General features: G+C 37.1%; 11 protein-coding genes across 20 annotated transcripts; 6 read left to right on the plus strand and 5 right to left on the minus strand.

Annotated features, from left to right (window-relative positions):
- The first annotated feature begins 16,483 nt into the window (after positions 1-16,483).
- On the plus strand, positions 16,484-19,085 carry LOC110858894. Its single transcript, XM_035859189.1, has 3 exons — positions 16,484-16,709; positions 18,712-18,896; positions 18,959-19,085. Exons 1-3 carry the CDS (start codon positions 16,485-16,487, stop codon positions 19,083-19,085), a joined length of 537 nt encoding a protein of 178 aa, XP_035715082.1. The 5' UTR covers position 16,484.
- Positions 19,086-19,836: 751 nt separating this feature from the next.
- On the minus strand, positions 19,837-21,841 carry LOC110859008. The gene is made up of 7 exons (XM_022107883.2): positions 21,640-21,841; positions 21,451-21,504; positions 21,248-21,335; positions 21,106-21,145; positions 20,376-20,589; positions 20,158-20,183; positions 19,837-20,016 (listed from the first exon to the last, which is right to left on the minus strand). Exons 1-7 carry the CDS (start codon positions 21,783-21,785, stop codon positions 19,946-19,948), a joined length of 639 nt encoding a protein of 212 aa, XP_021963575.1. The 5' UTR covers positions 21,786-21,841; the 3' UTR covers positions 19,837-19,945.
- A 1,148-nt stretch (positions 21,842-22,989) lies between these two features.
- Positions 22,990-24,099, plus strand: LOC110859006. The gene is made up of 2 exons (XM_022107882.2): positions 22,990-23,198; positions 23,584-24,099. The coding sequence occupies exons 1-2, from the start codon at positions 23,067-23,069 to the stop codon at positions 23,875-23,877; spliced, it is 426 nt and encodes a 141-aa protein (XP_021963574.1). The 5' UTR covers positions 22,990-23,066; the 3' UTR covers positions 23,878-24,099.
- A 27,360-nt stretch (positions 24,100-51,459) lies between these two features.
- On the minus strand, positions 51,460-52,696 carry LOC110858895 (uncharacterized protein F54H12.2-like). The gene is made up of 2 exons (XM_022107781.1): positions 51,952-52,696; positions 51,460-51,845 (listed from the first exon to the last, which is right to left on the minus strand). Exons 1-2 carry the CDS (start codon positions 52,694-52,696, stop codon positions 51,460-51,462), a joined length of 1,131 nt encoding a protein of 376 aa, XP_021963473.1.
- Positions 52,697-58,112: 5,416 nt separating this feature from the next.
- On the minus strand, positions 58,113-63,144 carry LOC110859029. Its single transcript, XM_022107895.2, has 10 exons — positions 63,020-63,144; positions 62,785-62,841; positions 62,034-62,090; positions 61,765-61,809; positions 60,880-60,927; positions 60,733-60,807; positions 60,127-60,183; positions 59,932-60,045; positions 59,503-59,559; positions 58,113-58,356 (listed from the first exon to the last, which is right to left on the minus strand). The coding sequence occupies exons 1-10, from the start codon at positions 63,074-63,076 to the stop codon at positions 58,216-58,218; spliced, it is 708 nt and encodes a 235-aa protein (XP_021963587.2). The 5' UTR covers positions 63,077-63,144; the 3' UTR covers positions 58,113-58,215.
- A 1,563-nt stretch (positions 63,145-64,707) lies between these two features.
- Positions 64,708-69,695, minus strand: LOC118438637. Of its 2 annotated transcripts, none has more exons than XR_004836959.1 (3): positions 69,603-69,695; positions 67,289-68,461; positions 64,708-64,806 (listed from the first exon to the last, which is right to left on the minus strand). XR_004836959.1 is itself a non-coding variant. In XM_035859175.1 (3 exons), exons 2-3 carry the CDS (start codon positions 67,653-67,655, stop codon positions 66,889-66,891), a joined length of 516 nt encoding a protein of 171 aa, XP_035715068.1. In that variant the 5' UTR covers positions 67,656-68,461; positions 69,603-69,695; the 3' UTR covers positions 66,887-66,888. The 2 variants fall into 2 exon arrangements, 1 of the variants encoding a protein (XP_035715068.1); XM_035859175.1 differs by lacking the exon at positions 64,708-64,806 and adding an exon at positions 66,887-67,037.
- A 7,781-nt stretch (positions 69,696-77,476) lies between these two features.
- Positions 77,477-80,825, plus strand: LOC118438641. 2 transcript variants are annotated; one of them, XM_035859182.1, is made up of 9 exons: positions 77,477-77,801; positions 78,112-78,186; positions 78,265-78,308; positions 78,383-78,842; positions 78,910-79,173; positions 79,331-79,471; positions 79,848-79,881; positions 80,111-80,507; positions 80,646-80,825. In XM_035859182.1, exons 4-9 carry the CDS (start codon positions 78,425-78,427, stop codon positions 80,775-80,777), a joined length of 1,386 nt encoding a protein of 461 aa, XP_035715075.1. In that variant the 5' UTR covers positions 77,477-77,801; positions 78,112-78,186; positions 78,265-78,308; positions 78,383-78,424; the 3' UTR covers positions 80,778-80,825. The 2 variants fall into 2 exon arrangements, with proteins under 2 accessions (XP_035715075.1, XP_035715076.1); XM_035859183.1 differs by having other exon boundaries at positions 78,265-78,281.
- An 839-nt stretch (positions 80,826-81,664) lies between these two features.
- On the plus strand, positions 81,665-97,314 carry LOC110858987 (zinc finger protein 813). Of its 4 annotated transcripts, none has more exons than XM_035859036.1 (14): positions 81,665-82,218; positions 82,403-82,472; positions 82,557-82,661; positions 82,912-82,986; positions 83,396-83,497; positions 93,527-93,702; positions 94,013-94,087; positions 94,166-94,209; positions 94,284-94,743; positions 94,832-95,155; positions 95,317-95,457; positions 96,077-96,107; positions 96,181-96,577; positions 97,012-97,314. In XM_035859036.1, exons 9-14 carry the CDS (start codon positions 94,326-94,328, stop codon positions 97,204-97,206), a joined length of 1,506 nt encoding a protein of 501 aa, XP_035714929.1. In that variant the 5' UTR covers positions 81,665-82,218; positions 82,403-82,472; positions 82,557-82,661; positions 82,912-82,986; positions 83,396-83,497; positions 93,527-93,702; positions 94,013-94,087; positions 94,166-94,209; positions 94,284-94,325; the 3' UTR covers positions 97,207-97,314. The 4 variants fall into 4 exon arrangements, with proteins under 4 accessions (XP_035714929.1, XP_021963562.1, XP_035714930.1 ...); XM_022107870.2 differs by having other exon boundaries at positions 82,594-82,661; positions 94,166-94,182; XM_035859037.1 differs by having other exon boundaries at positions 82,596-82,661.
- Positions 87,692-91,931, plus strand: LOC110858896 (putative nuclease HARBI1). Its single transcript, XM_035859041.1, is given in 3 exon segments — positions 87,692-91,270; positions 91,355-91,793; positions 91,861-91,931. A coding segment is annotated over 1 exon segment (744 nt). The 5' UTR covers positions 87,692-88,689; the 3' UTR covers positions 89,434-91,270; positions 91,355-91,793; positions 91,861-91,931.
- LOC118438563 lies at positions 89,836-90,678 on the minus strand. The gene is made up of 2 exons (XM_035859038.1): positions 90,224-90,678; positions 89,836-90,156 (listed from the first exon to the last, which is right to left on the minus strand). The coding sequence occupies exons 1-2, from the start codon at positions 90,645-90,647 to the stop codon at positions 89,867-89,869; spliced, it is 714 nt and encodes a 237-aa protein (XP_035714931.1). The 5' UTR covers positions 90,648-90,678; the 3' UTR covers positions 89,836-89,866.
- A 131-nt stretch (positions 97,315-97,445) lies between the features above and the next one.
- On the plus strand, positions 97,446-105,302 carry LOC110859024. Of its 5 annotated transcripts, none has more exons than XM_035859040.1 (5): positions 97,446-98,795; positions 103,144-103,239; positions 103,413-103,477; positions 104,070-104,155; positions 104,901-105,030. In XM_035859040.1, the coding sequence occupies exons 1-5, from the start codon at positions 98,676-98,678 to the stop codon at positions 104,906-104,908; spliced, it is 375 nt and encodes a 124-aa protein (XP_035714933.1). In that variant the 5' UTR covers positions 97,446-98,675; the 3' UTR covers positions 104,909-105,030. The 5 variants fall into 5 exon arrangements, 2 of the variants coding, with proteins under 2 accessions (XP_035714933.1, XP_035714932.1); XM_035859039.1 differs by lacking the exon at positions 104,901-105,030 and adding an exon at positions 105,170-105,302 and having other exon boundaries at positions 97,976-98,795; XR_004836903.1 differs by lacking the exons at positions 97,446-98,795; positions 104,901-105,030 and adding exons at positions 103,634-103,738; positions 105,170-105,280 and having other exon boundaries at positions 103,142-103,239.
- Positions 105,303-125,611: the final 20,309 nt, after the last annotated feature.

Consider the following 125,611-nt stretch of genomic DNA (forward strand, 5'->3'; position numbering starts at 1 on the left):
ACACTAAAGGACGACCAAGTCAGATTTTTCAGCGCATAAAATGCTACCAGCGTCGACCTCTTCACTGTTCATGAATTAGTTCGATTTCGTTAGTTTCGTTACATTTCGAATTAACCTATTCTTAGAAACTTCCCGATTTATTTATTTCCCAATTGTTCCTGGTTAAATAATTTGCGGTTTATTTAAGTAACTCTTTTCCCTATAAAAATGAATGGTAAATTTCCATTCACCTATGTAGCGCACTAACTTTTTAACAACCACAAAACAAAAATGTTCTTGCACTACTCCCTTATCCTACTTTCACTTCAATTTCTTTTTCTCCACCAAGCCAACAGTAAATAATTTTTCAATTATTTAACCTCAATTTAATTATTTAACAAAGATAAATATCCATCCGAAATTTTATTAAATTTCTTTAACAGCCGCCGAAGTTGAAATTGACGCCACGGCTGCGGTGAAATATCAATCCTGCTGTGTTGAAGACCATCGCTCTACGATAGCCTCATTCTACAACAAAATGACGGCCCTCTATGGCGACCCAGGTTTCCCACCGCCACAAAAACTAAAGATCTTCCTTGAGGTTGTAACGCTCCCTATTCTATTATGGGATTGCGTGTCCTGATTCACATCCACTTTCGCGGATGCCCCTTTTCTTTGTGATGTTGTGCAAGAAATTTGTAGTAAAAGGTGTTAATAAAGTCCGATCCCATGCATTTTTTGGAGCGTGGTTGTTACAAATTCAGCTGGAACTTTTGAACCAGTGAAGTTATTTATTTCAAATTTTTACCATGGGAGGAACAACTAAACGTGTAAGTCATGAGCATCTTAGAGTTGAGATACAAACATTGCATCAGCAGGGGCTTAAACCTACAGAAATTGTGCAAAAATTGGGCTGCAGCCGCAGAACTGTTTGGAAATGGAAGAATAAAAATTTTGTCCACGACAAAAAGCGACCAGGGCGACCCAGAAAGGTGTCACCTACCACAAAAAGAATGATTAAAAACAGACTTTGCAAGAAAACCGGTAGTTCATTACGTAATTGAGCAAGGGAGTTAAATGACTCAAAACGCTATAAAGAGAAGAAGAAGCAAATTAACTGTGTGACCGTGCAAAAATTTGTGAAAACTACGAAGTGGGGTCACACAGCTTACAAACTAACCAAAAAAACCTCTCCTGTCACAAAAATATATCGATGACCGTCTGAAATTTGAATAACTCCTTCAGAAAAGTGCCCATTTGAGTGAAAAAAGACTTGGTGAAGAATTGCGCAGTCACATCCTTTGGACTGACGAATCTATTATTGAACTATATCCAAAATTGAACCAACAAAATGTTCGTTACAGGACAGAAAACAAATCGGATGTACCATCAAGAGCGATCCCAAAATTCGGGCTTAAAGTTATGGTAGCGGGTGGATTTTGTGCACGTTGCGTGACCCCTCTACATATCATACCAAAAGGCCAATCAGTCAATGCAAAGCATTATATGGAAAAAATATTACCTATCTATTTCGATAGCATGGGGAACAAGGAAATATTTCCGAATGAAAGAAAAATAGTTTTCATGCAGGATGGTGCTATAGCCCATACAGCAAAAGCGAGTTTGAGTCTCATCAAGACGCAAGTTTCAACGGTCTGGAGCAAGGGGGTGTGGGCCGCTAACGGCCCAGATTTGAATCCCCTGAAGAACCAGTGGTCCATACTTAAGGAAAATGTATACAAAGAGCCACAACCCCGGACGAGGGAAGAGCTAGTAAAAAAAAGTTCAAGATGTATGGAATTCGATTTCCAGAGGCACATTGGAAAAATTAGCACAGAGCCTTAAACAAAGAGTTGAGGGCATGGTTAAAGTAAATGGTAACAAGACCAAATACTAAGGTAAATATCTCGAACATTTTTTGTAAGTATCACGGGTAGTTTTTTTTTATACTAGCCTTCACTTTTTTACAGGAAAAATGGGATCGGACTTTATTAACACCCTGTAGAAACGCACTTTTTTATAAGAATTATGATTAAATTTATTTACATCAATACCGACTGAAAAATATTGACTTTACAGAAATGCTCGTATTATGAATACGTGGGAGAGCTAATGCTATTATTTTAATTTTAACTAATTATCTAGACAGGAACTTATTATTAAGTTTCCGAAGCCTTAAACCTTGAACTTGATCTTGATGATCACTAAAACTAAACCTGCTGATCCTGAATCTAAAACTACCCTTTTTTTCTCTTCTCTCTCTGCTTACTCTATATATACATGATCACATAAGCCACGCCTACTTGATCACTACCTTTACTTACGCTACATATGCACAAACTACGCCCTCATGATCATGATGATCATGATGACGTAGGCATCATTCTGTGCTCCTCATTCCTATCCTCTCTTCCCCTTCGTGATCTCCTCCTGCACACAATATGGTTTGGACACACATGAGAGGCGAGATACATATGAAAACTACATCTATGTATTTTGAATCCCTTGACCTTTGAAATGCTGATGTCACATTTGCATCAGCGTTCCCAAAGGTTGCACTCCCCTCCCCGAACGTTACGTAACAATGGAACCTGTCCACCATGAAGTAACGTAAAGTGAGTTGGACGCAGGGCCAAAGTTAAACTAACTAATGAATCTTATATCTAAATATATTATCTAAAAATTATGTGTGATAGCCTACTTAATTTTGTACTTATTAATATTATGTGTAAAAATTATGACACCAAATTTTATATCCAGCAATCTGATATCACTAAATTACTATTTATACTACGTGTAACCTCTACTATGTATACTAACAGTGTGACGTCATGATGACTACTGTGTGTTACATATATATGTATTAGTACAAAAACCAAAATTTCATGAATTTTTATCTAAACAACTAACCTTGACCGATTGTTTTTTTCTGCTAAATATTAATGTACGACTATAGACTTATCCTACATAAATTTTTCAGAAAGTTCCAATGAAAATTTTTGTTCCAAAATTCCTGAATTTTAACATTGGAAAATGGAAATTTCAAAATTTCCCTACAATTGAACCTTGCCATACGAAATTCTAAGACTACTATATTATCCTATGATTAATTATAGCTAGAATTCATACTTATTGGCTTAACCCAAGATCGATAACCACCATTTTATAACCTTGTATAAAGCTGTACCATGTATACATATGTATATATATGTAATGTAGGGATACAAAATCAAAATTTTATGAATTTTTATCTCTAAAACTATTGGAGCCTTTTGTATTTTTGTCGTTAAATCTTATTATACATCTAAACATCTATCATATATAATTTTTATAACTTATATTTCCGAAAAATTTTCCCACCATGTTAATCAAGTTACTCTTACTCAAAGCTTATATTAAATGGAAAAATCACTGTAAACATGTTCAACAAATCCAACCAACCAAGATTTTTGCGACTTACGAAGATTGTTGAGGGACTCAGAGGACTGCACGATGTGAAATCTACTCATTTTTTGTGCAATTTCTCTGGATTTGACCTTGGCTAGTTCGTCACGTCGCCAAGACGCACCCTATTGCGTGGCCACTAGTTAATACCACATTAGAACTACGTTAGCTTTGACCTTGAAGGGCTCATCACCCCTCAAGACGCCACCGAACTTCATTCTTTCGAAGATGAGAGAAATTCACCATCAAACATCCTAAGAATTACACTCATTACCGAGGACACTTGTGACCACCGGCTATATTATTATGTCGATCTTTTAAGTAGCCTACGACTACGTCTTGGAGGTGGTGGAGGAGATTGTGAACTATTTCTAGGGTTTACTACATTTTGAAAATTTGAAATTGGACTAAGAATTGGCATTTCTCGAGAAATTACTTCTTGATTATCAGGTTGATGTGACTCATTGGTTCTAATTGGACTTAATTTAGGAATACTATGTCTACGATTACTACGACTATTTTTAGGTAAATTAGCATTATTAATTGGTACATCATCACCATATACAGCATCATCATTATTATTAATTGTATCAAGAGTATCCTTATCTGGACAAGAAGATGATGCGTCGACATTGGATTGTTGAGTTGGGGTCGACGTAATTTGTGATGGTTGTGTCAATTGTGGCGATGTCTGAGGCTGACGCGGATGGTATCGTCGTAAAAACTGGATATGGAGTGGAGATTTAACGACGCCATCCGGAAATGTGACTTCATACGTCAGCTCGCCGACACTTTTAGAGATGACTCCCACTCCTGGACGAAAGAGAGGGCAAAGACCAGCCGTTATCCCTTTGTCCTTCTCAGAGAGAGTGGTGTCTCGGATGACTACATGGTCTCCAACTTGGAAATGGTCATCTCTATGACGTTGGTCATAGTACTTCTTTTGTTTCTCTTTGGCTCGGGTCAGGTTCTGAGTGACAAGAGAAAGAATTTTAAGATACTGATTATGCCTGTCAAATATAATTTCTTGAAATGTTTTTGGAATTGACTTCTTTAAAACTTTTAGTTCAGAGTCAGTGAGGCCGACATTTATATCGAACGGTAACTTTGGATCATTATTCAAAAGAATTGACGCAGGAGTAAAACCTGTAGACTCTTGAGTTGAAGTGTTAATTGCCAATTGTAAGAAAGGAATCTGTTTCGACCATTTGTTATGAGCTTGGTCATCAAGAAAAGCTCTAATCATAGTTTTAACAGTACGATTGGCTCTTTCTGTCAGGTTTGATTGTGGGTGATAAATACTGGTAAATTTTTGAGTAACCTTGCATTGATTACACAAAAATTTTAAAATTGTACACGTAAAATTGGTACCATTATCACTCACAATTGTTTCTGGCATACCAAATCTACAAAATACCTGTTCTTCCAATATTTTACCAATTACCGCGGCGGAAGTGCTTCGCAGAGGAAACAATTCCACCCACTTACTGAACCCATCTATAATGACTAAAAGATGGGTGAATCCTCCAGGAGAAGACTTGATGTAGGGACCCATCAGATCCATATACAGGGTCGCCCACGGTTTCTCGACCGGCGACGATTGCATCAAACCAGGAGGTTTCCGATTGTCGAATTTCACGCGCTGACAGATGTCACAGGTGGCGATGTATTCCACAATCTGTTGACGCATGTTGCGGAAAAATGCGCTCTTCTTGACTCTGTCCATTGTTTTGTCAACGCCCAAGTGACCACTGTAAACAGCGTCATGGAATGTGGCGAGGACAGGTATCAGAGAAGTTGGAATGACGGGAACGATGGCGGGGGTTTTGGTATAATAGACCACCCCATTGATCGTCTCAAAGTCAGGGGAGGCGTAATTTGTGGTCATCTCCTCTGGACTTCGTCGTTGGTGGCGCTGAATGACCTCACGTGTCAGCTTGCACGCCAATTTGAGGGAACATGCCTGTATTGGTGGATACATGTACTCCTCATCTTTGTCAACTTCTGTGGTGTCTGTACCTGGATTACGTGATAAAAAATCTGCGACACGGTTATCACGCCCTTTAATATGTTGAATATATGGGGACCATTCTTGTAACTTCCAAGACCATCTCATCAACCTAGCGTTCGTATTTTTCATACTCTCAAGGTATGTGAGGGCTTGGTTGTCCGTCTGAAGAATAAATTCGTGACCATCAAGGTACTCACGAAATTTCTCTAGACCGAAGAGAATACCGTAACACTCTTGTTCTGCTGTTGAGTAATTACGCTCAGCTGGAGAGAAAGTTTTACTGGCAAAACTAATCACTTTCTCCTCCCCATATTCGTCTAATTGGGAAATATATGCTCCTACTCCGATATTACTGGCGTCTGTTCTCAAAATGAAAGGTTTTCCAGTGATCGGGTGGGCTAATACTATTTCTTTTAAGAAAGCGGCTTTAAGTGCATGAAAAGCCCGTTTTGCGGCGGGTGTTTCATGATAAGCACTTTTGTTTGAGGTCCACTTATAAATTGGTTCCGCTAAAATGGCCATATGGTCAATAAATCCATGATACCATTGGATCATCCCAAGAAAAGTCTTTAAAAGTTTTCTTGTTGATGGGAATTCAAAATTTTGAATGGCCCTGACCTTTTCAGGGTCCATTTCTATGCCTTTGGAGGACACAATGTGACCTAGGAAGGTTGCGCGATTCTTCCCAAAATGGCATTTTGATTTTTTAAGTGTCAGGCCAGCTTTTCGAAACCGTTCTAAGACAGTCTCGAGATGCCTTTTGTGATCACTAAAGTTTTCACTAAATACGAGGACATCATCTTGATAAATTAACACAAATTCATCGAGACCAGTAAGAAGCTCGTTCATCATCCTCTGATAGGACGCCGCAGCATTCTTGAGTCCGAAGCAAATCATGTTAAACTCAAAAAAGCCCCTTTGGGTACAGAATGAGGTGTACTTACGGCTCTTACGATCCATAGGGATCTGCCAGTACACTTTCTCTGCATCCATTGTACTGATATACTTTGCGTTGGCCAACTTACGGAGAAGGTCATGAACGCGATGAATGGGAAAACTGTCATTCTCGGTATATCTATTGATGTGTCTCAAATCAACACAAAATCTCCAAGTCCCATCCGTTTTCTCTTTCAAAAGAACAGGACTTGCGTATGGGGAATCTGATGGACGGATCACCCCCAATTTTAGCATTTCGTCAACTTGCCGGTTGATCTCGGCATGTTTGTGGGGTGCCGTTGGGTACGGACGCTGTCTCTTTGGATGCTCCTCCATCATTTTTATTGTGTGCTTGACACCTTTTATTCTCCCTAATGGGGCATCGACTACGTCGGGAAACTTTTTGATAAGCTCCTTCAGTTGGTCGGATTCAAATTCACTCACTAATTGTAAATTGCAATTGGAGACGTGAACTTTACTAACTGTGAGCGGGGACTTTTGACTTGGAAAGGAGTCTGAAAAACCCCATTCAAGTGACCCTATGTCCAACACTAACCCACAATTATGAAGAAAGTCCATGGCCAAGAGCATTTCATTTGAACCGTTCATTACAGCAAATGTGTGAGTGTATTCACGATCATTTAAATTAAATTTTAAGGTAACCATACCAGTAGGAAGAGACTCAGTACCATCTAGCATGATAACTGGTCCTTCTACCCATTTATTTACAGAAAATCCTTTCCCTAATACTTTCCTAAGCGATTTTAAAGTTACAATTGAAATCGTAGAACCAGTATCCGCTAAGGCATTTAATTTACAGGAGGGAAAAGTAATAGTAAGGATAGGAATTAGTCGATTTGGATTTTGAATTAGAGGATGAGTAACCACAAATCCGTGGATGGTTACTCCCTCCTCCCGTTTCCCGTCGCATCTTGTGACGATTGTTGACGCTGAGAGTGTTGATCACTCCCTTGACCACAATTCACTTGAGGTTGTTGACGACGACGACAATTCTGGGTGGTATGGTTGCTTAAATGGGGACAAAATGTACACACTTTCGGTCGACCTTGTTGCCGGAAAGGTGCCACTTGTTGTTGTTGCTGTTGTGGTTGTTGTTGTTGTTGTCTATTTGAAGGTGGTGCAGTCTTCTTTCCCGAATTTGCAGAATTTGTTTGATGAGATTCAACTTTCTTCTCACCTTTTTGCCAAGATTTGTACTTGTTACCGTTGTGGGACTTTTCTTGCAAAGGACGCTCAATTTTTGACGCATAGTTGATGAGGTCCACAACTGTTGCAGCACGACTCGCGAGGAGATTTGCTTTCAAGTACGGGAGAGCTCTTTCTGCAATGAAGGTGACAATTTCTGCTTCTTTGTTGTTCGTTGTCATTCGGTTCACTTTCCGGTACTGGAGGTCCATCTCGAAGGCGAACTTCTGGAACGGTTCGTTGTCATTCTGCCGACGTAAAAGTAACTTCTCTAGTGCAACATGAAGATCAGAATCCGATGCATACATGGTGATGAAATGTTTTTTAAAATCGTCCCATGTACGAGCGAAAAGCTTTGTTCGTTGCCACCATAATGATTGATTGGGGTCTTGATTGAAGACTGCAGGCAGTGATAGGATCCAATCTTTCCGAAGAAAGCGCTTCCGTTCCATATGATTCTCGAGTTCCATGATGAAATTCTCGGCTGAATCAATGTTCGGGTTAAATTTGGGTTGAATTTGCATTAATGAACTCATTGATGATGCTGGACTGAGCTTGAATAGTTTGGTCTTGCTTATCTATCGTAGTTTGCATCCTCGTCAATTGTTCATGAATCCAAGTGACCTCGTCTTCAAATGATGACTTCATGTGGTTCTGGTTTCCCATTTCCTTTTCCACAATAGCATAATTGCTTTTTATGCCAGATGCTAAATGGTTCCTGTATCGTCCTATTTGTTCACCGAGGTGCCTAATCTTCTCATCTACATATTCCTGGAAGGGTATATTTGACTGTTGAGGGTACGGGTATTCATAACCAATAAGGCTGGATAGGATAGGATCAGGAGAGGGAGAATTATGTAAAGCTGCCTGTTGCGATACCAATTGTCCTACCGATTCATGTCTATTTTCACAACGAATATCAAATTCAAGCAAAAGTTGCTTGACCCTAACTTCGAGGCTATTCACCCGACGCCACAACGAATCTGTATGCTCAACAAGTTGTGAATTTTGATGATCAGAAGTTAAGAGGAAAATTTGAGCAATTTCAGACGTTAACGAATCAAAAATGCGTCTAATTCTGACAAATTGTTCATGATTTTTGTTCTGGGCCGTAAAAATTATCTCGATATCCCTATTTAGAACATTTAACTGGTTACCAACTTTTTTACGGCGACGATCTGCATTCACGGATTCAAACCGTGGAATCAGCCAAGAAGGTAAGAGTGGCAAAATGTACTTTGTTACCAGTTTATTGATGAAAATACCGATCAAGAGGAGGAGCGCAGCGATTCCAAATACTTCCATCATGAAGAGAAATCCCCCATACCACCGTGATGACGATACGAGGGGCGCTGTTGCCTCTGAGGTCACGTTTCCCTTGAGGTTGGTCAGCCCGGTCATGTCGACGAAGCCGAAGAGTTGAGTCAGCATTCCCATGATGTCGGATGAGGTTGAACCATCCAGGAAGTGTAGGAATATCTAACTTAATACGTAAAACACACTTTCCACTGCCAACAACTCAAAACTGTTCACAAACTCACTGTTTTTTTTTGCCCTTCGCACTTTTTTAAGGATTTCCAAGTTTTCTATTGCACTTTTTATTACAAAGGGTTTCGAAGCACCAATTTGTAACGCTCCCTATTCTATTATGGGATTGCGTGTCCTGATTCACATCCACTTTCGCGGATGCCCCTTTTCTTTGTGATGTTGTGCAAGAAATTTGTAGTAGAAACGCACTTTTTTATAAGAATTATGATTAAATTTATTTACATCAATACCGACTGAAAAATATTGACTTTACAGAAATGCTCGTATTATGAATACGTGGGAGAGCTAATGCTATTATTTTAATTTTAACTAATTATCTAGACAGGAACTTATTATTAAGTTTCCGAAGCCTTAAACCTTGAACTTGATCTTGATGATCACTAAAACTAAACCTGCTGATCCTGAATCTAAAACTACCCTTTTTTTCTCTTCTCTCTCTGCTTACTCTATATATACATGATCACATAAGCCACGCCTACTTGATCACTACCTTTACTTACGCTACATATGCACAAACTACGCCCTCATGATCATGATGATCATGATGACGTAGGCATCATTCTGTGCTCCTCATTCCTATCCTCTCTTCCCCTTCGTGATCTCCTCCTGCACACAATATGGTTTGGACACACATGAGAGGCGAGATACATATGAAAACTACATCTATGTATTTTGAATCCCTTGACCTTTGAAATGCTGATGTCACATTTGCATCAGCGTTCCCAAAGGTTGCAAGGTTAAGCCGAACGATACGGGAATCGGGATGTCAAGTTCGAATGGTGGAACTGTCTTGAAAATCCATTGGTCTGGTGCTAAGCATACCTGTTCCCTTTCATTCATGTGATCGAGAATGATAATGAATGAAAATGAATTTCCCATGATTTGAATGGAAATGAGCGAAAGATTCATTCATTTCAGATGAGTGACTGTGAATGAAAAGATTTCTCACTTATTTCATATTTTATCCTATGCTTTATACATACATGCGGGGCGAGAAAGTAATGAACTCAGATGAAGTGAAATGAAATGAGCATGAAATGAGTGTGAATGACAATCTTGAGTAAAAAAATATGATCACTGAACTTTGAATGAAAAACGTTTTTTTTGAACAGGTCTGGTGGTGAGGATTGCATTAACCCGTTAAGGACCAACTACACATATTTGTGTATTTTTTTGCTTTCCCTTGGGGACCAAGTACACAAATATGTGTACTTTTTTGATTTCCGTTAAGGACCAAGTACAGATATTTGTGTACTATTTTCCCGTTACGTTGGGGACCAACTACACACATTTGTGTACTGCGGAAAAATTTTCAAGGAGACCAAATACACACGTGCATACAAGTCAAAATTTTATTTTACAAAATTTTAACACGAAGCATTTATTTATGCACATTACCAAAAACTATATATCTGCAAAAACAACAACTGTAGTTCGCTGCAATGCATTGTATAACTAATTTTAAATTGTTCACGCTCAGAAATAAGCGGACCCGTATTTTGGCGTTTTCCAGAATAGACATGTTTTCGCCCGTGGCGGAATTTAAAGAAAAAACTGAATTTTTAAAGACGCAAAAACTGATAATTTTTTTAAAATTAAAAGTTTTTTAAATTGAATTTTTATCCCAAGTCAGGGCTTATGTACCCGTCATGTCCCTCTGTCTGTCCGTCTGACTGGTTTGCGATAACTGCCGTAAAACTAATCATATCGACTTGAAATTTTGCACACATATAGTATGGGTCAAAGGAGTTGAGTTCGAAGATGGGTGAAATACGTCAAGTGGTTGACCGGTGGGGGTCATCGGAGTGGGTGGGGTATTACGCACCAAAATTTCAAAATTGTCGTAGAAAGCTGAAATTTGACATAAAGGTTGGTAATGGTTTATAATGAAGGAATGCAAAGTAAAATTTCAAAAATTTTCGTCTGGAGGGACCCGAGAGGATGACCCATTCCGATTTTTAAAATTCATCAAATCGAGCTGAAATTTGGTAGAAAAGTTGGTAGTAGAAGAATATTAATTAAAATAGGAACAATTTTCACATAGAGAGACCCTATTGGGTAACACATACTGTTTTTTTGTAATCTTCGGAAGCTGAAATTTGTTACACAGGATGGTAATTGTTACTAATAGAAGAATATGAATTTAAATTGGAAAAATCAAATTAAATTTTTTAATTTATTGATATGCATTTGCGATAAAACTTCATGCAAAAAGTCCATAGAGTTTTATTAATATAAGCAGAGGGAGTACCATTGCTCTTTGTTCAGCGAGAATGCAAGCCACGTGATGTTTTGATTTGGTTGAGAACATAAACATTACGTCATCACTCATCACCACCATCACTAGAATGTTATATACAACACATACAAGGCATGTATTTTATGTATAAAATTCTGTGAGGTTGTTGAGACTCAGTTTCAACGTCAGGTACAGGTAGCATGTTACCAAACTTGTTACCAAATTACGATAACCTTCAAATTCTCATTATTTCTTCATGACAAATATTTTCGAAATAATTTTTAAGTAATTCTTAACTAATGTTTCTGACCACGGTCAATAAACCAACTTAGATACACATTGTGGTTGGATGGACCCCACTCCGATCTGCTTGTTTTTCCCCAACATGAGAGCCATCATACAAGAAGTAAATCGTCATTTTAGTCTGTTTAGTTGTGGTTTAGTTTGAGGACTGTCGGTATGGTGGCTCGTTCGCATGCAATTTTAGATCACCCATTCAATTAACCTGCTCCTGTCAGGCCTTGAAAAAGTCTGATTGAGTAATAAGCACAACTTGGCCTGACTCGGGCTATATCAAGTCTGCACTGTAGGTTTTATATTTTCAGGGTAGTAATTCTGAGCAAAAATTGTGTTTAATTTTTGAAATCGGATTAAAATTCGAAAGGTTACAGCGTTTTAAAAATCCTGACTTTGGCGGATTTTTTAAATTCCACCACGGGCGAAAACATGTCCATTTTAGAAAACGAAAAAATACGGGTCTGCTTATTTCTGAGCATGAACAATTAAAAACTAAGTCCGGTCAAGATCAGTGAAAACCACTTGGACACTTGGACCTTGCTAAACTATCAAAATGTATGAATCAATAACTTAATATTATTGTAATGAACTGCAGATAATTTTTACTAATCTGCATAAATAAATGCCTAATGTTAAATAAAATCATCAAAAGTTGCCGAAATAAATTCGGTCCTTTATGGTTTGCACACACACTTGAAATCGGTGACGTCAAAATTGTAGGATTATCTTTTCCGGATATTCTGCACTATTGATGCGTTTTACATCGCTTCCCCCAATTATTTCGCATCATTTGGGTTTTCCGATTGTCAGATACCAAATAAATTTATGATAAATTTATGAAAAAATGGAGCAGGGACATTTTAATTAGCATCAATTGATGCAAAAAGGTCGTTAACAGACAGACGGACAGACAGACGGACGGACAGGAGGAATTCAATAGCTCTCATGCTACGCAGGGTGAGCTAATAATGTGTCTATAAAAAAAATTAATCAAAAAATATATTTCTAAAATCCTAATAGTTTATGTTTTATGGGAAAATTGTCGTAATAAACGTTATTTTGTATTTAATATCGTTATTTAAATAATTTACTAAATTCCGATTATGTTAATAAAGTTTAGGCAATTTGTTTCTCCTTTTTCACAGTTTCATATTATTTTAAAATGTGTCATACTTAGTTGAGGTTGACAATCATTTGCATACATACTGCTCTGTGGCAATTTTTTGAGAATATTTGGATAAATTTGCAAGTGTATCTGTCTTACTCGCCCTACAATACGTGTTTATATGTAATTTAAGTGCAAACAATACTTAGAAATAATAAATACATAATCACACTGTAAGAATAAATAACCCCACACGGGGTAAAATTCTATCCATGCCAGAGTTAATAGTGTATGCACTCTCTATGGTGTACGTGGGAGCTTAAAAGCAAAAGAGTTACGCATTTTACTCCGGTTGAATACAGCGTTACTCCCAGCGGAGTAACGCTTCCAGCCAGGGCACTGCGCATTGGTAACCCTCATAGGGGTACTGCTTACTCGGTACCGGGTTCTTTCTGTGAGAGCGGTATATGCAAATAATTTGAAATCTACTTAATTGTCCTTACATAATTTCAATACAAGATTTTATTAATTAATTATCAATTTTAAATTTTCATCCCCCCCCCTTTCGATGGCTCTAGTAATTCGTCATCTGCAATATGGTGATCTGAAAATAAGACGGAAAATTCGAATCATGAGAATACAATTTATTGTATGATTTGAAAGAATTTCTTAATTATTTATTTACCCTCAATTTTTTACGTATTCCTGTAATCCAAATTGCTGTAGAAGTCCTTGCACTACTTGTGTTGCAATTTTCAAGTGGGGGTGGTTAGAATTAAACGGGGGTCAGAAAATAAATAAAATTCCACTGCCAAAATTACACTCGCAGCGTATGCGGAAGGCGGTTGAGTGGGAACTGAGCTACTTTGTGGCTTCAGCCAATCTCCCCGCCCAACTCGATAACTCTGCCACGGGTAAGATATGCATTGCCAACTCTTTCTGGGGTAAACGCAAGTAAAGTGGCCTAAACAGAGTAAAGTTTGGGCAAACTCGGTGAAGGGTTGGTCACTTTACCCTGTGTAGATTTATCAATACCCCGTACAGTGTATGCAGGCAAGTAACTCAGCGCTAAGTTAGACACATTTCTAAGAGTGCACTGTATGCTTATCAAATCAACTAAATACGTCAGCACGTAATTAAAAGGCCTGCGGGATTTTGTCCTACACATTACAACAGTGAAAATATTCCTTAATCTTTACCGAGAAAACGTACCAATTAAAAGCTCAAATTCCAGCTTGATCAAAAATTTATGGGCAGAATAAAAGTGCCATACATAAACTATGACTTCGACCTTCGTGTTTACAACTTTAGTATATGTAAGCAATACTAATAAATAACAAACATAATTTCAATGCATTAAATATGGGTTCACCTATTTGTTCAACAGATAGTGCTCTATATATCACAGAATCAAATGCGTTAAAAAACTTAAGCATGCGTACGATAATAAAATCATGAAAGGTTTAACCGGGAAGTAGTTCACTAACAATGTGATGGTGTAAAGTGTAACCCTCCGATTTGGTTGAAATTTCGAAATTAAGTCGTCCAAGTCAATACAACCAAAGTTTTTTGAGGCAGTTGTGCGATGGCCAAAATATTTGAGGTCAAAGTTGAAAAACATGCAATTTTTAGCACGGGAAGGGAATGGAACTTGGGTTTGCTTCCTCCGCCTGGTAAAAATCTCCCGTTTTGCAACTTTGATCTCAAATATTTTGACAAATCCTGATCATCGCACAACTGCCTTAAAAAACGTTGGTTGCATTGACTTGGACCACTTAATTTCAAAATTTCAACCAAATCGGAGCATTACACTTTACACCATCGCATTGTTAGTATTATGCTTGCAATCCAATTTGTAGGTAGAAACCACATCTACGAATTTTATCCTACCGTGTCATAAAATTTGATTTGATGCTATAATTCACCGCGACCTGACTGTCATAAAACTTAGGATTAGTATAAATACACGGCCGGCACTCGCATAAATGTATTACTCTATTTCTGCCAACCCTCCGACAAGTGAGAAGCTGACCATCATGAAGGTATTTATCGTCTTGGGAATAGTCATTTTTGTCGTGTTAGGCCCGTCAGCGTGACGTAAGTAACTTATCATTTTTGTCTTAATTCTAAAATTTTGCGTGAACATTTAAAAAATAGTTACCGTTTTTCGCAACAGAGTACGTCATAGCACCTCGACCCGTTAAAATATTTGTCGCCCAAGTTGAAGAACTCCAACCAACCGGAGCAACTCTAGGGTTAGTAAGATAAAAGAACAAAATGGAAATGTTTTTGTAGTTACTTTGCGGTAATAAATAATAATAATGGGATTCACGATTCTTTTATAGCGTTTGTATTCCTAACCGTTTCCTAAAATAACGTTTTGAACGTACGATTGATTTTGCAAGTGCTGGAAGGATTTATCAAAAGTCTCGATACTAAGGAGGACAACCCTTCACCGACAGAATCACCGATCTTGATGCCCTTTGGATATGTTGTAGTCCTAGGTGAGTCTAGCAAAAGTGAAGAAGGATTTCATTCCATGGCCCCATTTGCGCCGGCCACACCCACTCAAAAGTGCCAAAAACACGAAAAATACCCTAAGCAGCTATCTAAGATCGCAAAAATGCTTAAATTATGAAAATCCGATCAAAATTGGATTTTTGGTGATTTTTTGAATGATCCAAAACAGGGTATTTTTCGTCTTTTTGGCACCTTTGAGTGGGTGTGGCCGGCGCAAATGGGGCCATGGAATAAAATCCTTCTTCACTTTTGCTAGACTCACCTAGGACTACAACATATCCAAAGGGCATCAAGATCGGTGATTCTGTCGGTGAAGGGTTGTCCTCCTAAGTACACCATTTTTTACTAAACTTGTTTTCTGATGCTTTGCGTCGTAAACTGTTTTACCCAATCAAGAAATCATGAATCCACTAACAATGCGATGATGCCAGCGGTCTTGCTCCGATTTTGATGAAACTTCGATAATTATATAGCCTTAGGAAATAATTGAACACATGTTTTGGGATTTTTCATAATGCTCAGTACGATGGTATAAAAGGCTGAAAATTCGCATTTGTCTAATGAAGTTGCACTGTTTTTGTTTTTGAGGGAGAAAAATGCGAATTTTCGGCCACTTATACCATCATAACTTTGTTTAAACTGAGCATTATGAAGAATCCCGAAACATGTGTTTAATTTTTTTTACCTAGTAAGGCTACATAATTATCGAAGTTTCATCAAAATTGGAGCGAGACCGCTGGTGTCATCGCATTGTTAGTACAGATTTTTTGTTTGGAAGGAATGTTATATTTAAACTTCAAAGATACCAAAAGTAGTTGAAAAGGAGTTAAAAGTAATTCTAGCTAGTAGTTAAAACTCGACTAATAAGTACTGTGAGAGAATATGTATTTATCATAAGCGGTGGATATTTTGGTTGGAAAAAGTGGCATAGATATGGAGAGCATTTGTTAGCTCGGTGAAGCCGATCGACCGATAATCAAGAGGTCCCAGGTTCTATTTCTGGGCCGGCTCTTCTTCAATTTTTGCACGCTTGTCTTCCTCCGACCAACATATTATTGTCCACAGTACTGGTATTTTGAAATGCAGTTGAAGTTTAACTACATTCTTGAGTAGCTATGTGTTCAACACTGATTTATAACTGTAAGTTTGCAAAGTTAAGAAACCGTTCTTGCATTTTTAGAAGTGTGAAACTGCCTGGAATGGTTTTGGATGCCCAAAAACTGATTGCTGGTGGACACGATGTCTACATCGAAACTATCGACGACTATGGCACACTTATTTTCCACACTACCAGTCTCTTCAACACCTTTATCGCAACCCAAAGAACCGACTGGTTGGAAAGAACGATGGATATTACCTTCACGAACGGAACTGTGACCATGTTCAACTTTGCTATCGGTATCACCGATACGAATAACCACAACGTAAGTTATTTCGATATCGTAAACATTTTGAAAAAACCCATTCTATAGAAACAATACGTTTCAACCGGATGGCATAACTATTTTTACAACGCACACAAATAATGGTGAACGTTTTTTTAAATACGAATTTTGCGGATTTTTTCAAATTCTGCTAAATGCGCAATGTTAAACTTTTCAAAATCCGTTTTTTTAATTCATAACTTTCTTCAAAATAATCTTAGAGAATTGAATAAGATATCAAAATGTTCACATTGAGTTGAGCTATCGATTAAAAAATAAAGACTCAAAGGGAAAAAATCACTACAAGAGCTGAAAAACGAGCTTTTGAGTCAAAAATTGTGACATTTGACTTGTTTGAAATTTTTCAAAAACAAGAAAGGCAGAGAACGACAATTTTGTGGGGTACTATGTTGCAAATCTCCAAGTCCTTATCTTCGTCAATGTGCGAGATTTTCTAATGTACAATTTAATTTGCTCGCCACTGTACAAATTTAGAAATATGTATGAAGGCACATATTTCGACATACCAAATTTCACTCAAGTATTAAGCAGCCGTTTTGTAAGTGAGTTGCGATGCTAGAGCAAATCTTATATGAACCCGATCACTAGGAAATTCGGCCTCAAAATGGTCAAAAATGATTTTTTGAAATCTTAAGTTTTTGTAAGATATTGTAAACACTACTGACATTAGGGATCCGCGAAGAAACGAGACCTTAATACATTACCCACTTCGCATTTAGTCTTTTTCGCCGCGCCCGTCATTAATGCTTTTCCGGAAGACTTTGCAACTTCATTGTTAATTTTCTCCCTACGTAACCAAAATTTTCTTTAAGTATCGACTGTTTCACAAAGCTGGGGGTATGCCTTCTTACATATAGCCCAAATTTTTTTAATTGAGCGAAGATAATGGATATATGTGGGATTTTCATTGTTCAGCATCAAAATGATTTTTTTCTCGATTTTTTCCATGATAGTTCTTGCACTGTGGATTGGTCCAGGGTCGGACCAAAAAATTACATTTTATATTTTTTTGTACTCCATGATGAACGGAATCTGAGGGCATATAACATTTTTCTGAAAATCAACCTGTGCGTCCTCACGGTCGTTTTGAACTTAGGGGTCTGAAACATGCAAAAATTCATTCAACGCCTGCCAAAGCTTAGATTTTTTGAGTAATGTCTAAAAACATTTTAATTTCTCTTCGGTTTTCAGTTAAGAGATATATTTACCATCAAAAATTGCCTTCCCGGAGTTTTTCTCCTGTTTTTAAGGACGTACGACTCATCGCTAAAGACCATATTTTTTGGTGAAATTTTGTGATACGGCTTGGGAGGTCTTGCGTTTACCATTTTTCTTGACCTTCCGTATATATTGGTGCAGATTTTTTTGCATATACTTTGACCCACAATTTATGGGCTTTAATATGATACAAGTAGTTTGAATTTATCTTTGACTTCGTGGCTGCATTAGGCACGGACGTCGAGCGATATTTTCCAAAAGTAAATTACATCGTTTTTAACTTTCCAGGGGTCATTATGATGGTTTTTTCTCATGGTGCGTATTTGAGGTTGACATTTTCGGATTCTACATACTTTTTTATGTATGTCTTAATTTTTGCACGCCCACTCCCTTCTCCTTTGAAGTGCAGTCAAGTCTTCTTCGAGTCGTTGTCACTCAAATTTTGGTACTTACAAAAACTCCTTTCCCAAGTTCTTTACTTTGAAGTAGCATAGGAAATTTGTTTTTCATTGGAACTTTATGAAATTTTTAGGATGAATAGTCAGATATATTTAGCATAGTCTGCACGAATTTTAGATTTCTAAACCTATTTTTGACGACACAGCTATTAAACTCCCTAGTGATCGGGTTCATATAAGATTTGCTCTAAATAAAACGTGGGAGTGAGTACCCTCCTCAATATTTCATATAAAATATCGTGTTACTCATTACCGTATTTCTTGTTATTTTTACCTGAAAACATATTTATTTTAACCTTTTTCAGCCCACGTTTGCAAGAAATACGTTCCCCTACAAGCAGACCGATGACGGGTGTTTCCTCGTAATTGACACAACAATATCCGTCACGGATGACGATATTGGAGAAAACTGTGTGCAAGATGTCGCAATAACGAGTTCCCTTCCTATTGCAGTGGACAAAACGCCAATCTGGGAATTTGGCTTTATGGGGTAAATTGACACACATAAGACTCAAAAGTCGAACTGTATTTAAAATTGTACATATTTTGCAGATTCCGTCTATCATTGCGAATTCCGAACAGTGTTCCGAAGCAGAATTTGTACAATCATCAAATACGACTAACTGCGTATGACTCGAATAGTTCCAGCTCGGTTTTAGTCACGCTGCAACCTTACTAAGAACAAAGTTAGGAATCAGGCTTGAAAATATTGGTAGGATGGGAATTATGGTCAAATTTGTGAACAGTAAAAAAATTCCATACCGTAATTCCTGAAAGTATTTATTTATTTCTGAACAAGCACTATATGGACATGGCATACAAGTAGTTAAAGGTTTGTTAAAAAGTGACCACATAGACTCTCGATCCACTGTTTTAAGTATTACGCATGCGGTGTGTGGTAGATTTTCCGACGGCTCCCTAGAATCATGTTTTCACACGAAACTACTGCATTGTCATCAAATTATGGGGAGAGTATGCGGCAGAGGAATAATACGATGATGAGCGCGAATCATTTATGTATCGTGGGTTATTTAGGACCGAACGATGGTGACCCTTTGTAAATCATCGGCGACAGAATTCCTTGATTCCACTTCTCCCCGGCGTCGTAATCTTGCGATCCGGTGCATAATCTGCGTCTGATTCTTGTAGAAAATGGGACACAAAATTATTCCTGAGATGGTGGATGAGAATAAGGTCATCAAAACTACGCAAAAAATAGCCGGCCCTTCAGGGCCGCTGCTTCGTGGCGGCCGGTAGGTCACACTAGCTACGTCGCTGCCTACGCATTTTGTTGAATACGTAGCAACAACTAAGGATCGAGAATGTAGCCAATACATACGCTACACTGCTCGACAAACTTTTGATTATTTCATATCCAGTTAAATGTTAGGTGCTTTCCAAAATCGAAATAATTACATATATATCTGCAATCACATATTTATCTTGCTTTTTATTTAAATATTGGATCAAATTGTTTACGCATTGTGTACAAATTGTATCAGGGATACAATAATTTTTGTTCGCTTTTACCGTCTGTCTTTAATTGATGCTGATATCCGCACAGTTTCGGAAGGTTTGGGCTGGAGCTGAAGTGTAGCAATCGTCCCAGTCTGGAAAAAAATGGAAAATTATCTAAAGATGAACTCTCACTTAGAAACTAACGACGTTTGAATTCTTGTAAATTGATGGGAAGTCCATCAGTTAGAATGACGTTTAGAATGGTTTGTTGCTTAATTTATTTCATGAATTACCTGGTGCTCCATTAGGATATGAAGTCCTGAAAAAAAAATATGTGATTAGCCTTTTAGAATTAAAAAAATTCTGTCTGCTACACGGATCAATTTAGGTCCAAATGGCCTCATTCATATAGTTTACGCTATGCGCTAATTAATACTGCAGTCTAACAATTTTGAGCGTCATGTAATCATTTTTTGATGTAATTTTTGGATTTATTTAAGGGTGTTCATACCTGTAAGTCCACCGGAGGGTGCACCTACTACACCTAACTCCCGCTGGGAGCTGGAGGCGGACGGTGACAATGTCGTTAGGTGGGGCAGGATTGTCGAACGGGATGCAGACTAGGTTTTCTCCTCTCAACGGCTGCGAGGCAGAAACAACTGGAAGTAGGCTGAAGCAGTTATCGGTCTCTTGCTCCTGGGCACAAAGCTCCATTTGGAAGTGACCTAAATACAAGAGAAATAAATTGCTAAACATTAGCATGTGCATTTACATACAAAAGGTGTTCACGGATTTTGTGGAATGACAAAGACACGGGTAACACTTGTAACTACAGAAAGTGATCATGCCCTCCCAAAAACGGGTCAAAATGGGTTTGAAAATTGGAAACAAAGGTTCAGACTCTTGAAAGAAAGGATGAAGGAACATAATGACGCAAAAAACAAAATTACTATGCAGTTATAGACTTAACGGGTTGCGAACTAATTAAACCATTCTACAAATCAGTGAATACCTTTAGTTTTTAGCAGGGACGACAACGTCTAATTTATGAACTCTATCTAGTGGTTTTCCAACAATTTTTTTACAGGATTTATCTCATTACACATCTGTTTTTTTCAATTGATTCATGGTTCGTTAGGTCTTTATAACACAAGGTGTAAATATTTAAAGTTTTATAATATGCTCGGCAGTCTAATTTGAGGAAACCTTATTTTAATAGCGCTAGAACAAAATGTTCTTACCAAAATGGGCGTTATCAAGGCCGGCTTTGACTTCAATTATCTAAAAAAAAAATATGTTGGGTGAACTTATAATTATATGGTATGATTTGAATTTTCACTGGCTTTCGCTAGCCACTTGTTATAAGGTGACGTTACTACTTACAGATCCGGAAGTATAATTCCCGGTAAGAGCGCCTTTGTCGTAAATACCACCTTGGGAAGCGTCGTAGTTACCAGCGGCCTCTCCACACCTTGATTAAAACAAAAACGCTAAGTTTTGCTATGACGGTGTTTTTACCAGATTATAAAACTTCATAACATGTAGCTACGTATTTTGGAACAAATATTCGATAAATGGTTGCTCACCTTCCACACTGACTATATTGGAGATCCTGATGAACATTATTGCACCAGACTCCTCTGAAAGATAAATTTATTAATTAACAAAAAAATATGGTGAGTACTATTCTAACTCAGTTATGCAAATACAGCGAAAAATCAATCGGACTGATGTAATTTATTTCAGATAGCATAATTTGTCACTGGTTTACTTACTTGTTGTCATACCAATAAGGTGGGTTGTAGGGGAGATTGGGGTCCAAATGTATGGAGGTTCTGGCCAAAGGTTCCATCAGGTAGCCATGGGGTTCCACAAAGCCAAGGGCTAAGGCAAGAACGACAGCAATTGCAACAGGCTTCATTTTTGTGATATTTAGTCACGGCGAGTTTTTTCTTTTTATTTATGATATAGTATGAAATTTATGATACGTACGATGCCGTATTTATACCAGGTAGTTTTAGGTGGTTATTATATATTATCTGTAAAAATTATCATTCTTCAGTCATTCATCAGGATGAAAGTTTATTCTTATTTTTCTTAGGTGGGGCTTCTACTAGTTACAAATACTAAACCCAGAAAAGGATTGTTTAGGTGAGTCAAGAAGTGAGATTAAAAGATGAAAATAAATCGTCGCCTCCACCATCAGGGAAAGTATTCGTATTCCTCACATTGCAACCATGGGATTAATTTTTTAGTGCAAATTCTAATTTACAAGAATCTAATTAGATGAATAAATATAAAAACAATCAAATTTGGAAAATTTCCCAGCTTGCTTAGTATTCCTGTCCGTTTCTCACCATTTGATAATCATTACCAAAAAATTGAGTAAAATATATTTCTTCATGCCATTGCAATTAAATTTCTATGATTACGAAGCCTAAGGAATTATTCCTAGGGCGGTGATGTTAGGAATACAAATACTTTCTCTGATAGTGGGGACGGTGGTTTATTTCCAAATTTCAATCGCACTTCTAGTCTCACCAAAGCAATCCTTTTTTCGAGTTTCGTTTATAATTATAATTTGTACTCGGTGCAATTGCACAATGGAAATGGAATCATGATCTAGCATCATGAATCGTGTACCTCCTCATTTGGCACTTGCTTGGCACGTCGTGTGGGAATGATAAGTATTTCAACACTTGATGCACACTGCCTTTGCAATATTTTATTGGTGCAAAGCCGTGTGGAAATTTGATAATTCTTTATCAACTCAACCATCAATCGGGGGAATATTAAATTCACGCATTCTGCTTAATGATGGCATCATTATGATGTTGTGGCACTTGAATCAATTGAAACGTCAGAATTAATCATTTACAAACTGCATTTACAAACTGCGTGGCTTTACCTATCTACTCATATGTATGTATACTGGATATACATACTTATTTAGATCAAATATTCGTGAGTTGAATCGCAATTTAATTCTTATCAAGTTACTAATTATCAGTTTGGTTTTATATTAGGAGTGTTATGTATGTAAGTCTGCATGCCTAGGGATACAATTTTCATGATCACTCTCTCCAGCAGTGTAAGGACAGGTATAAAAGTAAGGTGTTGAATCTGTATTACAGCAGTCGCATGCAGAGGCTCCTATAGTTTGCTTAATTAGAGAAACTAATTTAAAAAATTTGCAGCAATCATGAAGCTCTTGGCAATTGTCCTGCTATCCATGATGAGATCTGCGTTGGGGGGCGTCGTTACTTTCCAGAGATGCGGAGGCACACTTACTGAACTAAGAGTAGAAAATTGCGAGGGATCAACTTGCAGGCTGGTAAGAGTTGAAGGGAAAGGACCGTCCATTAATTATGCACCTTTTCGGATTTTTTTAAAAATTTAAACACTAGCAAGTTTTGAAGGCACTTGAAAATAACAAACAAAAAGCTTTAAAACTTGTACTTTAACTAGCATAAATATTTTTGTTGTCCGTGGTTTCTCCTAAGGGAGTGATGCAAGGATGATTTTTTAAATTAAAAGTACGGGAATGAAATGCAATTTTGTCATGGTAACTAGTCAGATTCGTGGAAAAATTTCATGTAATTCTTGAACTTTTACTTTTTTTGAAAAAATGCATGCTTGCATCACCACCTTAGGAGAAACTACGGACAACAAAATGTTTATGCAGCCTGACTTTAACTTTAATTTGACCAATTCGTTAGAACCCGGGCACTCTATACATAACTGAAGGAGACCTGATCCCGAGCTCCGCCTCAAGCCAACTGCACCTCAAGGTCACGACTACTTATTTCACTGGAGAAGTAACTATTATCGATACGAACCTGGACGACTCATCCGTCCAGCCAGGACAAACGTACACTATCAGATTCACCATTGTTCCAAATGATGTTTTGGCCGGAAGTACACTACCCATTAGGGCGACAATTTCAGACGTAGCTTCTGGACGTGTGGAGATTTGTGCGCATTTCCAAGTCTTTGTAAATTTTCCCCAGTAAACATATCATCCTGTTTTCTACTCTTATAAGTTTTGAAATTCGAAATTACCAAACGACATATTTTAATTAGTAATTAATTTATAATTAGTGTCTCTTAAAAATTTAAATTTATAGCAATTAAAATATTTTAGTTCTCAAGTTAATTGTGCCATGGATTTCAAACCAGTTTGTGAAAACTATGATATATTTTAACAAATGAATAAAGCCGGTAATGAAATGAAATGCATATGGATTTTGGCATATCTAATGAATAGGTGGCAGTTAAAATTATTACAGATACAATCTTGGTAATTTGATCGTGTCTATGTATGTCGTTATTTCAAAGATGTCGTTGTTAGTGAATAGTTAACAGTTCATTAAAAAGTAGTCCAATTAAATGTTGATGCACTTTTTAACGTATTTTGCTTGCGTTTCCTGGGGCCAGTTTTCCGACGGCAACCGGGTGGATTGCGTCACTTTCCCCGGGAGAGAGCAACCACTCTCCGGGGGCACCTCCGCCGCTCCACCCATTTGCGTATGAAAAGATTGCATAATGCAACGCAATTTGCATTGCATTATACTGAATAATGCAGGTGGGATTTGGTCCAGTTATTGGATTGCGTCACTCATTTTCTCCAGATAGCGAGAGATAGATCTACACCCACCAGCAGGTGGCGCGACTTTCTCCCGCCGCACGAATCGGCTGCACCCCCCTCCCCAAATGTCACACTTTGTCACGGATTCTTGGGACCCCTCCCCCCCATGCTCACCGTGACATAATTTATGGACCACCCCTTAAGCTTAACATGACCATGGTAGGGAAAGGTTTAAGAATAATCGGGTCTTCTTAATGACGTAATTTATGGGCGTTCCTTAACTAAATCTTACATCTGCATCTCCATCATTGGAATATATTGCATTCTCAATCATGGTTTTATATTTCATGAGGTTATGCCCTTTAATCTGTAAAATTAAAATTGTTTCGGGTTAATAATAATTATTGAGGGAAAGCTTTGTCTCTTAGTCTGTCCGTCTTTCAGCAGACTAAGTATAGAACGGACCGAGGTAATCGAGATTGGTTTACGACATCAGACTTAAGAGGGAGGATGCTATCAACTTTTGGGGTTACTCCCCCCCTTTGAGGTGAGGGGATGTGGAACATATTTTATTAGGAAATTACTTGTTTCACCCTATTGTCTCATATTGTTTGCTACCGTTTAATATATGCACATTGTCAGAAATTTGGCAAAGTCATGACTTTTACAGTTTGTACAGTTTGTGCGTTTGTGTTTGGTTACTTAATTTTTTAGTAATTTTTAGCCCACGTTTTAAGAAAATCGGTGAGAAACATGTCTGACATGAGAATTGTTAGGATTGAAATTTGTCCCGTCTGTAAAAGCAACTTGCCGCCGATATGGCCAAACTTTAATACAGAACTATTATTTAGTGCATATTTGACGATACTTTTTTCTGCAGGTTTGGAATTGTCGTGTGTATCTGAAGATAAGTACCGTTTGGTAATATTTTGATACTAAATTTCTAACAGTAAATAGGTCAAACTTAGGGACTCGCCTTCCTCGAGAAGTCGGCATGTTGCACGGCAGCTTGGCACGATGGAGCCTAGACGAGTATAAAAATTAAGAATAGAAGAGAGATTTTAAGTAAATCTTATTACTCAGGAAGGATTTTTTACGTGAAAAACTTTACGAGAAAAGATACTTCAGTAATATTTTACAATTGATTTAAAGAAACACTCCTATTTGGCACATTTAGCAGCGAAATGCAAGCAACCCCATTGAATGAGGAACTTTGTATAAAGCAAAGAACGAGCCGATTCGAGCGAAAAATCCGTCCTGAATACTAGGCATCAATATAAATTTGAGGTACCCAAGACGTGACAAGATTTGAAGTATCGCACGTTTTCGGGTCTCCCTATGGATAAATTCGAAAAATTTGATGAGCAACAGGTTAATTTATGTAAGCTTACAAAAGTTAACGTGCAGTTCACCAATTCATACTTGTATTTATAAATATGTAAATATCCTTAATCACCCAACCACTATAAAGGAGTGAATACAACCAGTTAGGATTCCTTGTTGGCCAGGGAAAAACGCCTAAAATTCAGGTAGCAAATTCATTTAAATTTCCCTACTTATTTATTTACACTCTTAAAAATTATGTTACATTTCGGACCAGGAGATAAATGCAGTTTGAAATCAATAATAATTAATCTATATAGAAAATCCGAGTGGAATTAATTTAATAAAGAGTAAAGTAGATTTCTGGATTTAGTATAGTTTATTTATTATGCAGTGTGAATTTAATGCTCGAAAAGGTAATGTTATTTTTAAGAGTGTAATAATGATTCGTATTTATCATGCAAGATTTGAGTTCAGAATATTTTTCAGAGATAATCCTGCATAATTTACCTGTACGTATTTGGGTGCTTCTATGTCCACCTGAGTAATTATGTTGCAACCTTGAGTCGGAAAGGAATTATGAAAAAGTTTAAACAAGATATTTACTAAATTGAGAAAAATAGAGGCAAAATAATTCGGGGCAACTTGTGACTTGGTTGAATTGCAAGAAAAATATTTAGAACAATTTAAAGATATTGGTATTCATTTTTTAAAACGAACAGTACGTAAAATAATCAGAGCCATCTACTTCGAAATTCCTTAATCCGCATAGAAATCCGTAATATTTTTTGGAACGGCGGAAAATAATCAAATATGTAGTTCTTTCTTACCCTGCACAATGTAAATCCCGCAAAAATAATCAGAAACAAATTCAAAGATGAAATCATCTCTTACACAAAAGTTTCTTAAATTTGTGTTACAAAAAAATACATAAATAAATTACGTTAAGAACATACTCAGCTGGGTGACAATTACGTTTTTATCACAATGTGCACCGTAGTTTTATGGGTAAACGCATATTAATCAATTATGCAAACAACTAGACATGCACTGAGTACTCGGCGCTGCCGAGTACTCGGCAGATTTTGGCCTTGTGCTCACTACTCGGACTCGGCTGAGTTTTTTTGCGTGCTCGGCCGAGTATTTCTTGAATTTTTATATGCATCTACCCTAGTAGCACATACCCGAGTTTTATTCATAAAAAAACACGAGAATCCGAACCCGAAAAGTCGTGTAAAACACGAATGAATTAGGAGTCAAAGTGGGAGAATTTATATGGTAGATGTCCCACTTTTAGAGGGCTAAACTCAAAAAAAACTCGTATATATCTGGGTGAAAAGTATGGAATGACACGTGTTTAATTCGGATATTTTCAGTGTCATGCTCGTGTCGATTTGGATGATTATTCGTGATTTAAAGGCACACAAACTCGTATATTACACGTGAAGTTAATATGAAAAAACACCAGAATTTTTCAGTTTCCCTTTATTTATACGGTCTTAAGTTTAGATTAATCGCAAAACCAAATGATAAAAACGATATTAGGCCAGACATGTCCTCATCTTCCGCAATGTGCTCATTTCCGGAACATCCATCGGGTCGTCCAGTTCTGTTTGTAAATCAATAATCAGGTTAGGTAACATTTATCCGTATTTATCCGTATATTTCTCCGTATACTTCGAAACCATCATTCTTACGGTTTGAGTCTTTTCGGCGCAGTTTTTAGCCATTCCTTCATAACTTCTTCCACCTCGTCGTCTGTCACCTGCTTCGATTTCCTGGCGTGATATAGCCTAACAGAATCTATAGACAGAAAAATTATACTCCAAGTAAATCCAGGAGAATTTGTGAATGACTTGCCCAAAATAATTGACTTCATCCATGTCTCCTTAAATCCCACTTTGCCACCACGCGATCCAATCCACTTGTAGGTACAGGCCAATTCATCGGTGCACAAACAAGATAGCACCTTCCGAGTGCACGAAGAGACACTCTTTCCCCCCTTCTGGCTGAGATATTGTACCTAATTTAAGTGCATGCGTAACTAAACAGTTTTACGTCATAATTATTAAACATGTTAGAATTTCCGGCTTACTAAAGATTCCCGACTATCTGAAGAAGAATAAACCTTGTTTCCATTTTCAACATCATCCAAAGTGTTGCATGCTAACTCGTGGTGAACATTTTTTGGTTGGGAATTTTTATATTCAGTCCTTTCCCCAAGTTGTAATAGAATACCGTCAAGACTGTTCTGAATTTGTCGGTTCTGAGCTTTCAAAATGGTAATATTTCTAGCCACCCAGTTTTGAAAGTCCTTATCTACATCTGCATATGGGAAATCAGTTATTCATTACCTACATATGTACATATGCACAACGAATTGTCTGTAGCTCATATTAAAAGAGTTATAAAAACCATGTGCTATACCTGGATGACAATTTTGCAAAGGGGTGGCAGCAAAAGAATCATCCCGGTTATCCCCAATGTTATCGTTTCTGTATTCAGTAGTAGCCGGAACCTGAAGCTCATTCAAAACATGGTCCGGTGACGAATCTGAATCAGAAATAGTTTCGTTTGTAGTGCCAAGATTTTCTACCCCAACTAAAATAGATCAAAATAAAGCAATACAGAAAAGTTGAACCAGCATTGTTTTGTTCATTTTTAATTTATTATTACCTAAGCCAAGAGTGAACGGGATCGGGGAGCTGTGAGGTGGGTCATACTTTTTTGCCGAGTCAAAGATCAACTTGTTGATTTTATCAGTGTCTGCATAGTTAATGGAAATGTTAAGCTTAATGAAAATTAATTTCATCCAATAAGATAATTTATTTTAAACCTTTTGAACCATGTGCAATGACGGGTGGTGGTGGCAGGGTAAAAGAATCCGGATTATTTACTTCGTCGTCAGATGAATCACTGTAAGTTGTGTTTTTGTTGGATTTTCTGCTCTTCCTTCCCCCATCGCTGTTAATTTCTGCGTCTGATTGATCCAGAACTTTAGGCAACTTTGAAAGAGCGTCATGATACGAAACTGAAAAAATAAGCCTGCCAATTAATTTTAATTTAGAATGAGACATTGCATGCAATACAAAATCTAATAAAATCTCAAATAATTTAAGGTACTTACCAAATTGTCGACCACTACCGAGTAATTTGATGGTATGAAGTGACCAGCACTCTTGAACAGGTTCATGCAAGCTGACCACTTTGACCAGACGGTTGGAATTTTTATAATTTGGCCAAGCGCACTTTTTATTATTTTGGCGTAACCAGGCGGTCGATACCACTTCTACTTCATTTGTTTCCTCAAACTTAACGAGAACAAAGGAGTTGTTGGATGACATTTTTATAAATGATTTAGCGGGGCTGCAAAAAATTCTGTTCCAATTGGCAAGAGAAAAATCTTTCGTAATATTCTGGTAGTGTCGAATAATGTTATTGCACTAAGATTTGAAACTCGTCGAATATTTACCTCGGCCGAGAGACAAGGGGTTTTATAAGCGTTGCAGGTATTTTGAAACTTTTGTGCTAAAAATAATTCTCGTGTTCCTTGTTTAAAAAATGCTCTAACAACTACAACACTTTTATCCTCGAGTTCACACACAGAATCGCTCTGTCCAACTTTAACCTTAAATAATGTATGATTAAATTGTTTAAAATACTGAGTATTACTAGGAAGGAGAGGCGAGGAGAAATTGAAGGGACTGGAGAGACGAGGCAGGAGTGCACGGCATGATGCTTTATCCGCTTGGGATTCCCTCTCCACAAGTCTTCTATGAACTTGTTGCAGGGGGCAATTTGAGGATCTCACTAATTTCTTTATTACTTGCAACTGATTTTCGAACTTAAAAGCACTAAATAAATCAACTGGGCCATGATTTTTACAATCATTAGCTAAATGTAGTAAACCGTGCACATTAAATGACAAGTTTTCTTGCCCGTACAGACGACCAAAATGTTTTACAAAATAATGAAGTAGTTGGTCAGCATAATAGTTCAGGGTGTCGTTAAGAATTTTGCTGGACAAAATCGTCACCGCTACATGAAGGCACAAAAAATTTTGATACAGGTCGCTTGAAATATTATTTTTTAGTACAACTGGGCCAGTGTATAGGATGAATTGACGAAACTCAGTTGCCTTCCAGTAGTCCAGGTCTTTGAGAATTCTAGGCTTCCGTGCAAATTCACTGGGAATATATTTTTTTACTCCTACTAGCTGGCTTGAAATTATATTAATTTGGTGAGGACGTAAACGTGCAGGACACTTTTTTCCCTTTGTAAGAAGATATAGGATTTTACGAACTATTCCCAAGCAAACTAAATGCATATATTCACCAGGGACATCTCTAACTAAATCTAAGGTAGTAATTTTCTCAATTAAGGTGGTTTCGTTGTGGTGCGCTGGATCATCTTTTTGTCTGAAGGATTCATTTGTCCTTAAGGAATAATTACCGTATGGAAAAATTACACGATTTTTATAATACACACCCTTAATTGTGCATCTTCCACAACAACTATATCCACTGTGACACTTTACACCAAGGACGAAGGCACGAGCAGGAGCATCACAGATTAAAGCACTAATTTTAATTGTATAATTATCCCCGTTTACCACTATACTGTTGATATTTGCAAGTAAAGTTTCGATAAAATAAGATAAATAGCTGTTAACTGACTCTGGTTTCCCTTCGCCAGAGTAAATACCAATCACGAATACTTTAGCCCCAACTGACCCAAGAATCGGCCAAAATTGATGAGCCGAACCTTTATAGAGAGGAATTCCGTCTATATTTATTTGTAACAAAATGGTATTATTTTCAATCACTTCAGAACTATTAAGAATTATTTCCTGAATCGATTTAATCCAATCAAATGAGCAATACTGGCCAGGCTTAACACTAAATAGAATTGTTTTCCTGGGGGTTTGTAACAATGATCTGCTATCGACAGGTAAATCACTAAAACACTGGTGTTGTTGGAGTAATTTTAATAAATCACTGGTAGCGGAGTTAGTAATATTGTGACAAATTGCCCAACTTTGAAGTGATGGTCGGATATCTATACTTGTTTCAAAATCACTATCACTGTTTGCATCACTTTCAGAAGTTAAATGGTCGCTATTATACGACTCAGATTCAGAAGGTATTTCTTCGTCGGATAAGAAAGTGCCCACTAATTCCGGGGTTGTTAAAGGATTTAATATTCCAACTGGTCGTTCGATTAATGAGGAATTCGAACAAACTGCTTTAAAATCACTTAATGCAGTATTTATTTCCCGATTTAATTGACGCCTGCTAGAGCTCTTCATATTTAAATAAAGTAAAAATATTTGTCGCACTGCTGTGAAGCAATGGCAGCCTCCCTCCAATGCCGCCAAGACGGGGTCAAATTTACACGTCTTAGATACGAAAAAACACGTGTAAACTTATGTATTTCAATCTAAAAATACACGTGGCAGAAACGAATTTAACACGAGTTTTATACGATGGTCTTATTGAAATGTTAGCTGGTGTAACTTTGGCAACTTCTACACGTGTTTGAAACGAGTTTGTAAAAATAAAGACACCAATTTTACCCTTAAACGTATTTGACACTAATTTGCCCCACTTTGACTCGTGTTTATCACGGGGAGTGCCACTAGGGTAGTACCACTTTACCCGGTACTTACACTGCCCAGTTCAAATTATCCATCATGTGATTTTTGCAATCAAAATCAAACTTACTTAAAAAATACACCCATGAAATTTGTTAATTCTATCCGGTAGTCAACTTTAATCGAAATGTTGGAATAGGAAGAAGAATCAGTAGCTTCACGTGATTCCATCCACCAGTTCTCAAAATAAAGGTACTAGTAATTAAATATTATTTAAACAATAATGTTTTTGATGATCTTTTTGACAATTTACTCAGTCGCCGAGACTTGCTCGGTACTCGATTGCCGAGTTTTGCTCGGTGCTCGGCAAACGAGCAGAAACGAGTACTCGGCAAAAATATAGCCGAGTACTCGGTGCTCGGCCGAGTCGACTTTTTCGGTACTCGGTGCATGTCTACAAACAACCATACATACATACATGAGGCATGTCTGTAATGTAATTAATTAGTGATTGCCTTATGCATGCAATATGTAACCTAAATTCGAGGCGTTGTCCTTCAGCATGTGTGTGAACATACATATGATGACCTTCTTTGTCCGCATACTGTACAAATATTTATGCACATAAATTATCTATTTAGGTAACTACGATTGGATTTGTCCATGCATCCATTGTTTTGTTGCCACGTCCATAAATTAATCTTTCTAGCGTCAATTTTGCTAAGTAAATGTTAGTATGTATGTAGCAAATATTTCCACTTTTATGGCCCGATTTATCCTCGTGGTTGTAAGGACACATATGCATATGTATGTAGTTTTTCTAAAATATTGCCGATTTAACCCATTTAGGTAATTTGGATTATCGAATTTGAATAAATAACCAGATATATGTGTACTGTACATAATTACTCAGGCATACATAATACTAGGCATATATTACACACATTTGTTGTATCATTGAAATTTATTTATTTGTATTTTGACGAGCTAATAAATTTATATGTTTATTCATTATGGGTTAAATGTCACCTTACAATGGTCAATTAATTTTCGAACCGTGACTTAATAGGTAATACATGATTAACTTTTTGTATTTCTTAACTGAACCGTTTTCCTACTCAATATTTTTTTGTTGGCAGGTCTGCATCACCTTACACCATATTATTTTTGCGTGTGCCTTAATCCTTGGGGGAGATCCATAAATCATGTCACGCAAAAATCAGGATTTTCTAGACCCTTCTCCCCACTTTAACATGTGTCAAATAGGCACGATATCATTGGAGCCTTGGACACCCCTCCCCTCTCTCGCCGCGAGAGAGTCTCGCGTGACATAATTTATGGACCATCCTTTGGGCAACGCGTGGTTTACGCCTTTAAGCGGGACTTCACGTTTACCGTAACATTATTCCTGAGAGAGCTGGTCCATCAACCCGTCCGCAATGAATCTTCTAAGTTTGATATCTGCCGCGATGCTAATATTTTTAACGGTGTGCGAAAACTCCTTCACGATCAGGCTCATTGCCACAACGATATTTCAACCCCTGACAAACACGGCACAACTTATCAACACAGGATTCACGATTAGCGTTTGGCTCTCTAAAATTGGAACTGAATTTGAAAAATAATTTTGCTTTCATATGCTTGCTTTAATTATGCTTGCTTTGCCTACATAATTGGTCGGTCATAATTTCGAGGGCTGTCCATCTTCCTATAATTCCAGATTCTCTCAGTCTCACAAAACAGTTGAACATTATCGGCGAAATGTAATTGTGGCTGACATACGACACAATGTTATATTGAAAGGGTAGATCGTACGGGCTATTGAGGACCAATCGCTTCCCGAGTGTTTTTATTACCGCGGTAACTGTACTCAAGATTTGTTCGTTATCAACAATTGCGAAGGCAGAATGCGTCGGAATTTTTGCCCCTTTGACCGCGATGATTTCCGAGTTGGAAATATTCCTTGCGATCGAGACTAAACTGTTGGTTATGGGCGAAACGTAGATCACCCGTTCGACAAAGGTGGAAAGAAGGGTTGCAAATTTTTCTCCGCTTCTTGACTCCCTAACAGATGTTAGTAGCAGTGGTAATAGAAATTTTAAGAAGGGTCCATGCTTACCGTCTTCTTGGTAATGTGTCCCCAATGTAATGATTGGGAGATTAGATTTCGCTAAATCTTGGAAACTTCGGGGTACAGCGGGAAACGGTGTAACCGTCAAATCCGACGTGACTGATCCCCTGTACAAATTTTGCATGAGCACGTTGCACATAAAAAACCAGGCGGTCAGCATGGGAACAGCTTTCCTGTGCTTTTGTAACCAATTCGCTATATCGCTGCCATACTGACTTAGCAAAATTGATGTAAATGCTATCAAATCACGCAGGAATATGAGACTATATCCTGCCTTGCTTTTAGGGAGATTGCGAATATTCCGGTTAAATTGAATTATAAGCGTTATTGAAATACAAAAAGCTAAAAGCAAGATCCACGTTGAAACGTCGAATGAGGTAAAGACGTTCCCGAAACCACTTTCCGCCGTCGGAAATTGTGTGACTATGGAAAATACAAACTTTAAAAAAAGTTGGGTAAGGAACAAATTTTGCCTGTGATAGGGTTTTGAGTAGAAATCCTCTAAAACATAGCCGAAACCGATGATAGACGTTACGTCTTTACTGCTAGTTAAACGTTTCGAGTCCATCGTGGTGAAATTTAGTTGCTTTCCTATCGTATAACTCAGACAATATAGGGAAGAATCTTTGACGACGAATTTACTTAGACTCGGGCCGCAAGAAGTTGGTTTGTCAAAAATTAAAATGTTCCGGACATTGAAGTCCGTAGCGAGAATGTCTCCCTGCATGTCGATCTCGTTTTTTCGGTGCCAAATCGAGTTGATCAAATCGAACGAGAACATGCGTCTCTCAACAAATGAGAACTTGCGACAGGGAAAGCACGGTATGAAAATTCCATCTTGGTTGAAAAATATTATCTTGGCTGTCCCGATAACATTTGGGGGTAAATGCAATGACTGAGACAGAAAGACAAATATGTACTCGGTTTTTGAGTGGACAAAAGTATTGAATTCGACAGAATATAGGGACGGTTTTGAAATAAATAATATTTCTGAACGGGGGGATCTTCTAATTCGGTTTTCGTTTAGCGATAACGAAGTGATATTTGCGGGAGAATTAAAATTTCGTATAGTTTTTACACTCTGATGGTATGAAAAGGGGGAGCAGTTTTCTAGTCTAGATTCCCAAACGTGCTCCACCCCGCTGTCCAGGATGAAACTAAAGTCAAACTTGTCTAGGGTTAAAGTGTTCCTAATTCTTAAAGCAAAGATAATAAATAATGTCGATAAGAAAAACATGTTTTTGAATTATGCAGGAATGTAGAGAAGTATATGATCGTTTTTTTTGTGTTTTGTTTTTTGTGTTCAGACACGTAACTAACAAGTTACAAAAGTATGTGCCCTGGAGGCGAAAGGGTTGCACCTGACAAGGGTTTATGGGGCCGAACATGAGTGAGCGAGAGGGAATGACTCTTGCTACAGCAGTAATAGTTGGGTCGAGTAAAATTTCTACCGACCAACCAAACTACACAGACTTGCTTCTCTTTTCCCAAGTCTCCCAATATCATCATGCAGAAGGGAAAAGGCAACCGTAAAGTGTGTGCAATGTCTTAAATGGACAAGTTGGATGAAAAAAAGGTGGGGTGCAACCTTTTAATGACTAGTAGTGCAACTCCTATTATGGAGGAAGAGCAAATGATGGTGTTCAATGGTGGAAATAATGAACATGGATGCAAAAAATATGCATATGCAAAGTAATTATGGTGGAAATAAAATACAAATTTTTATTTAAAAAACAAACAAATCAAATCCAAATTCAGTTCAACTTCAAAAAATTCAAATTTTTAAGAAGAAATTATGAAAAGTTGTAATGAGCCGGTTCATTTTTATTGATGCAAATCAGCAACATTTGCATGTTTTTTGTTGCTTAGCTCGCTCGGATCGCCGAATAGGGGTAGAAGTTTTCCTCTTTCGTGATGGTGGGGGTGGCGGGGATGACGGTGGGGGTGGCCGAATTGGTAGAATTGGCGAGAGCGGTGGAGATTGTGGTGAGACAGGCCGAGTTGGTGGCGGCGACGACGGAGAGGGAGGTGGAGGTTGCAGAGCCGGTGGAATTGGCGAGAGTGGTGGAGTTTGAGGCGAGAGTGGCCGTGTTGGCGGCGGCGAAGACGGAGATGGCAGTGGGGGTGGTAGAATTGGTGGAGATTGTGGCGAGAGTGCCACCAAAGGTGGATGGGGACGAGAAGCAAGCCGAGGACGAAAGATTTCAACGATGTTATCATTGTTTACAACTCGCGTGCGAGAACGCACAAAGTCAAGCACTCCTTCAAGAGTACTATCACGAAAAAGGTATTTATTTTCTTCTATATCGAAAATAAGCTGGCCTGCTACATGTTTGGTTTCATAAACTCTCCCAGCGCTGTCTCGAGATCAGAGCCAAGTCGTAGGCAAGATTCTATTGCCGATACCCACAAGGCCAGCGCTCTCCCCGAATTTCCTCCGCTTTCGAAGTAGGGGAACAAGTGCCCCGATAATGTACCAGCAGGGTGTATAAAGAAAGTTTGCCCTAAGCAGGCTGAAAATGCGTCCGCTATATGGCGAACAAAAGAAAGAGAAGCAGTCCTATTATTGTCAAGCGGGTTATGATACGTTCCCATTCCGTTGTCGCGATTTAAGATTAATAATGCATATTCATCGTGGTCAGAGTCTACAAAATCTACTTCTTGGACGAAGTGCTAATGGAGGAATTCCTCCCGAAAACGGATTAGGACCACAATGATGCGTATCGCATCATTATTGCGAACTTGAATTAGCAAGGAAGGGTCTACACGCATGCGAGAATTATCATTAATAATTACCGCTTTGGAGCCCCATGTTGCAAAAAGACAAAAATGCGGTGGGAGTTTTCTCGTCCCGGCGAAAAAGTCTAACTGGACCCAGTGAAGGTCCAGCCCATCATTGTCCCTGTAGTTCCTATACCATGATGCACTGGTCCGGTACCTTGGGGGGGTTTCCTTCAGCACTAGGCTAATCGATGGAAAACGACGCTGGTAGTGGAAGTCCAACCCACGCCGAATGTTTCGCCCGATGGAGAACCCGTCGGCGCCCTCCAAGATGCCCGCGTTCATGACCGCCTCAAAGAACTGATAATAAAAGAATAATAATACGTATGTTATGTATTACATAACTAAAACTCTTAGAATGATACTGATTAATGATTAGTAATTTAAGAGGCTTACAGTCGGTTTGGTACAAGGATTGATCATCCTCGTCACGGTGTTAGACAGACTCGTCATCTGCATCCGTGCAGATGTCATGGCGTTGTAGACGCTTTGGAGCCTGGGACTCAATGCTTCCGATTTTCGCAGTTTCTTCGCCAATTGCATGACATCATCCACTTCAATACTCATGCGCTCGAGAGCGCAAAAGAATTTTGCAGCCTTAAAAAGTAAGGCGTAGTCCATGGCGTGGGTGTTGCCAAACGAGGGTGATGAGATGAACATGTTTAAAAGTGTTCGCGAACTTTTAACAACTGAAACTGTAGTTTGAGTAGCAAGTGTGATTTGAAGACGAGACTTGATAAGTAAGAAGCAAAATCGCAACTGAAAGAAATAATCAGTTGGAAGGAGAAAAGAAGACAGGAAACAAAAGGGAAAAGAAAATGCACTCTTTTACAAGAAATGATCTATTTATGAGTATCATGCTGAGAAGCAATAAAAAAAAGACTTGCACTCTTTTCGAGGAAGCAGAAAAGGATTGATTTATTTGAAGGTTTACTCAATAATTTAACAAGAGAGTGACACAGACAGCAGAGTCAAACTTTTGTCAATTGTATTTCTTCCAAGAAATGAGATGAAAAAAAGGTTTGAGCATAGTTATTTTCATCAAACGTTTCCCACGAATGACAAGAAAAGGATCTGGTTGAAAATGACCAGTATTTTCATCAAGATTAGAGAATGCACCTAAAACAAGAAAACGTTCTTCCAAGAAAATGGAAAAATGACCAGTATTTTTATAAATATGAGAAATGCGGTTAAAAATAAACGTTCGCTTGCAGGAAATGAGATGAAAATGTCCAGTAATTCTTAAATGAAACGTTTCCTCAGAATAAAAGTACCAAAGAGGAGGAAAATAAGTTAGTAGAAAGAGTAACATCGTGCAAACCTGTGGCAAAATGAGAATTTCTGATTTTATAGTTCCAGTGGCTACTGGTTATCATTGCTTATTATGTAGCGAAGCAAATTCTAATTCACTTCGTATCATCAAATATCATATAAAAAATAAACATGTTCAACAATGTGACAACTGCCAAAAAGAAGTTATTCAGCCTCATATCTGCGATAAAATCTGTGCCTTGTGTATGCAAATACATAGTAATTTGTGTGGTATCTGCTCTGGTAATCATTGCCCAAGTGTGTGCCAACTCGTCGGTGAATTAATAGGTGATGAAAAATGCGATTACTGCCAGGAAAGTCATGATATTAGTTCATGTTCCAAAGTTGGTGAAGTTATGGACGTAGATTATTCTCAAAAAGACGATCCAATTGCCGGAACCAGCAAGTAAGTAAAGTTTTTGAGATTATGAATGCAGTATTACGCAGAGGGGTAGTTTAGCCTACATGAAGGGCAAAAGAGGGGAAGTAAAGGTCAGACTAGGGTTTATGATCTTAAAGTGTAAGCAGCCTCGCTGCGGCGCGAACAGTTGCATAACATCGCGGTTATGTCTCAGATTACCTCAAATATCTCACATTGCCCGGTGTCTCAGATTACCCCAAATATTGTCTCAGATTACCCAGGGTCTCAGATTACCTCAAATATCTCACATTGCCCGGTGTCTCAGATTACCCCAAATATTGTCTCAGATTACCCAGGGTCTCAGATTACCCCAAATATCTCACATTGCCCCCGGTGTCTCAGTGTACCCCAAATATCTCATATTACCCCATGTCTCAGATTACCCCAAATATCTCAGATTACCCCAAATATCTCAGATTCCCCCAAATATCTCATATTACCCCAAATATCTCAGATTACCCCGTGTCTCAGATTACCCCAAATTTCTAAAATTGTCCCCAAATGTCTCAGATTGCCTCCCGTGCCTCAGATTACTGGTTTGCCTTTAGCTTAGTGGGTTTTTCTTACCTCTTCCAGCAACAAACGTCCAAGTGATGAGCCTACTCCCTCTCCAAAACGTTGGCGTGAAGAACCTGACATGACCATGTACATCAACAAGTGTTGTCCCCAGTGTTCAAAAAAATTCTGCACCAATTATGAGTTGGATCATCACATGCAGAAAGAACACCCCTACAAAGGAATTCCTATTCAAGTTGGTGGTGGATTAATTAAGAGGTACTTGCCCCTAACCAGAAGCTTGTACACAGGCTTGATCAATGTGTACGAACTGGATGTGAAGAACAATGAGTTTAAAGATGCGTTTCAATTCTTCGAAACCATCTTTTCCGAGCTTGAGATCATTCTGAACCAAGAACTAGATGAAAAGAAATGTCTGAAGATCTCGTCAGAGCTAAAGTGTCACTTTTATAAGACGTCAGTGGATCCAGTCACCATGCAAATGATAGTTTCTGACCGTACTAATCCTGACCCTGTATTTCGCGGAGTTACCCACTCAGTTTACTGTTCTGATTCAATCAGAACGATCGTCAACTCACTCGCCTGGAAAATGTGTAACTCAGTAGCAGCTTATATCAACAAAAAGTCTGGCTGGATCTTGGATTTTGTGTCTGGCTTTGAGATTAGCGTCGGAAGATTCCAACCAATTGGAGGAACAGGATTCAAGACACGGAACAATTTATTGAAATATGTTAGCCCCGCTACAGTGTTATCGATTGACAATACGGATCCAATGACTGGTCGACCAGACCAAAATTGTTTTTCACTGAGTATTTTGGCATCAAAAATTCTGCCCAGCTTGAAGGCTCAATATAAGGAACATGTGAACCGTCTCCAAGAGAAACGGTCTACTTATATTAATGAACTGAACAAACATGGGTTCAACTGGGATGGTTTATCAACACCTATTGATATGTCTCAATTTTCAACGTTCTCTAAGAACAATCCCGATGTCGATCTGCACGTGTTTGTCTATGAAGAAGAAGATGCTGCTAAGCAACTTTACTCTGACCTGTTAAGCAAGCCGACTCGCACCTCTAAGGATAAACTACAAATCAAAAAAGAAATCCGCAATTCCATCTATCCACTTTACTCTTCAATCAAGATTCCCCAGTTCCGTGTTAAAGAAAGAATCTTAAAACACACCTATGCCGATACTGAAGTTTCAAATCTTCAGGAAATCGACATTCTTTTGATTTTGGAGGAAACTGAACAGGGATGGACAGGGCACTATGCCTTGATACGCAATTTCAACGCTCTAATCTCGCTCACTAAAAACAAGTCATATTGTTGTAAAAATTGCGTGAACTGCTTCTCCAGCGAAGACCGATTGAACGAACACCGTCCCAACTGCTTGGCGCTAGGAATGCAGCAAGTGACTATGCCAGAAGACAAGACGTATTCCTTCAACAAATATGGCCGGATGGTAAAAGCTCCTTTCAGGTACTTGATAATTTTTCTACACTCTGCTATCTTTTCTAAATATCTTTCATCTTTTCAAAGATATTTTGGCGATTTTGAGTCACTGTTAAGAAGCAAAAACGACCGTCTCCCTGAAAGTGAACGTCAACTTCATCTAGCCGAACACACACCATCAGGTTATGCGTGGATTTGCCTGGATTGGAATAATACAATAGTCTCTTACAAGGTACATCGGGCAAAGCGCGACGATGAAAACGTTGTGGCGAGATTTTTTGAAGACATTTTTGAGGATCAGGAAATACGACAAGAAGAAATTGAAAGCATACAGAAGGAAGCAAAATATAATATGAAAATTAATCCTCAACTAAAGAAACGTCTGACTCATCTAATTGAGAATGACCCTGACAATCTCGACCCATGCTACTTTTGCAAAAAGAAATTACAAGTAAACCCAAAGCATAAAACCGTTTTTCACCACGATTATTTTTCTCGTCAATTTCTTGGGTTGGCCCATGACAGGTAGATCAAAATAGAATGATTAATCCGTTTATGTTACTCATCATACTTTTTATTTTTGTAGTTGCAATATTGATGCCCGTATTAGACGAGTACCTTCTGTTTACTTTCACGGACTTAGGTAAACATATACTTATTAATTTTAAAATATAAAAGTTAAGATCAATTTGTAATGCAGAAATTACGATGCTCACTTCCTGGTATCAAATTTCACCGCGGACATGGATGTAGAAGTTATCCCATGTACCAGTGAGAGGTTTGTAAATATTTTTAAATCAAATTTTTGATTTTGTTGACAAGTATTTTTTTTGTTAGGTTTCTCTCCTTCTCGGTACAGAGGGGAAAATGTAAGGTGAGGTTTGTGGATAGCGCCGCCGTGATGCCAGCCTCAATTGACAAGTTGTCAAAATCCCTTGCCCATGGCAACAACACGGAACATTTCAAGACGACCAAGAAAATGTTTTCCAGTTCCAACGGACGAACCGCCCTCTTCCGCGATGGGAATGTTGAACTGTTAATGGGGAAAGGAATCTATCCCTACGCTTATATGCAATCCTTGGAGAACTTCAAAGAGGAGAAATTACCAGGAATTGAACATTTCTTCATTGACCTCACCGAGGAGCCCTGTTCCCCAAAAGACTACCAAAACGCCCAAAAGGTTTGGGACAGTTATAAAATCAAAAACTTGGGGGAATGGCATGATCTATACTGTTTACTGGACGTCAGCATTCTCGCCGATTGTCTCGAGAGGACTAGAGATATTTTGTGGGATTCCTACGGGTTGGACGTGGCGCACTACCTAAGCCTCCCAATGGTGGCCTTCGATGGAGTCTGCAAACTCGGGAACGTTGAACTGGAGTACTTGGGCTTAGACGAGTACCAATGGTTCGAAACTGGAGTTCGCGGGGGGAGCCGGGGGAATGAGGATTGCGCAGGCAAACAACCCTTACATGCAAGAATTGCATGATAAAAATAAACCAACGTCGTATATATCTTTTCCTACCATTAAAGGACTACAAGTGGATGACTCAACCCCAGCTCGATTCTGTATCCCTCGATCCTCACAAGTTTTTCAACTCTGTTGCCGATGACGCTACCACTGGTTACTTTTTCGAAATTGATATAATCGCACCCCCAGAGACCCATAACAAGCTAAATGACTACCCCCCTGCTCCAACACATCGTATAATTACCTCAGAAGAACTATCCGAATTCCAACAACATCAAGTAGAGCAATTGGAAATTCCAAACTCAGCCTTTACGACTTCAAAACTAGTGGCGGACTTGAACCCGAAGCTGAATTATGTCTGTCACTATAGAAACATTAAACGTTTTCTACAATTGGGGCTCAAGATTACAAAGGTTTGTACCTTTCTTTATAGTGCTTTTAATATAAAACTAACATTGATATATAAATAGATTCATCGAGGCATGCAGTTTACCCAGGCTCCGTGGATGAAAAATTTTGTCGACTTCAACACTAGAAAACGTATTGAAGCGGTCACGGAGTACGAGAAGAACTTCTACAAGCTTCTTAATAATGCGGCCTTCGGGAAGGTGGTTACACCCCCTCAAAATTAACCACACCCCCAAAAATTTTTTTTTGTCTTTTGGGCGCCAACTTTTCGACTTTTTTCTAAAAATAACTTTTTTTTTTTTGTTCTTATTTGCAGTGCATAGAAAACAAGAGAAAACGACAATCCATGAGTGTCATCAGCACAGAAGCTCAAATGAAACGCGTTCTCCGCAAACCAACATATCAAAGAATTATTGAGATCAACAAAGACGTTCAAATTGCAGTCAAGAAGCGTATGGCAGTCTACTTGGACAAACCGATTGCAGTGGGCGTGGCTATCTTGGATATCAGTAAAACTATGATGTATGATTTTCACTATGACTATATGGTGCCAAAGTATGGGGATGCTGCGAAAGTCTTGTATGGAGACACAGGTGCTGAACGTTTTCCTGCTTTGCAGACAAATTTTAAAAAACGTTTTCCTGCAGTCAAAGTTTTAAAAAAACGTTTTCCTGTTATTTCAGACTCTCTTGTTTATTTTGTGGAGACGGAAGATATTTACAAGGACATGCAGGCCAATAGTGACATGTTTGACCTGAGCGAGCATGGAGGGATACTAGAGTTCATGAAGGATCCAACCAACCACAAACGTTTAAAGAAAATGAAGGATGAATTTGGCTCAGCGGTTCTGTGGAAGTTTGCCGTTGCAAAGCCAAAAATGTATGCTGCAGAAGCGATAACATGGGATGCTGAAGGAAACATGATCAAGAAAATCAAGATTGCAGCAAAAGGATGTAAAAGTTCTGCCATCGCTCATCAGATTTCCTATGATTTAATTGATGATATTATAAATCGATGTCATCAGGAACAAATTTCCTTCAGGAGCATAGTTAGTAGTAAACATACCATTAATACCATATTTTGCAAGAAAAATGCGTTAAATGGATTTGATACTAAAAGATTTATTGTAAACCCAATGTTGACATATGCTCACGGTCATGTTGATGCGCCCAAATATATTGCCGAGCAAGCTCTTTTAAATTCACAAGGTTTTTGTAATCACAACATTTTGTGTAGAGGATAAATTGATTGAATTTTTGTAAATAAATCTCATTAACAGTACAGCAACCATGGAAGCTTGTAACGACGTTGATATTCGCTTAAAAACACCATTTACATTAACTATGGCAGGCGGTACCCAGAGCGGGAAGAGCACGCTGACAGCCAAGATCATAAAACGTCGCATGGAAATAATGCATCCGCCCATTGCATAAGTTCATTATTGCTACCAAGAGTACCAGCCAGCTCTGTTTGAGCAAATAAAAAAGGACGCCCCATCCATTATATTCCAGAAGGGTCTGCCCACAGAGTTTGGAGGAGATGGCGAACCCTTATTGCTGATACTAGATGATCTAATGACCGATGTAGCAAAATCTGAAGAAATGGTCAAGGCGTTTACAATATATAGCCCTCATAATAATATTTCAATTATATTTTTAACTCAAAATTTTTTCGAGAAAGGTAAAACTAGAAGTATTACTTTAAACTCAAAATATATTGTTGCTTTGAAGAATCCTCGAGACACCACTTTTGTTGCACAGCTTGGTCGGCAAATGAATGGTGGTAAAAATAATCCTGTCCTTCAATTTGCATTTGACGATGTTATGAAAAAACCGTATGGTTATCTTGTAATAGATTTAAGTCAGACACAAGACGAGCGTTACAGGTTTAGGTCAAGTTTATTTGAGGAAGATTGTATAATATACACAAAGAATTAATAAATTAAGTTTGCTTAGAACTCGAAGTAGCATGATCTATCAAGTTCTTTCGATATGCAATTACTGAAATGTCCACCAAATCCTTTAGAAAACAAGCTAGAGATGCCGAGTTGATTTGAATTTTCTGCTCAAGTCCCTCAATCGTCTGGCTAATGGTGATGAGCGTGTTTCCTTTATTTGATTCAGTACTTAAAACGTATGAACGACTTCTTTTTTGTATGCATTTTCGTTTAGGTAAATGAATAAGAGTGTCAAAAAACTCTGCCGTAAAAAACTCATAAAAACCAAAAAGAGCGCGAGCTCAGGGACCTAGGTATAGATATGGCAATAAGCCAAAGTTGTATATGTTTACATAGGAATATATATGGCAATAAGCCAAAGTTGTATATGTTTACATAGGAATATATATGGCAATAAGCCAAAGTTGTATATGTTTACATAGATTTGCCATATTGGCATATATATGGCAATAAGCCATATGTTGTATATGTTTACATAGATTTGCCATATTGGCATACTTAGCATAAGGTTAAGCCCGGCGCGTCCCACGAAGCGGAATGCTCACAAATTCCACACTGTATACCATAAACATCGAGTGGGGGTGGTCCTGAAGGGCAGCCCTTGTGTTGTCGATAACCTTGCACATCATTCTGGGCAATAAATCGTTGGGTAAGAAACCTGTGCTTTATTCGGCTTTCCATCTTGGATAGAGTTGGCTCCTTATTTTTGTCAAATGGGGCAATACCCGTCCACTGCCTAAATGGGTATGTTTTCGGTTTGTACTGGAGTGGAAGTTCGGGATTGGTCAGATATGTCCCCCTCTTGTGTTGCTTATTATTCATATCTTCCAGCAAACTCTGACACTCACTTGAAAAAAATGCAATGTCCCGCGATGAGGCAGGCGAGTCACGAGCAACCAGTACTAAATTTAGTGCCAAATGTAGCACTGATTCAATTTCAACTTCAATACTTCCAGTCGCATTCTCCAAAACAACACGGTCACTCAAAAAATGAAGAGGAGAATACGAGTTGCCATGGAGTTTGTACGCTCCATGTTTCAGAAAAGTTTGCAAAAGTCCAAAGGACTCTTGAACAGGAAAAACTTTTTGATCGTTCGACGACTCCATCGCAACTGAAGGTTTACAGGCTAGTATCTTGCACTTTATAGCTCGGCTGCAACGTTTTCTTTTCACTCTTGGGTATATTCTTGTTGCATCTTTCAAAATACGTTTTAATAAGGTCTTCTTGAGGTTCTAATGGACATGGAGTCTTTACGTCAAACGGACGAACCCAATTATCCCTGTTATACTGAGAAGGTCGGGGTTTGCCTTCAAGCATAGCTTTAGAACTTCTTCTATATTCTTCCAAATCTTCGTACCGAAAAGGTCTTGAGAGGCCAGCTTCAAGCATGCGTAGTGAAATGTCAAAGAGTTGAAGTTGATGAAATTCCACACGTCCAGTGTCGTTCATCAAGACATAAAGACTCCGTGGTGCGCACTCGGCTATTCCATTAGCCGAAACCAAATATTGACCGTCCTTTGGATATAGCGATAGATAACCTCCACACGTTTCATAAAATTGAAAATGATTGGCGTAAAGCATGGGGTTCACAACTATTGTACCGTCCGAGTTAGAGTGTAAGGATTTCTTGCGTGGTAGTTTTGACGGTTTGGGTTTTCTAAATTTTTCCACGTCTGGTCGACGTTTTTTCTTTATGTTATCCTTCTCCATACTTGAGTTGTTGTTGTTGCGTGAACGTTTGGAGCAAAACTAGTTGAATTCGGCATTATTTCGTGCTTTATATTCTCGAAAAAATATATAAGAAACTCACGATAGTACGCCATACAGTAAACTAGTGTCACAATAAAAATATTCCAACAAATAGAATAAGTACAACGCACAAACAGCCGAGCACTGCTTGACAGAATTCAAGCATACAACGTTCACACTTTGTCTTTTTTCGACGGGGGGTCTCCATCCTAACGTTTTTAGACTAGTCCAAGAGTAACATATGTAAAGTTTTTAGTAGTGTCAATATGATGATCTAATACTATGCGTAAGCTGGCAAATGTTCCTATATACATGATATAACTTGTAACAAAAATAAGACAGGAAATGCAAAGGATTATGAACGAGTAAAAACGTTCTATAAACGTTTTTACTGACTGAGCTACAGACTCCATTACTATGGTCTTGTTGTCACAAACTGCAAAACTCAAATGATTGTTTTACTGTATGTAAACTTGCTTTTTAGTCAAGTCCCATGAACTTGAAAGGAAAAGGTCTGGTAACCACAAAATAATGATCCAACACTATACGTATTGTAGCAAATGAACCACTATATATAATGTAACTGAGTACCAAAAGAAAGCAAGAAATGAATATGAAAATGTATGAGTTTCGTTCAACAAACGTTTTCGTCTTTGATGCTTCCATGCTCCTTGGATAGCTGTATCATGCAAATACAAGATTCAAACTGATTACAAAACAATGGTGTGTATACCAATTTATTTACTCTTGAAAAAAATCAAATAATTACATTTTTGTCAATTGCCCGCAGTTACATTTTTCTGGAACGAAAAAAACTGGAACCGTAACTTCACGTAAATCTACATAGTCCTTCATCCATGTCTGCCCCTCTGAATCCACCAGCCAGGCGTTCTTCCGCCTTCCATTGGTATTGGGTGGAAAATCACCATACTTTGCTACCCGTTTCCATTTTCGCAACTCAAGCAAGTATTTTGCTGGCCAGTTACCACGAAATTGGTGATGGGGATGCATGCATGGCTTTGCGTCCTTCCCATCTGTAATGGTCTTGTCATTTGGTTCTTCCTCGCCATCCTTGGGTTTGCATAGCTCCTCCAAAACTCCTTCCCAAATCTTTACGTCTTGATTTGCTTCAGTACGAAACTTTTGCCAAATCTGCCCCGTTTCGTCAATCCCAAAAACGTAGACCCCCTCTTTCTCGGGTATGTCTGCCCAGTCATCTTCCGCAACTGGTGTCCATCCAGACGTCTCATAGTACTCAGCCATCATCATTATGTCAAACTTGGGCTTGGTTGGTTTTGTACGTTTTCGAATTTCACGCAACATCTTCTTCTTGGCACACATTTCGGCTGGTGAGATAATGCCATAATTCTGCAACGGATGTTCGTATAAATTCAATAGCCATGGGTTGAGCAGGATATCAGTTTGGATTCCACAACCCAGCACTTTTCTTTCTTCATCTTCTTCATCTTCATCTTTGGCTTGGTTAAAGTCGGGAATTGAAACACTAACCCAGTTATTCATAACATAAAACTTGGGTGTAGCTCCCTCTCGAACTTCGTTGAATCCAAGCTTCATCATTTCTCCTTTCAATCTTTCGTAGGTGTTTGCCATGTGGAGATCTTCACAAGCGTACAGGATTTCGCTTAAAAATCGTTCAAAGCATTGGAAAAATGCAATGTATCGACCCTCATCGCCAACCACGAGAGGGAATGCAGTCTTGACAATTTTGTGGATAACATCCCATGAATCGTCAAGTTTGAAATTAACGGACACTCCTTCTTGCTTGATAAACACATAGTAGTCGTCATTGAAGGGGCTTACCCAAATGGCTGGATTCTCACTTCTATACGCAAGCTTGCTTTCTTTGAATCCATGTTCTTCGGCCTCTTCGTAGAGCATTCGGCTCGCAAAGAAAGGGAACTCTTGGTACATCTGCATGCAAAGCGTACTCAGTTGGACTCGTATAGCAGGATCCTTGTGCATTGCTCCAACGAGTCGTTTAATCACGTAGAAACAGGTTGGCAGATCCAAGTAGATGCACTTTTTCTTTCTTTCAATTACAATTTGGATCTTTTCAAGTAACTCGTTAGAATACACTTGGATGATCCGATCATCTTCAATCTTTATTTTCTTGTCGTCGGTTGCAAGAGTAGAGGTTTCCAATTCTCGCTTGTCAGCTCGGGTTGCAGAAGATTGGGTGGGGTTGGCAGTTTGGGTTGCAGCAGACGTCGGAAAAGTGGGGTTGCCCTTCTCTTCTTGGTTTGGGGAAGCAGGGGAATTTGGGGGTGGGACAATTCCCGAAATGTTGGATTGTTTTGTAGCCATAATGATTTTCGAAAACTTGGTTGGGTTTACAAACTTGATGATTACTTTGTGAAAGTAGAGTAAAGACTGTACTGACGACTGAAAAATTCACTCGCTTCTTATAGTGGAGGAGACGTTTTTCCACCAATGCTATTGTAATAGTGGTCAACAGCATCGATTGGCTGTGAATACAACATTGGAGGGGTTATGGATCTTTTATCGTCCGTTTCGTAAAAGGTCGGTAGTGCGATGGAGAACCTTTTCAAGTCTTCAACTTCTCTTTCGTTGTGCTCTTGTATTAGTCGTGTTATTTCAGAACGTAGTGTGAGTGCAGACAAAACGTTTCCTCCATTTTTCATGTAAAACGTTAGCAATTGTTCACATAGTCGAGGCACTTCATGAATGTCAAACTCAATGCGGTTCGTCTCCTTGGAAAGGTTTATTGTTGTGTTTGTACTTGTTTTCTTAAACCAAGCTTTAAGTTTCATGAAACGTTCTTGCTCTGTTTGGGACTCTTCCTCCAACCTCGACTGAAAAGGAATTCCTCTGTTGTATAACCTTGGGCTAAGTAGGTAGTCCATTGTCCTGCTTCGTCAAACGATTACTGATTATAATATAGTGTGCTGTTCTTCCTTTTTGTATTTTTCTGGAAACGTTTCAAGATATACAATCCCGCATTGAATGCATAAAAGCATCCAATTTGGGCTCTCTAAATAGTTATGATAACGTTTTGTAGTTTTCTTACACGAGTCACACTTTCGTCCAAGACTTGATAATGCAAACTCAATATCAAAAACTTCTATAGAGTTATTCTCGTTGCTCGGATTATCAACTTGAGAAGAACAGCACAAGGATTTGGCACAAATACAACAATTGGACTTGAACCTAGCAAATATGCCAGAGATCTGTGATACTAGTCCTCTTATGCACTCCATCATATTTTTTGCATTTCTTCTCGGTAGAATCCTCCTTCCAAAATGTCTCCTTTAAGATCACGAAGAATATATGTACGGGGGAATGTCGTTTTTATTTCGTTAACTATAAACTTTTCTTTATTGAAATTAGCTGAAGCACCTTTTTCGAATATTTTCTTCACTTTTGAGATTAAGACAACGTCATTCACTTTGAATTTTTCTTGACGAGTATCCGTTACTCCAATTAATTTGTTGTATAAGCGGGCAAACACAATTTGCTCGTTTTTCTTGTTAACTTCCTTTGGTGCACACTTTATACTTCTGTGATATGAAGAGTTGTAGTTGTTTTCAAGATCTGATAGTCGATCAACAAATTTAGTTGTTTCATAGTTTGTCATAAATCTATGAATTTTTTCCAAAATTGTGCGATTGAACCTCTCAACCACGCAAGATTTGAGTTCTGACTGAACTGAAACCAATTTTATCCCAAGATCTTCAAGGAATTCTTTACAATGAACGTTATAAAACTCACGCCCAAGATCAACTTGCGAAGAGGCAGTCCTTTGCTTCTTTTAAAAATCTTTTCAATACCTTTCATTACAACTAGACCACTCTTATTTTTGAGCGGTTCAATATATCCTCGCTTGGAAAAAATATCTATTGCCGTAAGCAAAAAATGCGTGTTGTAATTGATCTTTGAATATTTAGAAACATCCATCAGCTCCATTCCCCACTGGTCGTTTATGTGCTTTACGTATACCACACGTCTCGGAAAAATCTTTCTACGAGACCGGTGTAACGTATAAGCAGGAATAGTTTTCAAAACGTTATCGATTTCTCGACGAGATTCTTTTCGTTTTCCAGACTTTATGAAACCTCCTAGTCCGCTCAAGGAGCCTGGGTTCTTGACGTTTAGGTAGGAGGACTTAATCCTTGCTGCACTTGCTGAACCCATTATCATAACTGACTACTATATAAAACCAACGTTTGCAGATATAGGGCATAGTCATGATAAGGACTCTGACTTATTATGGCTCCGAAAAATCGTGTTAAGCTCCATGCTTCTTACTTGCATCGTCTATGTAGGAGCAAGCCAAAGGACAGAAAACTGCTTATAAATAAAGCAACGGGAGAACAAATTCGTTCCATTTGTGAACTTTGCCTCAATCTAAACAACAGAAATATTCCTGTGACAAAGGCTCAGAAAAATAAATTATTGCGACACAAGACTGCCATACAAAAACTTTGTTTAAAGTCACCAATCAAAAGTAAAAAGAAGTACTTGTGTCAAAAGGGGGGCTTTCTTCCTGTGCTAGTTCCGATTTTAACTACATTAGTTGGTGGACTTGTTGGAAAATGGCTAGAAAAATGAAAGTGGTACCAGAAAGTTGGTACAAGAAAATCTTGGCGTTGAATTCTCAACAAGATGTTGACTTGGATCTTGAAGAGAAACTGAAAGCTGAGAAAACCAACATTTTTGGAAACTCTACAATACCTGACGAAGTAAAGATCTTGCTTTTGCAAAATTTAAATCGACAACTTATTGATAACAAGAGGCAGGATGACAAAAAGCCACTACTTGTGAAGAATGCAGAGAACGAAACTGCTACTGAACAGCCCTCAACAGTGATTTCAAAACCAACACGTGAAGTTTCAGGTGCTACTCTAGATGTGCTTTTAAATAACACAACTGGACGGGGACGGAAAATTCTCGAGTTTCTTCAAGCAAATGGTGTAAAAATAACTGCTGATAAGGTTATTGTAAATGATGTGACATATACGTTGAAGAAGATGAACGCGCTTCTCGTTGGATTATGTCATGGATTCTCGGCAAAATCCACTCTCAAATCGGATCCATCAATGTTGAATTTGCTGCAGTTTATAAAGTCCAAGTCCCCTCCAGCCGATCTCTTTCCAACCACCGTCAACCAATTTATTGTCAAGCAGAAGGGGAGTGGTCTGAAAAGAAAGCAGCTGAAGAAGAAGAAGACAAAGAAGCAGAGTGCATGGATTCAAAAGAAGGTGCACGAACACAGGATTAACAAATTGACGAGGAAAATGCAAAAGTGGAACCCATTTTAATTTCGTACAAAATTTATTGAATTTTGATGAATTTTCTTGTTACAACATTTTTGATTTAATAAATGAATCTTGTTATTTATAAATTCTTTGACTAATCTATCATTTTTAGAATAATCCTTTGAAAAATTACTGTACACATTTCTTACACTAAAACCATTTACTCGTTTCCATAAAAACCAAATTGAGTAGTGCCCGCATACGTTACTGTTTGGAGATTGTAATTGGACACAATTTTGTATTGCACCAGTTCCATGTCGTTCGATAAATTCACGAAAATTACTTGCATAAGCATCAACTCCTACTCCATAACTGCAGAAAAAATTTATTGGTAGGTTCCTGTTTTCAATAAACATGCATGTCCAGTGTTCGCCTGGATGAGAAGTGGGACGGTTATTGATTACAATAGCAATAGGATAATGTTCTAAAACAAGTTCATCCAACTCGTCACAGGCACAAACATCAAAGGTAATTTTATTTTTACAAATCAGTCCTGCTAGAATTCGGTAAATCTGATCCGTGTTCATTTTTACATGGAGTAGTCCTTAAAGTAAATATGTCGATTCTTGTCAACGTACAAAACTGATTGATAATCACAATGACAAAGAACTGTTCTTTGCAGACGTAGTTGCATTTCGTAACTTTATCTCGATTTTCACACTTCCATGTCTTGGTATGGCGAACCCATCATGTTGGTGTCTCAAGTCAAAAACATAGAGAGTTTTTCCAGTTTTAAAAATATCGAACGTTAGTTCTATTCCAGTGTCAAGATTTGATAGACCCAGTCCCGAAAATACCCTAAAGTACGCTTCAATACTTTTCTTATTATCGAAATCAAGTTCAAACGTTTGAGATGTTACTTGCTCAGAGTTCACGGTTACAGTGATGCTTGATATATCTGCTTGAAGAAAGTTAAATGGGTTTTCATTGTAATGTCCGTGTACAGCTTTACTCGAGACGATGCCGACTACAAGACGATCTGGCAAAAGACCCGTAATTAGACTCGTTTGTATACTGTAGTGTTCCGGCAGATAGGGAAAATGATTTCATGTCTCCTCTTCGCATTGGATAGCATGCAGGTTGACCCTTTTCCATTAATCTTAAATGTCCCATTGTAATTGATGGAAGTAGAGTATGCTTTTGGACAACAAATTTAGCTTCCATAATGTGAAGTTGTGCTGCATCTTGTGCTGATCCGGAGGTCTTGCTTAGCAGACAAAAACTGTCTGGTGCTCGATATAGTACAATTTTTATATCAATTCCTGGGATGCAAAATCGGTTTTGGTTAAATATAGCCGTCTTCAGTTTTCCACACAGTTCAAACACTTTGCTATTATTTGCCAGTTTCTCTCGAGTTTTCCACCCTTCATCTCCTGTGGTTGGATCTGCTTCTTTGTGATACAGAGCAGCCATTGCTTGAGTCTTGGTATACTCTTTGCCAAAAGATAGCAGAGTCTCCAAGTAAGCCTTGTATGGGTATAATGAAGTTGGGGAAGTGATTTGCGTATCATTAAAATAAATAGCAACTTGACTAAACATTGAATGTAGAAAATTGTTAATTGGCGCAGTATCAGTTTGAGCAGCATCCCTATCAGCTCCCTTGCTATCTACAATCTTGCAGCGAATATAGAGTTGTGTTTCAGAAAAGTCAATGTATTGTGAATCATTTCCTTGAATAATAAATGTCAGAGGAGTGGATCGATCTGAAATGTTTGTTATTGGATGATAATCAACTCGGTGTGAGCTGGCAAGAGTCAAGTCGTAGCCGGGTTCAGAGAATAGATCAGTCTCTGACCGAATAAAGTTAACAATTTGCTTTGGTTTAGCCATTTTCTCAATCAAACAAGGATGGTTTGGAAATAAGCTTTCGTCTTGACGATTTCTTCTTCTTCTTCTTCGTTTTCGACTTTGATTTTAAACGTTTGAGAGGTTTACGTTTTGGCTTTCGTTTGATTTTACGTTTTGTTGGTTTACAAGTTCTTGCTTGACGTTTTCGAACTCTCCTTCTTCGTCTAATCCTACCACCAGACTGGTTGAGTAAATTCGTTCCAGCCTCTTTTAAGGCACTCATTGCATTCGAACGCAAAGAATCTTTGAAAGATTGCTTATTATTTATAACATCCATTGCGATATTTTTAACTGCTGACTTTATGGGAGGCACAACGTGTGGTAACAGTGATTTTACAAAAGGTAGTAAACGACTGGCTATGGCGCCAAAAACTCCACCAAGACCAGCTCCCTTTTGTCGATAATAACTTGCCTTATAAGCCAATGATCCTCCAATCTGAGGTTCGTAGGCTTGGTAGTAATCATCATAATCGTTTTCTGAATACATTTTAGAAACGTTTTCTTCTAAAATGAAGTGTAGCACTAAAACTTCCAAATGAGAATGGAGGAGGTTCACCAAACTCGTTCCTTATATACATGTGAATATAGTCCATGAATGGTTTTGCCACTGAGACATATTGTAAATTGTTGAACGTTTTTGAAACAATTTTATCAATATCAGTATAAGGATTTACAAGCGATCTTAGGATTGGTGCTGTGGTATCGCCCACATGCTGGTTTTCGACAATGCCACAATAAATATAATATCTCGAGTTATTTGATTTAAAGTTGAATTTATAATCTGCTTGTAAGCTTGAGTCACAATGAATTTGATGAGGGAATCCAAGTATGTTGGCCATTTGCGTATTAAATTGAAAATCGTAGACTACATCTTCTTCAACTGTCCGAGTGGATAAAAGAGTATATCCGTTGTAATGTTTAAACAAAAAGTCCTTTGTAGACATTGCTTCAAGTAAATCGTCAAATGTTTCGATATTAGTATTGTTGCAAACTGTTATCCATTCATCCTGAGTTTTATACTCGGAATACGTATTATTTTTAAACAAGTCAAGTGACACAATATTATTATAAATTGTTTTGTTTTCATTTACGGGGCTATTAATGTCATTACTTTTTATTAACACTTTGTACAATTCATCGCCCTTTCCAAAACGAATTGGTGTAGATGGATAAGCACATTCTACCAAGGCTACTTCGTACGAGTTGGGCTCCAAAATTATTGGTGAGCATAACCAATTTCTAAAGCTTGATATCGTATTATCTTGAAAGTGAGAAAATGAGGAGTTGCTCTCAATGTGAACATAAAAGGACGACATGATGACGTTTCTTCAATTCTGAGAACTAAACTCGTGTGACGTTCACAAAATTTTTGTAAGCCATTTTATAGTCAATTTTCGGGGTTTTTATTAATCGTCGAACATGTAACAAGCAAACCCTGCAATCAGTTTTATTTTGGATTTCGTACTCTGACAATTCGGTTTCGTAACCGTCTTGAGATAAGGTTTGGTTTGATTTTCCACTTTCAATTATAGAATATGAGCAGATTATTACGAGTAACGTTATATCAAATGCCAAGATAAAAAGGCTCAATCAAACTAAATGTTTGGGCACACAGTAGAAAGGCATTTTTAAACTTGAAGACTCTGCGAGTAACTAAGAATTGAATGAGTATTACTTGTCTATATAGAGGTAAAAAGATTCGTTGATGGTTTTTAAGATAAGTGGGGAATTTGAGACAATTGGGGTAAATTGAGATACTTGAATAAAATGAGACAAATAGGGTAAATTGAGACATTTTTGATAAGTCTCAAACGTCCCGCCATCATTTCTTCTCAACCCATGTACCCCCATCTGAAAGATTTTTTTCCATAAGAAATACATTGTTGGGGTAATTTGAGATTTTGGGTAATTTTAGTAATTTGGGGTAATCAGAGACACCAGGATAATCTATGCCACGGGGGTAAATTGAGATATTTGGGGCAATTTGAGAAGTCCCGCCATTATTTTTCGACACATGAAAATACATCTGAGACTTTGGTTACTATAAGCAGTCAGCATATCCTTGCAATACATACCCATGCTATAAAGGCCTTGTGGCGAGAAGCCCTAACCGTCTTTTTCCCTCATAAGGCAATGTATGGTGGCGAGAACCCATATTTTTTCCCGTAAGGAAAAGTATGTGGCGAGGAGCCCTCTTTTTCCTCATACGAAGTGTGTGATGAGGACCCGTCTTTTTTTCCCATAAGAAATAGAGTGGGCGAGAAATCCGTGGCTTCTCCCATAAGAAATAAAGCGGGCGAGAAATCCGTGGCTTCTCCCATAAGAAATAAAGTGGGTGAGAAATCTTTGGCTTCTCCCATAAGAAATAAAGCGGGCGAGAAATCCTTGGCGAGAAAACCTAGCCAAGGATTTCCCCATAAGAAATAAAGCGGGCGAGAAATCTTTAGCGAAAAAACCTAGACACTTCTACTACTAATGCTTTAAAGTCAACAGATATCAGTTAAGAGCAAACTGGTTTCCAATCTATGACTGTCCTTCTCACCATATAACTCTGGTGATGAGTCGGATCTTCTCACAGAGAACGGACTCTGCGAGGGCTCCCCTTTCTGGCATTGCCAGACCGTCTGGCCGGGTTCACCCAACCATGAGAGGAGCACCCACCCCGTACTAACACCGAGCCGAGTAGGATTAGCAAATAGCTTCCCGGACAGAGAGGAATCGAACGTGTGACTGCGTGGTGACAGTTCCGCCCCCGAACCCCTAAGCCAAAGGGCTATTGTCAGTTTGATCCTAGTCGAATTTACAAGGTTAGGATGGGATAGAAATATACGGGGTTGCGTGTATGACTAGGCGGGCCCCTTGACTTTTTTGTATAGAATTTCTTGATAAGGTCATGTCATTCAAAAAGTTCCCAACATTGTACTGAAAACAGTGGGAATATATGTACATAGTTGATTTGGGCAGGTAGAGTTTGATTGTGAAGTAAAATAAAATGCTCTTGTGTAGATAGAATAGAACTCGGACTTTTTGGTACATTTTATGATTGTGTAATCGTGTTAATTTTATTCCCTCAACGAAGATGTAATTTTCCCCAACCAAAATTATAGTTTCCCCAATACTGAAATGTCCAGCGGTTTTTTTTCTTCCAAGCCAACCAAACTAATAAAGCAATCCAACAAAATTAGTCGACTTATCAGTCTTCGTTGTGATAATATAAATTGTGGTTGAACCGTTAAATTGGCATCTTGTCTGATACCGATCTACTTGAATTACTTGATAAATGTTTGAATTAGCAATTCAATTAGAAGCATTAGGCTGTTATGATGTTTAACGGAGTATTTTTATTTTTGCTAACAACAAAACTCTCACGAAATATGTAAGGCACCTATATTCTAAAATTTTTAACCTTCAAAAAAATCGAGAAATTTTTATCTGACACGACCCTATCTTGAAATTCTTCAAGGATACAGTCAAACAAACCGTGCTTCCAAGTTATGCGGCGAACGAACACAAGACACTCTTAGAAATGTGGTGTAATAATCTAATGTATTCGTAAGGATTTCTTGGCATTAAATCTCCACGTATCGCTACATACATATGTATTACCGTTAGGTTTCAGATATGAGGAATAATTCATATCTCATATACATACATATTTACCACATGGTATTATTATATTACTAGATTTCTTAGATTGTAAACACGCCCACGGTTGGACGATGAACATGCAATCTCCGGTGTAAGGAGGAAGTTCATTTTTCATGGATACATATATCGGTGGAAAAAGTGGTAAAGGCTAAAGTAGGCGTTGACCAAACAGGTCCTAGACGCGTTGGTTTCGTGCCAACCGCAAGACACGATTTTAAACCACTTCAATATATGTATTTTTCTGCTATGTAACGAAATTTATGCACACTCTCAGAAAACTGGTGGGGAAATGGTTAGTCGGAGTGCAGGTACGTTTGACTTCACCGGCATGGTAATAACGAGCATTGCGGTTTAGTGATGTTGTGGTAATGAAAAATTTACCACTCAGAAACAAACTACTTATACTAATCTCTTAGGAAGTTGTTAACAAATAAATATCAGTACGAAGAATGTATATAATTATATATGTATGTGACTCTAGAATAGCTCGCAATAAATTGGTCCCTGGTCCCCGGTCCCTCGACCTTGGTCCCCCACCATATGGTCCCTGGTCCCTGGTCCCCGAAGGACTATCTAAAAAATGGTCCCTGGTCCCTGGTCGCCGGGGGACCACTGAAAAAAATAGTCCCTGGTCCCTGGTCCCCGGGCGACCATTGAAAAAAATGGTCCCTGGTCCCCGGGGGACCATTGAAAAAATGGTCCCTGGTTCCCGGGAGACCATCTAAAAAAATGGTCCCTGGTCCCTCGAGGACCAGGGACCAAGTGGTCCCCCGGGGGACCATATTGGTCCCGGGGATACGGTTTTTACCGTCCAAAATGGGAAAATATGGCTGCCTATGTATTTAGTTATGGGGAAAGCTAACTTCTTTAATACTCAATATTTTTGGAATTGAACTTCATATTTGCCATCTCCAGGAATTTCTGAAAATCTTGATATGTAATACGGGCACTTTTGAACAATTTTGATGTTTTTCTAATTTTCCCATATGAATACATGTTAATTTTAAAGATTGTTCGAATTGAGCCGTATTATACACTTATTTTCTTAGAATTTGATGGAGAATACGAATATGATGTCAAAATTTAAAAATCTTAAGTTTTAAAGAAGTTGTTTCTGATTGCTCCAATCCAGAGTTTTTCCCAATTCTTCCATTTTTCCCATTTCCTACCTATTTTGGGTGGGTGGGAAAAATGGTTTTTCCCGCTTTTTCCCGCTGCCCTGGTCAATTTGGTTTTTACCAATCGAAGCCCTGAGTGAGTCCCATCATATCGGCTGTTAGTTTGGGGGCAACGAGATTTTAAAAATAAAGCTTTCCCTTCGCGGGGAGATTCAAAGTGTTTAATTTTGAGTCATGTTACATAGTCCGGGGTCATTTTTCTAAGCCTTTTCGCCATTGAAATCCCTTTTACTTTCAAAATTTTTCTCCACAAAAAAAGTGTTTTTTTTCGAAAATTTATGGAACTTCTCACTCCCGAAAGATGAATATGTACAGAGTGGTTTAAATGTCAGGTTACAATGGAAAATTTTTTAATGAGAAAAATTCGTAAATCTCCATTAGTTTCTGAAATTTCTGAAATTCAATATTTTAATAATTTTGTCATCAATGTTCCATAAGTTTTGATAAAAATTAATAGTAATCTAAATCCCAAATCCGTAAGTAGGTAGGTAATGGAAATTTACGAATTTTTCCCATTAAAAAAAAATCATTGTAACCTGACATTTAAACCACCCTGTATGTACCAATACATATTTACTTTTTGATGGACGTTTATTTACAAAATTTATAAATCTTACTAAACACTAAATCTATGTAGTCTGAGTGCTCAATTGCAAATAATGCATGCACTCACAATCAAACAGTTGGTAGGAACAAGTTCTTTGCAAATGATAAAACTTCATTGAAACATTTTGATGTCTTTAATCCAAAATCTGCTCCACCGAACGCCAGCTCAATTCCTTTACTTACAGCTCCCGTAGTAGGCAAGGCTTTCGTCTGAGAAATTATTCACATTAAAGGTGTTTTTTGTAATTTGAACACTATGTACAGAGGACTGCCGAATCATATCAAAGTTTTCGTAAAGAGCGTTGCGAGTAAAGTTTTCGAAATGTTTGAAAACAAGGGTCACATTCTGATAGGGGAACGTCCATAAATTATGTGAGGCATACATCCCGAGTTTTATTACCCTCCCGCCAAATTTTCTCTTACCTAAATATGTACACATCTCATCTTAAAGCTTAGTACTCCGGACGGATTTTTTTACGCGAAACGGCAGATTATTTGTTTCGTATTAAGCTACTTCTTCGCTGGAATTATCTCAATTTTACAGTAAAATGTACCAAATGGGAGTGTTTCTTCAAATAAATTGGAAAATGTTACTTAAGATGAGCTTCGATGAGTCATTCCGCGCGTCTTACCCTTCCCCATGTGTCATGTTTCCTTATGGAGAACTTAAAATTAACGTTGCGGCGTTAATATTCAATGAAATTCAACTGTTATTACTTCAAAAAAATTCTACATTTTTAACTTAACAAAATTGTAGAGTCAGATTTTAGGAAAACTTGCCTTCCTGCTAGGGGACATATACAATTGAGGAAGGAATAAGTTTTCAAAAACTCTGACTCCACAATTTGGTTAAGTAAAAACTATAGAATTTTTTAAAGCAATAGCATTTCAATTTTTTAAGGGGTATTGTTTTCCAAAAATCTGTCCCCACAATTTGGTTCAGTAAAAAATATAGAACATTTTAACCTAGTAACATTTAAACTTCATTGAATATTAACGCCGAAAAGTTAATTTAAATTCTCCATCAGGAAAAATGACAAATGGGGCGGAATAAGACGCGCCCGGATGACTCATCGAAGCTCACCTTAATTTTCTTTTTCCTGTTTTTCAACATTTTTAAGTGAAAAATCTGTTCTGAGTACTATGCCTAACGTGTGGAACAAATCGGGCGTAACTTTAATAATCCCACCCCCCTCAGCCGTGATATAATTTCTGGACATCCCCAAACACAAGTCAATAGTTGAAGTATTTAATTAAGTGGGTTATCTGAACCTCAGACATTGCGATAATTTTGCCAGTAACGCCCTATATATTGTGGCGGTCCTCTCGAATTTATCAAATATTCTAAATAGTTACCTTGATCGTGGTTTTGAAAGTCTTGATTAAATCCTTATATGCGGGAGACATATCACTCTGCATATTGTATGTACAAGTTATTGATTGCATGCATATATAAAAAATTAAAATTATTTAAAAAAACGGTCAGAAACGGTTATAGGGAACAAAATTAGGAAACTTTTGGAGAAACCCGAATTCAAAAATATTGACCCGCCTTTGCGCTAAAAATCAAAGACGGAGCGATTTTTTTCAACTTTGGACTCCTCCCACTCAGCGAGGGGGCGGAGTAATTCCAAATTATTGGTACAGCTGAACTCATAAAAATCAGCTTTACAAACGTTGAGAATCGTATCCAAATCAAATTTATTTTTTGTGAAGTGATTCCGGTTTTCATTATTGTTACTCCTCAACCTTTTTAACGACGTAATATATGGACGTTCCCCATACCATGAAATAGTCTTCGACTTCCTTTGGAAACTCGAGTCTCTCGCACGAGCTGAAATCCTTCTTGCAAAACTTGTCAAACGCGACACGTGCCGGAAGATTTGTGTTGGTTGCGAACTGAAAAATAAATACGATTAACCGCCAAATTCAAACTTATGTATAATCATCTTATATATATATATAAGTAAGTAGCGAGACCTCTTTCAACTTGGGTAGGAATTTATCACCCTCGGTCACCAGGGACTCGCAAATCTCCTGCATTCGTTAAAAGATGGAAATCAGTACTGTGCGCCACAATAAAAAATATTAAAACTTTTCCATAATTTAGAACAGATTATTACAAAAATGTTTCCCATAAATTTTTTTTTTCGATGTGTTTGATCTCTGACGTATAATCAAGGGTCACAGGGGTTTGTACATGTATCGAAAAATTTAATCGGGCCAAAAAATTTCTATCATTAATATTTTCCAAATTTGTTAAGGACAAGTTTCATTTTTTTCATAATTCCCGACAGACGTATGTTTACGGTTTCTTACAGGTTTGTAGCTCGAAGTTTACACAAATTAACGTGATACACTCAAAATAAAAATTTGTCGGATCAACACCGCCGGTGTCAATATATGACTTAACCGTCTTGGTTACAATGTTGAATCCGAGTTATGATGATTTTGATACCGGTAGTTATAATGTTATGACCGGACGGAAAGAATTCATTACTACTCGGAATCACAATTGTAACCAAGGCGGTTAAGTCATATATTGACACCGTTTTGTTTTGAGTGTAAATTTGATTTGAATCTTACATCGGCATCTCCACCATTGGAATATATTGCATTCTCAATCATGCTCTTGTATTTCATCAGGTTATGCTTTTTAACCTGTAGAATTCAAACTTTTTCCTGTTATTAAATATTTAAGAATATATTTTTTTTTATAAATTAAGAACTCGCCCTCGCAGCGAAGTCGGTGTGTTGCACGGCAGCTTGGCATGAAGGAGCCTAGATAAAATAAATACATAACAATATGCAAATGCGAGCCAGACTTTAGACGATACACTCTTAGAAATCCAGTATTAAAATAATAGCATGAGGTATTCATATATGACTCTACCAAGGTGGTATTGATAAATAATACTGCGTAGTATTAACCCGGTATTAAAGTTTTACAATATTGGTATCAAATTTTTACGGGCCGGTATAGTTTTAATACCAAGCGGTAGCAAATTTAATACCGAGAAATCAATACCTGCGTGACTATTTATACCGGATTTCTAAGTGTACATATGTACACTTTAAAAATAGTGGTGTTTACATTTTTGAAAAGTGTGTAGATAAATACGTAAACCTAAATTCGATCCTTAAGTAAACCATACATACACTCTAAAAAATCCGGTAATAAATTCTTAATGCCGCATATTACCACCTCTGTGGTAAGATTAGGTATTAACATCCGCGGTAGTATGTATGTATGGTAACGCTCTGTTACCATTTCCTACACCAAGTGGCAGCAAAGACTACCTGTCTGGTTAAGTTAAGAGGTTCAATTCGTCCACCACCGGGGCAAGGCAGTATTTAGTCTTTTGCCAAAATTTAGTTGTTACTGTAGCACGGTAGAGTCATATATGTATGTTAACCGCATGATAATAAAATTTCTTAGAGTGTGTTAGATCCAGAATCACGTTAACTTTATAAATAGTAAAGTTTTCCATTGATTTAGTATACTTTAGTCAAGATAAAATTCATAGTGCAGTTATATATATTTCAGAATGGTGAAATTATTTTTAAGAGTGCAAATATGTACACAAGGTAAATAAACAAATTACAAACTAGTATTACCCATGGCATTACAAAATTTGAAGCATCGCACGTTTTCGGGTCTCCCTATTGATAAATAAATTCGAAATATAAATATTGCATAGGTAACATTTCCGAGGAACAGATAAATGTAGGTATTGATTTGAAAATATTTAAGCGTGATAGATTTGATTTGAATTTCAGCCCACTCGGTATGTTAATCAAGTGGAGACGTGTTTTTGGCGGGCAGAAATTCCATCACACGAAAATATTTTCCAACCCATAATTATAAATATTATTTAGGGACCAACCACAATAAAGGAGTGAAGACAGCCGGAGTAGATGGCATGTTGGTCGGGGAAAAAAGCCTAAAATGGTGGTTTTAATGGCTCGCAATCATGGAAAATATTGCAAAGCGAAAAGTAGATAAATTTCCACTCGTCTCACAATGCAAGTCTTTTACGTGTACAACTCAGATGTGGTTGGGACCAATTTTATTTTGTTCACCACAAAAAATAAGCATACCCGTATTTTTTCATTTTTCATAATGCGCTAATTTGAGCGCGAGGCGCGAATTTTAAAACATTTTTCAGCCAAAACCTCGCTTTTTAAAAATTCGGTAAATTTTCGAATTTTAGCGCAAATCCAAAAATTCGAAAACATGTCTCTTCAGAATGACTTACTTGACTTGTAAAAAATTCACATGCATTATTTTTTGAAAAATTAAAAATTTGAAGAACTTTATAATTTTAATGGATTTCAAAAACTGGCCAAAAATTTTGAAATTCAAATTTCGAGACAATTCGATTTTTTGTAAGTCATTCCGAGGAGACATGTTTTTGAATTTTTGGATTCGCGCTAAAATTCGAAAATTTACCGAATTTTTAAAAAGCGACGTTCTAACTGAAAAATGTTTTAAAATTCGCGCCCCGCGCTCAAATTAGCGCGGAAAAATGAAAAAATATGGGTATGCTTATTTTTTGTGGTGAACAAAATAAAATTGGTCCCAACCAGATCTGAGTTGTACACGTAAAAGACTTGCATTGTCAGTTACATAAATACCTGCACGTATTTCAGCGCTTCTATGTCCACCTGAGTAATCAGGTTGCAGTCTTGAGCCTAAAAAAATATGGAAAAAATGAAATAAGCTACATATTTCGTTACATATTTACACTTTAAATAATTTAGAGACTCGCGGAGGTATGTAAGCGTGTGACCATTTGTTCTCAAATTATTTAGGGTGCAAGTCCTAAATACAGAAACGTGATAGGAATGAAATAGCTTGCTTTTTCTTTACCCAGCACAAGGTTAATCCGGTCAGAAGAAGTAGTTGGACACTCAAAAATGAAATCATGTCTGCAAATCTTGCAGTTTTTCAGAAATATTTATTTAAGTAAATCGGATGATGCTCAGGACCATTGATGTGTGACAATTACGCACGTTTAGCGTAACGTGTAACGAGTTTTATTGCTAGGCTGACGTTAGTTACATATGTGTGCATTTGATGTCATACAATTAATTATGCATGCAGTAACCCAGATAGATTCAAGGCATTGTCCTTCGGATGTCAGGATTTATAGATAGTTTAATTGCTATGGTTTGATTTTTTAAATGGGGGAATTTTTTACATGCAATTGTTATGGCGGGGTGACCCTTAAATATTTAAAAGATCAAAATTAGATTTGAATGAATGAATGGATGAATACAATTTTAATTTGACAGGTACAATTTAAGTGTTAGGTTTTTAAAGATGCGCAAGAATCCAAACTTTAAAAACCTATCAGTACAGCTTTGTTTAGCTCGAACCAGGAGTGATTAGTAAACCCATGTTTGTCAATAGTTTTGTATGAAATTATGTGCTACTAATGTACACTAATTCTTCCATCAATCCTTCGTATTACTAGGCTCCAAATTCTAAAAAGATTTACTATCCCTTCCCCTTGACTACTTCCCAGCGGAGGTCGTCTATAGAGCCCCTTGGTTAATTTTTGTTCATATTTAACTTCATATTATTTCATGAGAAAGCAATAAGCATCTCTGGTCTAAATTTCAGCTTTCTATGTTAATTTCTAAAAATCGGCATCGGTCACCCCATAGCATAGGGTCGCTCAAGATTAAAATTTTATCAATGTCATGCCAAATTCTTCCATTAGAACCCATTAGCAACCTCTCTACCAAATTTCAGCTCAATATGACGATTTTGAAAAATCAGTATGTGTCACCCCATAGGGTCGCTCAAGATAAAATTTTTTTCCAACTGAAAGTCATTTTTATCTACTAGGAGCCATTAGCAACCTCTGTAGCGAATTTCAGTTTTCTTTGACAATTTTGAAATTTTGGTTCATGATACCCCACCCACTCCGACGAACCCCACCGGTCAACCACTTGACCGATTTGGCCCATCATCGAACTCGTTTCCTAACTTTGTCCAATATGCATATGGTAAAAATTTTAAGTTAATCGGTCAACGCGTTCGAGAGTTATCGAAAGACAGACAGACAGACAGACAGACGGACATGACAATTACATAAGCCATGGTTCGGGCTAAAAATACAAATCTTCAAAAGCGATAAAGGTCGGTTAGGATCTCATATTCGATTCTAAAGAATTAGGATGATTTATGCCTCCGATTTGAAGATAAGGATTCAAATTAGAATAAAATTGCTTGTTAGTAAAGAGTTGCGGAACCAATACGTATAGGCAAATATTTTGTATTATAAAATATATGCAAGAGTGTTACGAGGAGAATTGTTAATTCGCATATTAGAATCTCTATAATTCACCATTTATGTAGGGCGAATATCAGAATGACGCATAAATTTATACGTACATCCATTTATTCAGAGCAGATGTTTGTTTTGTGGCTAAATGCATAAATTTACCGTGCCGTGATGAATACGCAATTGATCGGCAATTAACAGATGTTGATTTATTGATTTATTAATTAATTAGAAAACTTAACATCTTCATTATTTCTTCGTGACCTTAGTATTCTTCTTATCGTAGATATTTATTCGTAAGTTACGATGGTTATGAGATTCTGTGAGGTTAGTGACACAATGTGGAGAGGACGGAATATCACATCTGAAATATGTGTTAAAAATATATTTATGATGGAAACTGGGTAAAAGAAAAACGTGGAAAGCTTATTTTTTTGGGTAAATTACTTACAAAAAGATCTATGTATGTATTAAGTATGTATGTAGATACATGTATTAAGTTAAAACTCTAGATTTCTGAAGTCAACTTCTGTGATGCGTTTTTTGGGCTAGTAACCTAGGAGGAAAAATTGTTTGAGCTTTCGGGATAAGTTACACATCATGTTGTACTGAACCTAATTAATGATACATTTTGCATTACTATAGTGCCAACTCTCCCCAATCCTGGGAGGGATTGGCTATCATATGAAGGGGTAATTTTAACGCAAGGTATCGAGTTGTATTTCTCGGCGCAACACCCAAACTTACGAGGAAACATTTTGGCACATTTACTTTATTCATTGCTCAAAAATGGGCAGATATTTATTTATCTAATACACCTTGATTATTAACTCTGAAATAGGAATAGTTAAATTACCTCAACAATAACAACCTCACCGTGCCTTTAATACACAGAACTATCATTTTCAAGGGTGTCAGTACATCTACAAAATTACTGCCGAACCTCACTTTTACTGCCGAACATCCACGAACCCGTTTCAAGAACAGTTTTCTATCCAAAACCCTGCCCAGGCTGGCATATTTTAACTGGTTCAGAATAATTTCCGACGTTTTATTCACCATTCCGCATAATCCACCAGCGAATAGAATAAAAAATTGTGTTTCTATCATACCAGATAGGAAAAAAGCACTTTCCACATTATGCAATAAGTTTTCTACGTTCGACACACAAAAATAGGTGCAAAAAACGTTGCTTACAAAAGGCGTTAGGACATGGTTTTGACGAATTCGCGGGTGAATATCTCTGGCGGGGAGTTGAATTTTGAACTGATTTTTGGTCAGTTGTAAGATAATACTCTCAAAAAGACATATTTAAAATTTTAGGCCGATAGCTTTATAAATGCCCCCTCCAGTGCCCCCAGAGTTGGAAGGAGCCAAAAAAACACTTTCCAAACTGAATTACTCATATAGCATGATAACCTAAGAGGTCAGAGGTGAATGATTGTTAATATTACAACCCTAGATAATCATTGCATGTAATAATAAAAGAATCTACATGAATTACATAATGTTGGGCCTCCATCATCGCTGATACTTTTTCATGAAAATTGATAAATTGGACCGTGCACAGGAAAATTGACCTGCTGACCTTGAACGCGGACCCACTCGGTCAAATGAAGATTGAGGGCAAAGCTCTAAGTGTCCCAAATAATATTAAACTAAACAGTGAAGATTTTGTGTAAACAGTTTTGGAGAACGACCCTAGCTAATCAGCTGTCGCGGAATCCTAAAAAACTCGTGAACTTATTTGGAAAATTAATGGTCAAATTTTTTAGAAAATAAATTTTACTAATCTTTTTGTGTCCCCCACTGCAGAACTATTTTATCTACAAGGTACAAGTGACAAAATAATAAAATTATTGCGTTTTGGTTAGTTAAATTATTTCTGAAGTTCGACATCGAAAACGACGGGAACTTTTCCAAAAATTTTATAAGGTCTGATGAAAACTCAGTCCGTGGGGTATAACCACTTATCAAAATTTTGTCAAAAGTACTTCAAGTGCAATATACTATATGTACCTTGGATAAAAACCACGTTAGGGATTTTTAGCATCAAAGTCGTAAAATGTGGGGGCCTTAAAAGTGGAAGAGTTGCGTTAAAGAGCGCATTCCATTAAGACAAGTATGAAATTAGACTGCAAAACGGACTTAAAAGATACGCATAAGGCAAACGTGGTTTTATATAGTGAAAAGCATGCTAAGTCCCTTAAAAATAGTCGCAAAGACGATTTTTGCATCAGGACCTAAGAAAAAAATATTTTGTTCAACGCCATTTTATAAGAACACTGGTTTGGAAAACTAAAAAAGGACACCTCTCCAAATTTGACCTTGCCTCATTTCGCAGAGTACACAAAATCGGAAGCCAGATATGCTTACCTATAGTTTGAGACATGGGCTTTCACATAAAACAAGTTAGAAATCTCTACGACTAAAAACCATCCCGCAATTAAAGTATGAATTCGTCAAAACCATGTCCTAACGCCTTTTGTATGGCAAAAGCACTGAAAATCCCGGGCAGAAACCCCTTTCGAGTGGGGACCGAAGTGCCGAGTACTAGTGGTTTCGCTAGTATTGCTAGGTCCCTCATGGTGTAACCTGAGACATATTTTAGGATAGTATCATTTTTATACTCGATTCTGTCCGAATAAGAAATGCAGTTTTGTCAAAGTAGTTCCTATCATGTATTTATGATTAATAGTAGAATAGTAGAATTAATTTACATAAGTTAACAACACGCGTTAGAGGAAAAAGTACTTATTTAAATCAAGCATGTGAAATTGTAAACTGATATCTTAAAGAATTTGCTGTATCAACTGTACTGATATTAAAATGATGTACAATTTTACCTGCAACTTTAGGTCCTCGGACGAGGGGGTGGGCGTCCAACAAACCTTTCAAATTGGTCCATACCGATGTTTCTGCCTCGTAGCAAATTTGGTCCCGCAGTGGTTCGTATTCCACCTCAACTTTAGTTCGCATCGTGCACTTTTCGGATTTGCAAATTATCCTGGGATTTTTGAAATACTCGATTTCTGCATGAATTCTTGGAATGTACATGATTTTTTGCAGTTCAGTGATATCCCCTTGAAATTCCCGGATTTGTTTTTCTTTTAAGCCACAAGCTTCCTCATTTTCTAGGATATGACCCTCAATAGTTTTCAATAGAGGGAGGAGAGCGTCGATAAGTTGTCTCGTTCTGAAAATGGACATCATATTCGAGACGTCACGACTTGTAAAAGTTTGTATTCTCTTTACCAGACGAATACACTCTTGCCGCGATTTATTCCAACTTTCCTGAATTACTTTTATCTCCAATCTTATCCTTTGCAACGACGAACTTGAAGGCCTCGCTGTCGAAGAGGAAACAATTTTCCGTAAAAAATTCAAAATCCAAGTCAGGTTTTGTCTCCTTGATTGTTTCCATGATTTTTTTGATGGACGTCCCCATCGATCCAAGTCGGTACTGGATGCTTCTGGAATGGGTGAAGAGGAAGATAATGTTTCGAGCGGCGGAACGATCCAGTTGGGACAGCAGGTCTAGGAAACAGTACCGTAAAATGCTGTCAAGCCGATCTTCATTGGGTTTTAGGAGGATGCAAATGGCGTCAATGGACTTAATGGAAGATACAAATTCCAGGATGTTTTCCAGGTGTTGCTTATTAACTTCGACCCCACCGGTGCCTATAATTCCGGGGGTGTTGATTAGGGTGACAGTGACATCTTGAAAGGCGAAGCTGTACGATTTACAGGCCCGCGTTCCGGCCCCCGTAGAGTCCATTTATTCGTTTCCGTCTTGATTTTTCTCGTCGCCGAGGGTAACCTCGATCTCATTGTTATTGCTGTCAGTCATCATGAACAAGCAGGGAATAGGGGCGTGGACATCTTGGATGGTTTTTATGTTATTTATGTCAGCGTGAGTAGCATAATTGGCAAAGGAGTTGATAAAGGTGGATTTTCCTACGCCTGATTTCCCCAATAGGAGAAGAGTAATTTCACGTTTTTTCATAATTTGTTCCGACCTGAGAATAGATTGAGTAAAGTTAAGTTTAATAAAATGCAATGCGGCATAAATTGAGAGGTCTCAACCCTTCGCGTGCCGTGCTTGTTGAACATATTTAAACTCAAAGCAAAGTTGTGTGCATATGCAATAAAGTCTAGTCGAATGAAATGGAGGACGAGGCAACAAAAGTATTGGACAAGTGTCAGCGGATTGTTTTATCATCCTATGCGTTACTCATCTTTGACAAAGTTTTACACAACTTTATTTAAATATTCAGCATAATACCAAGCCTGGGTATGCGTTGACTTTTAAGCTTATGTACAATGCGATGGTGTGAAGTGTAACCCTCCGGTTTGGTTGAAATTTCGAAATTATGTGGTCCATGTCAATACAACCAAAGTTTCTTGAGGAAGTCTGTACGATAGTCAGAATTTGCCAAAATATTTGAGGTCAAAGTTGGAAAATGTGCAATTTTTAGTACGGGAAGAGAATGGAAGTTGAGCTTGCTTCCTCCGCCTGGTAAAAATCGCCCGTTTTTCAACTTTGCCCGGAAATATGTTGGCAAATTCTCACCATCGCACAAACTGCCTCAAGAAACTTTGGTTGTATTGACATGGACCACATAATTTCGAAATCTCAACCAAATCGGAGGGTTACACTTCACACCATAGCATTGTTAGTATGTGCATATGTACATATGCCTGGTTGGAGATAAAATTATGGGAGTAGTTATCCGCACTGAACGATAAGCAGACAAATTGTCTGCGTTACATATATTACATTTAACACGGGTGATATTTTAAAAAGAATTGGCGACAACCTGCTCGGTAAATTAGTTGTTAAAAGGTTTAAAATAAATTCCGAGTCGATAAATCCTTCAAAATGTGCTGATTTTGAGGATAATGAGTCATGCATTCCTGCATTCCTGCATTCCTCCCCAACTATGTCTGCAAACCATAAAGCGAAACTAGATATCTTTTATCAGACACTGTGATGCGTTATTAGCGGGGCATGCAATTTATCAATTCTCTAAAATTCTAATTAATGTCGCGAAACTTATTTAAGCCGTCATATTAACATAAATTAATTGTTTATCCTCTTATGTAACCTGTTAAATTATGCAATTGAGGATGCAAAAATCAGAATATGAAACAACTTACTTTTTCCTGAGACGTTAAATATTGTTAAGGTGTGAATTGTCAGCTGTGTAAGTGTTCCTGATATTTGGTGCTTGCGTGGAAAACAGAACCTCTAATGATTAATGGCACATATTGCTTGTCTATATTCCCTCAGTTATAGAGTAGATAAGGAGATAATTAGGTTTGTACTATGCGATAAGAGACTGGATAATGGGCATACGGGCAAGTGTGTAATGTACATAAAATCTCGTGATTGTGAAAGCTGAAGGAGAGAATGATATAGGATATGACATATAATTTTGTGACATGTACATATGATTATTATCGTCGATGGTATTATGCACTTGTCCTTTGTGGTAACACTATAGTTGTAAGTTATCTTCTTAATGTACGAAATTGCCTCAGGTGCAGGTAATATTTTTATTACCAAAGTGTTTACGTGTTGGGTGGAGTAGGATTTAGCCTATGTAAAAGTATGTTCCGACCGGTGATAAATTACGTTTTACCGAAGCAGTTGAATGTCAAAGTACCTCCGACCTCCGCCGGTAACTGTTGTATAACGAGAGTAGATAAGTGTAGGCACTGGGTAGAAGTAAAAATTGGCGAAATATCGGGGCATTTACATACGTATAGATATGTAAATGTGCATTACACAGGACAATACGCCCCGATTTCACGATTTCGCTCCACCGGAGATCTGTAGCTTTTTGGGGCCTGTCCAAAAATTACGTCGCGGGAGAAGGGGGTGAGGGGTTCAAGCCAGAGTGTCCAAGGGCAAAAAGGCATGCCGTGCCTAAAATGCCTGTTTGCCTATTAGGCACGTGAATTTTGGCCATGCCCGATTGCCCGAAATGCCTTTTTGGTAAAATTGGGGCAATGTGATCATACTATCGTATGCTGTTTAGTGGTAATCGTTCACAGTTCACAGGATTTTTCGATATGTGAATAATTAAGATATTAAGCCGATTTGGATTATCATCTATATATATGTACATATACACATGTAGATTATTATCTATGCATATGCACATCTTTAGGTGCACAAATATTCTTAATTATCATGCGCGCGTAGGGAAATAATTTTGCGGAGTAGCTGTGAAAAAGTGTTAGGTTGTTAAAGTTTTAGAAAAACGAAATGTAAAGCTAATTACATTGTTGTCACTCTTTCTTGTCTATAGAAAAATTTATCAAATGGTTCAGGCAATACCCAATGGAAACATACGGAGAAAGGCAAAAAGGCATCAAACGGGCAAAAAGGCACGCAAAAAGGCAATCCGGCATTGAAACGGGCAAAACGGCAAAAAGGCATGAATTTTTTCCCATAAAGGCGCTTTTTTGCACACTCTGGTTCAAGCCTCCAAAGATATTTGGCACATGTTAAAGGCTGGCAGCGGGTCTATAAATTCGACATTTTTGCCTTACATAATTTATGGGTATCCCTATGAGTCTTATATACTTCGTATTCTTACACGCCTGCCGGCCGACACCGCCTTATATTCACAGCAAATTGGCGCCGCCGCTGACGCCAGATTGGTCGGCGTTGACCACTGATAAATAAATTTGTATTTATGTATGAGTAAGAATTATATGATTCGACAAACAGATCCGCCGAGTATTTCAAAAGTGGAATTACTCCGTTTCAGTATGTTCCCCACATGAAAAGAATTCAAACTCAACATTTTTTTCTGGCGCCAAAATTTTCCCTGGGGGGTTATGAGAATAATGGGAGATTCATATGGTGCACATAGGGCACTGCATATCTATGGAACGGGTGGATGAAATTTCAAAAACAAAATCTTGTTACACTCTTTGGATCAGTACCTCGAGGTGTTTTTCGAACTGAGTTGAAATTCCAACTTTTAGGGGTTTTGTGCATTAACGAAAAATTTCCGAAAAAATTGGTTTCTGGAAATGACGAAAAAAGTATGGCGCAAGGTTTAGATCTACCCCAATTTTTGATATGTTAAAGATATTTGGTAGTAGAACGAAAGTTAAATTACGCAAAAAGTCGAAATCGAACTGCGTGACCTTCTTTCGGGGAACGAAAGGTCACAATGTCAAAGGTCACGGGGCCACATAAATGGGATATCGTTGCAAAGGTCTTGACGAGAGGATTCCGAAAATATATACTTTGTGGGGTCTGGGACGACCCCCTGATTATTTAGAGACAAAAGAACGAAAATCTGCGGTTGACCAAAATTTAACACAGCAGTGAATTGGGAGCTAACACGGAAGGATGAATGGGAAAAACTCAAATATGTTCTCCTGCCTCTAGATTTGCAGGGTGTGGTCCCAGACCCCACAAAGTATATATTTTCGGAATCCTCTCGTCAAGACCTTTGCAACGATATCCCATTTATGTGGCCCCGTGAGCTTTGACATTGTGACCTTTCGTTCCCCGAAAGAAGGTCACGCAGGTCGATTTCGACTTTTTGGGTAATTTAACTTTCGTTCTACTACCAAATATCTTTAACATATCAAAAATTGGGGTAGATCTAACCGATAAACCTTGCGCCATACTTTTTTCGTCATTTCCAGAAACCAATTTTTCCGGAAATTTTTCGTTAATGCACAAAACCCCTAAAAGTTGGAATTTCAACTCAGTTCGAAAAACACCTCGAGGTACTGATCCAAAGAGTGTAACAAAATTTTGTTTTTGAAATTTCATCCACCCGTTCCATAGATATGCAGTGCCCTATGTGCACCATATGAATCTCCCATTATTCTCATAACCCCCCAGGGAAAATTTTGGCGCCAGAAAAAAATGTTGAGTTTGAGTTCTTTTCATGTGGGGAACATACTGAAACAGAGTAATTCCACTTTTGAAATACTCGGCGGATCTGTTTGTCGAATCATATAATTCTTACTCGTATGTATGGTTCTCAATGCCTGGTCCGAATTTTAATAATTTATAAGTGGAAAGAAGTACTTGTTTATTTGTTACTTGCCTTTTGCGTGGTTGTGCTTAAAAAACAAACCTTGTTTTTACATAAAGCTTATATTCAGCAGTCATACATATTTATTAAATACATATATATGTACGTTTTTAATCAATACACGAACTATCACTTCCTAGCCTAAAACATATACATACATACATACAAATTATTACTATTTTTACATTCGTGTCCAGTATCGCTTGCGACAGTAAGTGATTAATATGAAACCATGGCTTTATCTGCATACATAGTTTTGCCTTTGTGCGCATACATCAAAATTTATAAAGGGTGTTGATGTAATTCGTTCCGATTTCTCTTGTTAATATTCGAAAACTTGCACCTCAAAAACAGTGAAAACTTCGGGGTAATTTTTTTAATTGGAGACATATTGCTTGTGTTTGTATTCCGGCAATTTATACTAATCATGCCCTTAACCCTTTCTTTTGACTTTGTAAATTTAAAATAATGAGTAAATACTCATTTTTGTAAATTTAGGTCGGGTTACAAAAAAAAACAATCGGGACGAATTAAATCAACACCCTTTGAAGTTCTGTATTCCTTATATTTTACATTTGTGTTTAGCGTTATTTATGGGTAAACTCTGAAAAATTAATGTACCTGTGAATCAATATCTATGCAGAAGTGAATAATTCCTTTAACCACAAACTGCTTTAAGATATCATTCCGATCCTAAGCTGCAATGAAGCAAGCCTGTTTATTGCCGGTCCTAGTCGCCCTAAGTAATTTGCTGGATACAATGGCAAAAGATTCATATGAAATTGCCGGGTTTGTAGAAACCATAAACTCAGGTGGACCATGTCATATAGGTTTAAGTTACGTGGGGAATTTCCAAGTCCCATCAGGAATTAGGCAACCATACCAATTAAACGGCCTGGATATTGGAAATTTAACCGTAAAGTAGTGAGTATCAAAAATTCATACAATTCATCAATAATTTAATTAATTTCTGCTGCCGCACAATTTTAAGAGGCAATCTTCACATCTTGCGAAACTCGTAGCAAGATTTTAGTGGATGCCTCGCCACAAAAATTAAGCAAATTTCGGCAACCAAAACGCACTGCGATCGCACACTGACTAATTCCTGTCCTTATTTCAGCAAGTCGTACAAACTACTTGCTCGAATAAATCCAATTATCCGGAGTTACCATACCTGCCTCATTTACGCCGTGGTGATCCCTCCCCAACACAGCCGTGCCGTACGATTCGAGCCTGCTGGACGATACAGAGAGCTTGTGTATTTCAGTAGGGTTGTCTTTATCCTATTCAATTCTGGACCTGGTTTCCATAGGAAATTGCTTAACTTGATTTTGGTTGCATTTCAAATTCCTTGTCAGCTACTGATTACTTTAGAGGGCAACACTCGAACTTACAGACTTAATGGATTGTCAGTTGAATTATTTTGGGGAGAAAGCAAGCTTGTTTCCATCCCTAGATTGGGCAGTTCATGGGCTGCAAGAGTATCGGAACTATGTGTCCATCATAGTAAAATTTATATTGGAAGCAGTGACAACATTCCACCGAAATGGAGTCGATCAACTTCTGATTTCCGCCAACTCTTGCACATTCTGAAAGGCATGCCACTCAAGGAAAGCACTGGAACTGTAGTAGCTAGCATTCTTTGTGGAAACAGAACCACGTCAATTGCAGTTCAGATTGTGTTCGAAATAGACCCAACGGCTGTTCGTAGTTCATTTGTTCCCGAATATAACTTAGAGTTCGATTATGTCTATCTAGGGAATAAAGTTTTTCTTTTTATTCTTGCACTTCCATTAGTGATGGAGGAATAAGTTTCTTAGGATATGGAACTCCATTTTTAGTCCAGGTTTGGGCTTGTATTGGGACACAATCCGCATACTTTCGCTCTGACCACTTTATCACGAGATTATTTGGCCAAAGTGGGAGATCCCATCTTAATGGGAAAGTGTACAAGAGAAGTGACGACACGATATTTGAGAGGAGAATTTATGCTAGGATTGGAGCTTGGGGCGAAGCTACGGCGAAGTAAAAGATGAAGTTTGAACACGTGGTTGAAAGTGGGTTGTACAGTTTTTGGCAAAATCTTATGATTTATTTGCACATGTTAAAAATTAAGGATGGGAAGGTAAGTTTGAAGCAAGAATTTAAGCCACAAGAGTTGATTTCAAACATTGGCACAGCATTTGTGATTCTGCTGGCGTTACTTTTAACAGCGCTTGGCCGCTTCTGCATAGAGTGTCGTTTTGCTTTAAGGTTGGTCTTCATTCGGGTAAAAATATTAATTTGTTTTAAAATAAATTTGGCATTGGCAAAATTGCGAAAATAGTTATATATATTCATAACTTTGCTAAACATAGTTGTTCTTTCAATGTTCGATCATTTCGAAAATTTAGAAAAAAATATTTATTATAATTATATAAATATTTATTATAGTATTATAGTATTATTTTTTAAATAAAATTTGAAAATTTACACTAGATGAATTATTCAGAACAAACAAATAGTATAAAGTTCAAAACCTGTGTTGTCTTCAACAAGGTGACAAATTAATTAGAATAAAGTTAGTTCTATTGATTAACTCATTTTACTTAATTAATTATTGAAACAAGTTTACGTACTTATATATGTAATTAATTTAGGGTGACCATCCGTCCCGGTTTAGCCGGGACATGTCCCGCTTTTCAAACCCTGTCCCGGCGTCCCGAAAATGTCCCGGTTTTGATAAAGTGTCCCGGTTTTTTAAATCGTAGAGCAAAGTTAAATTATTTCACTTTTTCGCCAAAATATTGATGAAAAAGTACATTTTAGTACATAAATACTAGTGACGTACATGTAATATTCATTTAATTTTCTTTCCTGGCCCATTCCCAAAATTCGGTGATATCTGAATCACCAAGCACTGGATATTATGGCAAAATTTTTCGCCAAGCACTAGATATTATGGCAAAATTTTTCGCCAAGCACTAGATATTATGGCAAAATTTTTCGCCAAGCACTGGATATTATGGCAAAATTTTTCGCCAAGCACTAGATATTATGGCAAAATTTTTCGCCAAGCACTGGATATTATGGCAAAATTTTTCGCCAAGCACTAGATACACAGTTAGAAAAGACGTTTACTCTTCGACAAGTAAAATTTTTATTAACTGCATATTGCGTAAATCGCACTACCCCATCGTAAAGTAATAGGGAAAAGTTACCCTAGATGAAGAAAGTGACGCAAAGTAACCCAATATTGCGCACGTTTAATTTCATATGAAGGAGCGATGTCATACATAGCGTAAATGCCAGATCGCAATACCCTACATTAAACTTGGCTACCCCGTATAAGCTAAACTCGGCATGGTCTATCACCGATATTGAGTTAAACGCCCGCTTTTTACTTTCAGTCAGTTTTCTGTCCACTTGATCTTCTAAAGATTTCAGTTTATAAATTTCAACAAATTATTAATTAAAAATGGACACTGCGGAGGTCAAGCGACTTCTAACGTAACTGGATTCAAACATTTGAAGGTATTACTTTCTTACTTATTTTTCGGTTTGTATCCTTTTTAAACAGTTTTGCAATTTATCAAATATCTAAAACATTACTTGTATTTTTATGTAGAAAACAATATTTGTTACGATACACTATTTAACCTGGATAATTCGCTCGTACGTGAACTTCTTCCTCGGATAGGAGACAATAATTGCTTAGAACCTATACATAATAGTGTTAGATAATTAGCTAAATAATATTATTAATATGAATTGTAATTTTTATGATGAATTGACGTATGCAAGTACAATAAATGCAAAAGATAACCGATACTCTATATATGTAATTTATTAACTTCATATAGTTACTCTGCGCCATGATATGAGATAAAAAATATTATACTACATAAACTATCCAGATGCTTTTGATTCATGTGGGGTACGAAATGTGGCTTATAAGGGGTAATGCAACTAACACTATATGATGCACACCGAGTGCAAGGTAGAGTAAAACGGATTACCCCATGATATTTTTCCCTCAATATACTCTATGTAGCATCACTGCACTTATTACTCCGTTTGAAGTTATTTTTTACCTCACATCAATGCAAAATTTTTAACTGTGTATTATGGCAAAATTTTTCGCCAAGCACTAGATATTATGGCAAAATTTTTCGCCAAGCACTAGATATTATGGCAAAATTTTTCGCCAAGCACTAGATATTATGGCGAAATTTTTTGGCCAAAAAATGTCCCGGTTTTAGTCAGGACAAATATGGTCACCCTAAATTAATTGTAAATAATTAGTAATTGGATTACGCATGCAGTAGCCGTAAGTCAAGGCAAGGCAGTGTCCTTATATTGCCTGGATGGATAAAAAATTACTAATTTTACTGTTATTATATGAATTAGTCGAAATGGTATGCGAGCACAATCTTAAAGATGCCAGGTTTAATATATACAGACATACAGATACAGATACATATGTACATAAATTAATTTACTGTGCTAGGATGTTTTAGTAAATTATTTGTCTTGTTAGTTTAAAATAAACTGTTGCAAACGAAATGTAGCGAAGGGGTGAAAACAGACGGAACTGTCTTTGTGGCACGCCCACAACGTCTTTCAGAACTTTCCTGGCATTGCCCCATATCACTCCACGTCTCATTTTGCCCCGTTTTGACACTCCACTCTCGTACTTCGAATGTACACGACGATACCTCTCAATAGACACCCCACAGGACAAGTAATTTTTTCAATATTCGACACCTCCCACACGGTGATGGGGTCGTCTTGCGTCGAAATGATGGCGATTTCTGAAATCCCCGCCAAAAACTACGTCTAAAACGGCGGAAACAAAAAATTCGACACCTTTGACCGTTGGCGTCATCACCGTGGCGTCGTCACCTTATGACCTACAACGCCCATCTTCGAACTTATCCCGTCCCCAAAAATTAGAAACACGTTGCCGAATACCAGATGTTGAAATTCGAATCCGTACTAAAGTTATCGTGGATACGGACAGACGGACAGACCAGACATTTCCATAAAGGGGTTTTCGCCCCTTAATAATTCAAGCTTGCCTTGATTAATAAACAAGTACATTATTTTAGTAAAGTTCATTTTTCTAGGCAATCGCCGCGGACCGTAGAACACCGCGCCACCGGTAGTATTCTACACACGCCGCCCCGCCAGTAAATCTGATTTCCTATTTCAACACACACCAGAGGGAGCTTATCCAGCTAAGCCAACGCTGATTCAAAATTTCCGCCTCCGGCGCCCCCAAATTCACCGGCTTTACCCTCTGGTACAGGTCTTGATCTGAAAAGCAGATTTTTCTAATGATTTGCGAATTTTAATAAACTTCCGTAAACAGTATGTAAGCAGTTTGTAGAATTCAAATTTTAGTAAAGGTTCGTTTCTTGTGTATAAATGTATTGCATTTTTTAATGCTCTTTTTTATAAATTAATTAATTTGGTTGATTGGTTGATTTTAATTATTTTTTAATTTTTGCTATTCGTTTCGAACGATTATTTGAATGAATGCATTTTGAATTCTTAATCTAATTATGAGAGAATGTATGATTCATTATTGTGTCACATTCCCCTTGGTTCAGGCGGCGGGCGACTCAAAACCCAGTCAAATCAGCAGCTGACAAAAGCAAAACAAAGGAAACTTAATTAGCAACCAGGTAACTTGATTTTTCCCCTGTTTGCCTTACATAATTCAAATTTACTCAATTCAAATAATTAATTTTCACAATCTTTAGATCACTCGTCAAACGCAGTACGTTTTACAAATAAATTTAAACATGTAATACATAAATTTAGAGTTTCATTTCAAAATTTAATTCTAAAATGTAAAAGTACTATAAATACTTTTTGCAGGTAAAATGTCGGCAGGAAAGGGGATTTCCACCAGCAGGAAAAATGGGACAGGACACATTTTGCAAGATCTACTTTCCTCCACGGTTTCACTCGAGGTCAAATTTTGTCCCCCGACAGGAGAACCACGTTCCTCGTGAAATTGATGACGGGAATAAGAAATCATCCCCAGAATTTCCCCCTTCGTGCTGTTCAATCTGCTCCGGATCGTCGAATCTGAGTCGCCTCGCCCTCCAGGAAATGGAACTTCTTGTCAAATTCGTCCTAACTCGGGAACAAGTTTCTCTCATTTTTCAAACAGGCGAATATCCGCAAATATTTTGTTGCAAAATTTGCTCCTCCGCGATCCTCTCGTTGGCCAAGTTGTCTAAAACTATTGAAAATGTGACCATTTCCCTGCGTGCCGTCATCTCCGGGGGGAATGGAGTGTTAAACAAGCTGGGGAAAGGGTACACACTTAGTGGTAAATAATCTATTCGATTAATCTTGCAAAATTTACTTAATTACAATTAAAACATGGATTTGTGCAGAATTGTCAGATGGAGATGCCACCTTGCAAAAGAATGCAGACCAACGATTACCTGGATGCCGTCCAAAGGGGAGATTCACCGTGAAAATGGAGCCAGAGGAGGACGAGATGCAGGTTGAAATCCCCGAAATACCGGAAAATTCATGTTCGGACTTTGATGCAGGTTCGGAATCTGTTTTCGGACATGACTCAAAATTTGGAGCCGAAATATGTCAACCGTTCATCGTCACGCGGAGCAAGAAGGTTGTCACCGCCGGGTTTCGTGGTGCGTTTTTTGCAAAATTCATAAAAAACGCGGATGTGGGGCCGTTAATAAATTATGTAACGAAAAAAGCGTGATTTTTTTAAAATCCCCTCTTGCGTTACATGATTTATGAACGGCGCCTATGACAAATTAATGTGTGATGCTCTCAATATTTCAGACGTATCAGAAAATGATGCAAATTTGCTCAGTGGCCTTGAAGCATTGAAGCCTGTATGCAAAATATGTGCAAAAACGTTCTACAGACTGTGCAATCTCCGACGCCACATGAGAAACAAACATAATCAGGTTGATCACTCAAGTAAGTCTACAAATTCGATCAGGTTCTACAAACATCGGGGCGAATGTCTTCGTATTTATTAAGGTGTCATTGTATGCGAGTTTCGAATTTGAATTTGTTCAAAACCTGGAAATTTACGTGCGTTTCTTTAAATGATAGTTTTATTGCGTTCAAAAATCCGATAACTTTTATGTTTACAAAGTTTACTCTTCCACCAGAACCTATTTGGCAATCTGTGAGTTTTTTCGTCTATTTTATTCCAATTTTTTCATGTATGTACTTGTGAAATTAAAAACCTGCATACAATAACACCTTAAAGTTTGAATGATGACCATTTTCACCTTAAAAAAAACTATACTAAAATTGCATACTAACTTCAACTGATTTCATTTTCTAGCATCAGAAGAAAGCTCAAATGATGATAAGAAACGGTGAGTTTGAATTTCAATTCAATAAAGATAGATTTTTTCACGCCCTTCGTATCGAACTCTTGATTCGTAGATAAAGTATTCGTAAATTTACAAACGTTGCGGTGAAAGACCTTCATAAATTATTCTCTCGTGCATGCTTGACAAAAAATTCCACACATATCCTACAACTTAAAATTCCCGAAACATTCCCAACATTTTATATTTTCTTATATTTCTAAACTATTCACAGACTCGCCGACCGATCCGAACGCGAATATCCGTGCCCCCAATGTGACAAGCGATTCGGTTCGAAAGCTGCCTTAGCCGGGCATTCGCGTTCCGTTCATAACAAAAGGACGACTCGCACCGGACCGAAATTTTCGCACGAAACTTTCGCCAATTTTAATACGCTGCTCAAATACCGGAATCACCGTCATGGCATTACATACCGCGCATGCGCAACGACATTTGCCCGTTCTACGTGCGACATATGTTCAAAAACTTACGTCTCATCGATAACCCTGCGTCGTCACGTGGAGCTGATCCATTTCCCGGACAAGACGTCCTGTCCGTACGGTTGTCGGGTCGAGATTGGCTCGGAAGTCGAATGGGTGACGCATTTGGAGGGGTGCAACTCACCAAAAATGGTAAAAACAAATTAAGAATAGAAACTTTTTTTCTTGCTAAAACCCGATTGTGTATGGAGTTATATGAAAAAATCGAGCCAAAAATTTGGAATCACGTGGCGTCGAAGTGATTAATTTTTAATGTTTCATTTTTTGTAGACTGTCCAATCGGCGTGCAATCGGTTTTTTTTTTGTGGGGGAAGATTCACACGGCGGGATGTCCTCGCAGTTCATTGTTGCCAGCAGAAGGGGAAGATGGGGAAGGATTGTTTTTATTTCATATATTTTTGACAATCTTTCATTAATTTGAGAGAGAATAATATTCTGTGGTAAATTTGAGACTTGTTTTTAGTTTTGGGTTTATTTTTTATGTGCATTTCGACGCTGCTGGTTTTAGGGGTCGTCCATATGACGTCATCAAAACTGAGGGCCAACGGTTTTGATCGTACTGAGGGTTAAGTATCCTATTTTGGTCATTTAAAAAATTGACCCTTCGTTAAGAGGGGGCGTTCTTAAATTACGTAACGCTAAAAATTGATTTTCTCCACCCGTCCCCCTTTAAAATGGAGTACACATCATTGGGGCCTGAACACCCTCCAAGCGTGACGTAGTTTAAGAACACAATCCCGGTGTAGCTTAAAAAAGGTTCCATTGAGATTGGCAAGTTTTTATTGCTATGTATATTAATTATTGTATAAACACTCCATTTCTACACGGAAATGCCCGGTATTACGTGCTGGTGAAGTCATGTATGCACTCCGGTCGGTGAAAATTGAATACCAGGTTGCTTAGAGTGTAAATGCATGATATGCATCGCATCAACATAAATAAGTACCTATATGCAATTAGCTAATTATCTATTGGATGACCTACATAAATTCGAGGAGACGCTTTGTCCTTCAAATTCATGAATGCAACCAAATTTTTAATTTATGTAGCTATGGGCTAAGAATACATGAGTATGCTTAGCTCCGCAAAATTTCTGCAGGAAAGCGGTTCAAATTCACATATACCGGGGATCAAAACCTACATATTTCCTTGGTTATGAACATTGAGAATTATGTACATACGTAAATTTTTTGGCTATGGAAATTTAATTTTTTGAAATGTTTAAAATTCCCATCTCAAAATACTTATGTTTGAAATGTGGTATTATTTTGGGTATGTGCGAATTGTCGATTTTTTCGCATTGAAATCGTCCAAGACATACAGATGATGATGCCTTGCGTGAACGGTGTTTCGTGCGGATTTTTATTTATTTATTTATACAGCGATCCAAGCATGAACACATTTCTAAATATTTAGAGGAAAAAAGAAGAGTGAGAAAATCTGGAGCAGATATAAATAACTCGGTCTGTTTGTGTAAACTTTGCTTCCTATGCGTGGAGGGGGCCGATCAAATGAAACGTTACGACTTTAGGGGCCCACATGTGTTGTCAATTACATGGGCCTTAAGTACATATGTACATTCTGGTGAGTTAAAGGCATCTTGTTCAGAAGCGAGATAAATAATCAAGTTATTAATGAATAGCCCCTTGGCACAGCATTCACTCAGAACCATCCATTTATCCGATATACGTCACAACATCGTGTGCAAGTTCATCTTCATCTTCATCAGTGAGCTTTGATTAAATTTGAAAAATTTGTAATAAAATGTAATTGAATTTTTTAAAGTGGGGGTGGGGTGATATACAAGTTTTGATTTTATGGGGTCCTACTCATAAAACTAACGGTACGTTATTCATGATATTAAGTATTCAAATTTTACTTGCTGGCGGAAAAGTTTGCAGATAAAATCCCAAACTAGATAGCCTTTAAGTATCCCAGGGGAAAGTTACGTAATTTTTGCCGTAGTGCTCAAGTCATTGTGAAATGGACAATTTAAGTCAATTTACATATTCACCAATTTTTTGTAGGTTGCGGTCACGTCGAAATTCTCAGGGGCTGCCCACCTCGCTCATTAATTGGTTTGATGAATTGGGAATTGTAAGTGTCTATTTATATACTTTCTAATAGAAAGTTTCTATGAGAACATTGTTGAAAAAAATGTGCACTCTAAATATTTTGGAGACAAATAGTCTGTACATACTTTTGTGTTTAACGAAAGAGGAGTCAGGGATCTTGAAAATGGGATTTTTTTGGTATCTGGTGGACTGGACGCCATAATGTACGTAGGTATGTAAATACATAAATTATGCTTAGTTTAGGGACTTATTTGTGCGACTGCTGAGTAGTCAGATTTTTCGATACTTTTTGTGATACATATTTTTTTTACACATACTCTGCGATACACCTTATACTAAGATTTAATAAAGAAAATAATAGCAAGTAAATTATGCTCATTGGTCTCATCAAAAAATGTCGCCATTACGTAATATTTTGCATTTCCATGCCATAATTATTAACCAAGTGTAATTGATTATAGAGACAAGTCATTTCCAGAAATTGATTTTGTGCTGTCAAGGGTTCCATCGTTTTAATGGATGTCGCTATTTTTCAAGTATGTTTATATGTTATAAATTTATATTTTATAATTTTTTGGATATAAAGGGCGTGGATTTAATTCGCCGCAATTTCTCTTGTCAATATTCGAAAACTTATATGTCAAAAATGGTGATACTTTGTGGTCAATTTTTAAATCAGAGATACTTACATACAATGCGATGGTCCAAGATGGACCACATAATTTCACAATTTAAACTAAATCGGAGGGTTACACTTGACGCCATCGCATTGTTCATCTTTTACCAATGTATACTAAGCATTCCCTTAATTCTTGTCCTTTGGCTGGGTGCTAATTTGAATAAATTTATGAAACATTCACAAAAAAAGTGATCGCGACGAATTAAAACGACACCCTTTATAACCTGTTTTAGCGTATGTTCACTATCTTACTATTTTCTTAACAGGCTTCGAGATACCTTCAACCTTCAGAGAAAATCAGTACATCCGGTCCACCAACAAAAGGAACTTCTCATCTGAAAACATCTTTGCAACACCAGAATGTTAAGGTCATTCCCATTTACTAACAAATATAAGGTCAATTTAACGTAATATCTAAGGGTGCACACTGCTGGTGAAAAAAATAGCCGTATTTAGACAAATATATGACAATTTTTCGTACAATACAATGTACGTTTTAATTTTAAATACTAAATTTGAGCGGTGACGAAAATTTGTGGGGTGAAATAATCAAAATTGGTACTTCGGCAGGCATAGATTTCTAATTAAGAATATATTTAGCATTGCAAAATTTTTGTAAAAATGTTTGCAAGACACGAAAGATTCCACATTTTTAAGGCAAACTTCAAGCCAAAGAATTTCCATCGAACGTTCAGACACGAACTTACAATGGAGGCGCAAACCATGTTCAGCGCAGATAATTTTTTGACCTTGTTAGTTTGAAAGAGCAAGTCTTTAGAAACAACATTTGGTTCGGCACTTGGGCAGACGCGCAAATTTCAGCACATTATGGGCGCCGCAAGTTCGCAAAAACGCACGAAGTTGAGCTCGCGCTGGGCATTGCCCGAAAAATCGTGCGTTTTTGCGAACTTGCGGCGCCCATAACGTGCTGAAATTTGCGCATCTGCCCAAGTGCCAAGCCAAATGTTGTTTCTAAAGACTTGCTCTTTTAAACTAACATGGTCAAAAAATTATCTGTGCTGAACATGGTTTGCGCCTCCATTGTTAGAAGCTCTTCTAATTATTCAAAAAGCTTTCTACACATAAAACAATACTTTCTATAAAATAGCTTTATCAGTAATTCGTGGCAAATCGTTTGTGAGAATGAGGTTATTTAAAAAGCTGAGAATACCCTAATTATAGTTAGTAGTTTTAAGAAAATTCCTAAAAATAACATCAAAATCTTATTAACGTAGAAGAATTATCATGATTACCAAGGAACTTGGTACACTTGTACACTTGCAATTTCACTACATAACTCCTATTTCTCTTGGAAAATTATGTACCATATACATTTTGCTTAAAATTTTAATGCAAAGTATGTATATTGATGTAGTCAGTCATATTTACATCGTAAATATTGAATTGATTTTTCTTGGCTAATCTTTGGGTCCTTTCAAAAGATGAGAATGCTTATTTATCAGTGTATCGATAAATGAGGTATTAAATCAAAATAACTATTATATGATATGTACCACCTGCCCGTGGGTATTTTATCTTGTTGCAAATATATACCTACTGGACAGGGTGTCGCAGATACGAAAAAACCAAAATGTTACGGCTGTGTGGAGTTAAATAATAGTTCCTTTACACACTTGGTAACTGTTTTAGATAGTTATTTATTCCATTCAAGTTCACATTCGTTCACTCATTTCTAACTAAAGCTACTTGTTTCTAGTCTACATACTAGATTACATACTAGAAAAGGCCTAACTTCTGTAGTCGCTGTTCGCTCCTCGAACTCCTCTCGGATAAATTTTCTTTCTCGGTGTTGGTCTTTTTATCAGGGTAATTGCGTAATTCCCGTTTTATCTTTACATATCTGCAAATGACACATCTCTGGCGTGTGCATACTTCTACCTCGTTATGTTATGATTACGTCATGCTTACCCATTTCGTAATTTGGGCGGAATAATGGAACACAAAAATACAATACGATATCTAAAATGTAAAGTGACTTCGTAAAAACACTGAACTGAAACCTATTTACCCATATTCATACTGTAACGCATCAAGAATGCACAAATAGTGAACATGGAGCCCAGAACGTAGAACGGGGTCAGTATGAAAGACTTTGCCAGTGGTGGGTTTTTGCTAGGCACAGGAAGAAATTACGTCGCAGACTGCGTCCAATTGACCTGTAATTCAGAACGTTCCAGACAATATGCAAGACCTTTTCTTTTAGTTTACCTTAAGTATTCCAATATGTGCTCAGGTCTCCCACAAATATCACTGATAATCCGCCAAATGGCTTCCCTACTTCTTTTCTGCCACCATTAAACAAAAGTTTAAGTAGGCGAACTCCAAAAGCTGTAAGAGTCACATAAATATGCAAGAGTTAAATTAGTCGTAAGTATGATTTAATGAAAACGTTTAACTTCATCCATAATCAAATATTGTGGCTCAGATCAAATTCCTGTTTGCTGCTTCGTTCACAATTCCGGCTTCAAGTAAAGTTTTGAAGGATTGACCATCTCGACGAAGTTCGAGCTATGATTGCAATATTCTCATAGCGGAGTGTGCCTACAAGTTACCCGTACTTTAGACAAGTTTGTCCGTCTTTGTGTAATAGACGTGATTAAACTAAATACGCTATAATTGCTTTCCTGCACTCTAAATAAAAATGAGTAAAATTTACTCAAGGTTGGGCAAATTTTGCACAACTTTGGATAAATTTTGCACAACGTTGGACAAATTTTACCTTCTAGTTGTGTCATCCTCTTTTTTACCCAACCTTGGGTAAATTTTACTCATTTTTATTTAGAGTGTGCATACCACAATACCCACAGGCTCAAAATAATCTGTGTTTTTAGACCAAAATCTCGGATCTCGATAATCTCACAGTTGTACCAGTCACATGTTGCGATTTCTGTGATGACATTAAGAGACTTGACTATTTATAGTCTTAACCTTGTTAAGAATACGACATGACTGATCGATTTTCGTCTTGTGAAAATAGTTTTGGTAACGGCAATCTTGTATTTTCATGAACGGAATCGCCATGGACTGGAAGGTTCTAGCAGCGTTTCTGCACGGGTTTGCAGACTAATTTTGGAGTTAGCTAATAATTAATTAGAGCATAGTAACCATTCTTAACTGGTTCACTGGCTAGTAATTGGACATTATCGATGTTATTATTTGGTGACAAACTAAAATCATACCGAGTTGGGTCTTAATATTAGTTAAATTAAACACGGCTGTGGCTGATTCTGCTGATACATAAGTTAATGCAGTTTAAATGCATTACCGTATGCACATTTGGTACAATTGTAAATTTCGGTTTAAATACTTGTAGCATCTTTAAATGCATGTTCAGCGTAGCTGAATTATTCCATATTTTTAACATACTTACTTATCGTTGTACGAATAAGTGCGTAATTTAATTAAAGAAAAACATATCCCGTGTATCATCCGGCATAAGATCCAGAAATTACTCGAAAGAATTCTACGTGCAATAATTGGTTGATAAAATTTCTAATGTATCCTTAAGTATATAAGCTATGTATACATATATGTATATAACGTAATTTTAAATGGATTAGGCTATGGATACACAATTGTTAAATTGTTCATGTGGATTAATAGAGTCATGTATTTCCGAGCCGTGGAGTTTAAACAAAATAATGGACCTTTTGTTCTTGACCGTTGTCCAAATGGTTCCGCACCCAATCGTATTAATTTGACATACGAATGGTACTGTATTATATATACATAGTTCTTCACGGCACCATTTTTCTATTTTCACAATTATGATATGGATACAAAATTTTGTAATATTGCGGTGGATCGAAGTCAACCGGACAGGAGTTCTACGCGCCAAAATCACGTGCCCATTTGATTAACATTGGAGGCGGACCGAAATTCAAATCAAATCCATCCGGTTGACTTCGATGCACCGCAATAGTTGTATGTACGTATATTGGTATACATAAATATGTACCTTATAAATATATATGTACATATGCTGGTTTAATTGGTTACAAAAGAGAATTATAGATATCTTCAACGAATAAATAATAAAATAAATCATTCGTTCAGTTGGTAATGAATATTTGTTATCGGGCCCTAGTTGATTTGCATAATTTATTTTGCATAGCACCCAAAGCTGAGTTGTGACTGGGCATGAGAAATTTGACGTTGCCGGGCAGCGTCATTTTGATTCTCACAACTGGTTGCTTAATCTCAATACAACTGTTGTGGGCAATTTACTCACACCGCCCTCGCCATTAAATCTGACAATGCCTTTTTTCAAGCTTCACCGAGATCGATTAGCGAGTTGTGTCAAAAAATCAAGCCAAAAATTAGGAGTCACGTGACACTTCTCTTTCCGTTGAATGGCCCCTTTGAAGAAAACTATTGGCGGTTAAGTTCAATTTTTGAGTAAATTTTCCCTTGCGTTTTCCTCCACGGGGCGAAAACTAAGGCGCTTGTGTGAACTTTGACCTCCAATTTTCTTCTTCAAAGGGGCCATTCAACGGAAAGATAAGTGTCAAGTGACTCCTATTAGGAGTCGAAAATTAAATTTTCGGCTTACTTTTTTGACATAACTCGCTAGTCGATCCCGGTGTAGCTTGAAAAAAGGTTCCATTGTGAGTTCCTATTCCTGCATACAACATTGGGGCGCTTACCCTGGTATGCCAACGCCCCCTCCCCCAAATTGACCGGGTTTGACCTCTGGTTTACGAACCAGAAAGTGAGATTATTTTCTTGTGTATGTAAAAAAAATTATTACATTTCTAATGCCGGTTTTTATTAAATGATTAATTTACTTGATTAATCGATTTTAATTATGTTTTAATTTTTGCTATTCTTTTCGAACGATGAGAAAATGCCCAATTCATTAGTGTATCACATTCCCCGTGGTTCAGGCGGGCGACCCTGGCTACAAAAACAAAATCAAGTCAAATCAGCAGCAAAGGAAGGAAATTTACTTAACAACCAGGGGGGGAATTCAATTCGAAGATAAGCATTGCGTAAGCATAGATTTTGCTAAGCAATGGAAAATTTGGATTCAATTAATCCGAATTTAGGAATTTGCTTACTCATACACTTACGCCAAAAATCTTATTCAATTAGAAATATAATTCTTAAACCTTGCGTATTTTTAAAGTACTCGGGAGCAGTATTATCTCTTGCTTAAATAACTTCCATAGCCAATGTATGTACCTGTCTGCCTTATCATTTTAACCCTTTGATTTGAAACGATAATTGTCGTCATTTAATAAGAGATGGTTTAACTCGAGAGAAAAATTAAAGCCGTCCTGCAAAATTGTGGTCGTTTCTAGGAGGTCATTGATTTTCATGATTTTCTCTCCGCGGCGTAAAATCTGTTGTAACTTTGAGGGATTTCTCTTTTCTTAACCAAATGTTAATTTGAACATTTCCTTGCCCAAAGTTAATATTTATCAATACTTCAGTGAATCACTTTCCTCCTCCCGCACTGTCGCCACAACATATTTATAACGTCCCCAAATAAATACTTTCTTGTAGTTAATTATACTTCTTAAAGGGTTAAAGAAACATGTCGGTGCCATTGTTTGTTTTGAGGAATGAACGTAATCGACGCTATCCCCAAAGAAAGTTACTTGAGAGCCTCTCCGAATTTGAAATTAGAAAGCACACTGGCTTGCCATGGTGGGGAGCTAGAGAGATTTTGGGGTGGTTAGAACCACATGTGGAACCGAAACAATTTACAAATCATGCTGTGACGGCGGAATCTAAAGTTCTTACGACACTGGGGTTCTTTCGATCAGGAGGTTTTCAATGGTTAATGGGGTCAGATTGTGGATTATCCCAACCAACCGCGTCAAGAATTATAGAGCAGGTAAAAGTTTTAATATTAAGTAATATTAACACACGCTTATATTATGTTGTAAGATTACAATCGCTCTCTACGATTTTATTTTAGGTCAGCCGAGTTCTTGTTACGGAGTCGCCAAAAATCGTATCTTTTCCCGATGCAGCTGAACAGAAAAGAATTTCTACAGCCTTTCATGCCAAGAGTAGATTTCCAAATATAATAGGAATTATCGATGGGTCACATGTGAATATAATTTCGCCAAGTCAAGACGAAAGGTCATTCGTGAATAGAAAACAAAACCACTCAATCAATGTCCAAATTATTTGCGACGACCAATTCCGATTCATTGACGCCGTGGCAAGTAATCCGGGTGGCGCACATGACTCGTTTGTGTTCCGAAATTCTCACATTCATCACCGATTTTTGACAGGAGAATTTGGGAATGGAAAATTAATAGGTAGGTAATAGCTAAGAAGTAAAGTGGAATTTTAATTTAATGTATTTATTTTGTATCTATTTAGGTGACTCAGGATATTCTCGTTCTCCGTTTATGGAGGTTCCTTATGCTAGGGGAATTATTACTCCTTTTCAGAACGATTACAATAAAAGGTTAACGTCCGTTCGATGTGCCATTGAATGCACAATTGGACGATGGAAAAGTAGGTTTAGATCCATGCACAGGTAATTAAACGATTTATTAAACCTTTAAAAATTAGTGTATCGCTGATTAACATTTTAACAGGACCGGGGGAGAACTTTGCTATACTCCAACAAAAGTTTGTCGCCTAATTATTTCAACAATCACGCTTCACAACTTTTGTCATACGACTAATATCGCATTACTGAACGAAGATGAAGATATTTATAATCAAATAATTAGAGAAATGAATGATGAGGATTAATTATTTTTCATAATTTGTAGCTTCTCCTTTTCAATTGAGTTTCGCTCCGCCAATAAATCAACTATTTGTGCCAGTTGCATTGTTTGAGTCTCCAATAATTTAACTTGTTTAGCTTGTAATGCGAAAAGAGTAGTTTCCAGAGGACGTTTCGTTTGTTTCTTGAAAAAATGTGGAGCATTTTCTTCCGAAGCATCAGCCGGTTTGTTTGTTCTTGAGCCCGTGTCTCCAATTGGGATGAGGCCCGTTACCGAGATCAAGTTTAATGGCGCAGTATCAACGGTCGACACTAAATATTTTAAGAAAGAGTTTAAAAATTGTGCTTGACTGACGGGAATTGAATTAAGCGTACTAACTTTTACTAATGTCGATTCCACCCTCAATTCCTGAAATTTCGACCCGTGGAACAAGTGCCAAAATTTTCTCTCCTACGGTATTTTGGGGTTGTAGAATCGCAGACCCTCCTCCAGTTTTTTTCATTTCATTCGAATTGTTGGTCTCGATTTTTTTCACGCTACTTTTCAAAACTTGATACTTCTTTTTCACCTCGGCTACGCTTCTAGGAATGTTAACGGAAGAGACAGCATTAACTTTTTCGGTGACATCATCCCATAGCTCATTTTTCCGATTGTTGGTCAAGGTTGAACTAAATCTTCCAAAGAGTGCATCGTAGTGAAGTCCAACGGTGTCGACCAAAGCCTCACATTCCTTAGTGGAAAAGTTTGGGCGTCCTACAAAGTATTTATTAATTGACCTATTTTTATTAGAGGGAAAGCTCATAAAATACGTAACGCAAAGCAGGGGAGGGGTTAGGCTGTTGTGTTACTGGTCCCCTTGATCAGTTAAAAAAATGGGGTGTAAAAATGGACTATATCCCTCTACGAGGGATGTGTAAAAAAATGACTAATTTTGCGTTTCGTGTTTTCTGAACATTCCCAAAATAGATATTTATAATTATAATTTCTTACTCTTTCCATTTGTGTCAACTAATTCCATCTTAACTGAACTTTTCGAATCCATACCACATAAATATTATTTTGTTGTGACAATTAGCTACATAAGCAAACTCCGACCTAGATAACTGTTCTGATAAGTTTTGCCAGCTGACACTGTTTTGTGGTGGAAAAACTTGCGCAGTGCTAAGCAAAAGACAAGAGATACGCAAATTTTGAACTTCCGCATGCTTATCTATTGAATCGCGTTTTTTGCTGAGCAAAATCTATGCTCAGCAATGCGTAAGCAAAATCTATGCTTACGCATGTCACAATTGAATTCCCCCCCAGGTAAATTGATTTTTCCTCTTTTTGCCTCAAATAATTAAAATTTAGTCAATTTGAATAGTAATAATTGATTTTCACAATCTTCAGATCACTCAAGTAACGCAGTGCGTGTATAAATTGGAGGTATTTAAACAAATGTGTGAAATAATACATAATTTTAGAGTTACGTTTCAAAATTTAATTCTAAAAGCACTCAACTTTTTGCAGGTACATAAAATGTACGGGATTTCCAACTGTAGGAAAAATGGGACAGGACACATTTTGCAAGATCTACTTTCCTCCACGGTTTCACTCGAGAGGTCAAATTTTCTCTCCCGACAGGATGATCCCCCAGAAATTCAGAAATCATCCCCAGAATTTCCCTCGTCGTGCTGTTCGATCTGTTCCGGATCGACGAATCTGAATCGCCTCGCTCTCCACGAAATGGAACTTCTTGTCAAATTCGTCCTAACTCGGGAACAAGTTTCTCTCATTTTTCAAACAGGCGAATATCCGCAAATATTTTGTTGCAAAATTTGCTCCTCCGCGATCCTCTCGTTGGCCAAGTTGTCTAAAACTATTGAAAATGTGACCATTTCCCTGCGTGCCGTCATCTCCGGGGGGAATGGAGTGTTAAACAAGCTGGGGAAAGGGTACACACTTAGTGGTAAATAATCTATTCGATTAATCTTGCAAAATTTACTTAATTACAATTAAAACATGGATTTGTGCAGAATTGTCAGATGGAGATGGACACTGCGGAGGTCAAGCGACTTCTAACGTAACTGGATTCAAACATTTGAAGGTATTACTTTCTTACTTATTTTTCGGTTTGTATCCTTTTTAAACAGTTTTGCAATTTATCAAATATCTAAAACATTACTTGTATTTTTATGTAGAAAACAATATTTGTTACGATACACTATTTAACCTGGATAATTCGCTCGTACGTGAACTTCTTCCTCGGATAGGAGACAATAATTGCTTAGAACCTATACATAATAGTGTTAGATAATTAGCTAAATAATATTATTAATATGAATTGTAATTTTTATGATGAATTGACGTATGCAAGTACAATAAATGCAAAAGATAACCGATACTCTATATATGTAATTTATTAACTTCATATAGTTACTCTGCGCCATGATATGAGATAAAAAATATTATACTACATAAACTATCCAGATGCTTTTGATTCATGTGGGGTACGAAATGTGGCTTATAAGGGGTAATGCAACTAACACTATATGATGCACACCGAGTGCAAGGTAGAGTAAAACGGATTACCCCATGATATTTTTCCCTCAATATACTCTATGTAGCATCACTGCACTTATTACTCCGTTTGAAGTTATTTTTTACCTCACATCAATGCAAAATTTTTAACTGTGTATTATGGCAAAATTTTTCGCCAAGCACTAGATATTATGGCAAAATTTTTCGCCAAGCACTAGATATTATGGCAAAATTTTTCGCCAAGCACTAGATATTATGGCGAAATTTTTTGGCCAAAAAATGTCCCGGTTTTAGTCAGGACAAATATGGTCACCCTAAATTAATTGTAAATAATTAGTAATTGGATTACGCATGCAGTAGCCGTAAGTCAAGGCAAGGCAGTGTCCTTATATTGCCTGGATGGATAAAAAATTACTAATTTTACTGTTATTATATGAATTAGTCGAAATGGTATGCGAGCACAATCTTAAAGATGCCAGGTTTAATATATACAGACATACAGATACAGATACATATGTACATAAATTAATTTACTGTGCTAGGATGTTTTAGTAAATTATTTGTCTTGTTAGTTTAAAATAAACTGTTGCAAACGAAATGTAGCGAAGGGGTGAAAACAGACGGAACTGTCTTTGTGGCACGCCCACAACGTCTTTCAGAACTTTCCTGGCATTGCCCCATATCACTCCACGTCTCATTTTGCCCCGTTTTGACACTCCACTCTCGTACTTCGAATGTACACGACGATACCTCTCAATAGACACCCCACAGGACAAGTAATTTTTTCAATATTCGACACCTCCCACACGGTGATGGGGTCGTCTTGCGTCGAAATGATGGCGATTTCTGAAATCCCCGCCAAAAACTACGTCTAAAACGGCGGAAACAAAAAATTCGACACCTTTGACCGTTGGCGTCATCACCGTGGCGTCGTCACCTTATGACCTACAACGCCCATCTTCGAACTTATCCCGTCCCCAAAAATTAGAAACACGTTGCCGAATACCAGATGTTGAAATTCGAATCCGTACTAAAGTTATCGTGGATACGGACAGACGGACAGACCAGACATTTCCATAAAGGGGTTTTCGCCCCTTAATAATTCAAGCTTGCCTTGATTAATAAACAAGTACATTATTTTAGTAAAGTTCATTTTTCTAGGCAATCGCCGCGGACCGTAGAACACCGCGCCACCGGTAGTATTCTACACACGCCGCCCCGCCAGTAAATCTGATTTCCTATTTCAACACACACCAGAGGGAGCTTATCCAGCTAAGCCAACGCTGATTCAAAATTTCCGCCTCCGGCGCCCCCAAATTCACCGGCTTTACCCTCTGGTACAGGTCTTGATCTGAAAAGCAGATTTTTCTAATGATTTGCGAATTTTAATAAACTTCCGTAAACAGTATGTAAGCAGTTTGTAGAATTCAAATTTTAGTAAAGGTTCGTTTCTTGTGTATAAATGTATTGCATTTTTTAATGCTCTTTTTTATAAATTAATTAATTTGGTTGATTGGTTGATTTTAATTATTTTTTAATTTTTGCTATTCGTTTCGAACGATTATTTGAATGAATGCATTTTGAATTCTTAATCTAATTATGAGAGAATGTATGATTCATTATTGTGTCACATTCCCCTTGGTTCAGGCGGCGGGCGACTCAAAACCCAGTCAAATCAGCAGCTGACAAAAGCAAAACAAAGGAAACTTAATTAGCAACCAGGTAACTTGATTTTTCCCCTGTTTGCCTTACATAATTCAAATTTACTCAATTCAAATAATTAATTTTCACAATCTTTAGATCACTCGTCAAACGCAGTACGTTTTACAAATAAATTTAAACATGTAATACATAAATTTAGAGTTTCATTTCAAAATTTAATTCTAAAATGTAAAAGTACTATAAATACTTTTTGCAGGTAAAATGTCGGCAGGAAAGGGGATTTCCACCAGCAGGAAAAATGGGACAGGACACATTTTGCAAGATCTACTTTCCTCCACGGTTTCACTCGAGGTCAAATTTTGTCCCCCGACAGGAGAACCACGTTCCTCGTGAAATTGATGACGGGAATAAGAAATCATCCCCAGAATTTCCCCCTTCGTGCTGTTCAATCTGCTCCGGATCGTCGAATCTGAGTCGCCTCGCCCTCCAGGAAATGGAACTTCTTGTCAAATTCGTCCTAACTCGGGAACAAGTTTCTCTCATTTTTCAAACAGGCGAATATCCGCAAATATTTTGTTGCAAAATTTGCTCCTCCGCGATCCTCTCGTTGGCCAAGTTGTCTAAAACTATTGAAAATGTGACCATTTCCCTGCGTGCCGTCATCTCCGGGGGGAATGGAGTGTTAAACAAGCTGGGGAAAGGATACAAAATTAGTGGTAAGGAAAATATTAATATAAATACTTAACTAATCATGTAAAAGTTAAATTAATTACAATTAAAATAAGTATTTATTTATGTATGAAGAATTGGCTAATGGAGATGGTGCAATATTGCTAAAGAATGAAGACCAACAATTAGCTGGATGTCGTAAAAGAGGGCAATTTACCGTAAAAGTTGAACCACTCGAGGAGGACCAGATGCAGATCGAAATTCCCGAAATATCCGAAAATAAGGCCGAAATCCCGGATGAAATCCCCGAAATTTCAGAAATCCAGGACGAAATGGATGCAGCTACGAGCTCGGAACCCGTTGTCGACCCTGAATCAAAATTCGGGCTCAAAATGTCTCAACCTTTTGTCGTCACGCGTAGCAAAGGCATGAGGAATGTCGTCCCCGCTGAAATTTGGGGTGCGTTTTATTACAAAAATCATTTAAAACATATGTGAATGTGGGGCCGTTCGTAAATTTTGTAACGGAAAAATCGCCATTTTTAAGACTCCCATCTCGTGTTACAAAATTTATGAACGGCCCCTATAACAAATTAATGCGTGATCCTCCCTATATTTCAGACGAGTCACAAAACGGTATAAATTTGGTCGGTGGCCTCCCAGCATCCAAGTTTTCGTGCAAAATATGTGCAAATCCGTTTAACAGACCGAGCAATCTCCGACGCCACATGAGAAACATGCATAATCAGGCCGATGATTCCGGTAAGCGTACAAAATGTGGCTAACTAGCTAATTAGGAAATTGTGAAAATAGATTGATCAGGTGCTACATACATATGAACAAAAGGTTTCGTGTTTAAGGTGGGATTTTGTTGGGGTTTTGGCGGGTAATTTTGTGCTTTTCCTTGGTTCTTTATACATATGCAAATGACGATTTTCAAATTTTATTCATCTCCGCACATTTTTTTAAATAAAGGTTTTATTACATCTAAAAATCGGTAATTTTAAGTTTGCAAAGTTACGAAGTGAGAGTTTGGATTTTTCTATTTCTGAGAAAATATTTAATTTTTAGTAGCTTTTTTCGTCGATTCGATTTTCTCTCACCGGAGAAAATAAATTCTAACCTCGTAACTTTGTAAGGTAGAAATTATTGATTTTTAGATGTAATATGTAAAAACTTCATTTCGTAGAATGGGCACGGATATGAATAAGTTTAAAAATCAGTATAGAATACATCGAACAAAGGAAAATTGAGACACAAATTCGAACCCAAAGCCCGCATACAATGGCACGTTAAATGTTGGCGTTGGAATGATCACCTTTGTTTAAACCAAGCTATATACGTAACTGCATATTAACTAAAAGCGATTTCCTATTTTTAGCCACAGAAACTTCAGATGATGTTAAGAAACGGTGAGTTTGAATTTTAAGTCAATAACCAGATCAAACCTGTATTGTAAAATTGTATTGTATAAAATATTCGCAGACTCGTCGACCGACCCGAAGGCGAATATTCGTGCCCCCAATGTGACAAACGATTTGGTTCGAAAACTGGGTTAGTCGGGCATTCTCGTTCTCATAAGAAAATGGCTCGCTGCCAAGGGAAATGTTCCCTGTGCCGGGAAACTTTCACCGATTTTATGATGCTGCTCGCACACCGGAAGGAACGCCACGGTATTCCATTGGGCGTGGGGACAAAGACATTTGCCCGTCCGGCGTGTGACATCTGTTCAAAAACTTACTCCTCATCGGGGAGCTTGTATTGTCACGTGGAGAGGATCCACTTCCGGGACAAGACGTCCTGTCCGTACGGCTGTGGGGTCGAGATTGGCTCAGAGGTTGAGTGGGTGACGCATTTGGAGGGGTGTGATTCTCCAAAAATGGTAAAGAAATTTTAGGTTACTTGACTCAAGCATTTTTTAAGGTGGCATTGTATCCGGGTTTTGAGTTTGAATTGTTGTGTCTCAACTTTTCCTTCTATCATATATTCAAATAATGATTTTGAAACTTCTTCATCGCCTTTCGTTTTTTGCAATATGAAGATATTGATGCACCCAAAAATCCAGAATTTTTAGGTTTACAAAGTTACGAGGGTAGAATTTTGATTTTTTTCTTCAATGAGAAGCAGCATTAAAATAACTGGGTTGTAAAAAACCCACGGAGGTTAAAGTTTCAAAATCGTTATTTGAATAAGGTTAAATTGAGTTAAGTAGGGAAAGTTGAGACACAAAAATTCAATCCCACAACCCGAATGCAAGAGAACCTTAAATAATTCATGCACATATGTGATTGATTTTTAATATGTCCTTTTTTGTAGACTGCTCAATCGGCGTCCCCTTGCTTTCATTGCGACGTCCCCTGCCGGAATATGCTGCTCAGAGTGGTGCACACTCTGCGTGAACATCCCGACAAAACGTTCTATTGTTCCAAGTGTGAGGGAAGATTCAGTAAGCGGGAGGTTCTCGTTCATCATCGTTGCAAGCCGATCGCGAAGGAGTCAAGAGTCGGATAATTTTATTTACATATTTATACTCGAGATGTTCTGCAATAGTAGATGATTGTACATCGCAGGATTTAAACACAGCGGGAAAATTAAATATTAGTCAGAATTTTAGTCAAACACAGAATTACAAATCTCCCTTCTCCAACCAGCATTGTAATGTACGCATTTACCCAGCATACTGTATGAGAATTTCAAATCTGCCGCTAGAAATTGATTAGAATTATGATCGTCTCAATTTTTTTTGCTCAACCTTAAAATACAATCGTAGATTAGATTGTGATTGTGATTCTAGGCTACAATGATTTTTTTACAATTGCTCAATGAGGGTATTCATTATTGCTTAAGGATTCTTCGCATCCTAAATTAAGCTGCACCGTTTACAAATTTTTGGTTCTGCGGTACAATTTTGTCATTGAAAATCACGTTACTGAGGTTACGAGGTTGATGAAATTTTACCCCTTGTTAATGTATGTACATATTCTTCGTAAACTATTTTACGATACTAAGGCTACGAAGAAATAATGAGTACCCTGAATATTTTTTGAGAAGTTTAACGGAATATATTTAAGAATGATTTCGACATGTGAAAACTTGAGCGTTTAAATAGTAAAACGTTATTTTTGACATGTATGGATTGTCGATTTCGTACGTTGATCGAAAGTTAGTGTGGCATCTGGATGATGACGCCTTGCATGATTGAAATGCTACACTCTAAGAAATCAGGTGATAAGAATGACTCTAGTGATGGGGGTTTGTTTGGGTTGGTGGTGATGTACTTCCGTCTGGTGATTGAGTATCACCGAGCTCGTGGTGGGTTATTTCCATGCAGTGACCAAGCTGTCCGTGAGCGTGGTGTGCATGTGATTACCATTCTGGTAAAGTGAAATATGTAGTCACCAGCCGGTGATAAAATTTCTTACAGTATTTACGTATATTTATGCACGGAGCGATCCAAAACCGACCGAATTTTTGTATGCTTCGTGTAAACGGAAAAGATCGAGAGCGGATATAAATAGCTTTTAGTGCTAACTTTTCTTCTCCCGTGTTGAGGGGGCCGTTCAAATGGAACGTCATGAATTTAGTTCATTTGGGTCCTTTAAATATGGTGGCAATTAAATACATGCATGTGTCCTAAGTGACTGAAGAGTTACATATCTGCTGACGACATAAATAATGAAGTTACTCATGAACGGTCCCCTGCACACAGATTGCATGATGCAATTCTTTCACTTATGTATCTGCTACTGTTTCACAGCAAAGATCAGTTTCGTCAGTGATTTCGTGTTCCAAGTTACGAGTTTAACAAAATTAAATAAGATGTAATTGTGCAGTTGGGCGTGGCGGAGGGGAGGCAGTGGCGGGGCCAGTAGTGGGCACAAGTGGGCCCGTGCCCACGCGAAATTTTGTGCCCCTTTACACTAGATATTATTGAACTTTTCTGAAAGCCTAATAAAATTATAATAATCGAGATTGAAAAAATGAGCTATCGTATGACCGTGTACGATTTTTTTGACGCCCACAGGAATTTTTCACCCAGGACAGTTTGGAGGTCTAAAATCGTGACCGTGGCGAAATTCAAACAATTGAAATATACAAAGGCATGTATTCGATGTCAATATGGTTTTGTCGGATATCATAAAGCAACAACCAGTAACGAATAATATCTAACAGAGCAATCAGAAATTTTTAAAAATTCACTTTTCTCAACGATTTGTATTTTTTCATCATATGTAAATACATAAACATGAGTCTAAACATTAAAAAGTCCGGATTCATTTCTGAATGAAATTACAATTTCGAAGTAGTCGAAATCCGAATTTTCTAATTCGACGTACCCCGATTTGAAAGAGCTAACCCGCACCGTTCACAGACATTCACAGCAGAGCTCCACGCCGTTGAAAAATCGGCGGCGGCGGCGTGAGTAGTGAAAACCGGCGGCGGTGGCGGCGCGCAGCGGCGCGCCGTTTGGGAGCTCGGCGGCGGCGCGCCGATATTTCTGCCTCAGTTTACCAGTCAGTGATCATAACTGACCTCATTATTTAGCTTTCTAATACATAGTAATGTATTTCGCTTGCTAATTTTAATTGGTTCAGCGAAAAAATAAACCGACCCATTTTTTAATCCGTGTTAATTCGAGTTTTCTGCATTACAGAATTTCAAAAATATTTTTCGACTAAAACCATCATCCTTTATAGCACTGTAACTCGATTCTTGACAGAAATTCGAAAATTTAAAAGTTTGCTTGATTTTTCATAAAATGGAATGCTTGAAATCTTTCTAATTGTAAGTTTTTAAAAACCACAGGACTAAGCAAAATGTAAGATTCTCAAAAAACAGCAATTTCGAAAAGTCAGGCTATTTATGTACTCGATTTGTATTGTCCAAAATATCATATTTTACATATACGTTATCGATTCTTTCGCGCCGGCACATATGCGGCGGCGGCGCGGCGGCACATATGCGGCGGGGGCGCGCCGAGGCGCGCCGATGAATTTCCTCGGCGGCGGCGGCGTGTCAAATCGGGTCGGCGTCGGCGGCGCGCCGGCGAAAAATCGGCGGCGTGGAGCTCAGATTCACAGCACCTTAGCCTAACCGTACTTTCAATTTTTTAATATGACCGAAACGTAACCGTAACGTAACAACGTACGGTTCGGGTACAGATCGAACTTCAAAAGTTCGGAGAACGCCCTTCATGGACATTGAACGTATTTCCCACGTTAGTCATTACTCATTTACTTTTGGGAAAGGTCGCTTCAGAGTTTAAAAGTATATCGTGAATGTTTAGTCTAAAATCTGAATTTCTCAAATGTTAATACTTTTATAGTATAACCTGATTTCAAAAATGAAAGGTCAGAATTGTTTCGAAGCAGTTAAACATTATTCTTCAAAAGACTATTAAAGCATTCATCCTGGTTCCAAATTTTTTGAATAAAATAGTCTTAAATTTTTTTTAGATTAAATGCTTTGGACAAGTGAATTTTTTTAAATAACTCACAAGGGAACCTCAACTACTGTCCCATCTCGATTTCCTTCGGAATAGCCTTAATCGATAGATAATTTAATGAAACTAAAACTTTGTCATAGAACATGCGGTGCAAAATCACGTTTTCGCGAAATATTTGGCGAGAGCCGCACCAAAACCTGCCATTTCCCAATGCTTTTAACATAGCCCCCAGCATTTCGAATGATGAAATGAACATTATAGAATATTGAAAAATTATTTATGTACCCGTCCGCGTAATTTCAGCCCGATCACGAATATGCAAAAAGCGATGCAGGCATTTGCCAAGTTTTTGCAAATTGCGAAAATCGGAAAAATTTCGGAAATTTGAATTCTTCGTTCCTTTAAATTTAACCAAATTTTAACTAATGTAAAATACAACTTTCATCTTGCAAACAATTTGCAAAAATTTGCAAAAATTGAAGTTCGCAATTTTTCAATTTTTCATTATCGTTTCATTATACAAGCTAAAAAATTATCATTTACATAGGTACGTACGAATGAAGGAAAAGCTAATTTGTTTAACAGCTAAAAAATCACGCCACACATTGCAATTTTTTGCAACTTGCAAAAATAAATATCGCAAATAATTTCGAAAAATACGTAAAAATAGACTAGCATCGGTTATTTTAACTTAATTTTATCAAAAATTGCGAACTTCAATTTTTGCAAATTTTTGCAAATTTTTCGCAATAAGAAAGTTGAACTTTACATTAGCTAAACTTTTGTTGAATTTAAGGGAATGCAGAATTGGCAAACGTGTGCATCACTTTTTGCATATTCGTGATCGGGCTGAAGTTACGCGGACGGGCACATAAATAATTTTTCAATATTCAATAAAGTTAATTTCATCATTCGAAAAAGGCTGGGGCTATGTTAAAAGCATTGGGAAATGGCAGGTTTTGGTGCAGCCTTCGCCAAATATTTCGCGAAAACGTGATTTTGCACCGCATGTTCTATGACAAAGTTTTAGTTTCATTAAATTATCTGTCGATTAAGGCTATTTCGAAGGAAATCGAGATGGGACAGTAGTTGAGGTTCCCTTGTCAGTGACACTCTGAGCCAAAATGTTCTTTTTGAAATCGGATTAAAACAGCAAAATTTTTCAGCGCTTTGAAAAATTTTCAATTGGCAAAAAGTGTATTTAATACATAACTCAGCCAAAGGCGAAAATATTTATGTACATTGAACAAGGTGCAAAAAATTGGTTCGCCTATTTCCTGCCTTGAAAAATTTAAAATTAGTCCAGTCAAAGTCGGAAATATACATCTAACACCTTCTCATAGTCAGTAGAACATACAATAATTGGGACGTACGAAGAATTGATATAAAAATAATTTTGACATAAATATCCACCAGTTCTTGGGAAAATTTAATTTGCGTTGTAAATTCAAAATCGTAGCATGAAATAAGTCACATTCTGTAATTTTTCATATTTTTTTTGGTGCCTATGTCTGAAAATATCCTAGCCCCGCCACTGAGGGGAGGAGGGGCTACTGATACTATAAACCAGGCCCCAAAATAGGGAAATCTTAGTGAGGCTTGGTGTGACTACAGCTAACAAATAAAATTAGATTGCAGACTTTTTGCATCACCGCTCGCAGTACCATTCTTTACTGGAAACATTAAGTAATCATTGCAATAAGTGGCTCCCCTCAAACATGCTTGTAATTTCATGAGAATAAGAATTAATAGGATATCCAGATTATAGGATTATTCAGAAAATATTAAATTAAATATTTGCAACTTTTGTAGCATATTTGCAACTGTTTGTATCTTAAACTTAAATATTCGTAGTTCACAATTGTTGCTCATTAAATTTATTCCCAAGTAATTTACCAAACTTCTCATTCACTGGTAAAAACGTCTTCTCAAAAGCCAAATTAATTCAATAAATGTAAAAATGCATGTGTATGCGAAACAAAATTTATATTAGGTCCAGTAAGAACGGTACAGAGAGCGGTGATGCAAAAATTCTGCAATCTAATTTTATTTATTAGTTGTAGTCACACCAAGCCTCACTAAGATTTCCCTTTTTTGGGGCCTTGTTTATTTAATACTTGTATTAACTTGAGTTCTTTATATATTTAATAATAAGCACCACACATTCCTTAAAGCAAGAGTTGATTAGAAGATTTATTGTCAACAAAATTAATTCTTTGCGTCGCTGCTAAAATTTGAAGGTTTTCTAAATTTAATAATATCTGGAATTCTTAACCGATTTTGATCATCCGGATCATAAATTCACCAAATCAGTTTGAATGTCATTTGTAAATTTCATAAGAATAATCGTTGCAAAATGTCATCAAAATCGGTTGAGAAATGACTGAGATATTGAATTATTTCTGTTAGTTTTTGGGTTGCACACAATGCACACAATATGTAATTTTTCAATATTTAAAAGGTCACTCAAAAATTGCATTTTTTAGATTTCAAATTTGAATAACTTTCTGAGTTCCTAACGGATTTGGATAATTTTGGACTTAAAATAACCGGAATGACTTTGTCTACAATGTTTTCCATAAGGGAACATGTTTGGATGACCCATTAATGAGCTATGAAAAGAAATGTTCAGTAAGGGGCAAATTTTCGCGTATTTTTGCCAATAACTCTCTCAAAAAACAAAAATTCCAAAAGGCGACTCGCACGTCGTTTTGAAATTATCTAAGAATGATCGGTGCAAAATTTCATCCAAATCGGTTGAGAAATGACTGAGATATCGTCGGTGGTCACTTTTTTGAGGAGGGTCAACTGCATACTTAGTAATTTTTTTGTTGCTATGTATTTGCCTCACTAAGAAAAATTGGTACGTTGGAAAACCTACCGATGGTAAATTATTTTTTACGATTTCGACAATCGTCCCGTTCTGTGGGGAGCATTATTTAATTTTAGTTGCCATTTATCGTAAAATTGGCAACTAATGTACGTATTTCGTATTTTTGTAGGTTGTTGTGATGCTGAAATTTGAAACTTGCTGCTTATGTGCATATGTAAATCGTACCCATCGTCCGTTAAATTGTTTGATTAATCAGATACGGCAAGTATGTATTTATTTGAAAATGTACATAAACACTTATTCAGGACAAGAAACCCATTTAATACCAGTTTATCGATGAGTTGCCTGCGTAATTTATGCAACAAGGACTTGAGAGACTCGCGACGAGCCAAATTTTGCAGAATTCTTGTAATAAAATAACTTTTGTATGTAACGCAGTGGTCAAGAAATTGGGGATTTTTACCGATAATTCGTGGGCGACTGATCCTGAGTCTAACTAACAGGTACATAAGCATTTACATATAAATATAAACTTTGAGCATTTTTCGCAAAAGTACATATGTAAATGTGAAATCTCTTCGTTACATAATATGCAGTAAATATTACCATGCCTTAAGCAGATAATTGTTAACTAATTTAGTTCGTTATTAATTCCATAGAAGCATGGATGGCTAAGGAACTAAATTTTACTGTGATGAAACTCGTTCCATCCATCATAATTTTAGTGGGCGGTACACTCTTAATAATCCGGTAAAGTCACGCAGGTAATAAATTTGGTAATAATGTTTTACCAGGAAGTAAAAATTCGTTACCATGATGGTAAAACTTTATTACCAAGTCATTATCACACGGTACAACTTGTCATTACCACTTTGGTAGAGTCATATACTTGTGCTTTTCGGTAATGTTTATTACCAGATTATTTACAGTGTAGGTATTTTTTGGTAGAAATGAAATTAATTAGATTTCCTTATTTGGCTTATACATATTTACAAATTTCTTAATAAATATGTAACGTGGTTTAAATGTACATGCGTACGCAAACTTATAACTATTTACTAATAAGTAATTAGTCCCTTTATTATGTATTAACAGGCCTAGGGATACATTGGAGGAAAACAGATATGATCATGCAACGACGGAAATTTCACGTCTGGAAACATTCGAAGCAGAATTTGAAGGTCATTTCCAATTACTGACACAAATTTAGTCAATTTGACGTCCACTGCTGTATTTACGTATACGTAGCTAAGCTGCATTTTTCTATTTATACATAAGTACTATAATTTTTAAGCTGATACCTTTTAATTTGAAGTATGTATGTGCGTAAAGAGTTTTGGAATGGTCGCGAAAATTTCAATCAAAATTTATGCATACTTCGTCATAAATACATATGTACATATTTACCTTTCGAATTAGAATATATTTTTAGTCCGGCAAAATTTAATTTGTGCAATTAAAAATGTTGGCATGGCCCAGAAGACTGCAGATTTTTAAGCTACATACATAGGTTTCAAACTAGAAAAAGTACCAGAGAAATTTTGGCGAATATGTAAATATGTACATATATATGGTACTGATTTTTCTGGGCCAACTATTTTCAATAATTGGGTTCTTTCAAGAGATTATAATACACATTATCAGGATATAAATTGAGTTCCTAATTTACAACATTTTTTCTAAAAACCACTTCAAAATCACACAATTACCATGATTACAAAGGAACAGGAAACAATATGTACACAATTTAATTCATTTCATTTTTCCCAAAATGAAATGAATTTTTTTAAAAATTATATGTATAATACTTCCTTTGAAATAGTACCAAGTAAAAAGACATTTCGTATAGGAAACCTAAATCTTACATATACATATATCTAGTATTTTACTTGACAACATTGATTGATTGATTGATGCTTTATTCAGGTGTCTAACAAGTTCGCAGTTAATACCATGCTCTTCCACAAGTGACACAAAAGATAGACAATTTAACAAACTAGTTATATACTCTAAACAACTATAGCTACTAACCAACAACGAGTCATTTATAGTAAAATACATTAATCTTCAAAAATTTTCGTTCAAAAATACATCTTCAAAATGTATGGCAACTTTAAATTTATTATATGACATACTCTTTATATCAAAATCTCTCGGGAGCTTATTCCATAGCATAATCGTTCTATATTTCACAGATTTTCGAAAGATCTGTGACGAGAAATTACCAAGTGACATGAGTGGACATTTACGCAAATCACTCCTACCGGAGAGCACAACATTACCACTCATCATTTCTTTATAAGCACACTTTAAAATAACATAACCCCTTCTTTGCATTACAGTCATAAAATTACACGATTTTCTCAGAGTATTAACATCAAACTCATTATGACAACGTGAATTCGTTACATTGTATTTTTTCTTGGACTCTTTGCGATAAAAAAACTCAATTATAAAACGATCGATCTTTCTCTGTAAATCGATTAACATGGCGTCACTTTGAACTGCCCAGATCTCAATTCCATAGTCAATTACAGAATGTACATACGCATTTATAACAACTTTAAGCACATGCTCATTTATGTATCTCTTAAAACCTCTCAAATATTTTAATTTACTTGCAACTTTTTCACATACCACGTCAAAATGTTTTTTAAAATTTAAATGTGGGTCAATCCATATACCTAAATACTTAAACTCATTAACCCTCTCAATTGTTTCATTTCTAATTTCAAAACACAATTTATCAGATATTCCTGTTTTGTCATGTTCTTTGTGGAAGATCATAAACTTAGTTTTGGCGAAATTAAGCTTAATACCATTCTCATCACACCATTCGCACACACTCTCAAGCTGCATAATAAGATCATTGAGTACAACATCAGCATCAGTACCCTTTGCATACAAGATGACATCATCAGCATAACTTAAGATATTACATGACACCCTAGAAGACAAGTTATCGGAGTACAGACTGTAAAAAAGTCCCCCAAGGACACTACCCTGGCAGGTACCACGTGACATTTCGTAGTATTTGTTATCATTTTTGAATCTAAAAACACGATTCCTAAATATTTCTCTAACAATACATATATACCAAGGTTCAAATTTGAAATCATTCATAAGTTTGCTTAACAGAACATTTTTTTCGATACTATTAAAGGCCTGAGAGAAGTCGCACATTATAGCAACCACTTTCGTTTTCGGTTGATCAATACTTTCATACACAAAATTCGTAAACTCCTTAACCGCAGTGATACAAGATTTGTTCTTTTTATACCCATGCTGAGATTTACATAACTTGTTCTCTATTCTAATCATCATTCTGTTAAACAAAAACCTTTCGAAAATTTTGCAGTATACATTTAAGATAGAAATAGGTCTATAATTACAAGCTTGACATCCTCTACCCTTCCCTTTATATAAAGGCGTAACAGTGGCTGATTTGAAAGATTGGGGTAAAATACACTGATTTATAAAGCACGTAAAAAACAATGAAAGAAACTCACTAAAAGTATTTTTACATTTTTTGATAACTGTAATCGTGGGCATTAACACATTTTTTGCCTGCTTGTTTTTAATTTTTGATATACTCCCTTCAACTTCAAAAGTTTTTATATCGATTGGCATGTAATCGTTAGTGCGACTTTCAGAATAATCATAGTTTTCACAGTAATTTTTAATTGCTTTATCACATTCATCATTGCTAATAGATTGAAAACTATCATTGACCACAAAACTCTCAGCTAAATTGTCATTTATCTTTACTTTGTCATTAGTATAAACATTATTAACCATTAAGGAACTCAAGGGCTTAGAATCCTTCTTTGTGTAACCAGTCAACTCATCAATACACTTCCACATACTGCAGGTACTCTTTGTAACCTTTTCGAATTTACATAAAAAATACTTTTTCTTTGCTTTCACCATTGAGTAATTTACCAAATTTCTAGCAGTACGATACAATTTCAAATCAGAAACATTATTAGTTTTTCTCGCTTTGTGCAGTAAACGATTCCTGTCTTTAATAAGTTTACATATCTCATTATTAAACCATGGCAAGTTCTTGCTTTTAACTAGCTTCTTACTACAAGGTGCGTGCTTATCAAATACATTCATAACATGTGTGTTAAAGTTACTAAACTCCTCATCAACACTACTCGGAACATTGTTATTAATTTTCGAAATGTTTAAAGTATAATCTGAAATATCTTCATTAAAAATATCCCAGTCAATGCTTTTCAAATCTCTACATTGTATAACTCGAGGAGGAAACTTGACATGTTTTTTTTTAAAAGCAACTATACATAAATCATGGTCGGAACCAGCGAAAGGGAAATGAAAAACGTTTTGAAATTTATCTTTATCTGATACATACATATGATCTAACAAAGAGCTGGCGTTGTGTGTCGGACCTTTAATTATTTGCGACAAGTTAAACTCTCTAGCTAGAAGTAAGAGTTTATGAGCGACAATGTCAAAAACATTTCCTTTTCTAATCAAATTTACATTCAAATCACCTACTATTAAGTTCTCAAATTTAAAAGTCGATAAAAAGGTATTCAAGTTTATAAAACAATTTAAAAACTCACTTTTGTCAGTATCAGGTGGATTGTATACAACAGAGACAATTATAGGTTTAGTGAATTCACAATATACTTTCACTATTAAAATTTGTACACGACCCGGGAGTTTGAAATTAAAATCAATCACATCGTAATTAAAATATTCGTGAATGTAAATAAGTAAACCACCACCTGATTTTTTACCACAACAGCTTTCTCTATCCATTCTTAAAGTTTGGTAAGAAGGTATTTGAAATGTAGATGATAAATCTCTATCTGGGTCAAGGTTAGATTCAGTAATAGCAAAAACTGAAATGTGATGATTAGTTAAAAAGTTATACACCTCTTCAAATTTGTTGCGAACACTATTTAAGTTAACGTGGCAAAACTTATTACCTTTGCATTGTTTAACTCGCTTATTTAAAACTATTGATTGAAGTTTTGCAGCTGTATTCGTGCTTGAAACTGAGCTATTAAGTGAAGAGGTCTGTGTTGAGTGCAGGGTTTTTTGATTCAAGTTGCTGCCACGAGATGTCTCTTCTTTTTGAGATTTTGTTTTGTTTACCGCTATGTGTTGAGATTCTTCATCCGCGTTGAAAAATGGTAATTCCTCAAAACATTATTAGAATTCGCAGGGATATTATAATTAGTATTAATACAAGAATTACAGACCCAACCATTATCTTTATAATTAGTCCACAACGCAGGGGATATTGTTGGGAGGCAAAACGTCCTGTGATAGTGGTGAAGACATTGCCGGCACTGCAAGAAGTGGCGACGGGGTACAATTATTTCCTCGCAGATTCGACATTCCATTTTTCACACAGCGCGACGGGTTTTTTCTAATCCTACAGGTTTCTCACGCCCGGGTTAGGTCAAACGGGACGGGTTTTTCAAAGTCGACGGCTTTCTCACGCCCGGGTGAGGTCAAACGGGACGGGACAAAAAATCCTTCCTTTCCTTTATTCCAATAGTGACGTATTGTACGTAGTTTTTAATTTCATTAAAACCATGGGAGGAAAATAGTTTGTCAAAACAATTTTGGCTTAATTAGTGAGGGGGCAGCTTAATTAAATAGATGTGACATAAATTCAACGGAATTTGTCACTAATTTTAGTAAAACAATTAATTTACTAAAAAATATTAAATGGCGGAGCACAGATGCTTGCTTCCAGGGCCGTAGCCCGAGGAGGCTTGAACATTTGAGGCGAGAACATTTTTGCTAAGGGTGGTTGCAATAGTTCTTGCGTAATGTAATGAGATATATGTATCGACCATTACATTTTTTTGGCATAAATTTGGATTTATTTGTAAAAAATTCAAATGCGGAATAATTTTCAAAACGATAAATACTGTTGCGTGGTTTTGAGGGGGGCCAGCTAGTGCTTTATAGCCCACTTCCACATATACATAAAGCTCTTGCTCTCCACAACAGTTGTTTTTCCTAACTAATGCACACGTTTATTATCAATCACACGAAGCCTTATTTCTAGTCTACATACTAATGGTATGGTCTGGGTCAGGTCAGGTCAGGGTTGGATTCTGATCCTGATCTTCTGGATTACGATTCCTCCTATGATTTCTGGTTTAGGTTTCTGATTCTCTGTAAACTCGGGTCCGGCGACACTACTTATGTCTTATTTCACTCTGATACATAGTAATTGAGATTTGGCTTACACATGGTAAAGATGATCGGTTGGTTTTCTAGACGATTAATAAACCTTCAAAACGCACCCGGGTAATTTTGACCGTTACGTTAAAATTATTCCAGGATGCTTATTTATCAGTGTATTGATAAATGGAGTATTAAAATCAAAATAAATGTTGTATGATATGTATGATACCATCTAACCGTGGACATGTTACCTTGTTGCAAATTTCTGTTTCTGATTTGATAACGATCAATATACATAAATATGGCTGGGTAAAACAAAGCGGATTTCTGTCTGCACAAATATGACGCTCGTTAGGTTGTACGACCATTCTTTTCATGACTGCATAATTAAGAGTATTTCGAGATTTTATCTGCCTGCACGTTTTACACATGACGCAACGTTGTTAGCGACATCTTTTCTCAAATCTGTTCAATGAAATAGTCTCGTAATTATTCCTAACGTTTTATCCCGTCCATGATGTCCTGCTAGTCTATGATCATGAAATGTATGCAAAATTCTGGATTCCATCCCAAGCGGTACTTGTGACTTTAATGATTTCGATTCAATTTGTTTTATTGATATAAAATCTGACATAAAAAGTCTTGTCGAATTCCAATAGGCACAATCAGTTCGAGACTAGAATATACATATATATATATATGTATCTGTCGAGAACAGAAAAAAATTAATTGAAATTTTTACTTTGAGGGTTGTAAATATGATTATGAACATAAAGAAAAATGCAACACGATATCTCAAATGTAAAATGAATATCGTATAAAGAAACAATTTACGTATGGAGAATTATATTCACGCTAGAATGCGGTAAAAATTGAAAGAAATGAACGTAAAACATGGACTCAGATCTTACAATGGCATTGGACTTTCTAAGTGCCAGGTATGTATTTGTTAGGCACAAACAGAAATGATGTCGCATACCGCGTCCAGCTGACCTTTAAATTTGATTGGTCCAGAAAACATATTAAATAAGCATTTATTTTGGGTTTCATGTTAAACTACAAATATTCAAATATGTGCGCATACCTGAGTCTCCCACAAGTAGGACGGATGACCTGCTGTTTTTCAGGATTTAAAAATCCCATTTAAAGGAAAGTTCAAGTAGACGATGGCATAAACCCCAAAAAGATACATAAGATTCCAAGAATTAAAGTTAATGCACAAGTGGTACTACGTAATAACTTGTCGAAGCTAGCTTAATCCGTGCTCGAATATTGGGATGCAGTGAAATTATTCCTCTTTGTTGCCTAATTGACATTTCCTGTTCTAAATAAATTTTGGAAGGACAGAACATCTCTACGAAGTTCGAGCAATGAGTGTAATTTTGTAGCTCGTACTTAAGTAACTTTTTTGCGTAATCGATATGATTTAATTTTAGATGATGACACAAATCTTCTTAGACTCTACTACATATATATGTTTTGGAAATTTTGGAAATTTGAGCTGCAATAATTAAATAAGGAGAGGGGGGGGGGGAAACTGATTATTCAAACTGCGAATATTTACTAGACATTTCGCGTATTACGTATCCAAGTATACAAATTTTATATTTTTTTACTGCACATGTTCTGGCCATCATGGATTTTGTGTAACGGTTTAAGCCAAGGGTCCTACACATATGTATATGTGGTTTATATGTGTATTAAATACTTATGTATGACACATGACATGCGCTCTAAAAACTAGCACGGTATCTTTAAATTCATCTACTTCTGCGACATCGGGTCCGACGGAATGTCGACTAGTCAAATTGTGTCTGACTAGTCATATCCATAAAAAATCAAATTGTGTTTTTAACACTCATGTATTAATTTTGTATAATTAATCTGTGTTGTCTGGATTTCGCTGCTTATTCACATATTCATTACTTACTAATAACTCTTCTGATTATGAACCTCGGTACACTTATGTAAGACTACCCTCTCTAGTACTAAACCTTGGTTCTGGGAAGTTAAATAGTTTAACAAAGTTGTCCTAAAGAAATATAGGTTTATTCGTATATACCGCCAAATGGTAGATTCAGCTTCCCTTTTTTATACGATTTGCAATGCGTAATTTAAATATGCAAATGCCTTCACCCCGAGCCAAGAAATCGGAAAGTTGAATTTGCGTTTAGCAAAAGAATCTCTTGATTTACACACCCGTGGTGTGTCGCCTAGGTTTTTTAAAAAACAGCATGGATACCCCCTTTGACCGGGGGAAACTACACATGAGGATTGAATCTTCCGATTTTTGTATAGGGTTACTTTCTAGGCATAATGTTCAAAAAAGTGTGTGCAAAAATTGCCGGCTCTTTGTGCATTCCATTACAAGTGAAAGGTTGCCAATTATTATCATATGCAATAGAGCAAATTATCTATTATAAAATGTACTATTGGCAAGATGCCTCATCATTACTACCCCCGATTGCAGCATTTTGATTAAGTTTTTATCTCGTCAACATTTTGAATTTGTATATGTCCTTGACCAACCAGTGGCCGAGTTCTAATCGAATCTCGGGAAATAAAATATACATAAAAGCTTAATCTGCTTACGTCCATGTAGAAGAAGGTAATGCTACAGGAATAAAGCGAATTATCTGCATAGGTGATAGAAATATGAAGAGAAGAGAATCTAGGGTACATGCGGGTTTTGTGTAACCCTACATACCTGACAACTTTTGTTACAGTCCGTAACTTCCAATAATCTAGATAGTACACGGATCTCAGAGTTGATCGGTTGGTTGAAATTGGAAGTTCATATAACATAGTAAATTGGACAATCCAATACGATGGTGTAAAATGTAAAATGAATATCATATCTGCTTAAACACATATTTATACATATACATAGCATTATGTTTATACTTGCTCACCATCTTTCTTCGTATTCGTCTATAAACCCGCCTCAAATATATGCACACATACTTAAATATATGTCCAACATTTGTGACTGATAATTTACAAAATGCCTTGCTAGGTTTTTGGCGTAATTACGCGAATGCCCATAACCCTAGTAGGTAAATCGGACAGAGTTAAATTTGGTAAATAAAAACAGAAATCCTGCGGAGTCTTACCTCGTCAACAATTAAGTAGGTATTTTGCTGCAGTCAAATTACTGTTTGCTGTCTCAATGACAATTCCGGCTCCTGGTATATTTCTGAAGCAATTACTATCCCGACGAGTCCCGAAAGTTGGGGGAATAAATGAACAATCGTTTCTAAGTGTGGAAAATCAGGAATAACCTCCTTAAAGTCAAGAGTAGTGGGGGAGACTTGCGGTGGCAAGGGTCTAAACTGAAGTTCTTGAAGTCGCAAAGCCTCCCTAGATAATGTAAAGTAAGTTTCCTAATCGTGTACTTGCTGAATGCGTATCTCCGCACTGACTGCATCCAATCTACACAATCTGTACAATCGAGTCCTTTGGGCCCCCACAGGTCGTCGATGAGATCGAAGAGATCACTATGTTTTAAATGCGAAAGGGTACACCTTTGTCTTATTTATCTAGCGGTGCGAAATCAGGGACGTGGTGGATACTTTCATGTTCCTTCCTTACTTTTTGATAAGGAACTCATATAATATAGCAGATTAACCCAATACGATATTTAACATGTATAATAAATATCATAAACTGAAACACATATGCACATGTATGTTTATGACATTGTAGTCATGCATTTTGAACTTTTTCTTGAAGTCCCTGGATACACTAAAAGACTGCTATTGCAAAAATTTTATTAAGAGGTGGTAACTTTCGACACGAAGAATTGGAGGGTTTGTTGGTTACGACAAAATTTACAGGGAAATTCGAAAAAGGAAGTTTATGCAACTCTGTCCTGCTAAGGCAAAAATTTTGCAAAGACGAGGTTTTCTTTGAAATATGGAAACGACCTAATATTGTAAGATTGTAATAATCCACCCAGTTAGGGTGGTTGCCAAGAAAAAGGAGCCCCTCGGTTAGGGGCCATATATTATTGTTGGTTCTGAGGATTTCAGGAGGTGATGCAATTCGTAATGAGTTTAGATGCTGCAATCGCTTAAATTTGTAAATTGATTGCAAATACTGTTTTTACTCCTTTTAATTCTTTTCTGAGTTTCTGCAACTCTTCTTGATTTTGTTCTTGGAGCAACAACCTTTCCTCCAGTGTTTTAATTTGCTGTTGAACTTCTTCCCGTTGGTATTCCAAAAATTCCAGCTCTTCTTCCAGCTGGTCCTCGGCATTATTGATCTCGTTCTCGAGCGTCGAGGACCTCCTGCATTCATCCGCCCAGGCGCTATGTAAGAGGGAAATTTTATGGTGCAACTTCACCAACGACGAGTAGTTTGGATTGGGTGGCTTTTTCACAATACCTAGTCGGGAACACTCAAGTGTCAACAGCTGATTGCTAAAAAACTACGCTGCAAAATTAAAATCTGATAAGTGCATTAGATTCGCCATGCGATTTACATTATGATTCACTATGGACTTTGTAATTTTTGAACATCTGGATAAATATATAGGAAATTGAAGAAAAGCGGGCGGCGATAGTTTTTCACAAAACAAAATCGAAGAAAAACAGTGAATTTGACATGTGCTGAAAAAGTCAAAGGTGTACTTTAATTTAGCCTAATGGACTATAGAAACGTTCATGAGGACCAGACTGACTAAGAACAGTCGAAGAAGAATTTTTTGATAGCCTCCAAGGACAACACCCATCGTTTAGCCTCTCAAGCCTGGAATCCAAAGAAATTCACGAAATTCCAACGGAAACCGGGCTCACTGCTGACAGTGTCGATGAAAATTATCCAATGAGTGCTCAAATTGAAGCTTAGGCTTAAGGCTTTGAAATGTGGTACTTGCCACATCCTGATCGTACCCCAAAGGAATACCAGATTAAATAAATGCAGGAGTCACCTCAAGCGGTACGCTCCAAAAAAGTGAGCAGGATTGTTTTTACAAATGAGGAGATTTTAACATCGGAAAAATCTTTTAACAAGCGAATTGTCCTAATCTACGCAAAATCGGTCAGAGACATCCCCCGAGATATACAAATGGTCAGAACGTCACATTATCCAGGTTTTTTGATGATTTTGGCAGGTGGGAGATAATTGGGGTAATTTCTCTACATTTTGCTGAAAATTGGGGGGAGGTGGGGGAATCAAATTTCTTAAAATATGTTTTTGAGTCCGTGGTACATCCCCTAAGTGAGATCCAATTCAATGGAATCGATGGGACCTCACAGCAGGACTCAGCACGAATTTATAGTGCAAAAAATGATCCAAGCGTAGCTAAAAAAAGAAATTCCTGTCTTTATCTCCAATCAGAATTGGTCATCATCCTTGATGGATTTGAACCACCGGAATATGTAAAATGGTCAAAGTTAGGGGCAAAGGTGTGTTCTAAGCCCCGTAGAAGTGCCGAGGCTTGGAAAAAATTTCTGACCCCAGAATGCCACAAAATGTCCCTGGAATTGGTGCGTAATTCCATCGAGGGGTGGTCGTCTCGTCTTTAGCGTGGCATTGACGCAGGAGGAGGAAATTTTTAACACTAAAAATTGTTTTTGAATTGAAATTTATCTGGCTTTTCGGTAAAATAAATCAAAAATTGCTAAGTTGAAATTTACAAAAGTAATAAAGCTATATGTCATTGACACTTGAGTGTTTCCGACTATGTATCTTCTAGCTTCTTGATCAGAAATAATAAACTGTACATGACTGCGTAATTTCTTCAGGAATCTGTGAAAGAAATAAATTCGATTTTAAATTTAAATACTTTTAAAAAATCTGCAACTAAGTTGGCTTATTGCTTCCGCCGTTTCTAAATTGAATGATGATGAACCAACCGCCGCCTCAATGGTTTCTGGGGGTTGCAAGAATGATCGCAATTTGATGAGGACTGGGGACACCCTCAACTTCTTCAAGGCGGAGCTGATGGAGCTCCCGGTTGTACACATGAATGTAAAATGTTCTCCGGGAGCACTAGTGAGCATTGTGGAAAGGTGGCGATCGGTAACTACTATCAGGTCAGCCTCCTTCTGTAAAATTAATTAAGCAATATGAAATACAATTTAGATGCAAAAATATCAATTTGTTGAATTCTTTCTGAATAACGAATTATTTCTTAATTGTCAATCTTGCCGGTACTCACTCCACGGTACTCTCGAGCGGACACATGCTTAAGATTAATAGATGTAGGTCAGGTAGTCGCTGAGCATATGTATTAGCACGATTACCGTGCCACCCCGAAATATATTCTCGTTAGTAGTCTGGGATGGAGTACAGCAGCCTGGAAAAAGTCCTCATTTCGTTGTAAATTTATCATAAATGAGGTTTTTCACAGAACCAACTAGTGTTGCTGGGGAAATTCTGGGGGAGGGTTAGCTTGGGGGAGCTTGCTAACTTTATTCGGGGTGCTTATTAGTTTCCCAAATAAAGTTAATCTTGTTCACAAAACTTGCTTCATTTATATATTCACTCTGGTCCCAAGCCTCCCTTCTAGTTTTCAAACTAATGTTAACCTTAAAGCTCACTAGCCTAGCCTATTTTCCTCCAATTGTTGGGAGAGAACTCTGGTCCGATGTACTGCATCCTGCCTCCGGGTCAGTTTGACTGTAAATTTCCGGTCCGGCGACAATCGTTGTTGGCACTACTATCATCTAAAGTTTCAGTAGCCCTCCATCTCTGTTCCCACGACGCGTTTATTCAATCGTGGTAAATGGTAACTTGTTCCCAACAATGGTAGATTTGGCAATAAAACGATGAAATTTTTTGTTCGATTATGAAGTTTAATTATATCAATTTACTCTGCTTACACGAACAGTAGTTGCTAATATCTTGAATGACAGATAATCTTTTAAATTTTACATTAAATCTTTAGTAAAATTCGTCAGACATAAATCTATCCATTATAAATTGGGTTGGTTATACATATATATAGGCTAAACCCCAGATACGTAGCTATAATTATTGAACCGCTCCTGGTACGTACATAAGTACTGGTCAAAATATTTTGGCTCGTTCTGGCCACAATGACCGATTTAAAATTAGTATCTGGTTTTCAGAATTCGATTTGATTCGAAGTTGTCAAAATTGGTTGGTAAGAATAGTTTTAGCGCTGTCTCCTTGATACACAAACAAGGGAAGGTCCTCGACTGCTTATCGTGTCCAGGGTACACACTATGTTTTTTAGAATCTACTAGGACCCCAGATGAAGGATTGATTTATATTTCCGTGTAAAACTCATATTTTGCGTCGTGCCGTGGCGCTAAATTCGACAAATTTGAATGTTTTTATTTGTGAAACCGCCATAACTTTTGAAATCCTGGACGGATTTTCAAAATATTTGGCAAAAATCATGACAAGGAGTTCAACTTTCTTATCCCATGAATTTTTTTCCAAAATTATTCCTTTTAACTTTTCGCAAAATTTCGCAATTTTCTTAAAAATGGGGGTTCGTCGAAAAAATGCTAAAAATATTTCAAAAATTAGAAATTTTTTATTTATATTTTTTTCTCAAAAATTTAGACTTTTGTGATTATTTTAAGCATAAAATTTTGAAAATCCGACATAAACTGCAAAAGTTATGAGGGTTTGAAATTGGTCCAAAATGCAAATTTTTAAGTTTGGCGCCACGCCATGGTGCCAAATATGAGTTTTACACGGGAATATGAATGAATCCTTCATCTGGTTTCCTAATAGATTCTAAAAAACATTGTGGGTACCCTGGACACGATAAGCAGTCGGGGACCTTCCCTTGTAAGTCATCTGGGGAACGAGTGCCATTACGGTGCACCCTGTCGATTGGTTGGGATCGCGTAATATTCGTGGGCTTGACGTTTCCTATCTTATGGTCTGGATGCTTTGGCCCACCTGTCAATCCCATGCCACAAATGTGAGATAAATTTTCCAGATCTCTTATTTTAACGCATGCAATTTAATGACCGTACTTGGTCTTGAATGATCAATTGGGCATATTTAAGGGATGCTGTGATGGAAAGACTAACTACAGATTTCTACAATAATCAAATAACTGGAAATTGTTTTTCAATGATTATTTACTAATCAGCAGAAATTTGTATTGAGTAGTTAAATAAATTTAATCGTGCCTTATCATATATTTAGGATTATATTTTTAATCTATTTTTAATTTATAACGTCCACAACATCATAACAACTTTCCGAGATCAGGATGATGTGGAGATGGATTTTTCGTGACAAAACTAGATAAGGCATAAACACTTAATAAGTCTGGCATTAATTATGATTTGGTTCTCTGCAATGAGCAATATTAGTACAAATAAATTTATTAAAATTATTTTATTACTTGCATTCAGTTTTTTATTCGCTACACTTCACTGAAGTGGCCAACGTATTTTATCTGCCAGATAGCATAAGGTAATAATGCTACATGACAAAGAGAAAAATTAAGTTGAGAATATGGATGTTGGGGATTTGATGGTCTCGGGGTTCTTGTGCACGCCCACCTATGTGAAGAAATTTATAAATAACAAATATGAAACAGACAAAATGCATATATATCTTGTGAGGAGGCCCTTCAAAATCATGGTAAAATGGGATACTAAATATTTCAACCGTTTAAACGTGATACTTTTCTGATAATAATAGCCAAGACAGACATATACACACAAATCTAGTAGATAATCTGAATAAAACATTTTCTACAAATCATGTACGAATTTTAATAGCTTGTGTGAAACCGTTGCAATGATTATCAGGGAGCCACATAATTATGTATGTTGCTTGAATTATAAATACCAAGTACATTTGTCGTTTTCTTTTTTTGTGCGAGACCTACATAAATACATATGTAACTATGTATTTTACTTGACAATAATTTTTCATGCGGTTGCAATACCTCATATGTAGTAAGTAGACAATTTTTTGTTCCTTAATTACATTTTCGTTTTGTAACTTATCTTTTTATCATCATATGTATTTTATATATGATGATGAAAATTTAACAAAATACGATATTTAAAATGTAAGTAAATATCGTATACTGAAACGCATATACAAACATGCATATGTACATATCTGACATTACATGCATGCAAGAAATGAAAAATAATTGACATATTTAGAACATGGATCTCAAAACTTAGAACGGCATCAGGTATACAAGATTTAATTTGTTAATTGTCCGTGCTGGGCAAACATCGCAGAGTGCATCAAGCTGACGTGTAAATTAAAATGTTAAATGAAAAAATATACAAGAGAAGGAGACGCGTACCTCCGACTATGTACATACATTTGCCAAATGATTAGGTTAGGTTATTAAATGGTTCCTTTTTGATTACTCTTAGGCAAAAATTTAAGTAAGGGCTGAAGCCCTAAAAGATAAATTTGCAAGAATTGTATTTATATAATCTTAATCTTATCGACATTTTATTTTACCAACGATGTCATATAAATACATTTGCGTGAGTGCTATGAAGTTCTACACTGCAAATAAACTGGTGTCAATTCCGCGCGGTGTAGTCACATATAGACACCACGCGGTGTTAATACGGGCAATTAACACCGCGTGGTGTCTATATGTGACTACACCGCGCGGAATTGACACCAGTTTATTTGCAGTGTATTCTTTTTAACTAATTTCGGCTGAAAACATGTCAAACAAAGACAAATTATTGTATGTCTATGATACATAAATTCTATTTAGTGATATATTTACTATCTATGACGTAAAAACTATTTTTTCAAATTGCAAGACATTTCGCATATTGGGTACCCAAGTATACAAACTTTATGTTTTTTACTCAACTCATTTTCTGGTAATCATGGTTTTTTGGCAACGGTTTAAGGGTAGGATGCTACATAGTATATATACATACATATGTAAAGGGTTCGGATTTATTTTCTCCCCACTTTTTATAGCCAAAGAAGGTAAGCTAATTTCTCAAAACGGGGACACGCAGGGAATCAAATTTTTTTGTCAATGTGACCTTAGTATTTGGTCTTTCCATCACCCACGTTAACCGCGTCCACAACCCTTTACTTGAAGTTAAGTGCTCATTTTTTCAAAGTGGTTTTTGGTATTCGATTGCGCTTTGCTTGAACTTTTATTGTTACTTCGCTTGTTATGCGTGGTTTTGGATCTTTATGCATATCCTACTTAAGTATGGGTCATAGGTTCTCGAAAACCCCCACATCCGGATTTTTATCGGACCACAGCCCCTCGCTCCAAACCGTTTTACCCTGCCCTTTACAAAGCTGCATGGTAGTTTTTGCCATGTGAGTTGCCCTTCCATCTTGCATGAAAAGTACTGACTAACATATGGAATAAATTCCTTGTTTCTCATGTTATCAAAGTATTTTGGTTGCATTTGCGCTATAAAATTCTTTGCATTATTTGTGCTATATTTGTATAATACGGACAGTTGTCACGCCATGCGCAAAAAACTACCCGCTACCATAAATTTCGATACACATTTGGAAACACTCATGGGTGGTACAGGCGACTTTTTTTCGGTTTTGTATACCACATGTTTTAGGTTCAATTCTGGATATGGCTCATATGAGAATTCATTAGTCCTGAGGATATGACGCAATAGTTCTTGACCTTGCTTTTTTTCACCGAAATCGCCACTTTTTTGGAATATTTCCCCAGATTTAAGACTGAAATCAATGTTCCTATGACATGTGAATGTTTCCTGGGTTAGTTTATGAGCAATGTAACTCCAATTCGTCGATTTTGTAAACTTTTGAATTGTGGCATGGTAAATTTGCATGTTTATAATTTTTAGTCGTTTTGAGTCAATTAACTCTTTTCAACAATTAAGTACATAACTTTCGGTTCTTCGTGAATCTTGAGCTGAATTGTTGTGGTTGTAGTAGCTGACATGTTACTACATCGCTTAGACTGCTTTTTGTATATGCAAAAATTTCTTCTCGTCCGTCGTCATACAGTTTTTCCGATGCATCATAATTTTTCCGATTTTTTAAAAATGTTTAATTGCTGCACAACTAAACTCTTTATCAAGACTCTATGAAGGTCACGATCGACCAATGGTATTGGACTACTCATTCTAAAATTTTCAAAAAATAATCATTAACAGGTTCAGAAATAGCAGCTGAATTTGTGTCCGCGCGAGTAGTGAAAACTGACTGGGGAGAAAATAAATACGAACCCTTTATACGTGTATGTAATCTGTAAGTTTTTTAAGGGTAAATGTTGTAACTCATAGTAATAAGAAAGGTTTTGCTGCGCAGATTTTTTGAGAGCTGTATTTTTACAAGGTTTACGTATGAATGTAGTTTACATGTGTATATGTATATAGGTATCAGGACTGATACATATGTACATATGCTTGGCATATTAAGTGATACATGGTCGGTTGAATAATAATTTCATGAGCTAATGCCGATCACAACTATATGTTAACTTACCTAACCTATGCACATGTATGTAACTTGCTTAAATATTTATGTGTTAGTGAAAAGTAGAGTCTAGATAGCAACACTATGTAACTGCATATATACATAATACTGCGTTAATTTATAGCACGACGTAGTATGTAAGATACAAATTAAAATTATAAATATAAATAATTCTACATAAACTATGATGTATGTACATATGCAATTTGAGAATATAAGTATGTATATAAGCTTGTAATAAGGTGACGAAAGTTATGAATGCCAAATGGATAATTAAATATAACATGAATGCGTAATTGCTAATTGTACAAATATTGATTTTTATGGCTACACAGAATTTATTCGTTTTACACGTTATGTAATTTCTCACCACTCTGGTCTTCGTGAACTAATGCTTTTACCACGAATGAGAATAAAGGGTTGCAAGTCCCAAAATATTGAACGAAAAAATGTTCCGTTTATGTAAATTCCAACTGATAATTTACGAAGTTCTTAAAATCGGGAATGTTAAAGGATAAACAAATCGAAATTTACTAATTTTTTCCATTGAAGTATTTTTCATTTTAAAGAGACATTTATATGTAAACCACCCTGTACAATAAGGACCTACATATGTAGGTAATCATGCATATGTACGGGTCACGCAATTTGCGAGGGTATGGGTCTGTGTTTGTAATGCAATAAATTCCGACGTGTGCTTAATTTACATAGGGCATACATAATTTACATATTCTCAGAATTATCAATTTATGTAAAAGCTTCAACTGAGCGCGAATACATGCATTTAGACTCAAAATATTTACGTGTACACACAGTCTTTAACAAGATATTTTACACTCCTCGGTGGTAAATGGGTCACAAATATTGTGTTCTGGGTTAAAAATTAGTCGCTTGTTTTCCGTTTCAAGTCCGCACTGCTGAAGGAATGGGGCCAGGGAGTGGTCCTGATTTTCGTTGCAGATGTAGAAAGAATGGCAGTCAGCCGGGTTTGGGAGGTATTGCCCTAATTCGGTGCAGGTTAAAGGTGGGCAATCCTTCGGTGTGGCTAGACTCTGGTTGAGATTGTGGCTACCGTTCCCTGACCCAGTGGAAAAGCTGGAATGACAAAGATGAAGAGGAACAGGTTAACAAATAAAGGGTTATGAACCGGGTTAGGAAAACTGCGGGATCTTTCTAGAAAAACCCAACCCCGGTGGTATTTCCGGAGTTTTTGTTGCTTAATTTATGTAGATTATGGGGTAGGATTAAAAATAAAGTTACTAAAATTACACATTTGAATAAAATATTTGAGGTATTTTCATTGACTTCTATCCACGAAAACGAGCAAGAACCTCATTAAGCATTAGGGTTTTTTCGGGGTTTGATAACCCGAAAACAAACTAAAACCCCAACCCGCAACCAAGGTACATATTTAGATTACCCTCATAGTAATGAAAATACATTTAATTGTGACACAATTCATAGTAATTAGTTTTCTGTGGATAATGCACAGAAGAGAATTGACATTAGGGGCTGCGTAGAATATAATTCTGCGTATTTTTATATTACCCTAGGATAATAAATTATTATCAAAGCAGTAAAATTGGATTGTATCTACTTTTGCGGGGTATTTTCGTTGCATAAAATCATTCAGTGTACGTATTTATATAAATAGACGTCGCATTAACTTATATAAATCGTTCACCTTGGTGCGCCCCCTTTTCCGAACGGCATGTCTTTAACTGGTGTCGATGAAGTCTTTGTGGTTTTTGCAGGTTTTTTCTTCTGTGGTTTATTCCGATCAAACGCATCACCGGGGGCCTGGAACCATAAAGACCAAAGAAATTACACTGCCGAATAAGTAGCTTAAAGTTGTTTCAATACTCAGGCCTGATTTTTGATGTACCAAATCGTCAAATCGGTCCAAAGTAGTATTTACAACCTGGTTTTACAGCGTACTATTCAGGACGGATTTTTTAAGCACATGGAACGGACGATTCTTTGCTTCGTATTAAATCATTCATGCACTGGAATTACTTGAATTTCGCTATGAAGTGTAGGAAATTGGAGTGTTCAAATCTATGCAAAAATTTTGCACAAGTTTTTTTCCTGAATACTGTGCTTCAAACCTTACAAGGGAACATACCGAGGTGTCCAACGAGTTAAGGGTCGACACTTATGCCAAAACGACCACAATACATGACTTGTCCAACAAACTGAAGCAATTTCCGTGTAAAATTCACTTTTCGTCAAGTTGTGACGATATTTGTGACGAGCGTATCACAATCAAAAGCATAGAGTTTACAAGCGGGGGCCGCTGCACACTCATGTCCAGGTCGAACACATGCTCTATACAAAATCCACTAGTATAAAATTTATTGATATTTTAATCTAAAATACATAATGGCAGTGATAATTAATATTTGTGAAACAGTGTTACAACTAGCCAAAAATAAATTTGGAGACAGTGTTATATCCCAAAGTACGGGATTAAATATTTTAAAGATTTCGGAAAAAGTGTTGTCAATTGTTGAGGAGATGGTTAACTCCGGGGCGGATTTCGAAACTTTAAATATATTAGAATTCGATTTTGACGGTGATATAGATGCATATTCGAATTTACACAGTGATTTGTTGTCCGGAAATGAAGATGAAGTTTTTGGTGTCGAGGAACTCGATTCTTCTGACGGCCTTTCGCAGCAAGTATCTCAGGAATGGGAAGAAGAGAGTGTGGACGGTGTTAATTTTATCAAGAAATGGTGAACATTGTTAATTTCTACGAAAAGGCGAAGAAAAATAAATTCGACCAAACCAAGAGAAGGTTTAAAAAAATACGGCATTATAAGACGATCCAAAGAATTAAAAAATATGTTGACAAGAATAGCACTACATTTCAGCTTTTTAAAGAAGTAGAAAAGTTTGTCCTGGAACGTCTTGAAAGTGCTCGCTTATCAATGTTTCATGTTAGCGAGGTGGATTTACGAAGGTGGGCACTGGCAAAATCGCGTGAAATTGGACTTAGGTTTAAAGCTAGTTCAAAGTGGATTCATGATTTTAAAGTGCGTAACAGAATTGTAGGAAGAAAAATCACAAAATATTTAACTTCTACTGAACATCAAAATTTTGGACAAGTGGAGGACGAAGCATGTGAATTTGTGCAAAAAGTCAAGGAAAATTGGACACAAATTGAACCTGAAAATATTTACAATTACGACCAGTCTGGATTTACAGATGAATACACGCCACGGAGGACGCTTTTACATAAAGGAGAAAAAGACACACTTGGATTAGTCGTATCTCAAAATGCCAAGTCCCATTCATATACAATTATGCCTTTATTATCCATGGCTGGAAAATTCGTTGGAAAACTGCTACTGTGTTTGCAAGAACCGAAGGGAGTTTTGGGTCCAAGAATTAGTGAATCTTTATCGGTGCCAGAAAACATATATTTAACTGTTTCAAAATCAGGAAAAATGGACAAGCAAATGATGAAGAAATGGGTGGATGATTGTGTTCAACCGTTAACCGAGGGGAAACAAATCATGCTGATTTATGATTCCTGGGCTGGTCAGATTGACGGAGAAATATATTCATCCTTAGGTGACAATTGTCGAAGAGAACAGATCCCTGCAAAAGCTACATCATTAATCCAACCGCTAGATAAATATATATTTCGTCAATACAAAATATTTCGTCGAATTTTATTTGAAAGAGTTATCCTCGATGAATTAGATTTGGACATGCACAAAAGAGAAAATGTTTTAAAAATGCACTCACTAATTTTCAATCAGTTACAATCCGAAAATTTTATTCCAATGTGTAAATATGCATGGTATGCTTGTACATACACAACAGAAAAACAAGAGTTCAAAAATGTAAACGAATTGCTGTTTTCATTGGAATTCGAGAAGTGCGAGATGGACTTGTGCCCCTTGGAGTGCTTCATTAAATGTGCACATTGTAACCTGCATTTGTGTTTCGACCATTTTTATGTTCAATATCACTACCATCGACTCACTACGACTGAAAGTAATTCGGACCCAGAATCAGAATAGATACGGTGAGTTTTTCAAAGTATTTCTAAAATCGTAAAAAAGTATGTGTAATCGGTAGTAGTGCGGCGAAGAGTTAGCGAGCGCAGGTCGCACGGTCATGGTCTCCCGCACGGTCTTACGCTCGTCACAAATATCGTCACAACTTGACGAAAAGTGAATTTTACACGGAAATTGCTTCAGTTTGTTGGACAAGTCATGTATTGTGGTCATTTTGGTATAGGTGTCGACCCTTAACTCGTTGGACACCTTTGGTATGTTCCCTTGTTAGATTTGACCAGTATTGAAACACTTTTGCGTACCGTGGATTCCTTCGCCAAATGGAGGACAAGGCAAATTATTAGGATTTTAGTTGACATCATCTTTTAGTAATTTTAATTATGTAACGGTGAAAAGGGGTTGGATTTCCCTTCAAGATTTTTCCTCTTATTCAAATTAAGAGTCCAAGTGGGTATTTCGTATCAATTTGCAGGATGGAAGAAACAATGGCAATTTTAATAGTTCGGGTTTGCATTCTTTTCCTTTTGTAATAAACAATATATGTAGGTACATTTCCAACTGCTTGTCATAAATAGTTGTCAATTGACAGTCGTAGAACAAAGCAATGTCATTTGGTTTGAATCGGATACATAAGTTTGTAATGAATTTTTATCCCGAATAAATGAGTTATTTATGTAATGATTACGTAAGTAAATAAGTACGTGACTACATAGTACAGAAAATCGCGGTTTCAATGTATTACGTCCGAGCCTAGCGTTGAAAATATTTTCAAATTTATGTTTTTTTTCGATATTACCGAACTCCCACGGGTCCAACTCCTTGGGATGAATAACTTCTTATCTGTCAAAGATTACATACGTGGGGAAAAACATGTTACGAAAGAAACAAATAAATGAGAACTTTAATAAGCAGTTTTAATTTTATACCTAAAAATACATAAAGAGTAAAGGTTAAATGAGCCATTTCGTCTCATAAATATGAAAATCAGGCGACACGAGATGAGTTACAGTT

This window comes from Folsomia candida, unplaced genomic scaffold (assembly GCF_002217175.1).
Source record: "Folsomia candida strain VU population unplaced genomic scaffold, ASM221717v1 Fcan01_Sc023, whole genome shotgun sequence".
NCBI classification, from domain to species: domain Eukaryota; kingdom Metazoa; phylum Arthropoda; class Collembola; order Entomobryomorpha; family Isotomidae; genus Folsomia; species Folsomia candida.

Coding starts and splice junctions, on each gene's coding strand:
- LOC110858895 (XM_022107781.1), bottom strand. CDS start 52,696: ATGGCTAAACCAAAGCAAATTGTTAACTTTATTCGGTCAGAGACTGAT. Junction 51,846..51,951: donor TTTAAGATTAATGGAAAAGG/GTCAACCTGCAT, acceptor GTCTTTTGCCAG/ATCGTCTTGTAGTCGGCATC.
- LOC110859024 (XM_035859039.1), top strand. CDS start 98,676: ATGAGCTATCGTATGACCGTGTACGATTTTTTTGACGCCCACAGGAAT. Junction 98,796..103,143: donor AACAATTGAAATATACAAAG/GCATGTATTCGA, acceptor GTATTTTTGTAG/GTTGTTGTGATGCTGAAATT. Junction 104,156..105,169: donor ATTCGAAGCAGAATTTGAAG/GTCATTTCCAAT, acceptor TATATTTCACAG/ATTTTCGAAAGATCTGTGAC.
- LOC110859029 (XM_022107895.2), bottom strand. CDS start 63,076: ATGATTTCATTTTTGAGTGTCCAACTACTTCTTCTGACCGGATTAACC. Junction 60,928..61,764: donor CAAATTTTGTAATGCCATGG/GTAATACTAGTT, acceptor TATTTTATCTAG/GCTCCTTCATGCCAAGCTGC. Junction 60,184..60,732: donor CCAATGGTGGAGATGCCGAT/GTAAGATTCAAA, acceptor TAACGAATGCAG/GAGATTTGCGAGTCCCTGGT.
- LOC118438563 (XM_035859038.1), bottom strand. CDS start 90,647: ATGAGCTTTCCCTCTAATAAAAATAGGTCAATTAATAAATACTTTGTA. Junction 90,157..90,223: donor TGGAATCGACATTAGTAAAA/GTTAGTACGCTT, acceptor TAAAATATTTAG/TGTCGACCGTTGATACTGCG.
- LOC110859008 (XM_022107883.2), bottom strand. CDS start 21,785: ATGAAGCCTGTTGCAATTGCTGTCGTTCTTGCCTTAGCCCTTGGCTTT. Junction 20,590..21,105: donor CCTTGATAACGCCCATTTTG/GTAAGAACATTT, acceptor TCTTGTATTTAG/GTCACTTCCAAATGGAGCTT. Junction 20,184..20,375: donor ACCCTCCGGTGGACTTACAG/GTATGAACACCC, acceptor TTTTTTTTTCAG/GACTTCATATCCTAATGGAG.
- LOC110858894 (XM_035859189.1), top strand. CDS start 16,485: ATGGTTTTGGATGCCCAAAAACTGATTGCTGGTGGACACGATGTCTAC. Junction 16,710..18,711: donor CCGATACGAATAACCACAAC/GTAAGTTATTTC, acceptor AACCTTTTTCAG/CCCACGTTTGCAAGAAATAC. Junction 18,897..18,958: donor TGGGAATTTGGCTTTATGGG/GTAAATTGACAC, acceptor CATATTTTGCAG/ATTCCGTCTATCATTGCGAA.
- LOC110858987 (XM_035859035.1), top strand. CDS start 94,326: ATGGGACAGGACACATTTTGCAAGATCTACTTTCCTCCACGGTTTCAC. Junction 94,744..94,831: donor GAAAGGATACAAAATTAGTG/GTAAGGAAAATA, acceptor TTATGTATGAAG/AATTGGCTAATGGAGATGGT. Junction 95,458..96,076: donor TAATCAGGCCGATGATTCCG/GTAAGCGTACAA, acceptor TCCTATTTTTAG/CCACAGAAACTTCAGATGAT.
- LOC110859006 (XM_022107882.2), top strand. CDS start 23,067: ATGAAGCTCTTGGCAATTGTCCTGCTATCCATGATGAGATCTGCGTTG. Junction 23,199..23,583: donor AGGGATCAACTTGCAGGCTG/GTAAGAGTTGAA, acceptor CCAATTCGTTAG/AACCCGGGCACTCTATACAT.
- LOC118438637 (XM_035859175.1), bottom strand. CDS start 67,655: ATGATGTCCATTTTCAGAACGAGACAACTTATCGACGCTCTCCTCCCT. Junction 67,038..67,288: donor CCGAGGACCTAAAGTTGCAG/GTAAAATTGTAC, acceptor AATATGTCTCAG/GTTACACCATGAGGGACCTA.
- LOC118438641 (XM_035859182.1), top strand. CDS start 78,425: ATGGGACAGGACACATTTTGCAAGATCTACTTTCCTCCACGGTTTCAC. Junction 79,174..79,330: donor TGTCACCGCCGGGTTTCGTG/GTGCGTTTTTTG, acceptor TCAATATTTCAG/ACGTATCAGAAAATGATGCA. Junction 79,882..80,110: donor TCAAATGATGATAAGAAACG/GTGAGTTTGAAT, acceptor AACTATTCACAG/ACTCGCCGACCGATCCGAAC.